Raw genomic sequence first — 126,134 nt, forward strand, 5'->3', positions numbered from 1 at the left:
AGTTTTTATAGAGTTTCCATGACAATTACAACTCAATTATGATTACAACAGCAACAGATTTTTCAAATACAATTACAATTACGTCATAATTGTAATTAATTGTCAATTGCGTGATTACAATTATAATTGACCCCAACCCTGGTCACGGCCCACACATTGGGAATCCCTTCCTTAAATGGCAGCTGAAAAGTGCTGAGACGTCTAAGTGTGTGTGTGACCTATTTTAGAGGAGATGTTTGAAAGTTTGGGATGATAAATAGTTTGTTATGTTGTGTTAAAGTTGAGCACGGCCATGTTCAAAGTCAAACCTATAGTACACAGTGGGCTGTGTGTGTGTGTGTGATCTTACCCCACACTGCTGTAAAACTTCACAGGTCTTTTTAAAGTTTCAACAAAGACACACAAAAGTATTGAATTTCCTCAAAAGAGTGCGAGCAATAAAAACCCTCCTAAAAAAAAAGACTCCAAAGTTGCACCAGAAGGTTTCCTGACACTTTTATTGACCATGTGGTTTGGGTGAAGCCATACATGGGCATTGCTGGGAGTTAGAGAGCAAAGCGTCTAATGATGCATGGTAGATGGAGCTCTGAACGCTTCACACAATAAACTCTCTGTGTTGCACGGTTAAGCTCGTAACTCCTTCGTGACATTGACTTTTCCAACTGCTGCTCCCACTTTTCCCACTGGCTGCAGGTCAGGAAAGAATGTTATACGCATGGAAAGTTCATGGAAGGTAATTGTGCTCAAAATAGTCAGATTAAAAGGCTCCTGGTGTCACTTTGCTGTTAATAAATCTGTTTTTTTGATGGGAGTAAAATGTGATTTCCAGAACAGAATTCTGTTTACTAGTGACACGTCTTTAGTTTACAACAAAACACAAGCAACAAATGAAGTAAACAGAAGTAAATGGTGCCCAGTTAATGTTTTAGAACAGACAAGGCAGATTGGGGGCCACACGAGGCCCTGTGACTATTTTTGTGTGGCCCCAAAGTAAATCATAAAATGACTGTAAAAAATAAACAAAATAACTTTATAAACACATAAAATATGATGGTAAAATACACAAAAGATAACTATAATATTAAAAATCACTCCAAAAACACACAAAAAAGAGTGGGTCGTCCAGTAACCGAAGGGTTGGGGGTTCAAATCCCACTCTATCCAAGTCATTATTGTTGTGTCCTTGGGCAAGGCACTTTACCCACATTGCCCCGTATGAACTGTGCATGAATGTTGGTGGTGGTCAGAGGGGCTGTAGGCGCAAAATGGCAGCCACGCTTCTGTCAGTCTGCCCCAGACCAGCTGTGGCTACATTGTAGCTCACCACCACCGGTATGACTGATGTGAGTGACTGGTGTGAACTAATAATGGTTTCTGTACGCGCTATGGGTCTCCTCAATATAAATCACCATAATAACCATTATTATTATTAAAATATGATACAAAAAATACACAAAATGGAAACAGAAATACACAAAATGTTGGTGAACTGCACAAAATGACTCTAAAAACACACAAGCAACAAAAAACAAACACAAAATGAGAAATAATGCACAAAATAATAAGAAAATACACACAATGAGCCCAAAAAATACATGTGCAATGCAGAGTCTGTGCCTTTTATTTAAACTACTTGGTATCTTGTACCGTATTCATTGAGTTTTCTTCATTAATCCTCACTATCGTCTACTTTTCCACTAGAGTCTGATCTCAGTGTTCAAACTGTCTCAAATATTCATGTTTTGTCCATTTTTTTCAGCCTATAAAAAACACTTCTTCTCCTTCTCCTCCTCCTCCTCAAATGAAATCACTGAGACCTTCACCAGGGGGAGGTATTATCTCAAACATCACATCACTGTGCTGTAGGTCAGACTGATGACACTGTGTCTCACACAACAGTTGCTTAGAGGCTAAATTATACAGCCTGAGTTCACCAGGAGGTGATGTGATAGTTTCAAATCAAGCAAAGTCCCAGAAGACAAACTATGTATAGGATGCTGAGGAATGTGAGCTTACACTGAGCAGTGACACAGTTGCTGCAGTTGCTGCTCAAGTCCTACTTTTTCCACAGCTGCCACACAAACACATTATTACATTATTATTATTATTTTAGGGAGGGTGCAGCTTGGATTGGGAGTAAACTCATGACAGCACTAGAACCTAAATAATCAAACAAGCTGCCCTCAGAAAGGCCTTCATTGTGTTCCATCCAGTTTAGCACACACACACACACACACACACGTTCACTCCTACTCTCAATTTAGAGACTCCAGTCAATCTTTCATACATGTTGGAGATTAGCGATGGCCAACTGTTATTACAGCAGGGGCCACAAATATGTTTGTTCTTATCCGAGGGCCACGTTATCAACATTCAGATCATCATTTAAAATAATGATCATGTGAGCATTAATACAGTACGGACGAAAGGTTTGTGTGTTTTTGTTGACATTTTGCATTTGTTTCTTTCATTCTGTGTGTTTTCGCTGTTTTTTTGTATATTTTCCTGTCATTCTGTGTGTTTTTGTTGGGTTTTTTGTGTTGTTACTCTTTTTGTGTAATGTTATTTAATACATTTATCTGTTTTTTTAAATGCTTTTGGAGTCATTTTGTGTATTTTTGCTGTTGTTTTGTGTATCCTGCTATTTTGTGTATTTTTGTTGGGGTTTTTGTGTAGTTAGTCATTTTGTGTAATATTGTTATTTTTGTTAATTTTTCTGTTTTCTGTTTTTGGGTCATTTTGTATTTTATTTTTTTTACTTGTATGTGTTTTTGGATATTTTTCTATACTTTATGTGTTTGTGGAGTCATTTTGGGTTTGTGTTGTTATCCTGTGTATTTTTCTGTCACTTTGTGTGTTTGTATTTTGTATTTTTGCTGTTGTGTTGTGTATCCTTCTGCTATTTTGTGTATTTTTGTTGGGGTTTTTGTGTTCATTTTGTTGTTTTTCAGAGTGTTTTTAGAGTCATGTGTATTTTATCTTTACATATATGTGTTTTTAGAGTCATTGTGTATATGTATCTATACTTTTATGTGTTTTTGGAGCCATTGTGTATAGTTTTCTATACTTTTCTATGTTTTTGGAGTCATTGTGTATAACATCTGGAAATTATAAATACACTGGTTCTGGGAAGGCTGACAAAACTCCTGAAATAAAGTAGAAGTTACTTATACCACAACAAAAAGGTTGAATGTGTGAACGAGACAAAAATATTCGGAATTACAGCATTAATAAATTGGAGAAATCAATGACTAGTTGTGAAAAATGTCTTTTTTTTCCTTCACATTAATGTTGACAAAAGCAAAATCAATTATTTCTATTTTTTTTTTACTTTTGAGCAAATACCTCTCCTGATGTTTCCTATTATGTAAGAATAAAGTCCAACAACACTCAGTCATGCATTAAAGATTTTGGCTCTTTAGTTAATCACACAGTAAATGAATGATTGGTAACTACTAACAGATTATTTTTTATTATCTTGTCATTTAGAAATGGATCATCAGTAAAAGCTGTTCTGGTCTACGTGGAATGTGACAATAATGTTTATTGTCAAACGGTGAAGAAGTTATAACGACGACTAACATGCTGTGACTTGTTGATTCAGATAAACTTCATCCCATGACCAAATGTAGGAATGTGTGCTGCTGGCAAAGCTTTGTTTACGTTGTGGAAGCACAGCCAGGGTTCAAATGTGGCACTGCTAAGAGAGACAAATGTCAACAGTGTGACAGCCACTGCGTTCTCACTCGTTCATTGGAATAATTGTGCGATAGTTGCTCAGCAGTGCACATTTTTGGTGCACACACGATGAAACAAATACTCGAAAAGAAAAGAAGAATCAGACTGGGAGCTACAAATATTTGCTATTTGGGCAAATATTTTAATGTTGAAATCATCATTGCTTTTGTATTTTTTGGTCATTGTGTCATATTTTTACTAAGATTGTGAAAGGGCAATTCAATCACAGCGGGGGCCACAAAAACTTGATTGTATCTGATCCGAGGGCCACATGATCTATGTCAGCATTTACTAATCAGAACATACAACGGGAAAAAGTTTTTTTTTTGTCTTTGTCTGTGGTTTTGATGGTATTGTGTGTTTTGGTAATTTTTTTGTTCTTGTTGTAATTTTGTGTAATATTTTTTTTTGTCACTTTCTGTATTTTTGTTGTAGTTTTCTGTATTTTCACTACATTTTGTGTAATTTTGTTAACAGTTTGTGTGTCTTTGGAGCTATTCTGTAACGTGTTGTCGTTTTGTGTGTTTTTATGGTCATTTTGTTTGTTTAAGTGGTTGTTGTGTCTGTCTTTGTTGTCATTTTATGTTTTATGAGTCATTTCGTGTATTTTTGGAAAATAAAAAAAATTTTCTTTACTTTGTGCATTTTGCTGCTGATTTGTGTGTTATGGGAGTTATTTTGTGTATTATGTTGGGGTTCATATTCATTCCTACTTCTTGAATTACAATTTTTGGGAATTTGCTTCGGGTGCCGCAAAAAATTTGACTGAGGGCCACATGTGGCCCCCGGGCCACCAGTTGCTCATTCTAATGTAGAGGCTGACTGACACTACATGGGTGATTCCAGGCATATTGGCCTCAAACGTCACTCAGTCACTTGTTTTAAAAGAAGTCATGAGGACCATCTGTGAGAATTAAACACCTGTTTTTTAATCAGTCTGTCTGCTGTTTATACAAGGGGGGAAGTACTTTTTCTTTCTGGTTAAAATTAAAAAATAAATAAATGAACAGTCTAAACAGTTAGTAGTAGGATTTAAGGAGGTGCATTTATGTCCATATTATTCATTTATTCATTTAAAAGAAGTTGTTTTAGTATATATATATATATATTTTTACTTAAATCAAAAGGTCATTTTCAAATAAATAAAAAAAATCACTTCAATCCAAAAAGTTGCTTTGATCATAACAATATTTGCAATTTAAAAGAATCATTTTAAGTAGAAAAAAAACTTTTCAAAGAAAAAAAGTGTTAAAATGCAAATAAATATTTGACACAATTTTTTTTATAGATATTTAACTAGTGAATTTTTTTGATTGAATAATAATGAAACAAATCAACCTCTTAGACTTCAGCCAATCTCCATGTCAGTTAATATCACCATTTTTATGAAATGTTCCAAATATTATTTTTATTTGCATACTTATTTAGTACTCATTTTAGCCAATTTCAAAGAGAATGACAGCTTTATTTATTTATGTATTTTTATCTATTTAAGTGGATGAGATTAATCCAAAGCAATTCTTTTTTTATATACAATTTTTGCACCTGCAATCTTTATCTTTTTCAGCATTTGCTTTTTTTTTTTGCCACTTGTGCTGCTGCGATGCATTTATTTCAACATATTTTTAAGCATAATAATAAAAAAACACACACCTCATCTCTTTTTATAATGTGATTTTATTCAAACACTGATTACATTTTCCTTTAACACTGATGTAGTTTGCACAGTAAGAACACCAGTGGTGAAGTATGAAAAAATAATCCGATAATGGCAGCGTATTTGATGGACAGATTTACGTGCTGTGCAATATCTTTATCTAAGTGTTTGTACAATGGTACATAATCAATAGGGCAAGTTATCAATCTGTGAATACTAATTTAGTGATGCATCAAGCAGAAGAACATGAATACTGAGCGTACACACATAATACTTTTATACAGTCAACATTACATAACGTCTTTGCACATATATGTTCTACTCATTTATTGCAGCTTTGCAGATACACGTCATAACAGCAGCAGAAGCTATAATATTCATTGTAACACTGTGTAAACTATGTAATACGGTAATACTTCAAGTCTTAATACCTTCGGAGAATATAACAACCATTTTTAGCTGCTGTAAATGCTGTTTGATACCAACCACAACACACCACTCAATCTCCATGTAGCATAAAGCAAATACTTTGAACATGATTGTCATTTTAAACACATTCAAAAACCTGTTTACAATGTCGACGTGTCCATAAACAAACCGGATGCTTGATGTGGCCTCTCTCATATGGAGATAGATTTATGTCTTTATTATTCAATAAAAAAACAACAACTTTTGAAACAAAACAAAAAAAAAAAGTTTATTTTTTCATTATTATTATTGAAGTCATCTTTTTTTGTATTTGGGCCATATTATGGGTAGTACATTAAATTAAATCAAAGAAAATAATTTTTTTTCTTTGATTGTAAATATTGAAGTAAACTCTTTTTTTTTTTTAAATTAAAATGTTTTTTTTTCATTGAAGTGATATTTTTTATTGATTAATAAAAAATACACAAATCTACCTCCATACTCTCAGAAGTTTTGAAATCAGATTATTAATACAAACCAAACAATACTTCTTCATGTGTGAAATGTATCGAAACGTCATTAAAACAGATAAAGGCGTGTTTTCATTGACGTCTGACACTTCAGCATGTCCGAGCAATCACATTCAGTTCTCAAACAATCCAGTTTGGACTTGTTATCATGTCTGTGTATGTCATTAATCAAAGCCTCTCATATTTTTTATTTTCCTTTTCTGTACTGCAGTATGGAAGTAGAGAAAATACAAAAAGTATTTACAAGGCTAAGTGAGAGATGATGTCTCATGTCTATTAAAATGAAACCCCTTGCAGGCATAGAACTACTTTAAGATCTTCATTTCTATCTTATTGTCAAATCCGTGTTATACCCTGCATTCCTATTTTTAGAGAACATTTGAAACAACCATTTGGTACCATCTATGGCAGGGGTGTCAAACTCATTGTACTTCAAGGGCCAAATACGGACCAGTTGGATCACAATAATGTCTGTTTCAGGCGGGAAAACAAACAATTTTAACATTAATGTGCCCAAGTTTGCACTTCCAGTTATAAATTAGACATAAAGTATGGAAGGCATCAACAAGATTTAAGCAATAAGTGAGAAATACTTAAATGTCCTTTGATTTATTTATTTTCTGACCAATTTTTAATTTATTTTCAGGAGATTTTTTGGAATAATTTGAGAAAAATTGCAGGATTTTGGAAAAACAATTTACAACTGAATGATTCAGCAATTTACAGTGATGCATATTTTCTCTGTCATGTTAACGTTCTCGAATCAAATAATCTGAAGTGCCGGATTTGGCCCCCGGGCCTTGAGTTTGACACATGTGATCTAAGGTGAACATTCAGTCATCTTTCCATCGCGGTGCAAAAGCTGCTCCATATTTTCTAGATGCCTGATCAACATGGCAATGAGTACGATAGCATTTGTTTGCAGCAGTATATTTGACAGCAGTGTTACAGCCTTTTATAAAAATGGACGGATTCAGATTTATTTTGAAGCATACCACGAGCTGATTGCCTTTTGTTCGACTTCAGGCGTTGACAAAAACCAGACGAGTGGAGTAGATCAGGTCGGCTAGGTAGAGGATGAAGTTGACGGCGGTGAGAACCGCCACCGCCATCAGCTTATCCCACACGCACAGCCCTACGGTGGAGCCGCAGTTATACGGCCTGTTTTTGTTTCCGCCATGCTTCGGGTCGAAGTTGAAGATTGGCCAGATGATCGTTGCGGACAGATAGAGGACTACCGCCAGTAGGGCGTAACCTGACAGGAAACGGGGGAACGGGAACGGGAGGCAGCCCGTGCACTCGCTGATGCAGAGCATGATGATGGCCGCCGACAGGATGAAGCAGATGCAGTAGACGGACATGCAGTACTTGAGCGCGTCGTGGCGATCGTACACCACGGGGTCGCTGACGAAGACGAAGATGACGCAGGCCACGAAGGTCTCACCGACTTTGAGAAGACCTGGAGCTGTAGCCATGTAGCCGGCCACCTCGCCTGGACGTGCTTTACTGATGCTTACCTCGCTGATGTAAGCGATGGTGGCCAGGCATGAGAAGACGGTAGACACAATGCGGTAGTCGCGGATCTCGCTGGGGCCTACGGAGCCTTTGAGGAAGTAGAGGGGGAAGATGATGGATGCGGATAGGCAGAGGAGTGCGGCGAAGCAGGCGAAGGTGATGGGGAAGTTCTTCCAGGAAATGGGAGCTCTGGTCTGGAGGCCAAATAACTCCACCAGGATGACAAAGAGAGTACCGGCGAAGCTGAAGGCCCAGCAGAAGATGCACCAGTCTCCAGTGCCATGGAACAGTCTTCCGCCGTGCACGGCCACGGAGAAGGCCACGCAGGAGAAAATCAGGGCGGCCAGACGCGTCCATAGCAGAGGGCTGGATTGGAGAACAATAGCCATGATGTTGGTGATGAGAAAAACTGGAACGGTTCCTATCAAATGTCAGACTTCCTTTTCTCTGGGAGTCACTGCTTCAGATCATCAGCCTGTCAGCGAGTGTGAACTGTGGAAGAAGAAAAAAAACTATTTAAACCATTGAAAGTTTGCACCAGCTTTCAACCAGAGGTGTAAAGAGTACTGACATATCCAACTCAAGTAGAAGTACTGTTACTTGAAATAAAGAACAACAAAACTGCTGTGAACATGATACTTATCTGTTTTTATTTACTCAACAATGGTTGGGTGTAGAAATGTAACAAATTACTTTACTTCTTTTAAAACGTACTTAAGTAGAAGTAAAATTTCTGATTTAGAAACATACTCAAAAAAGTACAAGTACCCATAAAAGCAACTCAATTACAGTAACGTGTACTGTAATCCGTTACTTTCACCTCTGTTTGCAACACAATCCACACCGGCTTCCCCCCTCTACATAACATTTCTGCCATGCACAATGGTGTAATTGTCCTTTCACTTTTCGAAACAACAACAACTCCAATCATGGAAACACAATCCATTCCAAAAGCCCAAATAATGACAGCACTGTGGTCAGGCCAACAGCACATCTCCATCTGCTCCAATCATCAATCTTTTTCTTCTTCTTCTTCTTGTTCTCATAGTTTCTTTCTCATCTAAACCTCCAGACTTTTCTCCCTTTACAGTCACGCTGAACTGAGTGCAGAGTGTTTCTTTTTGACATTCCTCAATGGTCATGTACTCTGAGATGGGTGTGGCGCCACAACCTCCACTGACCCCGCATTCAGTCTGTCATCAGACTCTGTACACATTTGTTCCCCTCCCACTCACAGGATGCTGATGTACACTGAAAGAGTCGAGCACATTAACGCTGTTTAACAAAAGAGTATGCTATTGTTTTGTCTAGGCCTCCTGATATCTTGGCTCGTTTGTTTTTATTCCTTTGACATCACACCAGAAAGATACGTTTGAGAGGGACATGCTGCACTATCAGTATTTGTATCGGACATATCTTTCTTCACTAAACTTCAACCTAAACAAAAGATTGCATTACCATGACTGGCAGGAAATTGACTGAGTTAGGTATAATGCTAACTTTGCTAACCAGAATTTTAGCACAAATTGATTTGTTTACACATGTTACACCCCTGAACTTCTCTTTATTCAATTTTAGTGAACAATTCCAAAAGTTACATATCCAGTTTCTAACAAGTTACACATGCAAGCATTCCTCCCTATTTTTGTTGCAGTTTGATTGATCACCAGGGATTTACCCAATTAATTAAAGCTGCTGAAGCCTAAATGTTTTATCAGATACAGACATAGTGTAGGCCTCATGGACCAATAAATCAAAGGTTGTTTGCTTGAAAAACAGATTTAATTTGCCCCTTGAAATTTTGTTTTGATCTTCACTGTAAACAATCTCTTATTGACATTGTCAGAAAAGTTTCGCACATTGCATTTTTGGATGTGGATCCCATAGACGGATGCATAGAAGTGTCTTTATTTCAATTTTACTGTTATTTTTGTGTTCTTCAGCCAAACAAGGAAGACAGTGATTGGCTTGGCTCTATTTTAGTCCTAGTTTGTTCCTGGTTTTTCCCGGGATATCACTTCACGCCGCCATTGGGATATTTACGTAAGCAGTAAGCCCCTTTGCCACAACCTTCAGTTTGTGAAAACACCAAAAATTGTTGGCAGAGTTTTTTTTCAATAAATTTCAGTAAGAATGAAGAAAAAACACCTCTATGCGTCCGTCTTTGGTACTCCACCCACAATGCAATTCGCAAAACTTTTTCCGACAATTTCAATAAGATAGTGTTTACGATGGAAATCAAAGTAGTGATAGGCCGTTACATCGGCCGGCCGACATTATTGGCCGATTTTTGCGGTTTTTACGTGTATCGGCATCGACCGATGCGAGCTGCTGAGTTTGCCGATTTGCATTATTTAATATTTGTTAAATATTTTTTACTTATTGTCGTTCTACATCACTTTTGTTAATGTCAGTAAGTGTTCCTTTTTAAAAAAAATTGAGACTCATACCATTTGTTATCAGAAAAAATTGGTATCGGCATCTGCCCTAAATAATCCAGATCGGTCAATCCCTTCTTTCAAGCAGTAATTTCAACCTTTTACATCTGTTTTCGAGCATATAATATTTGATTTATTGAGTATTTTGGAGAGCAAACACAAGAAATCTTGGTAAGAATGAAGCACAAACACTTCTGCGCATACGTCTACGGGACTCCACATCCCACAATGCAATGCGGTGAAACTTTTTCGACAATGTCAATAAACCGAGTGCTTACAGTGGAGATCAAAACAAACTTTCAAGCAGCATTTATGACCTTTTATATCTTTTTTCATGCAAATAATCTTTGATGTGTTAATCGATGAGGCCTGCACAATTATTCTAAAAATCTCTCTTTTTTTGCTAAAAAGTTTTGCTGAATTCCAGACTAGAGCTCTTTAAACAAAATCACATGCTAGTTCTGAAGAATTATGCTATTCCATTCCAAACCCAATACATACAGTACATGTATATCTACTTGTTTGTTTCAAAATTTGTGGTTGAGGAGGTCGAATACAGTTGAAATATTGTACGCCGTGATGAAATGAGGGATATTTTAGAAATCACAGAAATACTCGGACCACACTGGCAGTTATGCCTCTTCCTCTTCGACCATTTGTCTTTGGCGTAAACCCTACACTCCTCTTAAGTTTACACAGGCGAACAGTCGTAAACAAGCAGGAAAGGCCTGTTTATATCGACCCTTTTAAAGACCTGTGGAAGAATAACAACGTGGAAAGCTAAAAGTCACGTTGATGTAAAATATTAAAACAGACGATAAAGAGACAAACGTATTCATTAAAAAAACAAGTCTTTTGACTTTGTGCTAAAGGATAACTCTGTTCAGAGTGTGGAGGGAGGAGAGCGGGAGCTATAAAAAAAAAAGGGGAGGAACTCGGGGAACCCCTGCACCCAGCCACAGGAACACATAGTTTAAACACAGTGATGGAGTGGAATAGCAAACGTGTGAGTCACCACAGCAGCAGGCCTCTCTCTTTCACCACTCCTCCTTTTCACTCCACCTTCTCCCTCATTTGTTGTAAGATTTTCCAACTCTTACTGATGTTTTCCAGATGTGCTGAAAGTTTGGCTGCTGCTGAACAACTGCTAACATTGTCGTTTTTGCCAACTCCTTTCTTTTCTCCATTTTTTCGTCGCGTTTGGAGGCTACTCCCTCTCTCTTTTTCTTTTAGTTGTCTTCTTTCTCAGAGTTCCATTTACTCCCTCTTCTTCAGCTTTAAACTGAAGGCACCAATTATGCCTCAACCCACTCAAAATAAAAATATTTGGAGGGTCGTAATGGAAAAATCAATCCCTCTATTCCTGCTCTGGGGCTTATGGAGTCTAGTCTAGGGAGGAAAATGGAGTTGGAAGATGCCACATCAGAAAATAAATGAAGGAAGCGCAATACACTTCCTCAAACAAAATAGGTGACAATGGGGTTAATATTTCAGCAAAGCAATCAGGAAGTCTTTTTTTTTTCTTTTACATTTGTGAGGAAGTGTTCTTTTTTCTATTCGTGAGGTCATGTGGGCTGCTTGTTTGGTTGTCATGATGACACAACATCATTCACTCAATTTTACCCATAATTCAATTACAGCGGGTTCATGGTGAATGCACTGGAGGAGCTCTGTTTGCAAACACTGTTTTTATTGCAGTGCCTAAAGCTTATAAATGGAGAATCTCACTCAACTCATATACATATATTTTTTTATTTGTTTAACTTCTTTCAAGAAAAATGTATTAGTCTCTAGTTTTTATTAAATTAAAAAGAAAACAAAAGACGTGTAATGGTGATATTTATCTGTTGGAGTTCCACAGGGGGAGAAAAAATCCCTTTGTGTGCATTAGGTCTACGATAATGGCCGTATAGGTTTGTGGGCCTCATGCATGATGTTCATTCATTGACATTTGGAGGGGGGAGTGCCGCCTGCCACACCCTAAACTCTCATAATAAGCACATTACAGCCACACAGAGCAAAGACTGACAGAAAAATAAACAGATTCACAGCCAGCAAACATGATCTTACCACCTATATTGTAGAATCCTCCCCATTAGAATCAATTAGAATTTATTTGCAGTTGCTGGCAATGTTTCAACCAAGGATTACCATCATATTTAAACAAAATACACACAAAAAGACTATCTAGAAATAATATAAATGGTAAATATACATGTAAACATGTTTTTTTTACCTGTACCTTTTTTTTTTAAAGCTTAAGAAAGAAATATAGTAATAAGAAAGCAAAAGGTAAAAATAAAAAAGTAGAGTGGAGTAGTGGATACAACATGCAAACAAACAAAGATTAAAAAAATAACAATAATAGTAGTTATTTCTTCTTATAGCTTCTATTACCATGGAAACGTATACTGTAAGAAAGCACATTGCACTAACATGAATGAAAAATGACTCAACTAATATATTTAAACAACTTTTTAAAGTACTTGATGTTTTATAGTTGACTTTATAAGGTTTTTCTTACCGTTTTTTCTATAACAGACAGCTTAGTGTCCTCTGTCCAGCATCCAGTAGAAAGGAGCCGCGCTTTGCTCTTCCAGTCTATCTAACTGTTCTTCTTTTACTATGGGGGCCCAGAGACTCTGTGTCCCGCCCTGAAATAACCAAATTAGGCTTCAGATGTCTGCACAACTTCTTTCTCCGTCAGCCTCAGCTCCACCTCCGCCTGTTCCTCCTCCACCCTGACAAACACACCCAGATTATTACTGAAGAACTCACCAACCACACGTTCTCCCTCCATTACATCTGGCAGTGGATCGATTTTTTTTTCTTTTCTTTTTTTTTATTTAAACAAAAAAATTATTTATTTATTTTTTAATTTAAAAAAAAAAATAAAATAAAAAAAATAAATCTTTTTTTTTTCAAAACCTTTTCTGCTTTTTCACTAAAATGTGCAGGTAGGTCTTCACAGAAATTGTATTTGTTATATGAACCAATATATTGTTTACTGGAATATTGCACTATAATGGTGTCACTGGTAAGAAACACCCTAGTTTTTGTTTACAGAAAGCACTATTGGAGATACTTGTCACTGTTCATAGGACACTTTTTCCAATTTATTGTCTTTTCAGAGATATAAAATAAAAATTGTATTTTTTCACTTAATCTTTTTTTTCTTCTTGTTATGTCATAGATTGATTTCTGACCAATATATCAGTAATCGCAGTATTGTCATATCATGAGATAATTGTTATCGTGAGCTTTGTACCGTGTATCGTATCGTGAGGTATTCAGAGGTTCTCACCCCTAATTAATTCTATGTTTTAATGACTTAACAGCAGCACATAATCAGCCAACACCCCAATAACTAATCGTTACGAGTAAAAAGCAGTCACTGACCACACTTTTTAATCACACAAAACAATGCATTACAACTTCAACGACTGTGACAATTTATTACCATCCCTTTTTCTTTTCTTTTTTGTTTTTTTTAAAGAGATAAAATATAGTAAAACAAAACTCCCACGCATTGAAATATTTCGACATGGCCCAAGTACATTTCTTCTGTTGCTCAGGATATTTGTATGCGTTGCTTAGCAACAGCACGGATAACAGTTCATCTATCATGAGTTTCCGGTCGGGGTCTAAAAAAAAACAGTGTGACTGTGAACCCGCAGCACGTGTAACTACGCATAATCCTTTTGGTCAAATGTGGAAATGTGTCAAACTTAAGGCCCGGGGGCCAAATCCAGCCCTTCAGAGAATCAAATTCGGCCCTAAAGAGAATTTAAAAATCTAAATCCATTCCAGTCTGTCACAGCATAAACCTTAACACAATCTTTTACACACTCACTCCTAAGTTGAATTTAGAGACCTATGTCATTTCAACATAACAGATTCAACTAAAAAATATCCAGAAAACAAATTCAATGACAAAAATGTGACTGATATAAACGCTGGTTTTATATATCGCGAAAAATATTGACAAAGGAAAACAATAAATGAATGATAAAAAATATAAATGAACAAGATCACAATAAATTTAGGATGTTTAGACTAGATATGCTTCACTTTTACTTTTGTATTTTTTAATAAAAAAAAACCCAAACACATATAAAATAATTTTGTGTTTTTCCTACACCTATGAATGTAAAAACTTGCCAAATATTGAGTGATTATTATTATTATTATTTAATTTATTATCTTTACTTTTAGTCTTTATTTTGAAAACAAACTGTACCTTGGGGAAAGTAGCTCGATAGGTGTCATTTTTCAGTCCCTGCCTCCTAGTGGCGCTACAGTTTGTGAGTGGCGCGGCACAGTGACGTCACTCCTGTGCGCCGCTCTGCTTTACTCCATCTGAAGATCGTTATGGCGTCGGGATCAGAAGAGGCGTCCAATGGACAAGATAACGAGTTGGACGAGTTGTTGGACAGTGAGTTTTTAAAGGAGTGTTTCACAGCTGTGTCTGAGTTCACTTTGGTGTTTTGTTGAGCTTTTAATGACATTTGTTACTCGCTGGGAGTCGGACAGAGTGACAGAGGTTTGGTTTCACAGATCAGGGACCGTTTACCTTGTGTTGACATAAACTAACTGTTGTGGCATCCTGAGCCAATTAGTTAAGTATTTCTTGTGTTTTTACCATTCTGTGTTGTGTCATTTCTAAATCCGATATTCCTTTCAAGAGTTTATCACACATGTGTGGCCTAATTTGTTGAGTGCTCACCTACTTATTTTAAAAATAGCTGAGAAATGTGTAACTTTGACTCGGTAAATCATTGATAAAAGTGTCCTTGTTTTCCCAGCAATGTATTAATGTGTCCCCTGTTGGAATCACTGCCCTTAGCCCTAATGCTGAAGCCTATGGATAATATGATGCTACAGAACGCTGGTAATGAGCATGATGCTCAATATAAAAATGTACTTTAAAAAAAATAAATAATAATAATTACCAGCTCTGGTTTTCTAGAAAGAAAACACTAGATATATTTTTTTCACTGCTTCCCTGCATTATAAATGCTCAGTCAGTCATTTTTATTCCCATTAAACCTATAAGTAAATTATTAAGAGCACTATTAGGGGTTTTCCCCTCTAAAACAACCAGAAATGTACCAGATATTATATCTTTTTGCTTGTTTTTTTTTTTTTTTTTTTTCATGCACCGGTGAATTAATTTGACAAGACTGTTAAAAATGTACTTTATTATATTTTTCTACATGTAAAGAGACACTTTAACTATAAGATATGCTTGTGTGATTATTACCAGCTTTGGTTTATTAGAAATAAAGCACTAAATATTTATTTTTACTACTTTCCTGCGTTATACAGCCTCGGTTAATTCATATAGAGCTTAACTGCACTTTTAATCCTAATAAACCTGTGAGTAAATTATTAAAGGTCCTATATCATGCAAATCAACTTTTATGAGTTTTTAACCTTGTAACAATGTTTATTCCTTATCAAAAACACCCCCAAAGTATTATTGGGATTCTTTCCTGCATCTCTGAGAAATCCTCAATAATCCTGCTCTCTGAGCAGCTTCTCCGCCCTCTTCTAAAAAACGAGCGGTTCAAATTCTAGTTACGTCACTAGAGTTCTGAACAGTCCCTTCCAGGAAGTGTCTGCTGCTGGTGCCACGCCTCCACAGTGAACATACACGCTCATTCTCTCTGGTGCTACAGGCATGCGAGCGGTTGAAGAACATCTGTTTGGATGGTCATTGTCCTTTCTTCTCTAGTCTGCACAGGGAAAAGAAACAGACTTTGTTTTTGTACCAAACAATAATGTCTGGTAACCAAAAATGCGCGTCCGTCTGCGAAAGTCTTCGGAATGTGTACAAACTTCCTAAAGAAGAATCTACTCACCAGAAGTGGTTGGAATTTATCTCTGGGAGCATGCGACACACCATCCAGGCAGCATCCATTAGTCTGTGATTGTCACTTTACAGAACACTGCTTGGTGAACCTTGGCCAGTTCCAAAGTGGATTGTCCAGTAAATTACACCTTCAAACCGGAGTGATTCCCACATTAAAACCCACTGATGGAGAGGCCACAGCCGTAAATCACATAAACCTCTAGCTAAATGTTATCCATACTCACTTCTTTGTCTTTATATTTGAAATACATTCTCTAGAACTGTTTACAAAGTTTGGTGGGTGTGCCTGTTGCCCATGCTGCCGGTGCTTTAGGGCTACGTCATGAAATGGGAGGCACTCACACGACAACAGAAACCGTGCGTCTCAATTTCCGGGTTGAAAGAAAATAAGTCATATTTCTTAATAAATTTGTGTTTTATTTTGCAAAATGTAAAATATTACCCATATGTAGCTGTAATTGATTAAGGAAGGTCTTAATATAGCATGATGTAGGACCTTTAAGAGGTTTACAACAGATTCAACACAAAAAAAAAAATCACAAAATATTCACAAAACTAACACCATGACAAAAAATGTGACTTGGTTTATATAGAATGTTATTGTCCTCTACAACAGCCAGACATTTAACAGATATTGCAACAGCCCTAATATCTTTTTGCTTGTTTTTTGTTTTTTTTCTAGGTGCACTGGATGACTTTGACAAGACAGCAGCCCCTCCGGCCCCTGGACCTGCAGCTGCAGCTGCTTCGTCCTCAGACAAGATGAGTGGAGCTGCAAAGGTCACTTTTTTTATGTCCACAATAGTTTTCATTTACAGTCCAAATCATATTTGTTAGCTTCATTGGAGTGTCCAAACTGAATAAATACAGTGACCTCTTGTCCAGGATGTGCCCTGCCTTGTATCCTGAGTATACTTGGAGTGGCTCCTGTAATAGAAAATGCAGGATGTTCATTGTGTGGTTAAGGGTTTTTACTTCTCTCTATTTATAGTAAATGTGTTCCTCAACCAAGTTCCTCCTGACATTTGAACCCCAACTCTGCTAGTGTAGTTCTCAGATTAGAGTTAATTATCTTCTGTAAAGTCTAATGGAATTGAATCAGTTTCACATGAGTTACATGAGTTTCTACTATTGTGAATATTCCCAACTTGTTGAATGTGTTTCTAAAACCAAATCAAGTTCAGGGCAAATACGGACCAGTTTGATCTCAAGTTTAAACATTAATGTGCATTTCCATGTGTATGTAATATGTAAACTTTGTAAAGAATGTAAGACACAGACAATATTCAAGCATTAGGTGATAGATTACAGTCCCTGCAGGATCTTTACCTTAAAATTCCTTGATTTTGTGACCAATTTTTAAATCTAATTTGGGGAAGATTAGTGGAATAATGTGAAGAATTTAGTTATTTTAACAGTTTGAGAAAATTGACTGTCATCATGTGATATAAGCATAAGAAAACTTTAAGGCCTTTATATATTGTTAAGATATATATGACTGAGTTAGTTGTTAATTTGCACAACGATGAATGTTTTCTCTGACATTTTTACCATCTCCTACGGGCCGCATTGCAGGCGTTTTCAACCTTGGGGTCAGGACCCCATTTAGGTTCATGAGACACTGGGAGGGGTCGCCAGATGCCTTCAAGAAACTAAGAATATATATATATATATATATATATATATATATATATATATATATATATATTAACAATTTGAGCCCATTTTTGCTTATTTTTACCCTTTTTTTTTGGTACTTCATCAAACTTTTTTATTTTTTAACCCATTTTTGCCACTTCTCCATCAAATTTCAATGCCTTAGATGCACATTATTTTTTCATTTTCAATACATATTCAGCACTTATAAACCCTTTCCACCTAATGTCACATATATTGACCCATTAATGTCACTTTTAACCTCTTTTCACCATATTTCGTGCTTCTTTTTTTTTTACCAATTTAACCACATTCACAATTTGTCATGGCCATTATTTGCCAGTTGAAACTAATTGTTCCAATATTGACACTTTGAACCCTTTTTACCACTTTTTCTCTCCATTTGTGTCCACTCTAATTTGAAACTGTTAAAATCCCATTTCAACACCTTTTCCACCATTTTTGGTCACTTTCAGCCTAGTTTATTTCTGATTAAAACAAGGATTTACATCTTTAAGATGACTATACTATGGAGCAAATAATAATAAACTTATTGCATAACAGTGGGTATTATTCAGATAAATAAATAAATGTGGTTATCACAGATTCAGACCATCATTTTGTTGACTTTATGGATGGGCCCCAAAAATCTCTCCTTTTTATTCCTCCTTATAGATGACCCTGTCTCCATATGACTGTTCTTCAATGTTCCTGTCTTTGTTCAACTACCTTCAGCTGTAGTGGGGGTCCCCGCTCTCTGGAACCTTTATTTTGGGGGTTGTGAGCTGAAAAGTTTGCAAACCACTGATCTAAAGGGCCAGATTTGGCCCCCAGGCCTTGAGTTAAACATGTGGTTTACACTAACATGTTTGTTATCCTGTGTGCAGCCCCCACTCCTCGAGGACTGCAAGCTCTTTGAGACCCTGTTTGAGGGGGACATGGCCACCCAGGCCAAGGAGGAGTTAGAGAAGGCCATGAGCGAGCTGGCCCAGGAAGAGCCAGAGTTACTGCAGCACTTTCAGAAACTGTCAGAAGCTGCAGGAAAAGTCGGTAAGACTTCTAGTTTTTAAACGTGTGCTTTACTCCAGGGTTGGGTCAATTACATTTTTCAATTACAATTACGTCTTCAGTTATCCATGTTCAATTAGATCTTAATTATGATTACGGTGAGCGACATTTCCAATCACAATTATTTATTCTTCCTTTAAGTCAATTACAATTACGTTACTGAAATGGAAATAAAGATTCCATAAAACTTCACCTCCTCTTGTGTTCGCTTTCCGTTAGCATCTCTTATGATAATGGGTCAGTTTTGACCCATGTCTTAAATCAGCTGTAAAATACACAAAAATATATTATCAATCATTTAATTTGTTTTTCATCTCTTGGTTACCTTGTTACTTAGGCTTCCTAATCAATGAAAATATTGGTATTAATATTTTTGGTGTGGACGTCCGAGTCTTTTTTCTGTCACTATACCCATAGATATCAAATTTATTTAAATGATAAAATGATCCTGAGCAAAATAGACAGAAAGTGGGAAAAGTTTATTTTAATAATAATAATCCATAGGTTTGCATTTAAACTATAATTGACAATTTTTAAATAATTACAATTTCAACGTCAATTATTTGAACTATTACAATTCAAGTACGATTAAAACAGAAACATATATTTTCAATGACAATTACAATTAAATCATACCTGTAATTGATGATCAATTACGCGATTACATTTATAACTGACCCCAACCCTGCTTTATACCGTGTTTTCCCTTTTTACGCTCTAATCTGTGTGGTTTGACTAGGCACTGACGCTGCCTCACAACAGGAATTTACATCCTGTCTAAAAGACACTCTTAGTGGTCTGGCTAAGAACGCAGACAACCTGCAGGTGAGTGTGTGCAGGAGTCAGGTGACGGAGAGATGTAGGGATCATTTATCTAGATTGGCGTATTTTCATGTGTTTGTTCCAGTCTACAGGACTAGCCGGAGAAGATCTTGTCAAAACCCTGGAAGGCCTGGGTTTGGACGACGGCGGCAATGCAGGCAGTGATGATGGAAACATTCTGCCCATCATGCAGTCCATCATGCAAAATCTGCTCTCAAAGGAAGTGCTTTACCCCTCCCTCAAAGAGATCACCACCAAGGTCAGCCTTTGATTTAGTTCTACAATTTAATAGAGTCCTTTAGTTCAGGGTTTATAACTACACCCACTCACCATTTCAGTACCCAGAGTGGCTAGAAGCTAACAAAGCAACGCTCAGCCCCGACGACTACCAACGCTACGAAAACCAGGCCAAAGTTATGGGTGAGATCTGCAGTCAGTTTGAGAAGGAGGAGCAGGGAGCAGCAGATAAAGACGGAACGTTTGAGAGCATCATGGACCTGATGCAGAAGGTAACGCAGGACAAAGACTCACAGCAACAAAGCTTTTTCTTGGTGAATGCTGCAGGAAAGAATTTAAAATTTGAGTCACAGTTTGGTTTTTACCATTTAGGTACATTTGCACTTTCTGAGTGTAAATATATGTAAATGTTATGATATATTTGAATATATTCACTTTATGTAACTTATAAAGGTTGATTCTAATATTATTCTAGTATTAAATTCATTTCCACTGGAATACTGACCATAAAGACCAGTAGTGTCAAACTCATTTTACTTTCAGGGTCACATACAGTACAACCGAGTTTAATCTCAAGTGGGCCATGGAGGAAAAATACAGATTTTCATTGCTTTTGTACTTAAATTTAGATTTTTGCTTTTAACAAAAATGTCTCTGAATGTCATAGGTATCATTAATTAGACACTAATATTAGGAACTCCAGGATCTCGTACTTCAGAAGTTCTCAAACTTGTGAACAAAAAAATTAATTATGAAGTTTGAGGGCCCTGCAACCATGAAAAAGAGCAAGTGAGTTGGAAAATGGATTGATGGTGTAATTTAGAGAGAGAGAGAGAGAGTGTGTGTGTGAGAGTGAATTTGAAGGGACTGAGATATCTGGAACTTAAATTTATGATTTTTGTTGTGATTATTTATTTATTTTAAACAAAATGTATGAAAATACAAACTAAATCTTCCCCTGCTCTGAAGGAAAGGTCCGCAGGCTTGAGTGTGACACGACTGATATAGAGCCGTTAGTAAAACATATTACCGTACTTATAATGTTGGTTTCTACCGACAGCTTCAAGAACTGGGTGAGCCACCCAAGGAACTAGCAGGAGATGCAGTAAGTACTCATTTTGTTTTTTTTCTTTTATATTTTTGTGTGATAAATATAGAAACGACCAACAAGAACACAGACCTCCACCAAGCGCCAAATTTCCTCTTTGCTTTGGTGTGGTCAGTTATCTGGATCAATAATCCTGATCATTTTACCATCATCATTCACACTTTAAAGGCTTGGAAGACATTTACATCTCCATTAATAACAATGTAGCAGGTCCAAATGTATTTTTTGGGAAAAATAATCATGATATGTGAAATCCAGATCCAATCCAGATGAAACTCGGTAGGATAATTTAGTAACCAACCTGACATAACTGAGTCAAAATTCATACAGATTAGTCAAATTGATAGAGGAATTTTTCAAATTTCGTTTGATGAGAGAGAGGCATTTTTTCCATTTTTGAAACTGATCCAGAATCAGTTTATTGATCCAGATCCCCACCAGAAATTAGATGGAATTTTCCATGGCATGAGGTATATTATTGGTTAAATATTTTGTCAAAATCCATGAAGTACTTCTGATGTAATTCTGCAAACAAAGAAACAAATGCCAGTGAAAATACTACCTGCTTAATGGAGGTAATAACATCAGATTACCAGTAGTATTTTAGGCTTTAGCTTTGAAGAAAAGAAACAGAATTATCTTTAGGATGAACAGCGTTTTGTGTAAATTATCTTCTGAGCTCCACACAGAGGTTCTGACCTTTTTAGAGACATTATTTTTTTTATAATGTTTGTTATAGTGTGTTACAAATACAGAGTAGCCAGGATTAGTGCACAAAGTGACAAGTGCGTCACCTCAGATATTTTTATTCTGCATTTTATATGAACTAGATTCATATTTGAGAAAGTTTAAGTATATGATAGTTATTTAATATTTATTGTGCGTGATGTGTATTTGAAAAATATTAATAATTCCAAAAATGTTAAAAATAGAACTTGTATCCATTTTTTTTTTACCTATTAGAAGAATTTTCAGGTGACCCCATTTTAGTTCCAGGCGACCTCACATGGAGTCCCGACCCGATGGTTGAAAAACCTGCCTTAATATGTTTCATTTGTTCAGACAACTTTTTTTCAGGAAATTTAGTTTGATCTCCTGACATGTTTCAACCGTCAACTGCCAGTCCACCTCAGACGCGTCTGCTGATTGCTATTGATGTGTCCTTATTAGTTCTTTCTGGGCGTGGCCAAGTTGTAATTCTGGCCACGCCCCCTGTCGCCCATTGGCCTCTGGAGAAGAGAGTCCCAGGTGTGGGAGAGTAAAAATGTTCCCTTATTCCTGTTGGTGTTAAATCTCTGCTTCCTGGTCTTAAAGCGATCAGCAGATGCCTCTGCGGAAGACTGACAGTTGACAGTTGAAACATGTCAGAAGATCAAAGTAAATTTCCTGAAAGAAAAAAAAGTTGTCTGAATAAATGACATCATATATTAATTTTAACAAGAAGACAGAATGAACCTTCTGGAATGATCTTCTCAGCTTGTAATTTACTGTTTCTACTCCACAGCCTCCTCTCCTAAACACAGACTCCCTCCCTCTCCCAGGAGGCCTGGGGGGGGCCGGTTCAGCAGAGCAGTGCTCCATCATGTGACACAGTACAGCTGATCTGGTCCAATCAGAAACCATCCGAGCCCAGAGAATCAGTCTGTGTGGCAGAAACATCAGGGAGATGGTGACGGGTCAGCCACGAGCGTGACCAAAAACCCTTGGACATGTTCTCCCTCTGGAAGGAAGTGGACGACAACAGCAAACATTGTTGGCAGAAGAAGAAAAAGGAGAAGAAGAAGGACCTCCACTCTCTCTCTCTCCACTTATTTAAATCACTGCTCACACAACAAAGAACATCCATGCTTTGGTTCATCAGTTGTCACACTGTATTTCATATAGAATCACATTTTGCAGAGTAGCACGTTGCAATTTCATTTTAGTTTTTGACTAAATTTAAAAAGAAAAGTAATAAATGCTGAGGTTTAGACTTAAACTAAATCAAACAAACATGATAAATATGCTAAAATATTAACTTGTGAATAATGAGAAACCAGTGTTCGTTAAATCATTTGTTTTAAAAAACAGTTGGGAATAACAAAGAGAAATGTGTCATGAGGTTCTACCCGCCTCTAGTACTTTACCTAATCTAATAAAACTGGTGTTGTTCTCCCATATCGATCACAAGTGATTGAAATCATATCCTGGATGCCTTTCCTGTGGTTCTGTGGTGATTATAGTGTAGAGTTACCGTGTGTTTTCCCTGAGCTTTAATAGCTTTGTTGCAGTTTGCGCTTGTAAATGTTTTACAACGTTTACAGCCTATTGGCGCAAACTTGTTTCAATTAGAATTTTATCCCAATTTCTCCCAAAAATTAAGAGATAGTTTTGCCACATCTGCCACAAGGGGTTTGTGTGCTGATGTGGAAGCAGCTGTCGACTAAAGTCTACCTTAATAATGGAGGTGTAGTTTGAAAAGGATCAATCAGAGAAGAGGCTGCAGTGAGGGTTTCACAACTGTTTTTTTGTTTATTGTTTTTTGTAATTTTGATGCAGATGTTTTAAGTGAGGTGTGAGGCCAATGTCCTCAAAACCATTGAAAGAAGTACCATCCATGACTTGTCACTTTTTGTTGTTAATGTATTAAACAAATCATTTTATTGCAAATTATCATGCCACTGTGTCTCAATCTACGTTAATGTATATTACACTATAATAACAGCGATGAGCAACTTTTATTTACAGTGGAGGCTACAAAGATGTGATTGTATGTGGTCTGAGGACCACGTTATAAACATTCATGTCAGCATTTAGAATAACGACCAATCTGAGCGATAACAGGAATGAATGAAGGGTCTGTGTGTTTGTATTCGTGTTTTTTTTGTGTTTTTCTGTCATGTTTTTGGATATTTTGTCTGTTTTTCATTCCTTATATTGTTTTTTTTTTTTTTTAATTTGTTTTTGCAAATTAATTCCATTACAACTGGTACAGTATCATACTTGCAGTCACTTTTGTTTATGATCAAATACACAGTCACATTCCCAATCCCTTCAAAACATCAACTGAGTCAAAATAACAATGAATCAAATAAATACATTGTACAAAAAATATAAATAAACACAAACAACAAACACACACGGATGCCTATGTGTCCGTTATAGAAGGCATTGTTTTCAGTTTTATTTCATTTATTTTTGTCTTTGTGTGTTCCTCTCAATGTTTTGTGTTTTTCTTTCATTTCGTGTACAGTGTTTCTGTTGAAATGTCCAGTGTTTTTCTACAGTTTTGTGTTTTTAAAAAATTTAGATTTTGTTTGTTTTGGGGGCTGCATAGAATTAGACCGAAGGCCTCATATGGCCTGCGTGCCACAAGTTGCCAATGTCTGCACTATAACATGCAAGTATATGATTGTGGTGATTCCACTTATATGTATGCACTATAGTTTAGACCCAAGTCATTCATTTCCAATAAATAAGATTAATGTCCAAGTCTATTAAAAAGCCCATTTTCTTTTCACGTACATGTTGAGTATACAGGCCGGAACCCGTCGTGTATGTAAACTTTAAAAAAAGCTACATTTTATTATTTAAAAAAAAAAAAAAATCTAATATCACAATTGGGTTGCCATAATCATTCTTTTAGCTTCTATCTCAGCATATTAAACCAAGATTTCGCTCACATTTACGTTAAACTGAGGGTTCCCAAACAAAGTACTACGTGCAAAACACAAATCCAAATATAAACAGAACAGACCTGCAAGCTCATCATGTTTAATGTTAAAATATATTTGAAAACAAAACAAAAACAAACGTGTTTATAATTTATAAGTCTCCTTTTTAAATGCTGAGATTGGAATGAAGATGGCAACCCAACAAATTGCAATATTAGATATTTTAGCCTAGATGTACTTCTAGAGGGTACAGACTGTCACTACCGCGTCTCCTTTCCTCATCTTAAAGATAATTTGAACGCTCTTTTATCATGGCCACCACTTAAACACTTCAGGGGTTTTAAGAACAGGGGATAGGAAATGAGCTAGGAGGGACTATTCGGACATTTTTAATTATTTTTAAATAGCAGGGTTTCAATCTTTTAAATAGTACACGAACTTCCATAAAATAGGCCGACCTGATGTAGACGCGTTTCGCGCAGGCGTTTAAAGGATTCGGTAGTGACACACATAGATATATATATCAAAGGTGACACACCTATGGTGATTGGTGTCACATGTCCATAGGCAGAACAGTTCTATCTTATGTTTTCTATGTGCTGCTGCCGTGGCGCTTTCTGCGTCAACTATTCAATGTAAAACTTTATTGTTCCAAACCGGAAAACAAATCGGACTACGTGTCAGGAAGGAGACTCACAGATAACTCGGCAATTGAGCATCTTCTGCTAACCTGTCGGCTACACTAGAGTCGTTTTAGTGATTGTGCACTGTTGACAGAATCATTGAACAAGTTTATGCTAGCGTTAGATATTCGCAATGTTAACAAAATTTGAAACCAAGTCGGCTCGTGTTAAAGGTAAGCATTCGGAGCTAGCAGCAATGCTAATGGTGGAGGCTATTGAGCTGCGGTACATTTTGACGTTATGCTTTTTTTTTTTAATACTTTGCTGACATTATTATATCATAGTCATACTAAAATATCACACAAAAAAGAGTTGGAGATTAATGAACATCTAGATTAGGAAACTATAATTTAGGTAATGTGTGCTATAGCTAGCATAAGGGAGAGGCCCATCGCTAATATTCAATGGAAAGACGAAATACACAGTAAGTTTATGGTTTATATAAGCGATAAGTAGTTGAACTACATTATGTAGTTAACATCACTTAAGCCAATTTTCCGTTTAGTAATGAAAAAAGACTCCAAAAATATAGAAACCTAATGTTGCATGAGTTTTTTTTCAGCTGTCACTGAAGTGAGTTCATTTATTTATTATAAAAAAATAAATTAAAAAAAAAGCAGGGACATTTAAATGTGTAGGGAAATAATTATTGGATTTATTTTTATTAACAAGGTGTTTTAGGATGTGTTGACTGAGCATTATATTTTAACTGTTTGTGTATTTGTATTTGTTTGGATTAAAAAGTTAATTGAAATGATTGTTTTAAAAAAGATGTGAAAAATAGAATAGTCGGACATTTCACTAATATTTATTAATGATGTCCCGATACAACTTTTTCACTTCCGATATTGCAGCCTTGAGTATTGGCCGATATCGTTACGATGCGATATCAGCACGAATTCTACATACTTTTACTACTTGATTTGTAGTGTGGATTGTTAGAAAAGGCTTGATCAAGTGATGTTACTCAAACAGAGAACAATTGTCAACAATTAAACTTCACTTCAGTTATTTTTAATTGTCAATATATGATGGGGACAAAAACAACAAAAACTTATCGGAGCGCTTATATCGGACATTTTAGATGCAGTCCGATAAAATCCGATATTCGTTTTCTGGCTGATATCGAACTGATATCTGATATCAGTATTGGATTGGGACGCCGCTAATATTTATCAAATTTGTTCTATTTATGTACATACAGCAGTTGTTTCCAATCTTTTTTTATCCCATGTACCCCCTTTGTATGTTTGTCAAATCATGTGTACCCCCTCTTCATTTCATAAGTACTGTCTCTCATAAACCCCTAAATGTGTCTCAAACGTTGGTTTCCTAAGTCTTAATCTACAAATTCAAAACAATGTGTGCAAAGAATCAGAATCAGAATCATCTTTATTGGCCAAGTGTATGTTGTACACACGAGGAATTTGACTCGGTCAACTGTGTTCTCTCCAATAGTGAAAACATTCAACAATAAACAATCAACTAGAAAAGATGATAATAAGTATAAACATAAGTATAAATATAAACAGTAGTTAGACTAGAATGTGCAAATAACAAGATGATAATAATAATAATAATAATAATAATAATAATAATAATAATAATAGTATAAAAAATAAGTAAATAGATACAAAATAAAAATTAAAAAATAAGATAAAAGAAGGAAAATAATAGAAAAGAAAGATAATAATAAAATATAATAATAATAAAAGGAAAATAGTGCAGTAGAGCATTGATAAGTAGTGCAGTAGAACATTTAAATTAAAGGTATGTACATGAACATTCTCAGTGTCAGATTGATCCAAGGTTGTTATGTTTGGTTCCAGGGTTTTTTCACAGAAACAGGACTGACACTCTTTGACTGTTTAGTGTTGATCAGAGTGACAGCCTGGGGGAAGAAACTGTTTTTATGGCGGGTTGTTTTGGCGTACAGTGATCTGTAGCGTCTGCCAGAGGGGAGGAGTTTAAACAGATTGTGTGCAGGGTGGGAGGGGTCTGCAGTGATGCTACCTGCCCGTTTCCTGACCCTGGACAGGTATAAGTCTTGGATGGAGGGCAGATCAACACCAATGATCTTTTCTGCAGTCCTGACTATCCTGTGTAAATTATTTAAAAATAATATATCATGCAACTTATATGATTACTTCAAACGTAAATAAATAGGGTCTCCTTTGTAAAATATAGCTATATATTGTTTCATATTGCCAGAAGTGTAATAAAATGGCCTGTACAGCATAAAATAATCCTGTTTAAATAAATTACAAGCGAACATAGTAATTTATTGAACAATATTACTGGTAGTTTGTGGTGAATTTGCTAAAAAAAAAAAAAAAAAGAGCCTTAAAAGGCACTAGGAACATTTCCTGAACAGTTTTTGATAATTTGTTAAATCTGTCCAAGTACCCCCTCTAATGTGCTCATGTACCCCTAGGGGTACACATACCCCAGTTTGGGAACCACTGACATACGGCCTATTGGTTGCATTGTGTTTTTTCCTATAATCAACTAATCTTTTCTTCTGAGACAATGTGGTATTTATGACTGTTTTACATTGATGGGATTATTTATGGTAGGACATTAATGCAGAGGATCTCTGTTGCCATATATCTTAGTCTGTAGAAATGTAAATAAATCTAATAATGGAGGATATTTAGGTTATGGGAATGTGTAGCAACATTTTTGTACTAATGTCTACCAACTTAATTAATCTTGATTGTAACATGATTGGACCAATAACTAATCGAAAGTTTTAACCTTTAGGTAAAGAAGTGTCATCATAACATATAAAAAGAGAAGTAGGCATAAAGAGATCTCAGTTCTGGACAATCTAATTGTTTCTTATTTTTTTCGATGACTGAAGAAGTGTGTTCCATTTTGTAGTAAATAAGAAATCAAGTAAGCCACCGCATTCGTAACATTTTTACGGAGTGGTTGGTTAAAATGAGGATAAAAGTTGGAATAATCTACTGAATTAGAACATTTTGAATATCCCTTTAAGACTTGTGTTTCGAAGTAATTGTAAATGTAGAAATTATAACTAATTAACTAACAAGTTTTTTAAGATTCTCTGATATATTCTAGATTCTAAATAGGTTGTTTTTTTGCCCTAAAATGACTTTAAATGCATCATTAGTCTGATAAAGCTGATTTAACACGCCGACTTTAGAATCTCTATTTAGGGTTTTATATCTCAGTAGTAGTTTGCTTTGTCATCTTTAATAGTTTATTATCTTGTTTGACTTTTGTGTCATTAACACGTTTCAGGGCTGAGTTTTCATCCCAAAAGGCCTTGGGTTCTCGCTAGTTTACACAATGGCGTTATCCAGCTGTGGGACTACCGGATGTGCACGCTGATCGATAAATTCGACGAGCATGATGGTAGGACAGTGTTTATTTCCAAAGTTAAATGAGTTATATTACATATTGTTAAATGATATATTGTTCTGTTGGTGTCGCCAACAGGCCCTGTTAGAGGAATCGACTTCCACAAACAGCAGCCTCTGTTTGTCTCTGGAGGAGATGACTACAAAATCAAGGTGTTATGGCTACACAATGATATCAACGGGTGGAAATCTCAGCTAACTATATAAATTATTTATCTTTTTAAAATATTTGTAACGATGCTTTTCCCAGGTGTGGAATTACAAGCTCAGACGTTGCCTCTTCACACTCCTGGGTCATCTGGACTACATCAGGACCACCTTTTTCCATCATGTGAGTTCTTCTGCCATTTCTTACTTAACTGTGATTATTGTTTTCTCATCTTTAGATATTAAAGATTTAGCGTTTTCTTATCTAATGTATGCGGTTTTTGAGTGAATAAGTTAAAAGAAGCTTGTCCATGTCTGCAGGAGTATCCCTGGATCCTGAGTGCCTCAGATGACCAGACCATCCGCATCTGGAACTGGCAATCCAGGACCTGCGTCTGGTAAGATAAGATGTTATAAAATGCTTTTTAAGCTCCATTTAAAAATTCTCTCAATTCCGGTATAATTTACAAGCTTAGGTTTTGTTTCCATTGCAACGTTTTTCCCTGTTTAAATGACTTTACTGGCTGTTAGACTTCCCACAATTAAAACCACACATGCTAAATAGGGTTAATTGAGTCAACTACTGTTATTATTTTAATTCCAGCAATAATCTTTTTGAATAATATGTTAAGGTTTAATTTATTCCGACAACTGCCAGTCTTCTTCAGAGGCGCCCTTTGATGTTTCCTTGACTTCTGCATAACAATGATCATAATTATTACGTGGAAGTCAAGGAAACTTCAAAGGAAACATCGAAACTTCAAAGGAAACATCGAAACGATCAGCAGACGCCTCTGAAGAAGATATATCTGTATATCTCGAGATTCAAGATATATAAACATTTCTATTTTGATGATATAGAAAATTACAATATTGTCTTTATCGATATATTTATTTTATAGCTTATTTTGTATTAAAATACTTATTTTAAGAGTTTCTGCATTAACTGCTTTTCAGAACAGTCACACTACAGAACTCACTCACACGTGCTGTCTCTTACAGGAGAAAAAGCCAGAAGTGTCACATATTGTGCAGCTGATTGTTAATAAATGTGCCTGTGTGCATTTTGCATCAGTAAATTTTACCTAGAATTGTCTTTCTAAAAAATCGAGATCTGTATATATATATATATATATATATATATATATATATTCATAGATCTCTATTGTCTCTATTTTTTAAGTAAAAATACAGAGACATGAATTTTGGTCCATATCGCCCGTGTTGCAGACTTTCTTTCATTCTTATGTATTTAATTGTTTCAGTTAATTTATTTTAAATGTCTTCTTTCCTTGTTTGCTTACAGCGTGCTGACCGGCCATAACCATTACGTGATGTGTGCCCAGTTCCACCCATCTGAAGACTTGGTTGTTTCCGCTAGTCTGGATCAGACCGTGCGCGTGTGGGATATCTCCGGTGAGGGTTTGGGGAAAGTGGATTAGAACATAGTGGGCTGAATTTGGGAATGAGTGAAGGTGGGAAGAGTGGAAGGAAGGAATAAGAAGGCACAGGCAGGTGCTTTTGTCCCTTACTTTGCCTTCTTCTTCTTCTTCAGTTTGTAGATGACAAATCTCTGTGGGCTGTTTTCAGAAACACCTCTCTGTAATAAAGTGACATCCTTGATCAAAACCACTTTTATAAAGGGTGTCAATTGGAGTTCCTGGAGGGCTGATGCTCTGCAGATTTTGGATGTTTCTAGTTTTATTCGTCTACTGCACTCAGGTGTGATAAAGACGGGATTTATCTAAAAACATGCAGGACAATAGGCCTCCAGGATCAGAGGGTTACACCTGTAATTTGATCAATGTCACAAATACATGGTTTTTAATATTGAGAGGTGATTCTGAGAGTTTGCATGCTCTTGAAATCTTTGTTGTTGATGTACTTTCTTGCCTTTTTTTTCCTTCATAGTTTCACTAACCCAAACATTAACAGGCCTGTGTTTGCTTTTCCTGTCATACCTTTTGTTTTTAATCTATTAACTGTTGCTTGTCCCACTGCACAAAGTGATGTCAATCTGTGTTGTTGTTTTTAGCTCTTAGGTGTTATTATGTAACGGCTGCATGATTGGTTTAAGGCACTGGTTCCCAACCTTTTTTTGGACCTTGACCCCATTTTGATATCACTAATTTCTAGCGACCCCAAATACGTTTTTTTCTCTATAATTATATTTTGATCATGTTTTTACAATGTGTAACAAATACTGAGTAGCCAGGATTAGTGCACAAAGTGACAAGACGCTCCAACTCGGATAGTTTATTTATTTATTTAAATAATTTATTTTATTTAAACTACATTTAATTTAAACTAAATTTATATTTGAAAAAGTGAAAGTATAGAATACAGTTGTTTAAATTTAAATTTTGTTTTAAGTTGAAAAAAAATTTTTTTTAGATTTTAAAATATATTTTTAATCAGTATTGTAAAAAAAAAACATTTATTTATAAATTACTGGATCACACGTATCAAAGTCAAGGCCAGGAGGCCAAATCTGTCCCTTAAGACCCTCCAATTCAGCCCATAACAGAAAAAAATTAGAGAATCTATTAATTCTTGTGTAAATTACCAACTAATTCAGTTAGTCATCTACAAAATATTTTCAATGAAACACCACAATATTAGCAGGGCTCACATTTTCCCGTATGCTTATATCACATGGCAGTCATTTTCATTCTCAAATTGTTAAAATAACTAAATTTCTCCAAAATGCTGCAATTTTCTTCAAATTATTGCACAAAATCTTCCCCAATTACATAAAAATTGGCCCCAAAATTCACATATTTACCCACATATTCTGATATGTCACATTTTGCCGTGCATATTTTCAAATTTATATATACGTGAAAGTGCAAACTGGAGCACAATAATGATTAAATTACTAATTTTCCTGCCTGCAGCCCACTTACGTAAGATAAACTGCTCCTTATTTGGCCCCTGAACTAAAATGAGTTTAACACCCCTGTACTAGACACTTCAGACGACCCCAAGGTTGAAAACACTGGTTTAAGGCCTCTGTTATATATAGATTTATCGTATTTTTAAGGGAAAACTACCTTTGCACCCCCTCACACTCTTAATAGTTTCTTATTCTTGTATTAATTTTACCATAATTTTAATTGCATCATGACTAACTTGTTTAAAGTTAAAATGTTTTCTTTGTGTTGATGTTAAAATAACTTGCACGACTGGCTTTACTCCTCGTGAAATATAGAATGTTTATATTTCAAAAAAAGCCATTTTCTTTGCACCACATTGTGGTTAGCTTTAGTGCTAACATGTGACTGAGTTTAGAGAGCAGTGCATGTGACTCAGTCATTCTCTCACTCCTGACATTCAACGCCCCATCAGAGCTCGTCTTTACGCAAGCCTCCACCACCTCCTCCATCAAGTCCACCCACTGGCTGCATCCTCCTTATCCCATGCTCTCCCTGGATCCATCCACGCCTGCACTATAGGTTCCCAGTGCCATTTTACATCCTTTCATTATGCTGTTGAACTCCTCGTTCACTACAATCATTCAAAGGGCAAGGATTTTAAATGCAAACTGTGCTTTCTCACTCTTTTTTTCCACCTACTTCTGTTTTGGTTCTGGAAGATGATCAATGCTGCTCTGCTAAAAAAAAAAAGTCCTTTGTAATTGCTGCTCTCTTCTGCTATTCTTCAATGGTTTATTAACCCAATCAACAGTGCAGCTGCAGGACTGATTATTTCCAGACCCAAGTTTTGGTGGGTAATGAGGGAGCACAGGTTGCATTCATGTTTCCCCCCCTTGTGTGTGTTCAGTAGTACAACAGTTCTGAAGGGATCCTCCAATGTTTTTACAAATGTCCCTAAAATCATTGAATTGTACTTATTAGAAGATCTATGCCTAATAAAATGCATTATTATGCACCATATTTGCTTTATTAACTTTTAAAAATGGAACTACTTTACCGTTTTAGAGCCTGTGTTCCTTCATCTTAAAATCCAGTGATTGATGATGTCACACGGCCCCACTGCCTGTAAACACCCTATTGTTTTCTGTTGGAGTGAAACATTCAGCCTGATTTTTAGATCATTTAGCAGCTTTTTCAGTCAAAATGCCAACTTATGCTGCTTTTGGTTGGTCTTAATAATCAGGAAAAGTTAAAGATGTCAACGTAAACCTCTTGTTTAAAAAAAAAAAAAACATAAATAAGGGATAAAAACAGTTTTGGCATGAAAAAATTATCTGACCACAGGGGGGCGACAGTCCCCATTCTGCTGTTTGGTAGAAGACAATGAAGTAGAGAAGAAGCGCTCTCCTAAGGGATCTTTACTCTCCTCAAACAGTGCGGTGACACGTTCTGGTGGCTGAAGTCAGCGAGTAATCACAGTCTTTAAAAGTTAATAAAACAAATATGGTGCAAAATAATGTATTTTGTTGGGCATAGATCTTCTAATAAGTACATTTCAAAGGTTTTAAGACACATTTTTTGTTCTTCACAGAAGTTCCTTTCTCATTGATTGGCTTTTTTTTTTTTTATGAAGTATTTATCAATAATGCTTTTCCATGGTCTCCTTTATTGTGCTCGTCTGCTGTGTAACATAATTACGGCTCCTTTCCTGCATACGGTGCTGGCTTGGAATGATGGTTCTAGGTCTGAGGAAGAAGAACTTGTCACCGGGTGCTGTAGAGACAGAAGTGCGAGGCATTTCTGGTGTTGATTTGTTTGGAGCTTCAGATGCGGTCGTAAAGCATGTTCTTGAGGTAAGTAGCAGTGGATGGTTTTTAAATTGTCATTCTAATGTTTGACCATCTGAGCAACAAGTACTTGAATAATGCATTGAATTCAATGTGTTATGATTAAGAAATATGTGGTTTGATCACAGCAGACAAAGTGGATGTTAAAGACTTGTGTGTCCGTACCCAGGGTCACGATCGTGGGGTTAACTGGGCAGCCTTCCATCCCAATCTGCCCCTCATCGTGTCTGGAGCTGACGACAGGCAGGTCAAGATCTGGAGAATGAACGGTGAGCAAATAAAGAAACGATAAACTGCTGTGAATATGAGATTTGGCTGTTTTTATTTTCTTCTTACTTCTGTTATCGTGATAACCCTAACCCAAAAAGATTCAGAACACAATTTTGCAATTCAGTTTTCATTTCCAAAATGTAGTGGGATGAAGTACATACTTAATTAATCCCACCTCCTATCCATAAATAATTTTTTTGTTATTTTCTGCAAATTAATTTTGTCGTCTTCTTTTTTTTTTTTTTAATAATATGTTGTGGTTTCACTTATTCAGACAATTTTTTTCAGGATATTCGATCTCCTGAGATGTTTCGACTGCTAACTGTCAGTCTTCCTCAGAGGCATCTAGGAATACAGCAAAGCAATCACTACATGTCAGGAGATAAAATTTCCTGAAAAAACATTGTCAGAATAAATGAAACTTTAATGTAAAATTTTTTGTTAATTAACTAACTTACCATTATAATAATTAACAATCTAAACTATTCATTTCACTTAGAAAATTAAATTTAATTAAAAAAAACAGACAAATTCACAGTCAACATATATCAAAATACAATTTTACTAATAGCAAACAAACATCACCATAAATATATAAGGTAAACAAAATAGAAATTTACTGCTAAGAATTGTCCTCACTATATCTTTTGAAAATAATTTCTTTTTTTTTTTTTCTTTGTCTGCACATGCTGTCAAAGGTCAACACCACAGGAAGTGCAATCATTATGAGACAGCAATGCATATTTTGTTATTGCAATAAAATACATTGATTTATTTTATTGCTTAATTGTGACCATCACCAGCCCTCCCTAAGGAAGGGTAAGAAATCTTTTATTATAGGGAGGATATAAAAAGGGAGAGCAGTGTTACACCTAAGTGGAGGGGGAGGGGGAAAGGGAGCAGGGAGAAGAGACTCAAGGCGGGATATAGAAAAGGTGGGGAAGAATAGACTGTTTTGCAGTGAGGGTGAGATGTGAGGTTATAGAATATATTGTGCTTATTATGTTGTGTAATCCAGCCAGTATGGTGACAAGTGTGAAGCTTAGCTATAATGGTAGTGGCTGTGAACAGGGGGAATGAGTGAATGGTAGTACCTAAAGCAGGTATTTGGGATTAACGTGTCTAAGGTTAAGCCCAGTATGAGTTTTATCCCACATCCCAAGGCGTGCCAGTGCATCGTATACCAAAAAGAAAAAAAACCGCTACTGCAATCCCAGGAACTGCCCTGGGCCCGCAGATGCAGCCAGGCCAGCAGAAAGAGCAGTGGCCAGGGAGCCCCAGGCAATCCCCCAGATGCCCCCAAGATCCCAGGCCGAGAGGCAGCCACCGCCCCCCATACACACATCCGAGGAAGCCCCAAGCAGCCCCCAAGGGCGAGCCCCCGGGCCAGACCTCCGTGGGGAGCACCCCCCCACCCCCCAGCCCAGGAACAGGCCACAACCCAGCAAGACCGCGCAGCCCCAGACGGCAAAAAGACAGCTGCCCAGGTCCCGCCCCCCACCGGACAGCGCAGGCCACGGGGCAATGCCCCCCCGGCGCAAGAGCGACCGGCGGCCGCCACCACAGGAGAGAGGGACCCCAGTGGCACACAACCGATGCGGAGCAGCAGCCCCCAGCCAAAGGCGCAGAACCCACCCACCCGCCAGCCCGCAGATAGCAGGACAGACCTACCAAGTGGCCGATACCGACCTCAACCCCCGGAACGAAACAGAAAATAATTTCTTTATATATTTTTTAAATGTTTCATGCATGAACAATTCCTGAGTTAACATCTAGACTGTTCCATGTTCATCGCCCTCTTAAATTATAAAGTCCCTCTTTTTGTAAAAACATGTTTTGAATATGTGCTGCTAATAAATTATTTTTATTTTTTTTGCCTTCAACATTATTTGCACTCTTTGATAATGAACTTATCTTACATTCTTGTTCATGTCCCACTCAGACTCTAAAGCTTGGGAGCTGGACACGTGCCGCGGTCACTACAACAACGTGTCATGTGCCGTGTTCCACCCTCGTCAGGAACTCATTCTGTCCAACTCTGAGGACAAGAGCATCAGGGTGTGGGACATGTCCAAGAGGACCGGGGTGCAGACCTTCAGACGGGATCACGATCGGTTCTGGGTTCTAGGGGCTCATCCCAATCTCAACCTGTTTGCTGCTGGTAGGCAATGCTAACGGTTAGCTTTGAAAGGAAAGTACAGTTATGGATGAAAGTATTTGCACCCTTGGAATTTTTCCAGATAATACAGCATTTCTCCCAGAAATTGTTGCAACTACAAATGTTTTTGGTATACACGTGTTTATTTCCTTTATGTGCATTGAAGAAACACAGAAAAGCAGAAGATACATTTTTTTGTGTTTTTTTCATTGCACAAAGGAAATAAACATGTGTAAACCAAAAACATTTGTAATTGTATCTATTTCTGGGAGAAATGCTGTAATTTCTGGAAAAATTCCAGGTCTGTCAATATTTTTGTCCATGAATGTAGATCCCACTGAGAGAATATATTTGAGTTCGTGTTATGAATTGTCTTAAAAACATTAAAATGCTGTGTCGAAGTATTTAGTTGTTTTATCTTTCAGGTCACGACAGCGGCATGATCGTGTTCAAGCTGGAGCGTGAGCGTCCTGCATACGCCGTGCACGGCAACATGCTTTATTACGTGAAAGATCGCTACCTTAGACAGCTTGACTTCATCAGCAGCAAGGACACTGCTATCATGCAGCTGCGCAGGTATGTGATGTCTGCGTTTTCAGCTTGAAAGATGCTTTTATAGTTCTGTTAAAAAATATAACGCAAAAGACTCAGAATTTTAACAATTATTTATGATTGATTTACATAATTGCATACTCTTCACAATGTAAAGTCATTTTGTTTCTGAAAAGGAATTAAACTATAAATAGTTTTTTGATTTTCTTCTATTTCCAGTGGTTCAAAGTTCCCAGTGTTCAGCATGTCTTACAACCCAGCTGAGAATGCTGTGTTGCTCTGCAATGTGAGTGTTTCTCACTCTGGTCACACAAAGATACACACACACTGTCAATGGTTATATTGGCATAAAACTGCTGGGTTTCATTACTTTATCAAAATACTCGATGTCTCTAACAGAGAGCGACAAACTTGGAGAACAGCACATATGACTTGTACTCCATCCCCAAAGAAAGTGACTCCCAGAACCCCGATGGTATGGAAAATTCATTTTTACTTTTCTTTCTTTTTTCCATTGAAAATGTATTGTTTTGCTCTTAAACTACTTTTGTACATTTGTGAATTTTTTTTGTTTGAATTTGTTATTTTTTAAATACTAGCATTTGAATGTCACTGTTTTATCACGAACTTAGTACATAAGGTTTGTTTCCCCAGCACCTGAAGGGAAAAGATCCTCAGGCCTGACTACAGTCTGGGTGGCCAGGAACCGGTTTGCTGTCCTGGACCGCATGCATTCAGTAAGTGTCTTTTTATAAGGAAGATGATTAGGACCACTGGAAAAAAATAAATAAAATAAAAATACGGTCCAATATTTTTTTATTATGATTGATGTTCTGAGAGAAAAAAATCGGAATTCTGGGAAAAAGTCAGAATTTTTAGTTTAAAATTACACTTCTAAGAAAAGTCAGAATTTTGAATTCAAAATCAGAATTTCTCAGAATTCTGAATTTTTTCTTAAAATTCTGAGTTAAAAGTCAGAATTTACGTTTTTTAATTGCTAAAAAAAATACTTTTTTGTCTTTTTTGAAGCTTCTCATCAAAAACCTGAAGAACGAAATAGTGAAGAAGGTGCCGGTGCAGAGCTGTGAGGAAATCTTCTACGCTGGAACCGGCTCCTTGTTGCTGCGCGATGCTGACGGTGTCACGCTGTTTGACGTCCAGCAGAAACGCTCACTGGCCACCGTTAAGATCGCCAAGGTCAAGTATGTGGTCTGGAGTGCGGACACCAGCCACGTGGCTCTGCTGGCTAAACATGGTGAGAGGAAACAGTTTTTATTCTGACGTGTTTTTAGGACTGATTATTTTACTAACCTGATAAATAAATTACTGAAGGCTTCGCACTCATTACCAGGCAATATAATTGTGGGAAACTGTTAGCCACAGTGGCCATGGTTACATGATGTTTTTTTATTTTGGAATTAATTGTTCAGAATTAAATTATTCTAAATGTGACATATTCACGTCTCTGCAAAAAAAAAAACACAAAACATTACACTTTTCTTTTTGGTTACAGTGTAGAAAACCACATAAGTACTATTTTCACTTTTCACAATTTCCACATGTTTATACTTCCGGTCATCCACTCTTTTCATATATGGCAATGTCTCTTATTTAATAATACCAGTGCGTCATCGCGACAGGACGAGTATGCGCAGAACAACCGGAATACATTTAAAGCAGAATGGAAGTATACGATCAAAGAATTATTCCATTTGGTATTAAAATCACAATAAACCAGCCACATACTTCAGATTTAAGTTTAATTTGGAATCGCCATTTTCCAAATTAGGTGTTCACAATGTCATTTTTTGTCTTTCTAAAGAGAATTAAAGGGGAATTAAAGCTCCCATGTAAACGTAGCCAGTAAACTGTAATTGTCTCTTGCAGATGAACAAATAAAATGTTCTTCACTTTATTATTATTATGATTTCCAGCCATTATGATCTGCAACCGTAAGCTGGAGAGTCTGTGCAACATTCACGAGAACATCCGGGTGAAGAGTGGAGCCTGGGATGAAAGCGGTGTTTTTATCTACACCACGTCCAACCACATCAAATACGCCCTCATCTCTGGGTACGTGCAGCAGCAGAGGAGGGAAACTGCTCCAGTGGTTTAGGCAGAAGTCTAATAATGCTGCTTTCCAATGTGTTCTTTGCAGAGATCATGGCATCATCAGGACTCTGGACCTGCCCATTTATGTGACTCGCGTGAGGGGAAACAACGTCTACTGCCTGGACAGGGACTGCAGACCCCGCGTGCTCACCATCGATCCAACAGAATACCGTTTCAAACTGGCCCTGGTTAATCGCAAATATGATGAGGTTGGTCAAATTCCGAATTGGCTTCACTCCTTTTTTATTTTTATTTTTTTACTCCTTTAAATATCTTCCACTTTGGCTTTGAAGCACTAGGTTCTTATTCCTGTTTTTCTTTGCAGGTACTCCACATGGTGAGAAACGCCAAGCTGGTGGGTCAGTCCATCATTGCCTACCTGCAGAAGAAAGGCTACCCTGAGGTGGCTCTGCACTTTGTCAAAGATGAGAAGACCCGCTTCAGTTTGGCTCTGGAATGTGGAAACATCGAGGTGAGTATTTAACCCTCCGGTGGAGTGAAAGGTTCAGTGAATGAGAAGATGACAGGAGATGATGTTTGATGTAACGTGAAAGAGTGACAGAAAAAAACATTGAAGATGAAGAGGTTGAAATGGTCCTCCAATCATGCTAATCTAGTTGTTTAGGTCAGGGGTTGTCAAACTCAAACACTGGGAGGGGGTCACCAGATGCCTTCAAGAAACTAGGAATAATTTCTGAATATTTTGAGCCCATTTTTGCTTATTTTTACCACTTTTCTGCAACTATACCAAACTTGCCACATTTCAGCCTATTTTCATCACTTTTATTGCCATATTTTTACTCCTTTTGTTACATTATTCTAATTTTTTGCTACTTCTCGATCAAATTTCCATCATGTCTTTTCTGCACATTTTTTCCACTTTTAAGACATATTTGGCACTTATAAACCCTTTCCCCACCTTTACACCTAATGTCACATATGTTGACCCATTATTGTCTCTTTTAACCTCTTTTCACCATATTTCATTCTTATTTTTGGCACATTCACTATTCTACTTTTTTCCCTACTGCAAGACCAAAAAAACACTGAATATAGAAACCTGAACAAAAATGTTCTTAATTATATCATTTTAACTATATGATTAGTTATGAATTTGTTTGTTGAAGCAGGCAAAGTTGAATTGGCGCTGCACGTAATGGTTTTTCCACTGCTTGTAGTGTTTAAGTGATGGCGTAACTAGTGTCATTTTTTAACGTAAGATGGAGTTAAACGTCTTAGCTTTTTGTAGCAAAAAGAATGAGCATTCAAGTTGCTCTAGTTTTTATTTTACACCCGTTTATGCAGAACGATGCACAAAAGGGAAAGGTTCGTCCCCTAAGGGTTAAAGATAACCTTAGTGTTTGTGTCTCTGCTCACAGGTTGCACTGGAGGCAGCCAAAGCTTTGGACGAGCGCAGCTGCTGGGAGCGCCTTGGTGAGGCCGCGCTGCTCCAGGGCTACCACCAGGTGGTGGAAATGTGCTACCAGAGAACCAAGAACTTTGACAAGCTAACGTTCCTCTACCTCCTCACCGGCAACTTGGCCAAGCTCCGCAAGATGATGAAGATTGGTAAGTGATGAAGATGATTTTACAAGGGTTTGTGACTTTAAAAAGTCAAAGACTGGATCATGGAGCATATTTTGTTTTTTTTTAGAATTCAGTTCATATTTTATGTGCTCTTTACTCTAGCTGAGATCAGGAAGGACATGAGTGGTCACTACCAGGCGGCGCTTTACCTGGGCGATGTCAGCGAGATGGTTCGGATCTTGAAGAACTGTGGACAGAGTGAGTTTGTTCATTTTAAACATTTTTGTCTTGGTGTCCAGCCTTATTTTAAAGCTGCCAGTCATCTAGGCCAGTGGTTCTCAACCTTTTCAGCCCGCAACCCCCAAAATAAAGGTTCCAGAGACCGGGGACCTCCCACTGTACCCGAAGGTGGTTGAACACAGACATGAACATTGAAGAACAGTGGTAGGAACAATTAGTTTAAGCTGGCACATTGGGAATGTTGTTCAATTGAAGATAATTGGTCAACATATGTGACATTAGGTGGAAAAAATGTGCAGAAAAGGTGTTCAAATTTGATGTAGAAGTGGCAGAAATGGGAGTAAGGTCAAAGCAAAATATGGTGAGAAAAAGTAATGAAAATAGGTTAAAATATGGCATGGTAGTTGCAGAAAAAGGGTAAAAATGGGCTCAAATTGTTCAGAAAATATTCCTAGTTTCTTGAAGGAATCTAGCAACCCCCACCCAGTGTCTTGTGACCGCAAATGGAGTCCTGGCCCCAAGGTTGAGAACCCCTGGTCTAGGTGATGTCATGTAAACAGTTACAAAATTTAAATATCGTTGGAAAATAATTTGCTTCAGCCTTTCCTACAGCTTACACGTGATTTGCTAATTGTTAATGGTAAACATACTTGAGCTGGGTGTGTGTGTGTGTGTTTGTAGAGTCACTGGCTTACCTGACGGCGGCCACACATGGGCTGGATGAGGAGGCTGAGGCTCTGAAAGAGACTTTTGACCCAGAAAAAGAAACGGTGTGTTCACCAAAACAATTGCAGTCCACGATGTTGATGTCAATAATGTCAGTTGTTACATGATCATTTAACAGCAGCAACAGTAAAATTGTAAGCATTTCCTCCTCCCCTCAGAATTATGTGTCTTTGTGTCTATTTTTTTGGGACCAGGGGTACAGCCAGACGACGGCTGGAAAGGGAGAACTAACTACTCACTCTGGGATGCTTAATAACTTGATATTGTGTCCCTTAGGTGCCAGAGGTGGACCCCAATGCTCAGCTACTGCAGCCCCCTCCACCCATCAACCCTCTGGACACCAACTGGCCTCTGCTCACTGTGTCTAAAGGCTTCTTTGAAGGAGCCATTGCTTCAAAGGGTGAGTTTGTAGACTTAGGCTGTGTGTAAAATATTACACTAACGTACTATACATTACAAACTCAATTGGTATATACTGTCTACTATATACTTTAAGTATGATTAGGGTGATGAGCATTCCCACTGAAGTATACTTCCAAGTTTCCCAAGATGCATTTCAAACATACGACAAAAACCTGAATCACACTGAGGCTAAATATCTCTGTTGATTCTCCACCTTTGAAAGTTCTGAAAACATTTTAAGCATGAAAGTGACCAAGTAGAATATCAACATGTGGCCATTAAACTTACGGAAACACATTTGATTCCAACATTTTGGAGATTTTCAGAGACCCTCCATTTTGCTACTGACAAAACTTCCAGTTAAGTTCAAAACAAGAGCCCAATTTACAGAAGTGTTATAAAAAAACTAAGAAGAGATGCTTTTGTTTTGAAAACGGGACGTTTGACTTTTAGTTTGAAGTCGGTCCCAGGACTATTGTATGTTCCACTCGCAATGCATCATGAGATGGTTGAGTATGACTAGTGTGCCCACCGTGCATACTTCAAAAATGTCTCAATATATTATAACTTAGTATGAGTAGTACATTAGAATGACATTTCAAACACTGCCATGCTGTGCGTTTACACCGAACGCGACTGAAGCGACTAGATTACATTCAAAAATCAATGTAAATGACGCCATCTCAAGCGACCTGACTTGTGCGATTCTGGCAACTAGGTCCTGTGCTACCTAGTCGCTCAAAGTTGAAAAAAATTTGAAATTTTTAAGCAACTTCAAGCGACAACTCCCCCGTCCTTCACTGTCTGTAGAGCCAAGGCAGCAGCCCCTCCCTCCCACTACAGTGACACGGCTACAGCGGAGGGCTGTACGCTTCCTCAACTTACTGGGGCAAAATGAAGTTGGTTAACTCCTTGAATAAGGCTACATTCTGGATGAACTCATCCTTTAGTAACTCCGTAGGTTGATCATTTAAGCTGTAAAAGCAGAGCTGTCTCTGATAAGTGCTGTAAACGTACGGCCAGAGAAGAAGTGATCAACCCTCTCTCTCCCCTGTCACCGGCTCTACAGCCACACGCACACTGTTCCCTGGTCATCACGTCACTGGAGCGATGAAGTGAGGGAGTGACCAAAAAGCGCCACGATGTTCAAGCGACTCATCACGAGTGATTGAAGTGACTGCAGACGCTACAGTCGCGTTGGGTGTGAACACACAGTTAGTGTTCATACTCGTTTATTGGTTAAATTAAAATCTAATCTAATATCATATAAGGAACGCCGGTCAAATTTCTTTATTTCTTTTTGGATTTTGCAAGATTATATTTTTGACTCTGTTCCAAGACACAAAACATTTCACTTGTTCCATTTGATTTCATCCTTGTAATAAATCTGTTGTAGGGAAAGCCAGTCAGATGGCTGCTGATGTGGATATGGATGCTGCAGGAGGAGAGGGATGGGGAGATGATGCTGAACTCCAGCTGGATGAAGGTGAATTCTCTAAATATGTGTTTATTTTTTTGTTTTTAAATTGTATTTCTCTTGTGGGGATCAGGTCTTTTATTGATCATATTATTTATAATAATCTTTTTGCTCAGATGGCTTTATGGATGCCCGGGAGGGATTGGGAGATGATGGTTTAGGTAAAGAAGAAAGAGGAGGATGGGAAGTGGAAGAAGACCTGGACCTTCCTCCAGAGTTGGTAGGAGCACATTTGTTGACACACTTTTGGGAAAAAACTTTATGTACCCAAAAAAATATAGTTGGTGTTGTCCTGTGGTAGTGGCGTAAAGTATTTTTCTATTAACAGGATGTTCCAGGTGGTGCAGGTGGAGGAGCAGAGGACGGCTTCTTCGTTCCACCCACCAAAGGCATGAGTCCCACCCAGATGTGGTGCAACAACTCCCAGCTGCCAGTGGACCACATTCTGGCCGGCTCCTTTGAAACAGCCATGAGAGTCAGTTCATAATGTTTTATATATTCTATACTTGGGTTTTTTTTAACGTAACTTTTTATTAAAACATTTCTTAATTGATTTTGTTTACAGCTTCTTCACGACCAGGTCGGGGTGGTGAACTTCAGCCCCTACAAGTCTCTGTTCATGCAAACCCTGTCCAGAGGCAGCACCTGTTACCTGGGACTCCCCTCACTGCCCTGTCTGCGCGGCCATCCTCAGAGGAACTGGAAGGTACGCAAGAACAAGTCAGATTTCCTGCTAATAAATGTTTATATGGGCAAATTTTTCATCAGGGACACATTTGGGGGGAAAAAATGTCTGGGCCAGATACTTTTACCTACTGAAATAACAAGTGTGCATTGCTTTATAAAGCAAAAAACATCCAAGCTTTCAACGCTGATGATTTTCAGCACTTTTCCTTTTCCTTTCCACTTTGTGATCAACCGTATCCATGGAAACCCAAGAACAACTTTTTGAAAAGATAAAAAGGCAGTGAAGGGCAGGAACCGTTGAGTTGTCCATTCCACTCCGTTACCACAAAAAGGTCACACAGTGGAAGGACTTTCACTTTCTCAAATATAAATCTAGTTCAAATCAAAAGCAGAATGAAAATATCTGAGCTGTTGCCTATTATCACTTTGTATTTGTATCACAGTATAACAAACTCATTTTAGAGAAAGAAAGTCACTGGGGTCACCAACAATTTGTGATATAAAAATGGGGTCACAGCAAGAAAAAGGTTGGGAACCGCTGTATTAACCACTAATCTCCCTCATGTCTGGTGATCGACTTATTGGCAAATTAAATTTGATGATGTTTGGTCCCTGTTATCCCACACCAACAATAAATAAATGTAATAACTTCTCTTTTAAGTGTTACTTCAGATACACATTTCCTTTTTTGTTGCTTTTTATTAGGACTGTGGAGCTAAGCAGGGTCTGCCTGCTGTGGGCCTACGCCTCTCCGACCTCATCTCCCGCCTGCAGCAGTGCTACCAGCTGACCACCGCAGGGCGCTTTGAAGAAGCCGTTGAGCGTTTCCGAACCATTTTGCTGTCGGTTCCTCTTCTGGTGGTGGATAACAAGCAAGAGATTGCAGAGGTAAGGAAAATAAAAAGCTGTTTAGTGTGTGATCAGGTTTATTTTTAAAGTACGAAAGTGTATTACATTCACTTGGTTTGTTTCTTGGGCTATTTCTCTCTGTTTTTCAGATTAATTAAGAAATAATAGATAAATAAGAAACGTTGCTATGTCCCACAGATCTGAGTAGGCTTTCATTCTAATCAACCGCAAAGTCCTCGAAATTGCCTGAAAAACGGACCAAAAAAATTAATAATTCAGCAAAAAACAGATTTTTTTTTCTCCTTAAGTGAATGCAATACTCTTCCATACTCATGTATCTATCGTGATGGTTGTTGTGATAAATATTGTTTTTTTTTTTTTCAGGCCCAGCAGCTGATCACTATCTGTCGAGAATACATCGTGGGTCTGACGATGGAGACTGAGAGGAAGAAGTTGCCTAAAGACACGTTGGAGCAGCAGAAGAGGCTTTGTGAGGTAAAGTGTGACACTTTACAACCTACAAATGTTGTAAATGGAGTAAATTCCACCATCTTCTATCTTTGTGTTTCTTTTGTAGATGGCTGCGTATTTCACCCACTGTAACCTGCAGCCGGTCCACATGATGCTGGTTCTGCGCACGGCTCTGAACCTCTTCTTCAAACTGGGCAATTTTAAGACGGCCGCTAGCTTCGCACGTCGCCTCCTCGAGCTGGGACCTAAACCAGATGTTGCACAGCAGGTTTGTGGGGCTACTGTTTAAAGCTGCTGGAAGACAATAATTTTATTATCAGATAAATCTGTAGTCCAGTGATAATAATAATCCTGGATAAGATTCAAGCCAGCATTTAGTCCCGCCTCCTGACCAATCAGTTCTTAGAAAACGACCTGCCCAATAAAAGCAGGATCATTGTTTTAGACATTGATACAATCCTTTTATTTACTTATGACATCCTATAGGAAACAGAGATTTTCATCTGATGGACTGACTTACATTAGTCAGCTGATAAAACCTACGTGCATCAGCCACTTTCAGACCCATAAATTTATTCATTCATTCATTCATTCCGTGGTGACGCTGAGATCCCCAGTCCTGTCAGATAATACAGGCTGTAAAAAAATATAAATATAGTCCAGCTTATGATGCAGACTGAGCTGTATGAACGTAACATCAGAGCCACAGACAAGGTCTATACTTGAATAAAGTGACACGAATCAGTTTCACTTTAAGGCATTCCTTCCTTCCTTTTGCTGCAGCAACGTTGTTGTTTTTGGTTTTCATATTTTCAGAGAATTATTCCTCAATTGTGACATAAGTTGCAGTCACTGCAATCTCCACCTCTTTCATGTGAACGTGAACGTAGCCAGACTGGAATCACCTGGGTGAAGTGAACGTGTTGATATCCTGCTTCGTAGTGCAGGTGTTCTCTGACAGAGAATGTTTGGTTAGGTGAAGCCTGCTAATGGGGAGATATCACAGATTTACGTATCCAACTTCATAGTACAGGCCCTTTGTGTAGGCCCCAAAATAAACATCTGCCAGATCTTTGATTTATTGGCCTACAACACTATAGATTTATCTGATTAAAAGATAAATAAAAAAACATCTCCATCAGTGCAATGAATGAAACGTTTTGTGTCACTTTACCTGTCCTATTTCAAATGTCTCGTTAACATCCAGACACGCAAGATCTTAGCAGCCTGTGAGAAGACCTTGACCGACGCCCACCAACTAAACTATGACCCACACAATCCATTCGACTTATGCGCCGCCTCTTTTGTTCCGCTTTATCGTGGACGTCCCGTTGAGAAGTGCCCTCTGTCTGGAGCCTGCTACTGCCCACCTTACAAGGGCCAAGTCTGCAGAGTCACACAGGTAGGCTCCACCCACTCTAAGGGATGACTTATTACTGAGTTTTTCTTTCTGTGACGTGTGGTTTCATCTCCCTTCAGGTGACAGAGATCGGTAAGGATGTGATCGGCCTGCGTGTGAGTCCACTACAGTTCCGTTGAGATGAGAAGAAAATGTTGCCCTTTGACATTTATTGACTAGATATAAGAGGGCTTTGATGGTGAGGAATAAAAGTTTAAATATATAGATGTTTGCTCACAATGATGAAGAAATTACACTTCACTTACATTACCCTTCTGTGCATTACCTATCCTAAAGCTTTCTCCTGTACGTTCTGCACCTTTACATTTCTTTAATCTGATCTAAATGACATAAATATCTGTAAACTATTCTGTGGTTTAGGGGAATAAAATCTGTTGAAACTAATGTTTCTTAAGTATGTTTTTTTATCTGTTAAATGTATGGAATGTAGAGAAGGATAAAGAAGACTAAGATGTTTTTCTGACTTCACTTTTGACCAGATTTACAGGAATTTTTGTAAAAAAAAAATTCTTGGTAAAGTGTCAATGTTAAATCTAAATGGTAAATGTTGAATCTAATTGTCAGATTAAACTAAATATTTAGCTAATATGCAAATTCACCAGAAGTACCTAAGCTCATTGACACTAACCGTTGCACAAAGTTTTGCTGTTTATTTTAACATGAAGAACTTTACAATCAGCACCTCATACATATTACCCCTCACAATAGAAGATAATGTTGTGCATTTTGAACGTCTGACAGGCCATCCACTAACGTTTTCTCAACCATGCATTGTCTTGTTTCGTTATAAAAGAGCTACGTTTAGTTCGTCACAGTCATGAGTAAAGGTTGATGAAAACACTGATTTTTAATTAGAAGCTTTTTAGAAATAAAGTTGCAAAATGGATCGTTTCCTTGGAGGAAGTAGGTGTTTCTTAAAAACAAAACCTCGTCACCTAAGGTTCCACGAACTGATGGTTGGAAACCAAATTCTAACACTCAGGTCTGATGGAAAAAGCAACACATGGAACCAAAATCACAGAAAAAAGGAACAAAAACCAGCTTTACCCTTTTAAAACACATTTTAATAAATAAAAAAATAAAAAATTGCAATTTAATGGCAATTAAATTCTACACAATGCGACTCAACCTGATATAAAAAACAGGACTTTTAATAAGTAGGGTTGAGATTTGGAACCAGATATAACATTGAGGAATCTGTTCCCTCACATTTGGAGCCTGTTTAATCACACTGTTAGAACTTAAACAGCATCATTCACCTTTGTATTGTCAAGTTTCTTGAAAAAGCCAAAGTATTTTTTAAAAAATGCCTCAACACTTCATAATGCCTTTGTCATTATAAAAAGTATGAAGCTTTTCTTTACAGTGCAGAACATATTACAAGAATACAAACTTAAATATAGGGATAAAAGAGAAATATTTATAAACATGAAGATAAAAACATTGCACAGATTATATTATGGCACACTGGGGTAGTTTTGTGGTAGAGTTAACATATGAGAGTTCAGAGTGGTGATGGCTCTCGGGGAAAGTACAGATTCACAGTCTGTTGGTCTTTGTTTTGATTTTAAACCAACAGCAGTGGTGTATTTAGCACAATGAGAAAATAATAATTTAAAAAGAATAAAGCAAATAGAGAACAAAGACACACAAAGGTTCATTTTGTCTCGTAAGTTAAAGTCTCTGCTTTTTCAATGAATAGTTTCTGACAAAATGTGACTTTGGACAAAATTTGAGTCTCTCTCTGTGCTGAGCTGGGAACACTGGGAGTCACACTCAGGAGCTGCTGGAAGCTGTTGTACTGTCTGACACTTTGTCCACAATCAGGACATCATTAGAATGAAGGGAACTGTCTGGGCTTTCTGGATCACAAATGGATTCATCTCTAAATCCTTTGGTTTTCTTGTCTCTTAGTTTTTCTGGAAACAAACACAGATGTTATTCAGTGCGTTCACCTTCCAGCTGCTGCAGAACTTTATCAGAGAAACAAAAGTCAGGAAAAAGAAAGCTTCATGTGTGAAGTCCGTGTGAGGACTTTAAAGTATCAATTTACTGTAGATACACACACATTACCTTTTCGTTGCTTCAACAGACAGATCAGTACCATAACAGCTGCTACACCTGATATCAGTGACACCAAGAGGAAAACGTGTGACCTCGTACCTGAAACAGAGGAAACACAAAATCAGTGTTTCTTCTTCTTCTCTGATTGTGTCCATCCTTTCTGTTGTTCACACTAAAGTGTGTCCATGGTGAACAGTGTGTATTTCAATCTTATACAACAATGGAGCATTTTGTCACAAAGATCATGTTTCTACGTTTAACAGAACCAAAGTTATGGTAAGATTGAAATTAGCAATATGGATAGTGGCCATCTTGGATTTTGCTCTGAGCACAATTTACAGTATTTTAAGATACATTATTAAATTTCTTGACCCTGAAAACCTATAATTCATCACTGAGATCATGCCTCTGTCAAATAGAACCAAGGTTATGACAAAATATCCAAAATAGAAATATGGATGGTTCCATCTTGTATTTCTTGATTTTCAATGGGAAGTGTTAGTTTGCCAGTGGGGATCCCATTAAAAATAAATACAGCATCCTCAAAAACCCTCATGTACAAATGTTCATGCTTTCTTCCAGAAGTGAACATCTTAGCCTAATATTGCTACATATCTGCTGGGCTAATCTTAACACTTACTGCTGCTGTGCTCCTCACTGGGTTTCATCCAAGTGGACGTGAAATTGTTGAACCGAGTGCTGACGGTGCAGTTGAGCTGATCTCCATCCATGTCAGAGAGCTTCATAGAGCTGGAGATGTTGTAGAGCTTCTCCTCAGTCTGCTGGACTGTGTTGTTGGACTGAGGGCTGGAGGACCAGGTGAGCTCAGGCTTAGGGTAGATTCCCTCTGAGCTGCAGGTGATGCTGTTTCCTGATGTCACCATGTCCACTGTTTGGACTGGAGCTATGAAACAACACATGAACATAGAGGAACGTCACAGAGCTGCTGGAGCACAGAAAACTTCTTCTCTCAATCTTTGTCTTTATTTGGATCACTCTCTTACCGTACACCTGCAGGACCACATAAATGGGCTGATATCCATAGCGATTACTGACGAAACATTTGTATTTTCCTTCATCCTGAACCTTCACCTTCTTCAACATCAGTGCTGTCTTCCTCCCAGTGACCTGATCCTCAACCAGTGAAGTCCGACCATTAAAACTAGGATCCTGATCGTCAAGCTGGTCTCTGTTCTTATAAAATGAGTGGACATTGACATGTCTTGTCCTTGTTATATAATACCAGTAGAGATCATCTGTTTCCTGTCTGAAGCTACACGATAAGGTGCAGTTGCTTCCGTAAACACAGCAGACGTTGATCTCTGGAAAACCTGATAGAAAGAAAAATTCAGAGTTAGAAATCCCTGTGATCTGTTTTGATGTTCTCTGTTCTTCAGACAATCACATGTAATTACCCTCAGTCACCACTAGGTGGACTTATTTCATACATCACATCTAGATGGAAACCAGTAACTCACCCTCTGCTGCATAGACGTACAGAAAGCAGAGCTGCACAACTTTGATCCAGAACTTCATCCTCTGAGTTTAAAGTCTACAATGGGAACCAGCAGCAGTGTGGGAGGGGCCTGTCCAGGAGCTCCCACACTCTCATTCACTTCTCAATGAGTCCAGATTATTTATTATTTTTTATTTTCAGGCCGAGCTCTGAAAGGAAAATAACATCAGTGAATATTTCATCATGTTCAGAATCACTGAGCAGTGACTGTCAGCAGCTGGAACATCTGTAGGTTTACACACAGAGGCTGCAGTGTGTTTAAACCTTAATAAATGTAACTATCAGAATAAACGCATCTTCTGTACAAATGTTCAATGATTCAGTGTGTTTTCTACAACTTCACAAGATGACATTAATTACACTCAGATTTGCCATTTAATTAATAGTTATGTATAAATTGTTGGACTTTCAAACTTTGAGCTGGTGTTTGAATCTATACCACCTAGATAAATAGATTGTCCTCCCATAATGATATGACTCGTGCATCATGTAGTTGTATACATGGGGTCACAAGAAGTGATCAACACCTCACGACCAGATCCCGATCAGCAATCGATTGGTTGTAAGAAAATCAAACATGTTTGAAATCCTGGTCGCTCCTCGTGGGAGTATCATTGTTGAAGCAGTACCATAAGGGGAGAGCAACAGGAAAAACACCATTTAATTATGTAATCTGTTCATAGTTTGACCATATTTCACTCCACATTTTTACAGTAAAATTGTCCCATATTTATAATGACAGTCAAGGACAATATGTAGTAAGGATGTAACGATTAACTCAACTCACGATATGATTCTCTCACGATATAAATAAAAGAATAATACAAATGAAGAAAAAGCCTATTAATTTAAATTGAAAATTTAAATTAAATAGTAAACAATGCAAAACTGCATAATAGTTCTTTTTCTTTTTCAAAGTTCAACTGAAAATGTATTTTGTGCCTTAACAACTGGACTTAAAAAAAAACCAAGTCGAAAAAAAAGAAACCAAGTTGATCTCCCGAGCTCGGCAGCTGGAGTAAACAGGTCGATCTCCCAAGCTTGGGAGATGGAGAAAACAGTCATTGCAATGTATTTAAGTCAGTTATTAGTCTTGACCAGCAGAGGGCGGTGGTAACACTGCCAACACTGCTGGACAAGAGAAGGGATAAATATATCTGCTGTTTAATAAAAGTACTGCAATTCAATTTTCAGAGCATGATGTGAACCGTGATACCTATGAATCGATTTTTAACTGCCTTACAATTAATCGTTACATCCCTAACAATAACTGTACTGTAACATGTTGTAGTCATCAAACTCACAGTACACATAGATTAACTCTTCATAATTATACTACAACACTTAGTTTTAATAAATGTGCTTTTATAAAATTTTAGTGATTTTTTTTTCATTAAATAAGTACTAAAATATACAATAACTGTACTATAACATGTTGTAGAGTCATCAAACTCACAACATAATCATGAAGAGTTTCATTAAGCACATTAAAGCTCCCACACTCTCATTCACTTCTCAATGAGTCCAGATTATTTATTATTTTTTATTTTCAGGCCGAGCTCTGAAAGGAAAATAACATCAGTGAATATTTCATCATGTTCAGAATCACTGAGCAGTGACTGTCAGCAGCTGGAACATCTGTAGGTTTACACACAGAGGCTGCAGTGTGTTTAAACCTTAATAAATGTAACTATCAGAATAAATGCATCTTCTGTACAAATGTTCAATGATTCAGTGTGTTTTCTACTACTTCACAAGATGACATTAATTACACTCAGATTTGCCATTTAATTAATAGTTATGTATAAATTGTTGGACTTTCAAACTTTGAGCTGGTGTTTGAATCTATACCACCTAGATAAATAGATTGTCCTCCCATAATGATATGACTCGTGCATCATGTAGTTGTATACATGGGGTCACAAGAAGTGATCAACACCTCACGACCAGATCCCGATCAGCAATCGATTGGTTGTAAGAAAATCAAACATGTTTGAAATCCTGGTCGCTCCTCGTGGGAGTATCATTGTTGAAGCAGTACCATAAGGGGAGAGCAACAGGAAAAACACCATTTAATTATGTAATCTGTTCATAGTTTGACCATATTTCACTCCACATTTTTACAGTAAAATTGTCCCATATTTATAATGACAGTCAAGGACAATATGTAGTAAGGATGTAACGATTAACTCAACTCACGATATGATTCTCTCACGATATAAATAAAAGAATAATACAAATGAAGAAGAAGCCTATTAATTTAAATTGAAAATTTAAATTAAATAGTAAACAATGCAAAACTGCATAATAGTTCTTTTTCTTTTTCAAAGTTCAACTGAAAATGTATTTTGTGCCTTAACAACTGGACTTAAAAAAAAAAAAACAAGTCGAAAAAAAAGAAACCAAGTTGATCTACCGAGCTTGGGAGATGGAGTAAACAGGTCGATCTCCCAAGCTTGGGAGATGGAGAAAACAGCAGAGGGCGGTGGTAACACTGCCAACACTGTCAGTTTGATGTCACTACAAAATGTTATAGTACAGTTATTGCATATTTTAGTACTTATTTAATGAAAAAAAATCACCAAAATGTTATAAAAGCACACAAGCTACCTACCGTCGGACACGGAAAAATGAAAAATCCTTAATCTTCTTCTTTCTATAGCTTCTTTTTTTTTTTTTTTTATAAATGGGAGTGATAGTTCTGTCAGAGGTAAACTTCCGTGTACTTGTTCGCAGTGGATTCTGGAATGGAGAAGCTCGCTCCAGTTTTAAGAGTTCATACACAAAACCACGCCCTGCGTCCTCCATGCAGGGCGTGGTTTTGCGTTACCTGAAGGTATAATGCACCAGATTGATCGTGTTGAGACGGTAGCAGTGAGGATCGGCTGGTGACTCATTAGTAATCAGGAGTCGAGGAGTGCTGGTCTGCGTGAGCAAATTGTGTCGCTTATGGTCAAATCCTAGTATAATAGCTGAGAAAACTCGGTAGAAGTACGAAGCAAGGATTTGTCGATACTGGCTGGTGACACGATTCAAGGATCGGCTCAAAAAATGAAGAATAAAGAGAGGAAGAAGGCGATAATGGTGGAGGCGGGTAGGCAAGTCTGTACTGGAAATGAACCAGAGAGTGCAGTTGAAGATCTAAGTACTAGTGAAGATGGTATGGAGTATAATCATTGTGGTGGAGGAATCAACCATGGGCAGTGATCATTTCCCTATAATAACGAGAATTTTGTTTCAAGAATAGTGTCACAGAGCAGCTTAGCTGGAAGATGGATGTTTGCTAAAGCTAAATGGGAGGTTTTTAGAAATAGAAGTGAAAGAGAGATTGATCAAGTAGCCCTGAAAAATGATATTGATAGTAAGATATGGAAAATATTAATTGAGGCCGTAGGGCAGACTGTACCTGAAAGTAGTGGGAAAATAAAAAGAAAATCAGTTCCGTGGTGGACGGAAGACAGTAGTGCTGCCGTTACAGAGAAGAGTTATGAATTATAGATGGTGGAATCAGATTTTTTTTTTTTTTTTTTTTTTTTAAACAGAAATTTGTTTAAAAATTGCCAATTAGAAGCCGTTGAGCGTTTCTGAACCATTTTGCTGTCGGTTCCTCTACTGGTGGTGGATAACAGGCAGGACATTGCAGAGGTAAGCAAAATAAAAAGCTGTTTAGTTTGTGATCAGGTTTATTTTTAATGTACGAAAGCGTATTACATTCACTTGGTTTTTTTTGTTGTTGTTGGCTATTTCTCTCTGTTTTTCAGATTAATTAAGAAATAATAAATAAATAAATAACGTTGCTATGTCCCACAGATCTGAGTAGGCTTTCATTCTGATCAACCGCAAAGTCCTCGGATGCCTGTGTAAAGTCAATAGACTAATTGTAATGCCATCAATATTATGACTTAAAGATAGAACGATCTCTGTGTCTGAATCTAAATTAAATCAAGTTGAAAGTAGATTTTTATCAAATTAAACAAGGAGGCCATGTTTGTTCTCAGAAGAAATAATTACATCTGTTGTTTCAAATGTCCTTTAAGCTCTTTTTTTTCTATTTTTGCTTGAAAAATAGAAAAAGAATTAGTCGGAAAAACAAAACAAAGTTTGTCCAAAAAACTCGAAAAAAATAGGGTGGAAAAGAGATAAAAATGTGTCCCAAAACCGAAGAAAAAAATTGCCCGAAAAAAGGACAACAAAAAAAATGAATAATAACTTGTTTTTTTCCTTCAAGAGAATGCAATACTCTTCCATTCTCAAGTATCTATCGTGAATTTTTTTTTTTTTCTCAGGCCCAGCAGCTGATCACTATCTGTCGAGAATACATCGTGGGTCTGACGATGGAGACTGAGAGGAAGAAGTTGCCTAAAGACACGTTGGAGCAGCAGAAGAGGCTTTGTGAGGTAAAGTGTGACAATGTATCATCTACAAATAGAGTAAATTCCACCATCTTCTATCTTTGTGTTTCTTTTGTAGATGACTGCGTATTTCACCCACTGTAACCTGCAGCCGGTCCACATGATGCTGGTTCTGCGCACGGCTCTGAACCTCTTCTTCAAACTGCGCAATTTTAAGACGGCCGCTAGTTTCGCACGTCGCCTCCTCGAGCTGGGACCTAAACCAGATGTTGCACAGCAGGTTTGTGGGGCTACTGTTTAAAGCTGCTGGAAGACAATAATTTTATTATCAGATAAATCTGTAGTCCAGTGATAATAATAATCCTGGATAAGATTCAAGCCAGCATATAGTCCCGCCTCCTGACCAATCCGTTCTTAGAAAACGACCAGCTCAATAAAAGGAGAATACTTGTGTGAAAACGTCACTGTGTGGATCTGATGTGACGGTGACAAAACTACATTTAACTTCATTTAAGATATATAAATTGGAGAAGCACTTTGATGCACATGTAAAAAAAACACAATAGCATTTAAAGGTAAGATTCACATGCACGCAGACAGCCTATTGTGTAAATGCACATCTGATATCAATGCTGATTTAAAAAAAAAAAAAAAAAAAATTGCTCCTATTAGTTATACAAGTTATTTTTGTCCTTGTTCTATTCTTTGTTTGTAGTCATCATTTTATTTTACTTCTATTTGTTTTAGATATGTTGATTTGCTGTTGCACTTTACAGTGCAGAGATTTGGGTCATATGGAAGTACACCTCAATATGTGCAGCTGTGCCCAATGCCTACCTACCTCTACTGAACCTATCCTAGTCACTCCTTCTCCTTCCCAACCTGCTTCAACAGCTGCACCTGCATCATTTCCCCCCACTCCTTCACCTAAAGTACAGTCTAAAATGGTCAAATATCCTCACATAATCCTCATCAAAGTGCAATACACTGAGCCATACTCATTTATCTCCTAACTGGTCACTATATATTTTTATATTGTGTGCATGGTAATGTTTATAGTTTGCTGAGTAGTTTTTTTAGTATTATATATTTATACGTCTTTCCTTTTCCAGTATTTTATTTAATTGTGTGTTTTATGTCATTCTTGGAGAGCACCTTAATGTTGTACATATGTACAATGATAATAAAAGCTTCTATTCTAAAAGTGAGTTTGTTTTTTTTCTCCACTGTAGCTGATGCTTGTTTATGTGGAATTGTTTTCCCTTAATTTTATATTTTGTTATGAGCACTATAATGATTTTTTCTTTTAGTTGGATTTTTGTAAATAAAAATGAAATTTCGATAGATCGAATCTCGACTTTTGATAGATCGAATCTCGACTTTTGATCTATTGAAGCTCGAGATTCGTCCTTGGTTTCTCGACCAACCGAGCTCGGTTGATCGATTTGTTTCTCGATCGACTTGGTTTCTCGATCTCCCGAGCACGGTTGATTGAGAAACAAAGTCGATCTCCCGAGCTTGGTTGATCGAGAAACCAAGTCGAGCTCGGGATATCGAGAAACGAAGTCGATCTCCCGAGCTCGGGAGATGGAGAAAAGCAAAACAAAGTCGATCTCCCGAATTCGGGAGATGGAGAAAAGCAAAACAAAGTCGATCTCCCGAATTCGGGAGATGGAGAAAAGCAAAACAAAGTCGATCTCCCGAATTCGGGAGATGGAGAAAAGCAAAACAAAGTCGATCTCCCGAATTCGGGAGATGGAGAAAAGCAAAACAAAGTCGATCTCCCGAATTCGGGAGATGGAGAAAAGCAAAACAAAGTCAAAGTCCCAAAGTCGATTTCCCGAATTCGGGAGATGGAGAAAAGCAAAACAAAGTCGATCTCCCGAATTCGGGAGATGGAGAAAAGCAAAACAAAGTCGATCTCCCGAATTCGGGAGATGGAGAAAAGCAAAACAAAGTCGATCTCCCGAATTCGGGAGATGGAGAAAAGCAAAACAAAGTCGATCTCCCGAATTCGGGAGATGGAGAAAAGCAAAACAAAGTCGATCTCCCGAATTCGGGAGATGGAGAAAAGCAAAACAAAGTCGATCTCCCGAATTCGGGAGATGGAGAAAAGCAAAACAAAGTCGATCTTCCGAATTCGGGAGATGGAGAAAAGCAAAACAAAGTCGATCTTCCGAATTCGGGAGATGGAGAAAAGCAAAACAAAGTCGATCTTCCGAATTCGGGAGATGGAGAAAAGCAAACAAAGTCGATCTTCCGAATTCGGGAGATGGAGAAAAGCAAAACAAAGTCGATCTTCCGAATTCGGGAGATGGAGAAAAGCAAAACAAAGTCGATCTCCCGAATTCGGGAGATGGAGAAAAGCAAAACAAAGTCGATCTTCCGAATTCGGGAGATGGAGAAAAGCAAAACAAAGTCGATCTTCCGAATTCGGGAGATGGAGAAAAGCAAAACAAAGTCGATCTCCCGAATTCGGGAGATGGAGAAAAGCAAAACAAAGTCGATCTCCCGAATTCGGGAGATGGAGAAAAGCAAAACAAAGTCGATCTCCCGAGAAATGCATTTTATCATGATTCAATTATCCCATTTCAATTGATATTTTGACTGTGTTAATTGTTGACTTTTGAATAAAAGGTTAAACATAATCTTTGATTCCTATGATTCATTAAAACTGTGATTATGGTGTAGATGTTGCTGTTAGAATTCACTTTCCCCTGGTTTCACATTGATGAGTTTAGTCTAAAAACTTAGACATATTTCTCCTGTTAAAAGGAGTGGCACCCTGCAAAATCTGAAGTAATATTAATAATCATAATTAATATTCTTAGTTATATAACCCATTAATAATAACTCATCCTCCGACAACAATGACCATAAAAGCTTCTATTCTAAAAGGGAGTTTTTTTCTCCACTGTAGCTGATGCTTGTTTATGCGGAATTGTTGTTGTTTTTCCTTAATTTTATATTTTGTTATGAGCACTATGATGTGACTTTTTCTTTTAGTTGGATTTTTATAAATAAAGTTGAATTAAAATTTAAATAAAGACACAAAACAGATGTATTCCTTAAGTTTCATGTTTACAGCCCATTGAATTTGTTTAATATTGTTTTGTGTTGATCTTACATAACTTAATGTGTACTTTTTTTGACATTACTAAATATTGCCTTTTGTCAACCACTTATTTGTGACTTTAGTCAGCAAATTATTATCCATATTACTTATAACTTAAACAATATTGGTTGGATTCTTCTTTGGAACAAAATTGTAGAAGGATTTTTGTAACATTTACTGTTAGTGCTCACCAAGGTAAGTGATTAGTGAAATCTCTTAGTGATTCAAATATAACTGTATTTGTATCTGGCATTGTATACTTAATAGGTTAATCACAGTATGCCTAATTACAACTGTAACAAAATGTATATTTTACTGATGTCATTAATATTAGATTTATTATATATATATAGCAATAACTATATTCCTTGAGGTCTACTTTTACTAGATCTGAGCTATAAGCTGCGCTTTTACTTAAAGACAATATCCTCGTAAAACCTTAAAATTGCAATTTAAAAAACATTATACGTAAAACATTAGCACAAATTATCTAATGTAAAACCACGTCTTGAACGTTTTGATATTGTTTCGTAAAACAATTAGCTCTGGGCTGTAAGAATTACTTTAATCACAAAAAAATATTTTATCACAGTTATACCTAATGAAATATTTTACCTTCATGTGTTGTACTTAAAGTTTTAAGGTAACTACAATGCTGTGAATCTTTAAACATTGAATTTATCCCTGTTTTAAGGTTAAAACAAAGAGGTTGTGATAGGACTGCAGCACAAATAAAACAATTGTCTTTAGAGGAAATCCAAACGATCGACATCATTCACGGAAATGCTGATCAATTTATATGTTATTGATGAGGTGCATTATACTTTGTTTTTTCAATATTACACTTCTGAGGAATCCGGTTAACAAAGGTATTAAAACGAAGCCAACATGACTATGCTATCGGTTTTATTTTGTGTTTTTTTTCTTCATTTCATGATGTCACTTCCGGAGCTGAGTGCGACAATTTAAGAAGTCACTTCCGGCGCGGGGCATGGAGGTTCTGCAGCTGGACCCTCTTGGAGAACTCAGACATTCTGTTGCACGTTGTACATTCTGATTGACAGCACAGCCATACCTATCAATTTTTGGATTTGAAAATAATAATCTAATTATTATTTATTTAAAAAAATAAAAATAAAAAATCAGTCTTGCATGAATCACGTGATGGTCAAGCATTTTGAATTTCTGTTGTCGCTACTTTCTCTATACATTTACAAAACATTCAAGAAATATATCAACACGTGCACCTACGCCATCCCCTATGATTATTTTTATTATTTTGTTTATTATTTTGCTAACCGGAATGCTAAGCTCGCTAGTGTTAGCACTATCTCTAGCATTTTAAAATAAATCTAAACTTAATGAGTTTATCGTGAAACGTGACCTTTCTATCACCACAGTTATATGAATATTCTTTATAGTTGACATATAGAGTAGTAGTTTAATTCGTTTACTCGTTGTTTGTTACTTTCGCTCTCGTCGGTGGGTTTAAAGCTCTCTTTTTGAGCACTCGGTATCAACGTGACTGCTCGTGATTCATCCGCTCAGGATCAACGACTCCATTCATACTTATGGTTATTTATATGACTTTGTTTCCTTTGTTTTACCACAAACAGGACCAGACGTAATTAAGCTTCTCACTGAATGGTCATTTAGTGTAGGTACATTCAGCATACAATTGATTTAATTCAATTCAGTTTATATGGAATAAAATGTTGTGAATGTTACGTCAACCAGCTGCTGTGTTTGTCACCTTAGTGCAGTGGTTCTCAGCCTTTTCAGGCCTCGACCCCCAAAATAAAGGGTCAGAGACAAGGGATCCCCATTGTAAGGAGGAATGAAGTAAAGAGCTTTTTGGGATCCATCCATAAGTCAGCATAATGATGGTCCATTGTTCTATGAATCTGATAACCACAATTTCTTTTATTTATTTATCTGAATAATATCCAATGTGTTATCCAGGAAGTTTATTATTTGCTCCACAGTATATAGTCATCTTAAAGATGTAAGTCGTTGTTTTAATCAGAAATAAATGGGGTTAAAGGTAACAAAAAATGGTGGAAAACGATGGGGAAATCAGATTTAAGAAAAAAAACAAAACAGAAATTAGCGTTGAGCGTTTTCGAACCATTTTGCTGTCGGTTCCTCTACTGGTGGTGGATAACAAGCAGGAGATTGCAGAGGTAAGCAAAATAAAAAGGTTTTTTGGTGTTTGATCGGGTTTATTTTTAATGTACGAAAGCGTATTACATTCACTTGGTTTGTTTCTTGGGCTATTTCTCTCTGTTTTTCAGATTAATTAAGAAATAATAGATAAATAAAAAATTTGCTATGTCCCACAGATCTGAGTAGGCTTTCATTCTGATCAACCGCAAAGTCCTCGGATGCCTGTGTAAAGTCAATAGACTAATTGTAATGCCATCAATATTATGGCTTAAAGATAGAACGATCTCTGTGTCTGAATCTCACGGAAGCGTAGAGCTGCCACAGTTTCTCCACGCTTTCGTAGTTACGCCTGTGGATTTGCCTTCCTGCACTCTGCCTTGTTTGAACCTATTGCGTTTCTGTAGCGCTTCCTGGGCTTACGTACCTCCTTCCGCATTCCTCTCACAGTGCTGCTTGCATTGCTGAGGGTAAGTTGTGTTAGAAGATGCTGGGGTGATTTTGTGTTAATATCTACATAAATGTAGCTGTTTATGTCACAGTATCTGGTGTATGTTGTTCACTATTGTACAACAACATGTTATGAAGCTGTTTTGTGTAGTTTTGACCGTTTTTACAAGTTTAATGGACCTTTTTGTACCGCTGTTTTTGTACTTACTTATATATATTGTATAAAATTGTGTTTTATATTAAACTGGTCCTATAGTGCCATGTATAAATGTACTATTGTGCATTCAATACTAAGATATTCAAATAACACAAGTTTATATATTCTTGTTTTTAGTTTAAACATGTGCTAGCATAATAATCACGGGGAACCTGACAGAGATAGCGTGTCCACTACGGCCTCGTGATTGGCACAGCAGCGATAGGGGCGGGTCCTCCTCGTTGATGGGACAAATGAATGAACCAGTGCCCAGCTTGAAAGAGCTCCTGTGTGTCGCTGAACGTGTGCATTGCTGACTGAAAGACATCTTCTGCCTCCATTTATCTGTTCACTACAGTGTGTTGGATTCATGTTAATGTGTATTTAAAGATTAATTAGATTAAGATTAAATCGGGCTTTCGCCATGTAATGTTAGTACATTATTGGAATTTGTCTTCTGCACTTAACCCATCCCTGAGGAGCAGTCGGCAGCCATTTTGCGGCGCCTGGGGAGCAGGTTCGGGGTTAAGGGACTTGCTTAGCATCCCACAGTGATGGCCCAGGTGAGGCTTGAACCGGCAACCCTCCGATTACAAGCCCAGCGTCCTTAACCACTAGGCCACCACTCCCCCATTTAAATTTATTGAAAAAATTGCGGGGGGGAATATAAAAAAATGTCTAATCAACCAAAACTTTCGCGACCCCCCTGCAGTACCTCCGCGGACCCCCCAGGGGTCGCGGACCCCCTGTTGAAGATCACTGTTTTAGCGCACAGCTTGAGTAAACGTTCTCATCTGTATGTTTAGGAGCAGAGTGCACATATAAGAAGGACCAGAAGGAGATTAATGTGTTTATTCTGTTCTACAGGAATAAATGTTGGAGAACAGTGAGCTGTGTTATCCTCCTTGATGCCCTATCCACACACAAACATATCCGTTACACACGCTTAAAACTGGAGCGAGCTGATCCATTCCAGAATCCACTGCGAACAAGTACACGGAAGTTTACCTCTGATAGAACTATCACTCCCCTTTATAAAAAAAAAAAAAGAAGCTATAGAAAGAAGATTAAGGATTTTTCAGTTATAAATACAACACCATTCACACAAGACAAGTGTCCGACGTTAGATATTCCATACCTCAGTTTGTCACTTAGGTAAACTAAGAAAGATATTGACAGATTCGGCTTTTCCGGACCAATAACTCATCAACATTGCTTTTACAAAACCGATATCTCGCTGCAATCACAGCAAGGTGGACTGCAAGCTACAGGCGGATTTTCCTCAAAATGAGCCGTTCTCCACGCTTGGGAACTTGTATTTGCCTCTACACGGAAGTTAGGTAAAGTTTGAAAACATTTTATTGATTTTTTTTCAGTAAATAAGTACTAAAATATGCAATAACTGTACTATAACATTTTGTAGTGACATCACACATAGATTAACTCGTAATAATTATATTACAACACTTAGTTTTAATAAATGTGCTTTAATAAAACTCTTCATGATTATGTTGTGAGTTTGACAACAATATGTTATAGTACAGTTATTGCATATTTTAGTACTTATTTAATAAATTAAATTAATTTTATAAAAGCACATTTATTAAAACTAAGTGTTGTAGTATAATCATGGTTGATCGACTTGGTTTCTCGATCTTCTTGTGAAGTAGTAGAAAACACACTGAATCATTAAACATTTGCACAGAAGATGCGTTTATTCTGATCGTTACATTTATTAAGGTTTAAACACACTGCAGCATCTGTGTGCAAACCTACAGATGTTCCAGCTGCTGACAGTCACTGCTCAGTGATTCTGAACATGATGAAATATTCACTGATGTCCTTTTCCTTTCAGAGCTCGGCCTGAAAATAAAAAATAATAAATAATCTGGACTCATTGAGAAGTGAATGAGAGTGTGGGAGCTCCTGGACAGGCCCCTCCCACACTGCTGCTGGTTCCCATTGTAGACTTTAAACTCAGAGGATGAAGTTCTGGATCAAAGTTGTGCAGCTCTGCTTCCTGTACGTCTATGCAGCAGAGGGTGAGTTACTGGTTTCCATCTAGATGTGATTTATGAAATAAGTCCAGATGCTGCCACCTAGTGGTGACTGAGAGTAATTACATGTGATTGTCTGAAGAACAGAGAACATCAAAACAGATCACAGGGATTTCTAACTCTGAATTTTTCTTTCTATCAGGTTTTACAGAGATCAACGTCTGCTGTGTTTACGGAAGCAACTGCACCTTATCGTGTAGCTTCAGACAGGAAACAGATGATCTCTACTGGTCTTATATAACAAAGACAGGACAAGTCAATGTCCACTCATTTTATAAGAACAGAGACCAGCTTGACCATCAGGATCCTCGTTTTAATGGTCGGACTTCACTGGTTGAGGATCAGGTCACTGGGAGGAAGACAGCACTGATGTTGAAGAAGGTGAAGGTTCAGGATGAAGGAACATACAAATGTTTCGTCAGTAATCGCTATGGATATCAGCTTATTTATGTGGTCCTGCAGGTGTACGGTAAGAGAGTGATCCAAATAAAGACAAAGATTGAGAGAAGAAGTTTTCTGTGCTCCAGCAGCTCTGTGACGTTCCTCTATGTTCATGTGTTGTTTCATAGCTCCAGTCCAAACAGTGGACATGGTGACATCAGGAAACAGCATCACCTGCAGCTCAGAGGGAATCTACCCTAAACCTGAGCTCACCTGGTCCTCCAGCCCTCAGTCCAACAAAACAGTCCAGCAGACTGAGGAGAAGCTCTACAACATCTCCAGCTCTATGAAGCTCTCTGACATGGATGGAGATCAGCTCAACTGCACCGTCAGCACTCGGTTCAACAATTTCACGTCCACTTGGATGAAACCCAGTGAGGAGCACAGCAGCAGTAAGTGTTAAGATTAGCCCAGCAGATATGTAGCAATATTAGGCTAAGATGTTCACTTCTAGAAGAAAGCATGAACATTTGTACATGAGGGTTTTTGAGGATGCTGTATTTATTTTTAATGGGATCCCCACTGGCAAACTAACAGTTCCCATTGAAAATCAAGAAATACAAGATGGAACCATCCATATTTCTATTTTGGATATTTTGTCATAACTTTGGTTCTATTTGACAGAGGCATGATCTCAGTGATGAATTATAGGTTTTCAGGGTCAAGAAATTTAATAATGTATCTTAAAATACTGTAAATTGTGCTCAGAGCAAAATCCAAAATGGCCACTATCCATATTGCTAATTTCAATCTTACCATAACTTTGGTTCTGTTAAACGTAGAAACATGATCTTTGTGACAAAATGCTCCATTGTTGTATAAGATTGAAATACACACTGTTCACCATGGACACACTTTAGTGTGAACAACAGAAAGGATGGACACAATCAGAGAAGAAGAAGAAACACTGATTTTGTGTTTCCTCTGTTTCAGGTACGAGGTCACATGTTTTCCTCTTGGTGTCACTGATATCAGGTGTAGCAGCTGTTATTGTACTGATCTGTCTGTGGAAGCAACGAAAAGGTAATGTGTGTGTATCTACAGTAAATTGATACTTTAAAGTCATCACACATGAAGCTTTCTTTTTCCTGACTTTTGTTTCTCTGATAAAGTTCTGCAGCAGCTGGAAGGTGAACACACTGAATAACATCTGTGTTTGTTTCCAGAAAAACTAAGAGACAAGAAAACCAAAGAATTTAGAGATGAATCCATTTGTGATCCAGAAAGCCTGATTGTGGACAAAGTGTCAGACAGTACAACAGCTTCCAGCAGCTCCTGAGTGTGACTCCCAGTGTTCCCAGCTCAGCACAGAGACGCTGTCTCAAGTTTTGTCCAAAGTCACGTTTTGTCATAAACTATTTATTGAAAAAGGACAGACTTTAACTTACGAGACAAAATTAGCTTTCGGCTACTGCACGCACGGACAAAAAAAGCCTTTGTGTGTCTTCTCCATTTGCTTTATTATTCTTAATTATCATAATTTTCTCATTGTGGTAGATACACTACTGCTGTTTGTTTGAAATCAAAACAAAGACCAACAGACTGTGAAACCACTCTGAACTCTCATATGTAAACTCTACCACAAAACTCCCTCAGTGTGCAATATCATCATCCTGTAAACACCTGTACATTACATTTTTATCTTCATGTTTATAAATATTTATCCCTGTATTGTTACTGAAAAACTTGCACATTTTAATGTTTTCTTGTAACATGCTCTGCACTGTAAACAAGAAAAGCTTCATACTTTGTATATATGGTATTATGAAAGATGGTAAACTTGACAAGACACAGGTGAGTGATGTCTTACTGTTTAAGTTCTAACAGGGTGATTAAACCGATTTCTCAATGTTGAATCTGGTTCTAAATCTCAACCCTACTTGTTTAAAGTCCTGTTTTTTTGTTGTGCTTTTTAAGAGACCAAAAATAAGATTTTATAAGCAAAATGTGCACTTTTTGTTACCTTTTTTTCTATCAGGTTGAATCGCATCATGTAGAATTTAATAGCCATCAAATCACAATTTTTTTTTTTAAATTAAAATGTGTTTTAAAAGGATAAAGCTGGTTTTTGTTCCTTTTTTCTGTGATTTTAATTCAGTGTGTTGCTTTTTCTATCAGACCTGAGAATTTGGTCTCCAACCATCGGTTTTAGGTGACAGGGTTTTGTATTGAACAAACACCTACATCCTCCAAGGAAACAATCCATTTTGCAACTGTATTTCTAAAAAGCTTTTAGTTACAAATTAGTGTTTCCGTCAACTTTTATTTATGACGTTGACGAGCTAAACATGGCTCTTTTATGACAGAACAAGACAATGCATGGTTAAGTTTTTGTTAATACAAGACTGGAAGAAAATGTTAGTGGATGGCCTGTCAGACGTTCAAAATGCACATTATCTTCTATTGTGGGGGTAATTTGTATGAGGTGCTGATTGTAAAGTTGTTCATGTTAAAATAAACAGCGACTTTGTGCAACAGTTAGTGTCAATTAGCTTTTATTTTGGTACTTCTGGTGCATTTGCATATTAGCTAAATATTTATTTTAATCTGTGACAATTAGATGTATTATTTACATTTAGCATTTAGATTTAACATTGACATTTTTATGATAATTTTTTTTCACAAAAGTTCCAGTAAATCTGGTCAAAAGTAAAGTCAGAAAAACATCTTAGTCTTCTTTATCCTTCTCTACATTCCATAAGTCAAATGGATTGTGTGGGTCATAGTTTAGTTGGTGGGCGTCGGTCAAGGTCTTCTCACAGGCTGCTAAGATCTTGCGCGTCTGGATGTTAATGAGACATTTAAAATAGGAAAGGTAAAGTGACAAAAAAACGTTTAATTCATTGCACTGATGGAAATGTTTTTTTTTATTTATCTTTTAATCAGATAAATCCATAGTGTTGTAGGCCAATAAATCAAAGATCTGCCAGATGTTTATTTTGGGGCCTACACAAAGGGCCTGTACTATGAAGCTGGATACGTATATCTGGGATATCTCTCTATTAGCAGGCTTCACCTGACCAAACATTCTCTGTCAGAGAACACCTGCACTACGAAGCAGGATATCAACACGTTCACTTCACCCAGGTGATTCCAGTCTGGCTACGTGCATGTTCACATGAAAGGGGTGGAGATTGCAACTTACATCACAATTGAGGAATAATTCTTTAAAAATATGAAAACCAAAAACAAAACCGTTGCTGCAGCAAAAGCAGGAAGGAAGGAATGCCTTGAAGTGAAAATGATTAGTTTCACTTTATTAAAGTACAGACCTTGTCTGTGGCTCTGATGTGATGTTCATACAGCTCAGCCTACATCATAAGCTGGACTATATTTATCTCAGCATCGGCACGGAATGAATGAATAAATTTATGGGTCTGAAAGTGGCCGATGCAGGTAGGTTTTATCAGCTGACTAATGTAAGTCAGTCCATCAGATAAAAATCTCTGTTTCCTATAGGATGTCATTGATAAATGAAAGAATTTCATCAATGTCTAAATATTCTCTCTCCTGTCAGCGTCACATCAGATCCACACAGTGACGCATTCAAACAATTATTCTCCTTTTATTGGGCAGGTCGTTTTCTAAGAGAACTGGTTGGTCAGGAGGCGGGACTTTATGTTGGCTTGAATCTTATCCAGGATTATTATCATCACTGGACTACGTATTTATCTGATAATAAAATTATTGTCTTCCAGCAGCTTTAAACAGTAGCCCCACAAACCTGCTGTGCAACATCTGGTCTGGGTCCCAGCTCGAGGAGGCGACGTGCGAAACTAGCGGCCGTCTTAAAATTGCGCAGTTTGAAGAAGAGGTTCAGAGCCGTGCGCAGAACCAGCATCATGTGGACCGGCTGCAGGTTACAGTGGGTGAAATACGCAGCCATCTACAAAAGAAACACAAAGATAGAAGATGGTGGAATTTACTCCATTTACAACATTTGTAGGTGATAAATTGTCACACTTTACCTCACAAAGCCTCTTCTGCTGCTCCAACGTGTCTTTAGGCAACTTCTTCCTCTCAGTCTCCATCGTCAGACCCACAATGTATTCTCGACAGATAGTGATCAGCTGCTGGGCCTGAGAAAAAAAACAATATTTATCACAACAACCATCACGATAGATACATGAGTATGGAAGAGAATTGCATTCACTTAAGGAGAAAAAAATCAGTTTTTTGCCGAATTCTTAACTTTTTTTGGTCCGTTTTTCGAGCAATTTATTTCTTCTGTTTTTTTGGACATTTTTTTCTATTTTCCACCCTAATTTTTCCTGTTTTTTGGACAAACTTTTTGTTTTGTTTTTTGGACAATTTGTTTTGGTTTCTTGGACTAATTTGTTTCTGCTTTCCGTGCTAATTTTTCGGACACATTATTTTCTGTTTTTCATGCTAATTTTCCCTCCTATTTTTTAGACTACTTCTTCTGAGCTTAAAGGACATTTGAAACAACAGATGTAATTATTTCTTCTGAGAGCAAACACGGCCTCCTTGTTTAATTTGATAAAAATCTACTTTCAACTTGGTTTAATTTAGATTCTACGGAAGATTTAACATTTAGATATAAGATTAAGCATTTAGATATGATATATAACATTTAGATTTAACATTTAGATTTAACATTTAACATTTATATATAAGATATAACATTTAGACTTAGATTTAACATTTAGATATAGATTTAACATTTAGATATAACATATACCATTTAGATTAAGATTTAAATATTTAGATTTAATGCTTTTTTTCACCTCTATATATGTGGTTAAATGCTGTGTTAACTGTAGGAAAATGTGCTAAATATGAGAAAAGTGAGATAAATAATGAAAATGTGTTAGCTAAAACTTTTATACTACATTTTTACACTTGGCATCCCATATAGAACAGCGTCAGGTTGTGAGCGCTAGTTATGTTGGAATGGGCAGAAGGTGAATTAAAGAATGATATGGGGAAAGAAGGAATAGTGAATCTGTGCTTTTGGAATTCGAGGAAATAGTGATGCCAAAGAAGGTGTATATGTGGGGTTTTTTTAGCTACAATGTCCGGGAATATGTGCCAGGACTGATTATGTGTTAAGTGTCAGCGATATGAACATACAGCAAAGGTATGTAAAGGGAAGCACAGATGTGCTCGGTGTGGAGAGGATCATGAATATTCTGAATGCAGGAAGGAGCAACCTCGGTGTTGCAACTGTGGTGGGGGTCACAGGTGTGGCTCTTAGGGGCCGTGAGGTGTAAAAAAAAAAAAAAAAAAAAGCAGAAATAAATTCAGCAGGTAAGAGATCATCAGAAAGTCACTTATGCAGAAGCCGTGAAAGTGGTCAATGAATGTGGAGGAAGAGCTAAAAAGGATGAAAATGTGAACTTAAGGATAGAGCGCGTGGCGGAGGCTGCAGATCAGGAAAGTGTGGTGAAGTTGGAAGAAGTTGGTCACTTTCATAACAGCTGCGATAAAATCAACTATGGATGTGAAATCAAAGTCAGAAAGAATTCAAATAATTGTTAAAGCTGCAGAGTGTAATCTGGGCCTGAGTGGACTTACTTGGGGGGAGGTAAGCAAAGACCTGTAATATCAAGCCAGGTCAGAGAGACCATGTACATGATGACATCTTTATTCTGTAAATAATTTTATTATTACAATGGAATGTTAGGAGTTTGTTGGCTAACGGCCAGGAGCTAAATAAATACATTGATGATATGCCCAGTAAGCCGGAGGTGGTGTGTATTCAGGAAACATGGCTCCGGTCTAGTATTATATATTTATACGTCTTTCCTTTTCCAGTATTTTATTTAAGTGTGTGTTTTATGTCATTCTTGGAGAGCACCTTAATGTTGTACATATGTACAATGACAATAAAAGCTTCTATTCTAAAAGGGAGTTTTTTTCTCCACTGTAGCTGATGCTTGTTTATGTGGAATTGTTATTGTTTTTCCTTAATTTTATTTTTTGTTATGAGCACTATGATGTGACTTTTTCTTTTAGTTGGATTTTTATAAATAAAGTTGAATTAAAATTTAAATAAAGACACAAAACAGATGTATTCCTTAAGTTTCATGTTTACAGCCCATTGAATTTGTTTAATATTGTTTTGTGTTGATCTTACATAACTTAATTTGTACTTTTTTTGACATGACTAAATATTGCCTTTTGTCAACCACTTATTTGTGACTTTAGTCAGCAAATTATTATCCATATTACTTATACCTTAAACAATACTGGTTGGATTCTTCTTTGGAACAAAATTGTAGAAGGATTTTTGTAACATTTACTGTTAGTGCTCGCCAAGGTAAGTGATTAGTGAAATCACTTAGTGATTCAAATATAACTGTATTTGTATCTGGCATTGTATACTTAATAGGTTAATCACAGTTTGCCTAATTACAACTGTAACAAAATGTAAATTTTTCTATATTATTTTTTTCTATATTTTACTGATGTCATTAATATTAGATTTTATATATATATATATATATATATATATTCCTTGAGGTCTACTTTTACTAGATCTGAGCTATAAGCTGTGCTTTTACTTAAAGACAATATCCTCGTAAAACCTTAAAATTGCAATTTAAAAAACATTATACGTAAAACATTAGCACAAATTATCTAATGTAAAACCACGTCTTGAACGTTTTGATATTGTTTCGTAAAACAATTAGCTCTGGGCTGTAAGAATTACTTTAATCACAAAAAAATAATTTATCACAGTTATACCTAATGAAATATTTTACCTTCATGTGTTGTACTTAAAGTTTTAAGGTAACAACAATGCTGTGAATCTTTAAACATTGAATTTATCCCTGTTTTAAGGTTAAAACAAAGAGGTTGTGATAGGACTGCAGCACAAATAAAACAATTGTCTTTAGAGGAAATCCAAACGATCGACATCATTCACGGAAATGCTGATCAATTTATATGTTATTGATGAGGTGCATCTACTTTGTTTTTTCAATATTACACTGCTGAGGAATCCGGTTAACAAAGGTATTAAAACGAAGCCAACATGACTATGCTATCGGTTTTATTTTGTGTTTTTTTTTTTCTTCATTTCATGATGTCACTTCCGGAGCTGAGTGCGACAATTTAAGAAGTCACTTCCGGCGCGGGGCATGGAGGTTCTGCAGCTGAACCCTCTTGGAGAACTCAGACATTCTGTTGCACGTTGTACATTCTGATTGACAGCACAGCCATACCTATCAATTTTTGGATTTGAAAATAATCTAATTATTATTTATTTAAAAAATAAATCAGTCTTGCATGAATCACGTGATGGTCAAGCATTTTGAATTTCCGTTGTCGCTACTTTCTCTATACATTTACAAAACATTCAAGAAATATATCAACACGGGCACCCTATGATTATTTTTATTATTTTGTTGTCTCCCTATTCCTTTGTAGTTGTATGTTCATTTCTGTACTACATTGTATTGTATTTAAGTGAGTCTAAATAAAAAATAATAAAAATACTCTCTATAAGGCTCTGGGTAGTGATGATCCACTACTTTGAGCGGAAACTAAACACTGAAGCTTCCGCTGTCAACACTTCCTGTTGTCTTTCTGTCTTTCACACTGGGAAAGATGGCTTTACCACCGAGCCAATGGATCATTAAACTGGCAGCCTGTTTGTTTTTCACGGGTGAGTTTCACAGTCACATTGCTGAATGTGTAACAGCCTTTTTGGTTCTTAAAGTCTGACGTCTTTGTGCTCTGAGCTAACCGGAATGCTAAGCTAGCTAGTGTTAGCACTATCTCTAGCATTTTAAAATAAACCTAAACTTAATGAGTTTATCGTGAAACGTGACTTTTCTATCACCACAGTTATATGAATATTCATTATAGTTGACATATAGAGCAGTAGTTTAATTCGTTTACTCGTTGTTTGTTACTTTCGCTCTCGTCGGTGGGTTTAAACCTCTCTTTTTGATCACTCGGTATCAACGTGACTGCTCGTGATTCATCCGCTCAGGATCAACGACTCCACCAAACTCCATTCATACTTATGGTTATTTATATGTATTTGTTTCCTTTGCTTTACCACAAACAGGACCAGACGTAATTAAGCTTCTCACTGAATGGTCATTTAGTGTAGGTACATTCAGCGTACAATTGAAGTCAGCATAATGATGGTCCATTGTTCTATGAATCTGATAACCTCAATTTCTTTTATTTATTTATTTGAATAATATCCACTGTGTTATCCAGGGAGTTTATTATTTGCTCCACAGTATATAGTCATCTTAAATATGTAAATCCTTGTTTTAATCAGAAATAAAATGGGTTAAAGGTAACAAAAAATGGTGGAAAAAGATGGTAAAATTAGATTGAAAAAAAAAAAAAAAAAAAAAACTACACTACAATTGCAAATTAGAATGGCCAAAAAATAGTAAAAAAAAAAAAAAAAAAAAAAAGAGTTCAAAGTGTCAATATTGGAACAATTCGTTTAAACTGGCAAATAATGGGCATAACAAATTGTGAATGTGGTTAAATTGTCAAAGTATAAGCATGAAATACGGTGAAAAGAGGTTAAAAGTGACGATAATGGGTCACCATATGTGACATGTGGTGGAAAGGGTTTATAAATGTCTTGAAAGTGGAAAGAAATGTTTCATTAGTTTAGTTTATTTGACAACACATTAATGTTACGAAAAGATGCTTTGTACCAGATTTAGCTCATTTAGCTTATTTCCATCTGCAGTCCCCGGGCATGTAACAAATACGTGCAATGTAAGCTGAACAGTAATCATTTAAAATGAATCAGATGGTTTATTTTCATGAAACCATCACAGCCTAAACTCTATACAACATAGTAAAAAGTGTTTGCTACAATATTACATTTGTAAAATTTAAGTGTGCTGATGCAGACTCAGCTGGTTATCGAGGATGCATTTCTTTAAATTTCAAGAGAAACGATTCAGATCTGCAGACGGCTTCAGACTGGCAGGGAGTTGATTCCATTGGTTAATGGTTTCATATGAAAAGGTTGTCTGTGCAAAGGCACAGGATCTTTTCGGGACGGCACAGTTTCTGTGCAGAAAAGGCATTGAAATTTGATGGCGAAGTGGCAGAAATGGGAGTAATGAAGCAAAAATGTATTAAAAGGAGCATAAATATGGCGTAAAAAAGTGACGTAAAATAGGTTAAAATATGGTGAGTTTGGTGTAGGAAAGGGTAAAAATAGCTAAAAATGGGCTCAACTTGTTCAAAAATTCATTTTAGTTTCTTCAAGTTATCTGTTGACTTCCTCTCAGTGTCTCGCAACCTCAAATGGGGTCCTGACCCCCATGTTGAGAACGCCTGTCTTAGTGGGTCAAGAATTGTACCAATAATTATAATAATGATTAAGTCTTATTGTCATATATGTACAGCTACATACACACAATGTGTTCTCTGCATTTAACCCATCCCTGAGGAGTGGTGGGTAGCCATGGTGTGGTGCAGTTAGGGTTAAGGGACTTGCTCAACATCAAACAGTGATGGCCCTGGTGAGATTCAAACCACTGACACTCCCATTACAAGCCCATTTCCGTAGCCACTTGACTAAATGTATGTCAAAGTTGCAAACACAAAAGTTCCTGTACCATTCTCAGCATGATTAAACCCGTTGCCTTCAAACTTTATCCATGTGTTGCATTTCCTCTTTTTATGTCTTTGTCACTTGGAGCCAAATCTTCACTAAGCCTCCATGTGCGTTTATATTGTTTGCTTATTTTTTTTAAATCTTTTTTTATTTTTCAGGTGTCGGCTGTAATTCGGTGGAAAAGAAGATTTATGTGCATCTCAACTACACATTCCCATGTGTGAGGCTTCTTAATGCGACACATCAAATAGGCTGCCAGTGTGAGTAAAGTCTTATTTAGCATTTGTCATTTCTATCAGATAATAATAGACTCTTCTGTCAGTATTTTCTACATGTTCAGTGTGTTCTAATGTAACGTGTGTGTCCAAGGGCCTTGGTTTCAGTACACAATTTAAGAAGTGTTTCCTGTGTGTCTAATCCAGTCAGCTACTGGTTTGAAAACCATAAAATGCTGCTTTGAATAAAAGTGCTAATCTAGAAAAGATTAAAGACTTGTGGAGTCTCTTTAATGATCATGGGTCAGTTTAGATCATTAGTATTAATTAATTTTCTTTAATGTTTTTTTTTCAGCCTCATTGTCGGGTAACGTGGGCGTCCTCCATGAGCTCGAGTCTGAGGAAAACCTGGACTGGGTCCTGACCTCTGGTCCTAATCCTCCATACATGGTTATCTTAGAGTCGCGACTCTTCACTAGGTAAACTAAACACAGCCTACACAAGGATTTTCAACCTTGGGGCCGTGACCCCATGTTGGTCACCTGGAAATAAAATGGGGTCACCTGAAATGTCTAATAATAATAATAAAATACATAAAAATGACTCGTTGAAATTATACATAAAAAAGAAAAGGAAAAAAATATATATATTGATACATATATTTAAATGTATCTATTTTGCACAAAAACAATACATTATATCAGAAATAGATATACAGTGCAGGAAGAGGAAGAAAGCTCATATTTTCCAAATTAAAACAGCACACACACAATCTCAAACAATTGTATTTGTATGCTTTCACTTTCTCAAATGTAAATCTAGTTAAAATAAAATGCAGTATAAAAATAACTGAGCTGGCGCATATTGTCACTTGGTGCACTAATACTGGCTACTTTGTGTTTGTAACACAGTATAACAAACATGATCAAAAAACATATTTTAGAGAAAAAAGGCTCCGGGGTTTACCAGAAATTTGTGATTAAAAATGGTGTCACGACAAGTAAAAGGTTGGGAACCAGTGACCTACAGTCTGCAGAGGAAACTTTACACCCAATCTGTTTTTGGTTTGATGATTTTTTTATTTGTTAAATTGAGAGAATTAAAAGACTATATTCTATATAAATTAAGTCAGATGTGAACAGACATATAGTATATTTATTATATGCTTAATTTTAAAACTCACTACTTTAGTTGATAGTAACTTTCCCACATGTACAAAAAATGCAAACCTGTCCTTGTCTGGTAAATATCCCCGTGTCATCTCTTTATCCCCGTGCCTCAGATCCATCATGATGAAACTAAAGGAGGGCTCTGGTAGGGTTGCTGGTGTTGTTGTTGTGGCACCAAACACAAACCCACCTGAAGGCTTTTCTCCACACACCGCCTGCCCCAACGACAACTCGGGTAGGTCCAAGGTTTGCATGCAGAAACCTTAGTCTTAGATTAGTTGCATAAAAAAAGCAACTAACTTTTTTCATAATATTTTAAGTTTTCATTTATTCAAACAACTTTTGTCAGAAAAATTACTTTGATCTCCTGACATGTTTTGATTGCCAACCGTCAGTCTTCCTCAGAGGCGTCTGCTAATTGCATTGATGTGTCTTCATGAGTTCTTTCTGGGCGTGGCCAACTTGACAGTTCTATCAGGCTGGCCACGCCCCCTGTCGCCCGATGGTGACGGGGGTCGTGGAGAAGAGGGTCCCAGGTGTGCGAGAGTATAAATGTTCTCTCATCCCTGTTGATATTGAAGCTCCACCCCCTGATCTCGATGGCTATTTTAATGCAGCATTTGTGTTTGTTTCCTCCTTAGCAATTATTTTTGTGCCTCTGAGGAAGACTGACAGTTGGCAGTCGAAAATTGCCAGGAGATTAAAATAGATTCCAAAATAAATTGACGGAAAAAAGTTGTCTGAATAAATTTAACCATAACATATTGTTTCAAAAAAGACGACAAAATAAACATGCTGGAACTGATTTTTTTTTCATGTCTATGTGAACAGTATAATACCAAATACCCCACAAACTGCCACAGCCAAACTTTTTACCGTCTTTTTTCTTAATCTCCTACATGAAATCATTTGGTTGAGAAAATGTTGACTTTGGTTGCACAAAATCCTTGAAATTGCCACAGATGCGTCAGCACTGAGACCTACATGAGGGGCTATATTTACTTCCTCAAACAGGGTCACTTCCCTGACGCATTCCGTTCGCATTAGAAGTTGCATTTGTTTTTGTAATGTGAACGACTACATTAAAAAAAATTGGATTTATCAAAAAATGATACCCAATCTGGATTTTTTTTTATGTAATCGTTCACAATGTGACCGTAGCCTTTGTTATAGCTCACGATTTAATGTGCACAACTATCATGATTGTAGACAGTAGACACTCAAAGTGGAGAATAATTTATCTCTTCTCAATATGTTTTATAAGCACGTAAGTAATAACAAACATTCATTCAAGGAGGTGTATGTAAATATAGATATTTCACGGTTTATTTATGCTACCTGAAAGCACTTCATTTAATCTTTTTTGTTCCTCAGGCGTGTATACAGAGAACTATGATCCCACCCTGGCCCACTGTAATGCAACAGTGTGGAATCCACTGGGAAACGGGTTGGCCTACGAGGAGTTTGACTTCCCCATCTTCTCTGTGAAAGACGACAATGACACTCGGGTCATACGGCAGGTAAAAAAAAAAGTGCCCGTATTGGTCTCTCTATAGACGGGCAGACCAAATCAATCCCAATTGCCCCCCCTTGTTCTGTAGAACATGTGACTGTAAAACACTTAGAAACATGTCAGGGAAATTTGCTCAGCTTTTAAATATTTTCTCTTATTTAAGGTTTTCTAAGTTAGTAATACGACCATCATCATGACCGACAATTGAAATGGACAGAAGTCGGTATTACAAACCTGCTCAAATTGTTAGTGTGTTTGTGCCTGTCCCAATCCAACAAAAAAGGAAAAGTTTGGCCCCAAAAAAAAAATCTAAACGCCTGCCACCAGGTGAGCTGCAGCAGGCAATAGAAGAAGAATCCAAACAAGTGTTAAAAATCTCCAAAAACCAACATTATAACAACATAAATGCACAATAATGACTTCAAAAACACAATATGACAACAAATATGCACAAAATTTCTCACAAAACACACATTATGACAACAATAATGTTACAATAAAGTTACTCGCGAAACATACAAGACAAATCGATAACAAAAATATTAAAAAAAGCAACAACAAAACACTAAATGACTAATACAAAACACAAAATGACAGGGAAATGTACAAAACTACAATTAAAAACATGCAAAATGACTCAAAAATGCATAAATGACAAGAAAAAAAATCACAAAATTAATCCAAAAACACTAAACACGCACAGACACACAAAATGAAAAGAATTCAACCGTTTACTCCTTTTTTGGAGCAAATTTTTTTTGATTTATTGATCAATGAGGCCTACACTATAAATTTATATGATAAAAAATATTGATTGAATCATAAGAAACTTTCTCTGTGTGTGTTTTTTTGTACAGTGTTATCAGGACCATAACCGCAGAGTGAACGGCAGCAATCCTCAGTTTCCACTGTGTGCCATGCAGCTACGCTCATCCATGTCCGCTGTCACCAACACGGCCACGTGTAAGAGGAGGAACGACATCAACTTCAGCCTCACTCCAGGTGTTTACGCAACGTTACACAAAGCAAATGAAGCTGTGGGCTCATGCTTTAGGTTGCAAACAATCTGTACTTAATTCATAATTTGTTTTACACACACACACACACACACACACACACACACACACACACACACACACACACACACACACACACACACACACACACACACACACAGCTGACAGAGAGAAAGTAAGAGTATTTTCATCTGGTTTAATCAACAATAGTAGAAAAATCTAGTTGGATACCTTTAATTTTCTCTCAATTTCAAGTGTTTCTTATTCTTATTTTGGAAAGAAATATATCAAAATCTCAATATTTTTTGCATTGGCTACTTTCAATGAATTAATACTAGGGATGTAAGGATATATCCTAAATAGGCTAAAAATCGATGCAAATAAGGGGGATTTAAATCGTTACAGCACAGTATGTGCGTCAATACTCTGCATAACCCTCTGGGGCCTAAGGCGTCTTTGCTGTCTTTTCATTGCGTTTGATTTTACCTTTATAATTCATATAAGGAAATCCATAAACCTTGCTTGTTTGGTATAATTTTTTTCAGGACAACCTCCTAAATGTGGCTGTGAAGTATTTTCTCTTGCTTGTATAGCAAATCTAAACTATATATTTCAAAAACTTATATTCAGATGAATCAGAAAAAACAGTTATATACATAGCTATTTACAGTGAAATGCAAGCAATGCTTCAGGCGATTTTGTACAACTATTTACAAAAACAGTATGAATCACAAATACAGGGAAATGCGAATTATCTGTGCCTCATTGTGTTGATATAAAACAATAAACAAATATATTAGACACTACACTCCAAACTCGCTCACTACACATTAACTAAACAGTCAAATCAGAATGATAATCACTGTTATCTCAAATCTGTCAACTCACCCTCTCTTTTTCTGTCTCTGTTTACCTGTCGCTTGAAAACAAAATATGATTGGACAATGGGATTCTTCTTCTCAACCAATAGGAAAAAGCTATAATGAGTCATTACAGCGTGGTTCTTTCTTGCTGCACAGCACTTTTGCATTCGTTTTAGACGCACTCTGCAGTGTCTTCCTGCACGGAGCACTCAAAGCTCAAGAAAATGTCACAGAAAAACACGCACACATTTTCCCTCATAACTCCACTTCTGTTTGGCCTATCAACATGATTTAAAGACTGGTTTGTAGTTTGACATTCGTACTTTCGACGCTGCGCTTTTCCGCTATTGGCTCTTAAAAACGATCACGTGATCAGGACGCACCGGCGCGTCCGTTGGCCCCAGAGGGTTAAACGATATAGGGTGCTGTGACTGTCTTAGTGCTGCTTGTTTTGACTACACGGCGAGAGAAGAGCTTTAATAGAATCAAAAAAAGAAGACCCGATACAGGCAGGGCTCAACAGAACACGTCCTAAACCCATGGTATAATGATCGAAATTAAGCTCGAACCGTCGGCACAGAGTGACACACGATGCATACACACAGATACACACCCACGCACACACACACCTAAAGAAAAATATGTCAATTCCAAGCCAGGAACATAAGCAAACTTTAAAAAAAAGAAAGTCACCCTCTATTTCTTCTACTGTATTTATGATTTGAAAACATTTCTTGTATTGTTATGTTTTGTTTTTAAAAAATATGTATTTTGTTCAACTTTGCATAGCGATAAATTAAGAAATGTGAAGTTTAAAACAGTTCAACCTGTTTGTAAGAAGGTTATAAGAATAAAATTTATTAGTTAAATAAAATCTTGAAATTTTAAATAAGAATCTGTATTTTGCATAATCTGTTTTTTTTCTCCAAAATATGATCTCATGTATTCAAATTGAAAGGACTTAAGTGCATCATCACTTCTCAGTCCTTGATTTGAGTTTCTTTAAAAAAATAAAATTAATAAAAAATCGGGCTTTAATTGTTGGCGGAGTGAATCCTTACACCCCTAATTAATACATGTTTTAATGCTACTTTATGATCTTTTAGACAGGGTGTGTGATGAACTGGGTGACTTCAACATTTGGGCCTCCTCCAGGCCGATGAACACAACGACCAAGGGCCACAAAGAGTTTGAGAGCGTGGTCATCGCAGCTGCCAGGGTGAGTTCCAGCCCTCAGCCACCTTAAACGAGCACGAAAAATGACAGAGAATCAGGAAACGGCATCGGCGCTTTGTGCATTTTTTTCTGCAGATGGACAGCAGGTCTTTCTTCTTCGACATCGCTCCAGGAGCAGAAAGCACCGCCTCTGGCATCGTCACGCTGCTAGCAGCAGCACACGCTCTGCGCAGAGCCACTCAGGAGGCTCCGCCCAATCGCACCATCCTCTACACTTTCTTCCAAGGGGTCGGTTCATTGTGCATTATTATCAGCATTATTCCAGCTGTGGACTCTGTAATCAATCTCATCAGTGCTGAGTGTTTGTGTGTTTGTTTGTTTGTTTTATTTTTAATCCACAGGAGACGTTTGACTACATTGGCAGCTCGAGGATGGTGTACGACATGGAGAATAATCAATTTCCATTGGACCTTGACAACATCCACTCAGTGCTGGAAGTTAGCCAGGTATAAATTCTGATTTATTTAGGAGCTTTAGTCTTGATCAGTGCACGCTCGTCCCACGCCTGTTTTTGTTTTAAATCACAATCAACTCGGAAAGTTGTCGCACGTGAGGATACACCTTGCTCCGCCCATACGTTACCTATAAAAGGTCCGTTGAACGCCCTTAATGAATGTTCACGAATACGAATTTCACGGTGGATCAAGGGGGAGAACGAGCAAATAAAACAAATTTCACTCAATGCGAGGTGGAGGTAATAATTGTTGAGGTGGACACACGCAGGAGACACAGTGAATGTTACGAATGATAGAAAGACAGATCGCGTTGCCTTAGAGTGTCAGACTGTGACCAGTGGCGTAGCGAACAACAGCTTTTTCAAACTTGTGCAAGTACTTCAAAGAAGATTTAAAGTAATATGAAATATAAAAAATATACATTCTTAACTCGATAAACAATGGGTGCTTCTGCTTCAAGGTTCATATATCACAATGAACAATGTAAACTTTGCATATCAAATAGTAAAAACAAGTGAAAAACAATAATAAATAAATGGACAAAATAAACAATATGCTTATAGCTTCACACAGTGTCCATAGTTGGCACACAACATCCAGAAGTGCACATCAATTTATTTTTAAAAGGTGTAAACATTAAATATGCAGTATAAAAATGCAATTACAATTACAAACCCAGTATTAAAACAAAACATGTCAAATTAATTCTACAAAAATATAGAATACAAGTATTTAAATTGTACACAAGTTCACATAGTGCATTGTCTGCAGTTGGCACCAAATATTTCCACATGTGCACAACTTTAGAGAAAAAAACAATTAAACATGATACATGTGCAATAAAAATTAGGTTAAGTAATAAAGACAAGAAAGTGAAACATTGGATTTTACTCCCATGTTCAACATCTACAAATGCTACATTGGCTCTAGCAGTGGCATTTTCAAGACTTGGCTTGTGCAAAAGTCGTGATCAGGTCTTCCATGTCTTCTTGTGCTCTACTGAAGAAACCTTCTTAGTGATGCTGAGTAAAAAGAGGAAAAAAATAAATATTATATAACGTATTTACACCACTATGGCACTGTTAAATAAGTCCAGCTTATCCAAGTTAAAATCAAATATATATCATTTACACTTTTTTGCCTGACGTGATACCACTCACTCACTGGCTGCACCGTGCATACACAGAGTTGCTTAGGTAGGGAGTAGGCTACATGACATTTTTTCACACAAATGTCAATAATTTTGTACCTCTTAGGTCGTCTATTTGTTCTTTTAAACAGTAACTTTGGATTGGATGAAAGTACTACTCAATTACATTTGATTTATGGAACGCTAGCATGCATGCTGTCTGACTGATACAGTGATGCTAGCCTAGTAGCACGGTAAACTAGTTACACACACAACACTTAAGTTAAAGACTGTCAGGCCCACGCTTGTCACTTTTTACACTTAACCGCTGTCCTGCTTTTTTTTTTTTACTCCTTTTCCTTCCTTTCAGCACGCAGCCTGTACGAGCCGCTCCCTGACTGAGACACAGGAAGGGGGAGGGGTGCGTTTGGCTCATTTGAGGGGGCCCAGTCAGGAAATTTGCGATGGCAAATTGTCACTGCAACTGGTCATTTTTGGGCTCTTTGTGTCAAATTTGTTGGCTCTCAGGGGGCCCCTGGTGGCTTGGGGAATAATTTGAGAAGTACTTACAACAATTTGAAATGAAAAATAACTGCCATCAAAACTGCAGTTTCATTGGATTTGTGTATTTGGAGGGACTGAGATATGTACAACTGAGTTAGTTGGTTATTTACACATTGACTGTCATTTTAAATTTTTTCCTGTGGGCCGAATTGGGAGCTTTAAATTGTTGCATTTGCGTTGAAGACGTGGTCGAGATCTGCTTTTGTCAAAGAGTGGTCCTTTAGCGACTCCTAGTGGTCTGTTAGATTATTGAACAAATACATTTTTCAAACTAATATTGTATTTTTAAAAAAGTGTTTCTGAAACCGCTCACAATCAACTCCAAAACTGTGTAAATTGGAATTGTGTCATTGACTAGGGTGATTGAACAAATCGATTGGTTTTGTCAAGTTAGGGGGCTACGGAATTTATATTTTATTGGTTATTTGATCCTTGGTCTGAAAACGTTTGAGTTTCACACGCTGTTCTAGATAGAATTATCAGTAAATAAACATTTTTTATATTCGACACTAATCACAATATTTATTTATTTTTTACAGTTTTTGTCATGTTTATAAGGTTGTTGACATCACTGGCTATCCATGTCTCCTCACCTTTGGCCTTTTTAATGAAGCAATACAATAATATAAATACATTTGACAATTAGATGTATTTTCATCCCGGTGCCAGTAATACTCACCTTATTCAGAATAATTTGTAATAATTATCAGTCATCTAATAACATTACATGGTTGTTGCTGATTACAGCAACTAACATGGAACAGAACAGCCATGTTCATAAATATTAATTGTATATCAGGGATATATTGATATCTGATATTTATTATGGGACTACGGATGGAAATGAGCATTTGGCTAAATTCAGTGTATTTACAACTTCAGCTGTACATTAATACACACTGTCCCACTCAAATAAATAAATGTATTTCATCCATTGGTTTTTAATAAATACACTTTTTAAAAGTAAACTGTGTATTCTAATGTTGATCATTGGCTGTAGGTGGGACTTCACTCTGACTCCAAGCTCTGGCTTCACTCTGATCCTGTTTCCAGAAAGAACAGCAGCGTTAAAGAGGAGGTCTGTGTGTAAATCTGTTGATTTCTTTTATTTAGGCCGTAGCTTTAAGGGCAGCCTTTAAATGTATGGAGATTTTCTTGTTCCCATTTCAGGTGGAAAAGCTCGTAAACGGCTTAAAATCAGCTTCCGCTGGGTTAAACGTCTCCGTGGATGAGCCTGACGTCTCTCAGCCTCTCCCTCCATCATCATTCCAGAGGTTCCTTCTCGCTCGGCCAATCCCTGGCGTCGTTATCGGGAATTATCGCTCTAGTTTCACCAATAGGTTATTACTGTAGTATTTTTAACCAAAGCAGTACATGGTCACATGTTTATCGTAAAAAAAAAAATTGCCTTGTGACGTAACTGGTTTGTTGTGTTTGCAGGTATTATGAGAGCATGTACGATAACGCTGAGTACCTGAACGTGTCTTACCCTGAAAACATGACGTCAGAAGAACAGTTGGAACATTTTCCCGAGACCGTTAAGGTATAGTTACTAAATACTTTGTGGAAGTGATCACTTTGGATGCTTTCAAGAAACTAAGAATATTGTTTGAACAATTTGAGCCCATTTTTGCTTATTTTTACCCTTTTTCTGCAACAACATTAAACTTGTCATATTTTAACCTATCTTCATCACTTTTTCTTGCCATATTTTTGCTCTTTTTATTGCGTTTTTGCTACATTACTCCCTTTCTGCTACTTCTCCATCAAATTTAAATGTCTTTTAGGCACACTTTTTCCACTTTCATGACAATTTCAGCACTTATAAACCCTTTCCACCACTTTTCCCACCTAATGTCGCATATGATGTGTAACAAATGTAGAAGAGCCAGGATTAGTGCACAAAGTGACAAGATGCGCCAGCTCAGATATTTTTATACTGCTTTGTTTTACTTATTTATTCATTTATTCTAGGGATGCACCGAATATATTTGGCCAACTATTGCATAAAAAGCCACATTCGGCTAGTAGCGTATGACGCAATCAAACAATGTGTCGTGCAGTGATTTTGAGTCGGAAAAGTGTGTGCGCGTTGCTGCAGGAGCACAGCAGCAGCTCCTCCTTTCCACACACAAACACAGCCAGACTCTCTCCTTTACGCTTAAAACTCTCCATCGTTCGTCACCGAGTCCGTTGTTAGCGCTGTGAGCCACGAATCTGTAAACATCGCTATCGTTTCCTCAGTTCACAAGCGATGTTGGGTCTCGCTGCATAGGCTGGTGTAGCATTAGCACGGAGTGCTAACAGCTGATGTGTGTAAACAATGGGTACGTGACTCCAAGCAGTGACTCCCAACACCATCAGCAGCAGAAAAAGTAGTGCAGTTTGCATTTACATAGATGGCAATATTTATAATATATATTCTATATTAAACCACAGTGTTTTAGCTGTTATATAGTTGGAGAGGGAGGAGCTCGCATGTTAGGTGACGTCACCTGCCAACGTGGGCAAAATCCAACTCGCCCGTTTAAAGCTGACTTTTTACAAAATGTGCAATAAGAAACATAACATTTTCTGCTTTGGCCCTCTGAATGAGGCTAAATGGATGTATATCACTGGAGCAAAACCATTATAAAGTGCTTTTTTTTCATCATACCTCACCTTTAATGTACTTTAACTTTTTTTTGGAATGCAAGTTTTGTTTTATTTGAAGGGCTAATATAAATGAAAAACTTTGTTGTACTTTTTTTGAAAAGCAAAGGCTACTAGAATATCTAAAAAATGTCAGAATATTCAATAAACATTTACTTTCTTTAAAAAACATGTCTAAAAATGTATTATAGCCTATATGCACTATTAAAAATTTTTTTTTAAAAAAAATCAGTGGAAAACTTAACAGCATTCGGTATACGGCCAAGCGTTTATATTTTATTCGGCTTCGGCCACAGATTTTCATTTTGGTGCATCCCTAATTTATTTAATATTCTTCCTTTTTCTCTTGCTTTTCTCGATTCATATTTGAGAAAGTGAAAGTTGAGAATACAGTTGTTTAATATTTTGTGTTTTAATTTGAAAAAGAATAATATATGTTTTTAATCAGTAATTTATTTAATTTTTTCATCAATTACTAGACACTTCCGGTGACCCCATTTAAATTTCAGGCAACCTCACATGGGGTCGCGATCCCAATGTTGAAAAACAGTGTTTAAGCGAAAAAATTTTTTAAACATATTTAAATTTTTGCTTTTTGTTTCGCATTTAGTGACTATATGAAATACTGTATATTATCATTAACAACTGAATACTATTCTATTATCAATCAGTCCTCTGATCAATAATATAAGACCAGTAATGTATTGTTTTTTAGCTCCCAGTCCACAATTTCTTATGGCTCTAAATAATGTTATGCTGGTTTCTTTGTATGAGATAAATTCACTGTATTGTGATGATAGGACAGGTTTGACACTTTAATATTTTCAGGCCTCGGTCTTGTTTTGCAGGTTGATACAAAGCTTCATGTTTACTGATGCAAAGCTGCTTCATAAGTTCTCACAAGGCTTCCCTTTTTCTCTCCGTTGTTATTATTTTAAGACTTTGACGGAGGTGGCCACACTGGTGGCTCGAGCTCTTTACGTTCAGGCAGGAGGAAACGAAACTCAACTCGCCAACATCACCGCTGACCCCCAGATTGTAAGGTTTTTTTAATTACTTTGGAACCATTTTTACCAGAGTTTGACTTAAAACCTTAAATTAAGCATTTTTGCATCTTATCTTAAGCTCTTACTTGGGTTTACATGTAAAATCCAAGTCATTTGTTGTATATTGATGTGTGATATTCAGTGTTTTCAATAGATTTCTTTTGTAAAGCTAACTTAGGCTACGAAAGCAGCTCAATCCTAGTGGTTTTCTGTGTAGTATTTTGCAATGGTTTCTTTTCTGTTTACTTCTTATACTAATTTAATTAGTCTAATTATGAGTATAACAACTGCTTTTTAACAGGTGAACCAAATGCTGTATAGCTTCCTTGTTCGGGCGAATAATTCCTGGTTACAACAGTTGGTTCCTACAGATTTTACAAATCATCTGGGTAAATTATTATTTTTTCTCTGCTTTCATAAAAAAAAATAGAAGGGAAATGCCCACTTTTAATGCTTTCTTTTTTTGTTTTCTTTATCTCAGCTGACAGACCCACAAACTTTTACGTGGGCGTCATACAATATTTTAGCGAACCCACTACTCTGGTCCAGTACATGCTGGCCAACATGACGGGCAGCGTTGTAAATGTGACACAGGAAGACTGTCAGAAGCAGAGGGAGGATAAAGATGATGATCAGAGCAAACATGTAAGACATTAAGGTTTTTTTCATTTTCTTCTTCGTCAATGTGTTGGTTTTCAAATAAAAATTGAGGATAAAAGTCATGATGATCTTCTGTTTTGGGGTACTAAAACCACATTGGGTTTGATTGATTTTTTTTTTTTTTTTTTAAAGCGTTGAAATCACGGGTGTCAAACTCATGTAGGGTTCACGGGCCAAACACTGACCAGTTTGATCTGAAGTGGGCTGCAAATTTGTAGTGAAAAGAGTATTTTAACAATAATGTGCCGCCCAAGTTGGCACTTCCACGTGTTAGTGATATATACAGTGTGTAAAACACCTACAGTATCCAAGTAATACATTAGAGTCGACAAAAGGGACAATGCATATTAATGAATGTAACAGTAAGAAAATATGCCACATTTAGCACTTTAGCACCCCCTGCTGACAAATGCGAGTCACTGCAGGATCTTTGCTTCAAAATTCCTTGATTTTGTGATCAGTCTTTGGTCATTTCTAGGAGAATATTGTGGTATTGTCTGTAACAAATTTCAGAATTTAAAATTTTCCTATAGTTTTTTCTACAATTTGCAAGAAATCTAAAGTTGTCATGTGATTAAAGTGCAGGAAAATTCCAAATATTGTGGAGTTTCATTGCGTGGGACTAAGATATCTAAAACTGAATAATTTGATCATTTACACAACGATTAATAATTTCTCTGTCAAATTACTTCCTCTGAGTCCTGTGGGCTGGAATGGATGCTCTAAAGCACGTGTCATTAAGAACTAGTTTGATCTCAAGTGGGCTACAGATTCTAAGTGGAGAAAAAAGAGCAATTTTAACATCATTGTGCCCTAATTTTCAATATCAATCCCTGTAGGATCTTCACTTAAGAACTTTTTGATATTATAACCAATTTTTGTGTCATATAAAGGAATTTTGTGGCATTTCTTGTGAGAAATTGCAAGAATTATTATAATGTTTACAGTTCTTTCCACAATTTGCAAATTAAAAATGACTGTATTCTAGTGATATAAGCATGGGAAAACTGTGGGCCCCTAAAAATATTGCGGAGTTTCACAAAAATTTTGAATTTGAGATATCGGCAACTGGAATATTTGGTAATTTACACGATAATTTATGTTCTTATTTCTACTGTCTCCTGTGGGCCGAATTGGATGGTCTAAAGGGCCAGATTTGGGCCCCAGGCCTTGAGTTTTACACAAATACTTTAAGTACTTAATTCAAATTTAGATATTCTGACATAATTATTAATCATATAGAATATGCGAAAAAAAATGGGTCACAATAGAAGGTCAATGCAATGTTTGAGGAAATATAAATAAGGCATCCTTCCCTTATTCCCTGCTAATCTTAATCACCCAGTTTGCTTGTGTTTTAACATTTTTTGAAATCTTTATTGCACGTCCTGCTGCTCTTAAGCAAACTGACATTGTTGCTTTATAACTTCCTTGTCTTCCTCCATCACTCAGCTGTACACCTACATGTGGGTGCAAGGGGCGGCTCCCCCCAACAGCACCGAGCGGGAGGGATTCTGCGTTCGCTCCACCGTTCATCGTTCCATAGCCGTCTCACCAGCCTTTGAACTGCACGAGTACACCACCTCAAATTACTCCACATGGACGGAGTCGGTGTGGAAGCCCATCACTGGACGCATTTTCCTCGTGGCCAGTCACGACTTGGAGGTAAAAGCCTGAAAATGAACACAAAATGTTTGGATTCTTGTCACTTTTCCCCACAGGTGGAGTTTGACATCTCGAGATTCGCGACAACCACAATGTGTGCGTAGCATAGACAATAATGCAAAAATTATTAGTAAGAAACAAAATTTGCATCCACCGTCCCAAATACAGGTCAACATGCATGTTCTCACTCATTCATGCTCTTAAAGGATTAAATGCTTCTCAAATACAGCAGCATATCACAAGTATCATATAGAGGGTTTTCACAGTGCGTCATCAACACAAACTTCTAGATTTAAGGTCTTCCGTTGTGTATGGGCTTGGTGAAATCCAGGTAGTTGACGATATCAGGATACATAATAGACAGAAGACTCTCCGGGTCATCATTGATCCAAGACCAGGGAGCCCACTCGAATGGCTCTGCACCACCAGTAAACTGTATTTTTTCCAAATATTGTGCCCTTTCCTGCAGACCAAGGTCCTCCCTGTATGCCTTTGCGTGTATATTGCATTTTGAGGAGCTTTTCTGTGATTTATCCATTGCAACGTACACCTCTGTGAGCCTCCAACATGTAGTGTCAACAGCCGCTTACCTCCAACATGGCCGCGCTTCCGTGTTACTGCCCAGAAGGTGAAAACCCTCTATGCTGTATGAAAGCTCAGAATTGTCTGTTTTTAACCATATAAACCATTCTCAGACACAACCATCACAGCAAATCCAGTCAATTATTTTGTCAAACTTGGGGGAAAAAATGGCGACATAAACAAGCCAGAACTCCTCACCTTTAAAGTGATGCCATATCTTACTGAATCCATATATTCCATCCAAAGTGGTCTCAAAATCTTCCTTAGACATCCCAGCATTTAGTCCAAAACACAGTAAAACTGCTGTAAAAAAAATTACAATGTAACATCCTATTTACAAGAAGAAAGCAACTCCGCCCTGATTTCTTCTTCTTTTTTTTTTTTATCTCTGTGAGGCTGACCGTGTCTTTAAAAATCCTCATTGATTAATGTTGTAAATTCGTAACAAAATCAGGCCAGCGGCCGCTTTCTGCTTTGTTTTTGCTGCAGTACCATACATGAACTGCTGGGTGCAGTGTCGCGTCATCATTTACAAAGGCCACAGTTACGTAATGTTTTTTATTTCAGAATTAGTTATTCCGCATGAAATTATTCTAAATTAAAGTGTTCTGCTTCATGTTTACATGGAAGTAGTAATTTTGAATTGAGGTTTACAGGTGCTGGTCATAAAAGTAGAATGTTATGGAAAAGTTGATTATTTCAGTAATTTTTCCGCTAGAAGTAATACACTCCTAGCGGAAAACCACTCAGAAGACCACATAATAAGAACTATTTTCACTTTTATTTTGATTGTAGTTTTGAAGCAGCAGCTCGACTATAACATACACTTTCACTTTTGTCCACGGGGCAGAAGAAGGAGATAGAGAGGCAGACGACCGTACTTTGCAAACAAAACCAGCAGTTAATGCAACAACTGCTCTACCTCCACTATACAGGACGTTGAGTTAAAAATGGAACAGGCTTCATGTCCCGATGAAGCCTGTTCCATTTTTCCATCTCCGTGTGTGTGTGTAATAAGTCTGTGTGAATGTCCGCATGTTTACGCCTCCATCCATCTACTCTTTTCATTACATCCATGTCTTCTAAGGCTCTTCTTCCATCCTGAACTATGTCTTCACCAGCACGTCATCGCGAGAAGTCGAGCATGCGCAGAACTTCTGGAATTAACTTAAAGCGGATTTAAGTGTTTACAAGATCGATGAATTATTTAATTCAGAATTAAAATCGGAATAAACCAGCAACCTAATTTGGATTTAAGTTTGATTGTGTTGAAATGAAGTGTTTACAAGGTCAGGTAAAGAGGATTTAACTTTTATTCTGAATTAAAGAGGAATTAAAGCTCCCATGTAAATGTGGCCATTGTGAAGAAGAATTGCGCAACAGAAGAAGAACAAAGTCACATGACTCGAGCGCTAAAAAAATAACAACAAATCAATTTGTATACATTATGTACAGTCACTGTGTTTTATGGCACTTAAATTATTTGTATTTTATGTACATTGTATTAAGAATTGTATTTTTTCAAATGCCGTGTATGTTTTTCCCCCAACAATGAGACAATTCTCTGCTCTCCATCAGATGCTGACACTCGGCGTGGGCATCACCGTGTTGCTCACGTCCCTTGTTCTAACGTACGTCATCAGCTCTAAGGCTGATATACTGTTCAGTTCTGGGAGGGAGCCCACTAGCGCCACCTACTGAGCAGGACGGACACAGCTCTGAATCACCACCACTATTAAAAAAAAATGACTACTTCAGTCTTAATCAGACATGGACAGTTTTCTTTCAAACAGTATGTATAGGTACATGAGGCTCGGCTTGAAAATGAAATGCTTATGGACTCACTGAGGTGAGGCATGACACAAGGACTGGACTGGACTGATCCAGCCTGAACGGATCTGGACTCATCATCAGGACCAGAGATCATCAGCGTCCTAACCTACAAAAAAGATGTTAATATTTCTTTTAAGCAAGATTTATTTCCTTCTTTTTATTCCTTAAAGAATGTTTTGTTGGACTGTCACTAAACGGCAAAAAATTGTAATTTTGAATGGGTGTATAATTTTTAATTTGTGACTTTGGATGCTCACGTGTCTGAATTTTGTATGAGGATGGCAGCGGTGTGTGTAATACTGTAGACGTCCTCTCCACGAGTGAAGGTAACTTATTGAAAAGCTCTTAAAGGAGTAGGGACTACTCTCTTAGTGGTCAATGATAAACTTTTGAAGTAGATGTTTATCCAAATTTGTCAATCAGGTGAAGTTTTCTCAAACACATCGTCTACATGTGGTTTCAGACACACACAGTAGTTTCACATGTTGATAGGTTTTTTTTCTCAGAAGCTTTCGACCAATCGGCGACGAGAAGAAACATCATTAAAACTTTTATTTGATTAAAAAACAACACTGGTACTCTCTAGTTGTGCACATTTCTATTTGGTTTCTGTTGTTGGCACAAGTCTCTTTTAAGGTCTAAAAATCGTGAGATGGAAGATTTTATTCAATGGCTGGAATCAAAGACCAATTGTGATGCCTTTGTTAAGGAAAAATAAAATGAACGTGACTTTTTCTCCAGTGTTCTTTTTCACTCTGATGTGACTTTTACACAAACGGAAAGAAATACAAACCTATCGTATAAAACGACAAACAAACCTGGACGTTGCATTTCATGAGAAATACGAGTTATCAAAGGTGGGATGTATTGTGCAACAGGACACTACAACAGTTGTATAGCAGGAAGTGGGAGGGTTCAGATACTTAAATCTACACAATCTACTACACTCCACATTGTTTTTAAGATATGTTAAAATAAATAAAAAAGCCTGGTTAGTTTTCTAACTGCAATATTTTTTGTCTTCCAAAATATTGTATTATCGTGAGCTATTATTTATCGTATCGTAACTTCTGTCTGTTGTCCCACCTCTATTGGTGAATAATTGTCAAGATTATATTAAAGACTGTATTTACCCTATTTATGGTAAATATAGAATAAATAAACTTTAGTGGTTGTTTTTATGATCTGTACGTGACATTTCATGCAAAATCTAGTTAACTCGTCCCACCACTAATTTTTGATAAATATTTATCAATAATTGTCAAAATTATGATAAAACTATTTTTTCTTTAATGTCCCAACAGTGTTGTAATGGTTAATATCAAATTAATTATACTTAATTTTTAATTGTTTTTTTATATATAACCTGGAAGTGACAAGAATCACCCGGTATTGTATGGAGGTAGAATATGTTCAATCAAAAAAGAAAATTACTTCAATCAAAAAAAGTTTACTTCAATCTACGGTAGAGGATTAGGGCCAATTTTGATGGAGAAAATAATTTTGGGCAGACCAAGAAAAAAGTTGAAATTTCAAGAATAAAGTTGAAATTTCAACATTAATCTCGAAATTCCGACTTTAATCTTGACATATTTCGACTTTATTCTCCAAATTTCAGCATTAATTTCCAAATTTCAAGAGTCCAGCTGCGTATCTCCCAAATTTCGACAATCTCAAAATTTTGACTTTTTTTTAAAAAAAATTCTCCATCAAAATTGGCCCTAATCCTCTTCCGCATCAATATAAAAAAGAGAAACTTTTCAACAATAAAAAAAAGTTAATTTCAATTAAAAAAAAAAACCTTTTAAATTAAAGAAAAAAGTGTTCCAATTCAATAATTTGGGTTTCAAATGTTTTTTGTTTTTGCATTTGAACACTTTTTCTTTTTTTTCCAAAAAAATAATAATTTTTGATTGATTTTATTTTTTTAATTGAAAATCTGTTTTTGATTGAATAATAAATACACAAATCTAACTCCATGTTATTGTACTTCAGCTGTAGATTCACAGGTCTGTGTGTAAGTGTGTGTGTGTGTGTTCTGCTAGTGTGAGGAGGGGGAGGGGCCAAACTGTAACTGGGGGCGGAGTTCTCGGTTCTACGGCTGAGAGGAAAGAAAGTAGAAAGTGGGAGAATATCTGAATGAACGACCTGCTGTAAGTAAAAAAACGTGTTTTTATCCGCAGTTAAAACATATGTGAACGTGCTCCCGTGGTGTTCTGTGTGTGTTTTGTGCGCGTGGTGAAAGCAGCATGGAGGCGCGGGGCGGATCCGGTTCCTCTAACAATAGTGGACGCGCTGCTCGCCTTTTCTTTTTTTTTTTTTCCTGGAACCGCAGCCAAGTTTAGATCCTGGTTCTGCTCCATTGTTGTTCCTGTGGAGGCCGCACGGCTCCATGGAGCGGGTTACAGGAGGTTTACTGTTAATATGAGCGAAGGTGGAGGAATGGGAGCCGCCTGGAGGGAAGGTAGAGCCTCCTGTTTGATTGTAGGCCGAAGGTGTTGGCTTCTCCTGTGCTGGAGGACGTCCATTGCCCCACTGTAAGGAGAAGACACCGAGGGGGGCAGACTGGTGCAGGCCTGGGAGTCTACTATTGTCTCCTGGGTTTATTTTGTTGGTTCCACAAGTGTTCATGTCCCCACAGTAAGTAGTTAGCCCTGTGGTGGCCTTTTGTGTCTGTGGAGTAATGGTGAATAATTGATGCAGCCTGACTGACTCCTGATCTGTGTCACCACCACAGCAGAAAGTAGAGCTGTGCATTGTCATGACTCTGACGATACCATTCACGATTTGCATGTCACAATACGATATATCCCGATGTATCGTTGCAAATTTCACTTTTACAAGTACAAAATGGTATGAAATACATGTATTTGATTTGTTTAAAGTTGTGAGAACAAGTAAAGCAGCGTTTTTTTCAACCTTTGGCCATGACCCCATATGGTATATGTGTCAAACTCATGGCCCAGGGGCCAAATCTGGCCCTTTGGAGTAGAGGTGTCCCGATCCGATTTTGATAACGGTCCGATATCAGCCAAAAAACTAATATTGGATTTTATCGGCATGCATTTAAAATCACAGATATAAGCGCTCAGACAAAATGTTCCGCTCCAGCACTTCTCCAACAAAGTAACCTACTGTTACTGACTATTGTTCTATGTTTGAGTAACATCACTTGATCAAGCCTTTTCTAAACATTCCACACTACAAATAAGTAATAAAAGTATGTATGATTCGTGCTTATATCGTATCGGATCAATATCGGCCGATACGCAAGGCTGCAATATCGGAAGTGAAAAAGTTGTATTGGGACATCCCTACTTTGGAGCATCCAATTCGGCCCGCAGGAGAAAGTGAAAATGACAGAGAAAACACGAATCATTGTGTAAATAAAACTTAACAACATTTGCAGGTGCTCACAGTTTTCCCGGTGCTTAAATTACATGATTGCAGTCATTTTTAATGTTAAACTGTTGGAAAAACTCTTTTTTTTTTTTTTTTTTTTTTTTTACAAAATCCTTCAATTTTTCTCATATTATTACATATTTCTTTTTATTAAATAGAAATTGGTATAAAATCTACGAAATTTAAAGTGAAGATCCTGTTTGGGACTGATATCTGTCACTTATTGCTTGAATATTGTCTGTTTCTTACAAATTTAGTATTTTATGTATACGTAGAAGTGCAAACTAGGTCACAATATTGTTGAAAATACTTATTTCCCGCTTAAACTCTGTGGCCCACTTGAGAGCAAGCGGTTCCGTATTTGGCCCCTTAACTAAAATGAGTTTGACGCCCTTGCCATATGGGGTCGCCTGAAATATCTAGTCATTCATTTTTTAAAAAAAACTACTGATCAAAAATATATATCTTAAATTTTTTAGATATCTTTTTCAAATGAAGACGCAACACACAATTTTAAACCACTGTTCTATACTTTCTCAAATATAAATTTAGTTTAAATTCACTTATTTTTTATTGTAACACAGTATATAAAAAAAAATGATCAAAAACTAATTCTAGCAACAACAACAACAACAACAAAGTTTGGGGTTTCCAGAAATCTGTGATATCAAAATGGGGTTACGATTTATTGGCACCATATAATTATAATTTTTTTGCTAAAAACATGATTAAAAAAAACAGTTTGGACATATTTCGGATCAATACAATAACCACACGGGGAAATATTGCAATATATCGCCGAATCATTTCTTACACCCTTACTAGAAAGTGGTTGAATTCCAAACTAAAGCAGGTAATTGTGCCTGCAGTGGAGAAGCAGGGCCCCAAAGAGCTGGGGGAAAAGATCAACCTCCTAAACGACCAGTTTTATAGTAAGAATCAAGTGTTTTGTGCTTTCTGTGAAACTCTATGCACATGTTTTAAAGTGATCTCACAGAATGGCCATAAAATGCCTCCAAAGGGCCAATAAAGCTGAGAGCAAACATTTCTACGGGGTAACTGTAAATGGGCCACCATTATCCTCAGTGGTTATACAACATAAAAGAGGGACGATAAGTGCTGCTGTTAATTCCCCCCCCCCCCCAAAAAAAATCAAAAGATTCGAGGACATTCATGGATTATTCATTCAACATGACAGTTACAGAAGAGATGGTAAACTACATCTGTAGCCATAGATTTTTGTCTGTGCACTACAACAACCGTCAACATCTTTATTGTATGTTTACATTCCAATGAAGCATGCAGGTAGAAGTAAGTGCCTTGCCCAAAGGCACAATAAGAGCCATTATTAGGAGAACGGGAGCAGTATTTGCATCTCTCACCCCCCGCCAATGGAACCCAAACAAGGCGTTGTGTTTTTTGTTTTTTTCCCCAGGTGCCACAAACAGTCCATTCATTGTCATGTTTTGACTTGTTTTTATCACACACATTACAAACAGTTCACATTTTATTTAATAACTTTAAAACAAATAAAACGTTTCCTTCCCAAATCTGATTTTTCCACACCTAAAGTGTGCTTTTTTTAAATAAAAAAAAAAAACTAAATTAACATTTAATATCAACATTAGAATTGTTTAAGCGAAATAATTGTCAAAAAATGGTTAAAAGCTAAATTAATGTTTAAAAAAAGATTAGCTTTATACTAATATTTCTATTTGATAAAGCCTGAGTTTCTTGAAAGTAAACAAAAGTGCTTAAAGAGATCAGTAATCAGTAATTAAATACTTTAATTTTACAACAAATTGGATCCTAACCACTGCTCTGACTTTCCGTCACACACTGATGGACAGTGGGATAATGTGGGATGATACTAACATACTACTCGCACTAAGTGAGTACGGTATGTAGTGCGTTCTCATTAGATAGTATGAAAAGATTGAGTATGCGAGAATACTCGATGTACAGTATACTATATGGGGACATTTTTTATGACTAGTGTGAACTCGTCATAAAACTGCCCCATGATGCATTGCGAGCAGAACGTAGATTAGTCCTGAGCCTGGTGTTACGGTCTGAGTTTACTTCCGTACTGAGATTCTCTTAAAATCTCTAACACAATGGCGAGTCTCTGAAAATCTCTGAAATGTCGGCATTAAAAGTTTTTCCACGAGTTTTATGGATCGAATATCCACATGTTGATATTCTACTTTGTCTCTTTCTCACTTAAAATGTTTTTAGAATTTTCAAGGTGGAGAATTAACGAGATATTTAGCCTCAGTGTGCTTCAGTTTTTGTGGTTGTAGGTTTGAAATGCATCTTGGGAAACGTGGAAGTATACTTCAGTGGGAAAGCTCATCATCCTAATCAGACGTGCAGTATATAGTAGTAGACAGACAGGTATTACTCATTGAGCTTGTGTTGTATAGTACAGAGTGTGACATTTCCATCACAGCCGTAGTGTCAGTCATTTTAACAGTGGAGCCACTTCCTGTTTGGGTGGACAGATGTGTCAAAAATGATTGACCCACTAATGATTGTCCATCCCTGGCGTGCGAGCACACACACACACACACTCACACACACAGCTGCTTTGGTGTGCTGACTAGTTGACAGAACCAGTTGTCATGGCTTTCTTTTTCCCTTGTTGGTTTTTACTCTTTACTTGTGGACACTGTGGGTGGTGATGTGTGTGTGTGTGTGGCCCTGGAGCACTGATGGGGCTGATGGGCCTCTCCCTCTCCCAGCAGGAGCCTGGGTGTGAGCATGCTTATTTTCACAGTTGTCCTATCAGACCTCTCTAATGGCTGCAGCGGTTGAAGCTGGTCATCTCTGAGACGTCCCAGCCTCCTGCTTTAGCTCCAACAGCTGCTCTGCCGTCCCTCAGCCAGAGGCTGAAAACTCCTTCAATAGGTGCTGGATTTTCTTTTTCCTCAGGGAAAGATAGAGGTTGTAAAACCTGATGCCTGCATCCTAGCATTTATTATTGGAAAATAAGTGAAATCGTGTGTTGCTTTGGATCGTTTGCCCGCCCTATGATGGACTTTTTTAAATGAATTAACAGGAAAACAAAGAAAAAGTAGTGGTGACCTATAATTAGTTTTTGTTCATGTTTGTTTATACTGTGGTCACAAATAGTAGCCAGCATTAGTGCACAAAGTGACGAGATGCGTCAACTCAAATATTTTATACTGTATTTTTTTTTCTTATCGTCCTTTTTCTCTTTCTTCTCCTTTTTTTAATCCCTTTTCACCTAAATATGAGGACGCTGCAAATGGCTGCTCCGTGTGTTGATGTGTGGTTATTTCGCTGCAACCTACAAGTCTAATTCCTAGTATTGTTCTAAACTGTACCTGGCAAATAAACTGATTCTGATACTGCGTTTTATTTCAGTTAGATTTAGACTTGAGAAATTGAAAGTAAAGAATACAGTTGTTTAAGACTGTGTGTTGTGTTTTAATTTTAAAAACAATAATTAAGAAGATTTACAATATATTAGTAGTCAGTAATTTTTTAAATTCCAGGTGCCCACGGTTGAAAAACACTGCAATAAGCTATGATCGGGTGCATTGTGTAATGAGTATTTAGATTATTACCAGGGACTGAATTCATACACACAAGTTAGAAATATACATATTTTCAGGATTTTTCTGTATGAGTCAATCCTCTTGTTGAACTTGGTCCTCCCACGTGTTTAAGAGAAGTCTATCTCCTATCGTTAGTAAAATAATAAGGCTACTGACGGAGTTTGAAGAGAAGGGCGGCATTAAGAAGTAGGCCATAGGACAGTTAAATGAATAGGAAATCTTATCCCTGGCCCGGGTAGACCACACCTACAATCAAGTGTTGTGTTGCATTTTCACCAACATGTGGAGCAGAGACAGTCTTGTTTAAAAACTCAGAGGTCAGACATGTGCACTGGTTTGAGGTAAAACGACTGGTTTAAACATTCATTTGTGGAAACTGACAGTTGGTGTCAGCTTCACGAATAAAAGATATAATAAAATGTTCCGGAAAGTAAAGATTACACTTTGTCATTTGTTAGATACTGGTTTTGTAAATTCTTTAGAAGAACAGGAATTTAGTTAATATCTCCAAGGATAGGTGGGTAGGCAGGTTACATTGCATTGCGTAGCATAGATTGCCCAATGTGAATGCAGCCTGAGTTAGGGTGCTTTCACACCAGTTTAGTCCCATACTCGGTCCTAATAGGCGGAGGACGGCTGATGATTTCATCATCTTGATTTGGCTCCGTTTCTGCGTTCTGAGCGCAACCTCTGATTCGCTCCAAACATCTTCTGGTGCAGTTACGTGCGCTAACAGCTGGAGTAGAGACTTCTCTAGCAGAAAAACAGAAACCTGAAGAAGTGGCTCTCATCAATGGGTCAAAGCGAGCATTGAAGAGTGTTGAGAGTGTTTGTTCTTTCACAACATTCAACAATGGAGCAGCAACAAGTTGTCGTGCTTTTGGTCATTTTAAAGCCCTGTTTTGCGCCGTTGCCGGTTTTTCTTGGTCACCCACAATGTTGTGTGCTCTACGTCATCGCCGATACTTCCCGTGTTTGAGCCGCTCCGAGAGCAGTTGTGTTCATGGTGTTCTGAATCACTCTCGTCCTTGATTGAAAATGCTCAGAGACCAGCAGAAACAATCACTCTAGAATTTGTCTGTCTGGTCTGCTTCTTTTGTGTGTTCACACCGCCCAAACGAGGTGGAATATCTGAGCGTTTAAACCACCATAGGATCCGTAGGTGTGAATGCACCCTAAGTGTTCCTTGACCTGGACATGTGAGCGTAGATGGTTAAAATGTTTGTTCTTCAGCGTTTTGAGAACAAGTTTCTTTAGAAAGCTGCACTAGCACTGGCAGCCCTGTGTTGATTCTGTCAGGATGGCTGCATAATTGTTCTGTTGTAAAAGACATTGTCCAGATGTGATGCCTGCTTCTATTTCTATAATAATGCTCTTAGTTTGTGATTCTGTTTTCTGTCCTAAAGATGGAGGAGCTAAATACACTCTTCGAGGCCAAAAATTAGGAAGAACATTTTTGATTGAGCGGTTCTCATCTTCATTAGAGTTTAAGCCAACAAGCTCCAATCTACGGTTGCAATCTGGGAATATAAACTGAAATAAATGTGTTTATTAGGGCATTAATGATAGGCTCATATTTGTGACTTTGAAAGTCATTAATAGAGGATTTAGACCTCCTGTTCTAGGCCTTGTAATCACTCTCAAAGGCTTTTAGATATGGAGAAACCCTCTGAGGTATTTGAGCTATCGAGTACTGCTGTCTGAAGAGCCTGTGAAGTTGTTTGAAATTGTACATGGTTTTTATGTGCTAATTTACAGGCATGCTTTGGTTGTTTGTGGTGCCTGCTTGCTTTTTGAAAAATGATCCTAAATTAATCTCTATTTTAGGCTAGCCATTTAAATTTTGTACTTTATTTAAATTTTTATTCAGTATGGGTGCTTTCAAATATTCCCCTTTGGCCCGCACCAGGCTTCGTTTTTCTCGGATAGTCCGGTCTGTTTGCAGTGGTGTGAAAGCTCACTCAAAGTCTGGTCCACCTCTAGTGAAGCCTGGTGCGATTTTTATGATGTGAGAACGCGAAACCGTAACAAATGTAGGAAGCGGGACCAAAAACAGCATGTGGCATTGAAACGCAAGCATCATGGGGACAAGGAAACACCCTGTTTGCAGGAATAAGTATGTGCAGTAAATAAAAATGGGACGGACAAACTATAAACATGAGGACTGCAAAGATTTGGTGCGACTCCATTTTTTCTGACCAAAGTGGGGTTTTTTTCGCTTTGTTGACAGTGTTGACAGTATTTCTCTCAAGCGAAGAAGGCGGAAGTACCGTATTCTTTCCAGTAGGCATAGGCAAGCAACCATTTTGTCCATGTGATGTTTAGAAAGTTTGGTGTTGCTTGGCAAGGAGTAATGTGAAAGCTAACCAGACCAAATTGAAATGTGACAATGTGGCAGATTCACCGTTTGAACCACACCGAGTCTACCTGACTATGTATATGTAAAAGCACCCTGTAAAATAGTTTCAACTGAAGAAGATATTTAGAAGCTTTCCTATATTGCTTGTATGTATGTTAATGTTAACTTTGTTTTTGTTTTGTCTTTTGTTCTGTAACGTAGTCTGCCTAAACATAATTTAGAGTTTCCTCACTTTGTTTGATATCCAGAAAACAAAATAATAAACCTGTCGTCACAGGAGTCGTCTTTTCTTTTTGCTGTTGTTTTGCTACAGTAGGACCTTTCTCACACCCCTGCTATTAAAGATAAAAGTTAATAGGAATGACACTGGCATACCAGCAAGAGGCTCTTAGTGATTTTGTGGTTTTGGCTTGAGTACAGTACTCCATTGATGTTTTGCTTGTCCTTAAGATCTGCTCCTCTCTGGTGGGCAGATAACAGAAGATTGTTGTTTGTGCTTGAAATGAAGTGTGTTTAAACTTGACAGCACTGACACAGCATGAAAGCAGCATTAGTTTAAATCAAGATTTTGTGCAACAGTGATGGGAGCTAAACTCTGTCTCCCTTTTCCCACCGAGCACCAGCCACGCCCACTCTTTATGATTAACCAGCGTCTGACAGCCCAACATTCGTCATGTCAAACGCTTTTATTTGGTCCCTTCACCCCAGCATGGACAACAGACTGACAGAGGGCGGCGTAAGGTCAGGTTTCCATGACAACCTTCACCCCCCTTACAATCCACTTTCAGCCAAACGCACTCTTTCATCGTCATGGCAGCGGAGGCCTGGTTTCCCGGGGGACGAGGGGCGTGAGGGAAGGGAATGTGAGACTCGAGGAAGGAAGGAGAGGGCAAACAAGTTTGGTGAAAACACAGTAATCAAATATGGCTGCCTTTGTGCAGACGCTAACTGCTGCGAAACGAGTAAAAAGATGGAACCTAGTGATGATTAACCTCCGCAGAGACCCGGAAGATGTGATATTATCAGCAAACACTGAGCTTTGAGGTTTAAGGGGCGTGTCAAGCACGGCCATTAGTCAGCCACTTACACAGAGGGTGAAGAGCACATGCAAACTCCTTAAGGGTTGTTTCACATTTAATGATGAACCATTGGTTTGGCTATGCTTTAGCCAATCAAAGTTTATAGGTTTATTTTCTATAAACTGATGAGTGAACAGTATTTACAGCCGACATAGTGTAAATTTTTGTAACAATGTGTTGTTACCTAACACACTGTACTAATTAAAGAGGTTAAATAATAAGAAAAGAAAGAATAGAACGTGTTTGTGGCTTTTCTTTAATGCAAATTGGCAGTTTAAGAGATCATGTGACATATTATAAATATTTAAAAAGGATCAGTCAGATTATTCCACATCAGTACAATTTATAATCTACCTTTTAATTGTAGCATACACGTTTTTAAATTACTTTTTTATTTTGACATACATTTTTGTTTAATTATTTATTTATTTATTTTTGTTTTCTCAGAGGAGTTGAGAACCAATATTTCTAAAAAAAACAGGATTTACAAAAATGAATGTGAAAAACACGGAATTTTGGGGGGAAAAAAGGAATTTCTAGGGCCCTCGATCAGTTTTTTGGATAATCTGCCAAATTGTTTTTACAGTTAGTTTAATTAGTGATGACTTATAGCCTAACCCTAACTATTGTAATATTATTATTATTAGAATTAAGTTTTTCTGATAACTTGTCCCCCAAATGTAGTCCAATTTTACCGACAAGGGATCCACAGCGTACAGAACACTAAATACACTTCTGTTTTCCTAAGTTTAAGGGTTATTGATTAATTGGCCAAAATAAATTGAAATGTTCCTATTCCAACCTATTGTAACAGTGACATCATAGGAGAGTTCATAAATGGAAACATTTCTGAATGCCTGTTAGTCATTATTGTTGTGGTGGTTTTGATAAATGAGACGGAGTTAAGCTTTAGGGTTGCTGGTCAGATGCGGACACAGGGTTATTTTGTTCAGGGTTTTGGGGAACAGAACGGTCTCAGAGTAACTACATATTAATTATTAATGCAGTTTATATGGACCCCACAGCACCCCTTCCTGTTCATCAATTACCCCGTGACTCCAAGGACTAATTCTTTCTGATATCAAGGGGTTAGTTATACTGACTCTGAGAGGATCAGCTTATGAAGTAGGGCCCTATAAAATCCATTTTATTTTTTTCCAAATTCCGTTTTTTCCACTTTAATTTTTTAAATTCTGTTTTTTTTTTAGAAATATTTATAATTTTTTAAAGAAATTATTAGTTTTTAACTCCTGTGAGGAAACAAAATAAATTATAATAAATAAATAAACTCATAATTAAACAAAAATGTATGACCAAAATAAAGTACACACAATTAAAAGGTAGATATAAGTTGTAGTGTCATGGATTATTCTGACTTCTCCTTTTTAATTATTTACATGTCATATAAAGACGTATGAGAACAGCATTAATGTCACCTGATTTCCTCTCAGGGATCAATGGTTTACTGAATCTGATCAGGTTTATTAATTAAGTTCTGATCAATTTAGTTTAAATTAACCTAATTTAATTTACACTTATGTGTAATGTGGAATTTGAGATTGACTAGATGTTGCACTTTGTTACTTTTGTCCCCATAGTCAGGATGAAAGTAACACCATGCAATACACTGAAGTTAAAAAACTAAAGAAAACAAAACATCTTTTTTAGGAAAACAACAAAACAAAACAATGTTCTGGCTAATAATCCATGCACTCTCTAAATAGAAAAAAATATTACATTTTTCATTGCTTAATTAAAAAAAAAAAAATAAAGTATGAACTTTGATTGTTTTCATTATTGTGTTTCAGTAGTTATTTTTTTTCATTATTTCAAAATGCATTTTACTGTAGCTCTGATGAGATGTTAGAATGTAACATTCTAATAACGTTGCTCCAACGGACTTTTATTTTGTAAACCGGAAGTTCCCACTGAAGCTTGCTTGACTGTGAATGTGAACCTACGAGACAAAAAGCTGGAATAAAAAGAACTAAATTACAGCACGGACTGAGTTATTCTTAGTTAGCCAGGCATAACAGTTCGAACACTGAGCAGGTGAAGATGATTAAAGCGTTTAAACATTTTTATTGGTCGATTCTGTGATTCCGTCCATGATTCCGTTAACGCAGATTTTATAGGGCCCTTATGAAGGTACAAATATAATACGACATTACATGTTTCAGTCCCAAGTTTTTGAATGTGTATACAGTGTCAACAAAACAACATATAAGCATAAATTGTTGTTTCATAATTAAGTCAATAAACAAACAAGCAATAAAAAAACATTGTTCTTATTTTTCAGTAGATTAGGGATGCGGGATCATAAAACTGACTACGGTGCTGAAATAAACCTCCATGGTCTCCAAAACCGTTCAAATTTGTCATGTAATCTTACAGCACATGTATGTTTTAACTAGGAGTGTGACGATGTCTCGATATTTTTTCACATGATCGATGATCGATATGCTCGCGTTAAGTATCGATTTTCTTTTATTTATATATATATATATATATATATATTATATTTTTTTTTTTTCTTAAAAACTTTTCTGCTTTTTCACTCAAATGTATAGGTAGGTCTTCACAGAAATGTTGTCACTGTTTGTTGAAGGAACCAATATATTGTTTACTGGAATATTGCACTACAATAGTGTCACTTATTTGTTTACATTAGTATGTTGACACTTATTTACAGAAATGTTCCACTAAAATAGTGTCACTGTTCAATTCATTGTCTTTAAGTGAAAAAATAAAATTTATTTTATATCTCTGAATCTTTTTTTTTTTCTTGTTATGTCACAGATTATCGTAGATTGATTTTTGACCAATATATCGATAATCGCAGGATCTTCATATCGTGAGATAATTGTCATCGTGAGCTTTGTATCGCGTATCGTATCATGAGGTACCCAGAGGTTCTCACCCCTAGTTTTAACATTACATATTGAATGATACAAATCCAGTCATCATTAGTGGGAATGTTGTCACAAAGCATTTTTTAGGAACCTATTTCTTTCAGCAGCCAATAGATTAGGGGTGTCAAACTCATTTAGTTCAGGGGCCAAAATGTAGCAGTTTGACAACAAGTGTGCCACAGATTTTATGTTCCGACGCGAGTAATTTCAGCATTATTGTGCCCTAGTTTGCACTTCTTCTACGTGTACAGATATACAAAATATGTAAGAAACCGACAACACCCGAGCAGTAAGTGACAGATATCAATCCCAACAGGGTCTTCACTTTAAATTTCCTTGATCTTGTGACCAATTTCAATTTAGATAAGGGAACTATTATGTCATGAGTTGAGAAAAAATGAAGGGTTTTGTAATAATTTTGAGTTTTTTTCCAACTGTTTAACTTTAAAAGTGACTGTAATCATGTGGTATGGCCACACCATAACTTTCTCTCTCGATACTATTCCTGAGCCGGATCCAGAAGGATGTAATTTTTGGACAAGCCCAGAAAATGTGATAGTGCCCAGCCTTATCTGATCCACATTTCCTCCAACAGGAGGTTTCTCTCCCTGAAGAGGCCCCTTGTGGGGGTACAATTAAAAAAAAAAACGCACAACGGTCTTAGTTCGTCGAGTTTTTGGGAATTTATTTTAATTGCACGTTCTGAACGAGCATTGTTTATACATGATGGTAGGTTTTTGATTTATACTGCTGCAGCATCATAGAACAAGCCTCGTTTCTAATGGATTGTGGATTTTGGAGAGCAGCTTCAGGCACAGCACAGAGAGAAATATGAAACCTGATGTGTATTGTCTGTTCTATTCACAGCTAGCATCAAGAAATCCTGACCGCAGTTTTAAAATATGCAGAAACCATTTATTGAAAAGGCTCAGACTTATAACTTACGGAACAAAATGAACTTTTGCTAGCTGCGCGCACGGACAACAAAAAAAAAAGCATTTGTGTGTGGATGGAACAGTCTGCTTGTGGAAATGAATAAATATAATATGTATCTTCTCGAAGCTAAGTGTTAAGGGAAAATATGTAAATAGGTTGTATTTACTCGTGTAGTGTGGACAGATGAGATGTAGAGTGGATTACATGGAGTGTATAATTATATTAGGGCTGGGCGATATGGACCAAAATTCATGTGCGTCATATCTCAATATTTTTCTCAAAATGGCGATATACAATATAAATCTTGATAGTTTTAATTCAAAAATAAAGTCTTAGAAAGACAATTATGGGTTACATTTGCTGATGCAAGAAAAACCTACGAAAATGTACAATAAACAGAGAAATACAGAAAAGAACACAGAAATACGTAAACAAAAGGACAGCAAAAAGACACAAAAGGAGAAAAAAATACACAGTGGAACAACAGAAATAAATCATATATCGAGATTCAAGATATATGGATTTTTCTATTTTGGTGATATAGAAAATGACAATAGGTGTCTTGATATATATATATATAATATCAAAATAATTGTTTTAGTCACTGCTTTCATTACTTCTCAGAACAGCACCTAAACAAGTCACACTACAGAACTCACTCACACGTGCTGTCCCTTAGAGCAGCGATCCCACAACCTTTTTGCCCCACGGACAGGTTTAATGTAAAAAAAAAAAAAAAAAAACTGTAATTTTCTAAATATAATATTAAACATGAATCCACTGTATACAACTTTATTAACAGCGTCAAGGTTAAACCTGCTTTCAACATAAGATACGCCACAAAAACAAATATAAAGAGCATCTCTCATTTTTAAATCCAAGTACCCTGGTTTTGCTCAGATAAATAAGTGATAACACACATTTTAAAGAGTCTCACTTTATAAATAAGTCAAATGATACAGTTTTTCCTCCTGAATAGATTTATTTCTATAGGTTTTATAATTTCCTGTCATCTCTTTCCTGGTGTGGGACTAAGACCTCACGCTTGTATTTTCAGTTCATGTTCTAATCAATATAATGTCTATCAATATTATTCTAATTAATCATTTTTAACAAAAAATAAAAATAATAAAATCTAATATTCTTATGCTTTTGTTTGTTAATTTTCACTTTCTTGCTCTCAAGGACCCCGTCGTGCCATCTTGTACCCCTAGGGATACACGTAACCCCCGTTGAGAAATAGTGACACACATTGTGCAACTGATTGTTAATAAATGTGCCTGTGTGGCATTTTGCATCTGCAAATTTGACCTACAATGGTTTTTCATGGTCTGACTGTATTTGAAAAAAAACATATAAAGATTGATATTGTACAATACGCTCTCTTCTTGTCCCTCACAGGCCTCCCTGAGCCGTCACTGCCGCCGCCCATCGTCCTCTCCAACCCTCCTCTCCTCCTCCCTATACATTCCCACCCCCCTTTTTCCTGCTCCCCTCCTTGTCGGCCTCCAAGATAGATTCCCTCAGGAGCAAGGTTGACCTGCTCAAACTGCCCCTCGCGCTCTCCGCCAAGTCCATCTCTGAGCGTAAAAGCCACCTGGGAGGAGTCGGCGAGCAGCGCAGCTCGGCGGGAGGTGGAGGAGGAGGAGGAGGAGGAGGGGCTAGTAAGACCCGCTCACAGACGACCCGCGACATGGACAACGAGTCACAGTACTCGGGTTACTCATACAAGTCGTCCCATTCCAGAAGCTCCCGCAAACACAGGTGAGTGAAGCAGGTCGACCTCACACTGAATGACAAGCTGTTCTTTAGTGCTGGAATGGTTTCATGTTTTATTGGTGAAGCAATTTTATTAGTCTATCAATTTTATTTCATTTCATTCTGTCAGGGTAAATATCAAGTTATTACATTAATTCCATGTCCAAAAGGTGTATATATATATATAGATCTATATATATATAATATATATATATATATATATATATAATATATATATATATATATATATATATCTATATATGTATTGGCAATATATCTTATATTGAGAAAAAATAGGGAGATATGATTGTAGTTCATATCTCCCAGCTTTAGTCGGTGGTTGTTTCAGCTCATCACTTATAAGTTTCATTTTATGGTGTTATGGTCCAAGTAGTATCCAAATAACCCAGTGACTGATGATTGACGTGTTTGAAAAGTAGGATTCTAGACATTTACGAAAATAAGTAGTAGTAGTGAAAATATGTTTTCCACGTTTCAATACCGAGTGCTACCAACGGCAGCAGAAGTTGATCACAAGAAACATTTATTCTGGCCCTTCAAACACAAACTTTGATATCTCTGCTGAAATATTCACATTGTTTCCAAGCGTCAGATTGACTTATTAGCAAAAGTCAGTTCTTTCAGTTTGTTGCAATGAGGGAGAAACTACGTAACGGAGCTGCTGTATGTGGACAGTAACAGACTTGTGTCCTTTCTTTCACTAGTGCTGATATTTTCTTTTCTTTCATAGAGATTTCATATTTTGGATGAACGTTGACTGTTGTTGTGTCTGATCCGCAGAGAGAGGAGGGACCGCCATCGCTCTAAGAGCCGTGATGGCAGCAGCCGTGGAGACAAGTCTGTCACGATACACACGCCTGGAGAACCACTGCTGGATGCTGAGTCGACCCGTGGTGATGACAGGGTGAGTTTAGATGAGTCAGCACGGGAATGAAAGTGTATCTCTTGCTCTGCTGTTGATATCCAGACTTCAGGGACTTGTGATGTATAGATTATTTTAACTCTTATTTGGTGACTTTGACTTGACTTATGGTAAAACATGGAACAAGCACACTTTTTTTAGTGTCCACTTAAACATAACATATTCCTTTGAATCACATTTACACTTATAAATGAATCATCTTCACCAAACAAATGTTACACGTGGAGAAATGAGTATGAGGAGGTTTGAACACTCACCAACACAGTAAATAAAGAAGCTAAATATCCAGCTAAATATTTAAGTTTGTCTGCTTAAAAGGGTTTAATCCGACAACTGTTACAAGGTCTGATTTTTCTCATACCATTTAGTATCTGCTCTTGGTTCAGTCATTTGTGTGTGTGTTTTTTTTTTTATTATTATTATTATTTTTTAATTTGGATTCATTTATTTGAATTTTTTCATTTTTTTTTAAAGTTTTTTTTTTTTGCTTTATTTAATTTTCAATTTCTTCTTAATTTTTTTCTTTTTCTTTTCAATTTTTTTATCTGTCAGTCTGAGAGAAAAAACAGTACTGCATTATTTCTAGATGTGTGAAATGCACATTGTAAATTATTAATCTCACAATGTTTCAAATATGTTATTTATTCATATTTATTTATCAGTTTGAGCTTTGCTAAGCATTAAAAATATGTGGTTTTTAGTAAAAAAAAAAAAGATAATCATAATAATGATCTTGATTAGAAGATGAGCTGAAAATACTGTTTTATTCCACTTATTTACAAAACGAGATTATTTCAAATGTGTTTCACTCATACATTCTATAATTTTAATGAGTCTGTAGTAGTTTTTTTCATCGTATTCTGAGGAAAATCAGGGTCCCCTGGTCATGAAATTCCTGGAAAAGTTATGGAATTTGAAAAAAACGATTTTCCAGTCTTGAAAAGTCATGGAATAATTTGACTGTTTTGAAAATATTTAATTTTAATGTTAAAAATCCAACCTTTGCTACTATTATGGGATGTTAAACATGTCCTTTAACCCTAACACTATGTTTTGTGCGTCGCTTTGGATTAAAGTAGCTGGGTTTCAATTACAGATTTTCACAAAATAAAAGCGGTATTTCTAAATGTTGACAAAGTATAAATGCACTTTGAACGTGTTTCTATTGAAAGTTGTTTTGGAGCCTGGTAACTCTGGTGAAATCTCATCCTGCGAGTCTTCGCTGCAGGATGATGGACGCTCAGAACCTCCTTAGAACTCTGCATTCCTTCACATCTAATCATTTTGAAGTATCATGCTAAGAAATGTCTGGGTCTCCTCTTCTGTCCACACTTAACGCATCATGTTTTGTCAGAGAGAAGTGGTCATGTGATGTGACATGTATTTGTAGAAAAAGTGTTTCCATAGTGCTTTTGCAACACTTTTCAATATCAAAACATTTGAAATTCCTCCTCATTAAAGCGATTTAGCGATATTTGAGTTTTCTCTAAATACAGGTGTTTCCATTACCAGTTTTTATTGAACTATTTAGATTTTGCTTATTTCCAAGGGTACTGGAAACCCAGCTACTGTCTGCTGATTAAAATAGTAATCTTATAATTAAACATGGTAGCACTTAGTTGATGTTTAATGTTACATTCAATAGCTGATGCATCATTATTTAAAAGATATTGCAAAATGGAAACGTTCTGGAAAAGTTTTGAAAAATCATAGTGAAAAAGTGTGGGAACCCTGTAAAATGTTGTAGTCGGACAAAGGGGGTACTTGGAATCAGAGATAAGAGAAGGGGGTACTGAGAACTATTGATCTATTTAATGTAGTCAGTCATTTTTGTATCAGAAGATAATATTGTAATTATTTTGTGTGTTTCCCACAGGATGATAACTGGGGCGAGACCACCACAGTCGTCACCGGCACCTCCGAGCACAGCATCTCAAACGAGGACCTGACGCGTCTCACCAAAGACCTGGAGGAGTCGACGCCACTGGAATGCAAGCGTTTCGTGGGGCCCATACTGGGTGGCTGCCTGAGCTTCTTCGCCCTGGTGACGCCATTAGCCTTCCTCATCCTCCCTCAGGTCCTGTGGCGGGACGTGCTGGAGCCCTGCGGCACACCCTGCGAAGGCCTCTACGTGTCCCTGGCCTTCAAACTCCTGGTCCTCCTCATCTCCTCCTGGGCTCTGTTCCTCCGCCCCCCCAGCGCCACTCTCCCACGGTTCTTTGTGTTCCGCTGCCTGCTGATGGTGCTGGTGTTCCTGTTCGTGGCGTCCTACTGGCTCTTCTATGGTGTGCGGGTGTTGGAGCCCGAGAGAAGGACTACAGGGGGATTGTGGAGTACGCTGCTTCGCTGGTCGACGCCCTGCTCTTCATCCAGTACCTGGCTCTGGTGCTGCTGGAGGGTGCGACACCTGCAGCCGGCTTTCTGCCTGAAGGTGGTCCGCAGCACAGACGGAACCAGCAAGTTCTACAACGTGGGCCACCTCAGGTTGGTCACAATGATTCAGCAAGCATGTCGATGACAGATTAAAGTCAGATTAAACCCAACTTTGACCTGAAATATCAATTAATGGGATGTTATTATGGACCAGTAAACATTTTCACTTTTTCCTTTTTTTAAACCCTAAAGTTACAAGTAATGTTTGATGCATCTAACAATTATCTCATGTATTTTCTTTTATTTTTTCACTTTGTCTGAACATGCTGTCGAAGGTCAACACTAACATGAGGTGCAGTCTTTTAACGACAGCAATGCATGTTGTGTTATTGCAATTAAATTAAGGAATTTATTTAATTATTTCACGTAGCTGTTTTATAGAAAAATGCACACAACACATTGAATGCTAGTATTTAGGTTTCCTAACTCATTACGAATGAATGCATTTCATGTCCTTTCAACAAATAATCACCGCACTTTGGTCTCAAAATATTCTGCAATTTTGTTCCGTTATTATTCGATAAACACACTGTAAATTTTTTGTTTGATCGGATAAATACTTTTTGAGATATGGCCAATTTAGTGAGGAGGGTATGGCCATATTTAAAATAGTATTCATTCATTAAAACTAGATGTGCAGTGTTAATTGAATAATCACGGAATAATTTTTTTGACCAAAGTGTGTGGGATGTCCTGAAAATGTATTGAAATTACATGGAATGACCCTAATGCATTCATTCATAATGAGTTAGGAAAATCTAAATAAATTAGTTTTTTAAATATATAAAACAGCTAAGGTATTGTTAGATGTATCAAAATTAATTCTAACTTTTGGGTGTTTTTTAAAAAAATGTGATTTTTTTTTTTTTTTATTTTTTTATTTTTAACTGGGCCTTAATAACATTAGTTAGTCCACGTGTGTCAAACTCATGGCCCGGTGTCCAAATCCGGCCCTTTAGAGAATCCAATTTGGCCCCTGGCAGCAAGCAAAAAAGTTGGAGAAACCACAAATAAATCATTGTGTAAATTACAAACTAATTCAGTTGTAGATATCATCAAATTAATACACACAATTTAATGGAACTCCACAATATTATTAAAAGAACTCTAAATTTTTCCAAAATCCTGTAATTTTCTTTAAAATTATTCCTCAAAAATGTCCCTAAATTAGTTAAAAGTGGGTCACAAAATCAAATAAAAATAAATTGAAAGTGAAGATCCTGCAGGGACTAATATCTGTGACTTATTGCTTTGATATTATCAGTGCCGTACATACTTTATAATTTATTCATACGTGGAAATGCAAACTAAAGAAAATTAATAATTGTCCCACCTATAATCTGCCGCCCACTTAAGATAAACTGCTCTGTATTTGGCCCCAGAACTAAAATTTTTGGACACCCCTGAGTTTAGAACATGATTATGACTGAAACAGTTGGATTAATTTAATGTCTGGTTTATGAACTCGTTTGTGTGTCACACTGATGACTAATTATTTGTGTTCCAGTATCCAGCGTGCTGCTTGTTTGGGTGTTGGACCGTTACTACAGCGACTTTCCCGTCTATAACCCTGCTCTACTTAATCTTCCAAAGTCCATCCTGTCAAAGAAAATGACTGGCTTTAAGGTTTTACTCCCTCGATGGTAAATACAGCCTTTAATAAACATGTCAACGTTAAAGTGGATACATTAAAGCTGCTGGCGTCAGTCCCTAACTTTTTATTAAACTGTATTTCATCCAAAAGTTGTTCTCATTCACTGCTGATGCCAGTTGGAAACCAAACACACTGCAAAGTGACTTCTTGACACATTTTTGGTGTTTCAGGGATTAAAAACAATGTTGATTTTGTGGGTTTCCATAGAAATACCCGAATATGGTCATATCACAGCCATAAAAAAGAGCAAAAATGGCATCAAGCGAATCACCGCCACCTTGCATTCTGGTTAATAATAACTGTTGATTTTATTTTATTTTTTAATTTAGTACTTAGATTACGATTAGATTTTTTTATTTATTTTGAACATGTAAACAGAATATATTAACAAGCAAAGAAAACAAAAAGATTCTCAACACAATTTCACAATTCAGTTTACATTTCCGAAAAGTAGTGGGAAGAAGTACATACTTATTTAATCCCACCCCCTAGCCATGAACCCCTTTTTTTTTTAATTAACTAGCTTTCCATTATAATAATTAACAACATAATCTCTTAATTTCACCGTACAAAGTCTTACAAATGATTTCAAAACCACAAATTCACTGTCAACATATACCAAAATACAATTTTACAAATAGCAAACAAACAAATGTATAATAATATATACTGTATAGGGTAAACAAATAGAAATGTTCTCTTGATTTTGTGGGTTTCTATGGAAACACCTGAATATGGTCATATCACAGCCATAAAAAAAAAGAGCAGAAAATCACTGTCCACTTTTAAATATCAAAATTGTAACGTCAAACATCTTTGCATTCTACGGGATTCCCAATCCCACAATGCAATGTGGGAAACTTTTCCAAGGTCACATGACCATTTATCAGCAAATACCGTGTTTGTAATGGAGTGAAAAATAATCTTGCAAGCGGCGATTTCAACCTCGAACATTTGTTTGTGTGTTAATAAAAAAAAGTGTTTATTGGAACGTTTGATTTATTGATCTCTGAGGCCTACACACTGTGTTTTTGTGTCATTAAAAAAAGTGTTCATTTATTTATTTTAATTCTGTAGGAGTTTTGTTTTAAAGACCACAGGCATCTATTTACTTTATTATTCTATCTGTCAAATTGTGTTGTATGCCACCTTTTGTAAACTTTGTGTGATTGTTTGAAGAAAAATACAGAAAAATAAAAAATTATAAAATTAAATAAAATTAGGATTGTCACCAGCGGCTTTAAATTTAACACGTTTAACTCCAAACAATGTGACTATTCAATAAATGCACAAATATGTGATCCACTGAATCCTCCTACTTGTGCTTTTTTCTGGCAGAAAACCCAACGAACAACTCCACAGGTCAGTCCCGCGCTATGATAGCGGCTGCAGCTCGAAGGAGAGACAACTCGCACAATGAGTTTTACTACGAGGAGGCTGAGATGGAGCGCAGGGTTCGCAAACGCAAAGCCAGGTCAGACACCAGCCACTGGGATTTAATCAAGACTTTCATATTAGGACTTAACAAACTGTTAAGATAGGATAACTAAATTCGATGTGTGGCTTCAGGGTATCAATAACATTGATGGAGTTCGAAAATTGGAAGTACGTAATTATTTTTTCCAGAGTTATTGCCCTTGTTTTTCTTTACTCTGTTCAAGGTATCTTTAAAGGGGACAGCTTGTCTTAGAAAATGTTAGATAGTTAATAATTTTATATTCTGATGTGATAATGTTTCTTATGTATACATCTAAGTTAGATTTAGGAAAAGGTTGTGAGTTATAATGACAACCAATCTGGCGGGGGCTGATAACAAGAACTTTGACCCATTAATTAACGGTTTATTTTATATATATATAAATATATATATATATTTAGCTACTTATAGTCATTGACGAAAGTATTTGCGCCCCTGGAATCTTTCCAGAAAATACACCATTTCTCTCCCAGAAATAGTTGCCAAAAAAAGCCAGAATTCTTGTTTGCTATAAATGATTTAGCCACAGTTTTAAAAGCGTGCCAACAATTTTGTCTGGTCCATGTTTTTAATTTTGTGTAAAATTTGTGAATTTTACCTTTTTTCTTCTGCTTTTTTGTGTTTTATCAATGCACATAAAGGGAATAAACACATATGTATACCAAAAACATTTGTAAATCCCATAATATCTGGGAGAAATTGTGTAATTTTGGGAAAAATCCAGGTGTGCCCATATTTTCAGTGTGCTCATTTTTCTTTAAATCAGGCCCCAATATGACATGGAAATTCCTCACATGCATGTTTGGGCCAATATGACGCATTTACACGCCATTAATTCCCTGAAAACAGGTGACTGAATGTTTAGTAAATGAATATGTCATACGGCTGATTACGGGGGTGATTCACTGGGGGGTGATAGTTAAAGGTTCTCAATCGTCAAATGGCAAAACAAATTAATCACTCCCTTTCCATGCTGTATTCTTCCATATAAACAACAGGCTGTGACGCGTTGTTGGCACACAGCTGTGGTTTAACACGGCATGGTCGTCAGTGTGAGGTGATGTTTACGTTAAAACATGCCAAAACATGCTAAAACCTCATTATTCTGGTGCTTTTCATCTGCATATGAGCTTTTCATAATGTTTTACGGCAGACCTGCGACTTTGATTGGAGGTTCCCGGCTTCCGTAGTGTCATCTGAAGCATATAAATCATAAAATTAATAAACAGTAGTTGACTTATTAACCCTATTTAGCATATTTGGCAGGATTTTGGGAAGTTTAATAGTCAATGAGTCATAAAAGTAAGGAAACAAACAGAATTTGATTAACGGACATGGAAAAATGCAGAAAGAGGCCCTTTTACATAAAGGTTATTAATCGGTTAATAAGCGTCAGTTGTCGGTCATGAGAAAGAAAATGTCCAAATGTGAATCCGTAGACGTGTGGTTTGTTCTGTTGTGAATGCACTGCGTGTTCTCACCCTGTTGTGCTGTTGTTCCTCCAGGCTGGTTGTAGCTGTAGAGGAAGCGTTCACACACATTAAGCGTCTCCACCGAGGAGGAGGTGGCATCGTCTCCTAACACCCCCAGAGAGGTGATGGATCCCAGGGAGGGCAGCTCAGGCCATCTTTGCCCCGATGGCCCGGGCCATGCAGAAATACCTGAGGACCACCCGTCAGCAGGCCTTCCACAGCATGGAGAGCATCCCACACACCTGCAGTTCTGCATCACGCATAACATGACACCCAAGGTGGAGAGCACCACCCGTTCCCTCTGCTGCAGTTAATAGTTACATATCTCTGCTACAACTTCACGTTTTTATGTCGATGAAGATACTTTAGAACAGGGGTTCTCAACTGGTCTCACCCTAAGACCCATATTTTGCCACGGTCATTAAATTGCGACCCAGAATTCAACCAACTACAGTTAGCTTTTCAAAATGGCTGTTGAAAACACACATATATAATCATTTTGAAATATAAATCCATATATTATCCTGTGCAACATGGATTTTACAGCATACCTGTCAAAAGAAAAGTTTATTTCAAGATAAAAGACAAGCCCAACACAATAAACATTAAGTATTAATTTGGTTTTGACCTGCTGTCCGCGACCCACCTTGGGTCCCGACCCACCAGTTGAGAATCACTGCTTTAGAAGACATGTTTACTTTTATTGTATTATTAGATTTGATGCTGATCGGTGATTTATATTATCTTCACTGCCAGACACATCATTCCTCCAGAGCTCTATCAGAGTGTGTCAGATGAGGACAGAGTTGATGTTTTATTTATATATATATATAGTTATTCTGACATATTCTTGTGTGTTGATTGTTTAGATAGTCCATATTTATTTTATTAATCATAAAGGTGAATGTTAAACAAAACCTTTTATTAAAAAAATTATATATATATATTATGGATTATTGATCAAAATGGTTTGTTATATTATGTTAAATTCAAGGGCAGTTGTGTTATAAACCTTTTTATGGTACTTAAAAAAAAATAGGTAGATTTATTTTTTATTTATTTTAAATCACTTTTTTCCTATGGTTATTATTTGTACAAACACCTAACTGGGATTCCCTGTGGTTTTAGTTTTTTTTGATAATATAGTTTTTGTAAAAAAAAATTAAAAGAAAAATATAACTGTCATTTTTTAATGAAAAAGGAGGGGGAGAGACAAATAAATAAAAACAAAAAAAACATTGTCATTGTCATTGTAATCCTCATGTAAAGTGAGACTTAGATTCATTAAATCTACGTAATCTCATTGTATTTTTTTTTCTCTTGTATGACAGAAATATTAAAATGTTCTTAAGCATTGCAAATTGGACTTTACCTAGGGATTAAATTAGGAATTGTAAGCACTAAAACTAATTTCAACAAGTATGTTTTGCTGTAAAACTGTGCTTGAAGTTTACAATACTAAAATCCATCATGATGATGACGACAGGTACAGAAATATAATGGGCAGGAATTGAATCATTGTAAACTTCATTCTGCTCCTTTTCAGGCACAGTTATTGACGAAATGATTTTTGTCTATTTGTGTTGCTTTCTTAATTGTTCATTTTTTGTTCATTTTCTTTTACCTTTTGGAATTAAAATGATGAAATAAACATTACATAACATAACATGATGTTTGGCTGTTTAACCTCCCTCTTCAGGCCTTCCTGGAGCGTTACCTGAGCCGGGGCCCCACCATGCAGTACCAGCAGCAGAACGGCAGGGGCCGCCAGTGGACGCTGGTCAGCGAGGAGCCCGTGACCTCCTCCCTGCGTCAGGGTCTGGTCTTTTCTCTGCGGCCGCATGGACTTCTCCCTGGTCGTCACGGTAAACGCCACTGCCCTTCCTCAGGCTGCAGGAGGAGTTCATCGACCCCAAGAGTCACAAGTTTTGTGATGAGGCTGCAGTCGGAGACGTCTGTGTGAACATCGTCTGGTTCCATCCCTCCTTTTTCCTTCTCTTTTTTTTTTTAGCAGTGGGACTTATTGGAGGAGTTTTTTTTTTAAACTTTTGGACTCTGAAATCCAACCGGGCTCAATGATTGTCTAAACCCTGGGATTAAACAAATGCCTTTGCCTGTTTTCAGCCATTTTTCTAAACAGCATTTCTACTCTTCAACTGCTGTAACCACTGGACTACTTTACTCGTGAAAAGCAGCGCGAGCTGGGGCACTGAACGCTGTCGCCACTTCCTCTCTTTGTTTTTAAAAACGAGGCCATTGGAGCTCAGCTTTGCCCCCAATTCAAGAGGAATTGATTTTTTTTTTCTTCCTTACAGAATGTAGCAGCATTATGTATGAAAAAGCCTTTTTATATGTGACTGTAGGAGGTTAAAAAAGGACCTACCCGTACATTCTTAATTTTTTCTACTACTCTGAAGAAACTGTGTGCTTCGAAAAATCTGAAAATGCAGCTTTAGGTTTTGACCAAAAACATTGAATTCACTGCCAGTCTCACAGCTGAAGCAGGAAAATAAGAGTTTTTTTTTTTTTTTTTTTTTTTTTGCTAAATATTCCTCCTGAGTCAATGTCGTCCACCATTTCAACAAAAAAAATCATCAGTAGACTCTAAGCTGATGTCTTTGTGGCACATACTGGTGTGTGATTGGTACAGATGTGAATCAGGCTTACTAATCAATCACTGATGACTGTTACTGCAAACAAGTGTTGGGTTCGAGTTGTTTTTTCATGTTTTTTTTTTTTGTTTTTTTATTGTTCTTTTTTTCATCCAACAGTTCATAAAACGTGTGTGTTGTGCTTAAAGGAGACTCTAAATCACGCGTGTCAAACTCAAGGCCCGGGGGCCAAATCTGGCCCTTCAGAGCATCCAATTCGGCCCGCAGGAAGAGAAAGTAAAAATGACAGTGAAAACCTGACTCATATTCACGTTATGTATATATTACAAGTTTCCTCAACAAAATTTCTCCAGAATTTCCTCCCAAATTAGATAAAAATGGTCACAAAATCAAGTAAATGTAAGTGTAGATCATGGGAATGACACTTTCACCTTACATGCTCTAAAAACTATTATACGAAACAAAGTTTTCTTCCTAAAATCTGCGGCCCAGAATGAACTGGTCCGTATTTGGCCCCTGAACTAAACTGAGTTTGACACCCCTGTTAAATGGACCGTAGAAATGAATGTGTGTGTTTGGACCTGAGATTGTCTCGTGTGTCCTGACGTGCTGAACACAATAAGTGAATGTACATCAAAGATGGAGGAATGTTTCAAACTAAAGCATCTGCTACAGAAATCTTGTTAATGGAAGAAAACAAACATTAAGGTGATAGTCTTTTTTCAAGTGTGTATGTGTGTGTATGTGCGCGCCTTTTGGATTTAGACCTCAGACTCAGAATTAGACTTACAGTGAAATGACGGCTTTGTGAGTCATAGTCCAGGCAGACGGGTTTGGTTGTTGCTCAACATCATTGATGATCACCACTCTTAAAGTGTAAATAAACCTTTAAACCTGCTGCTTTTTCTGCTGAATACATACATATATGATTAGGTATGAAGTAATGTAGTTATTGATACTAGTGCCACTCTTCACAGTTTAGTCAAAGCATTTAAATTTAGCATTTTTAGTTGTAAAATATCAGAGTGGACTGCCCTCTATGGGTTGAACACCGGCTAAAAAAAATGCATTGATTATGGGCGGAGCTCCGGGAGCAGTTAAGACACGCCCAGTCTTTACTATAAAATCTCTAAAGAACAGTCTATGCTATGCTAACTAGCTACTTAAGTCACTATGCCTCTATTCACAATTCTCTCAATTCGCCATTGATTGCAGAGTCCAGAGGTGATAGTTCTTATAAAAGGGGCGGAGCCAACAGTGACGCACGATGGTCCAATGACGTCACAGAATCTCATTTTCCAGCCATTAGCAAAATTCAATTGTAATGAATGGGTTTCAACCATAGAGGGCAAGTCATTCTCACATTTTACAACTAAATACGACAAATTGAAATACTTTGACTAAAATGTTTAGAGTTGGACCAGGATTATATAATTATAACAACTTTAATTTGTAAAGCACTTTACATTTAGCAATCTGAAAATGCTACAGAAACTGGGGCAAAAAAATGTACAGATAAAAGCAATAATAAAACCATGACAAATAAAATCAATAAAACATAATTAGCAGAATGCTGTTGTAAAAAGATACGTTTAAATAGGATCAATCAACAGCACTACTTAATATTAAATATATATAAGGGGTTTAGTTACTGTAAAGAAGGTCATTTTTAATGATTTTAAACAAGTTTGATGTTCTACACACACACACACACAAACACACACAGTCTGATATTCTGATTAATGTGTTAAAAAATCACAATACTAATGGTGTGCTTTTTTCTAATGAACTTCCAGTTTGTGATCCAGGTTGGCACGCAAACGTTTTTATTGATCCCGATGACGATGTAGCACCGATTGTAAATAGGGTCACCACTTTGTAAACAGTGTACACACACCAACAGCGTCGTGATGGTAGCAGCAGTGGTAGTGGGTTGGACTATCCGGCGACATCCTGAGGTTTTCTTTGCCAAACTAGACGAGCGATTGTAACTCCTCTCACCGCCTCATGTCATCAGCTCAAACCTGAGTCTCTTTGTTTCTCAGCCTTACACTTACACCCCCAAATGTAGAAATTTGGCCGACACTGTGACTAGAGCCGCTTCGTTCTTCCTCCACGGGGCCACAAAACATCTGACTGTCTCTTCTCCTGTAGCCAGTGTGCTTTCAACCCTCCTGTTGTCCTTAGGGTCAATTTGACCCCCATTACATTTTTGGTTAACCCTCCTGTTATCCTTAGGGTCAGTTTGACCCCATTACATTTTGGTTCACCCTCCTGTTATCCTTAGGGTCAATTTGACTCCATTACATCTTTGTATAACCCTCCTGTTATCCTTAGGGTCAATTTGACTCCATTACATCTTAGGTTAACCCTCCTGTTACCCTTAGGGTCAATTTGACTCCATTACATCTAGGTTAACCCTCCTGTTACCCTTAGGGTCAATTTTGACTCCATTACATCTTCGGTTAACCCTCCTGTTATCCTTAGGGTCAATTTCACCACATTATATTTTTGGTTAACCCTCCTGTTATCCTTAGGGTCAATTTGACCCCATTACATTTTTAACACCTCTAAGAAAATGCGTGGCAACGTTCTTTAACTTCGAATTTCATGACTTTTTCTAATTTTGCGGCAACTTATTGTACATATTAAACATAGCGTACGCACGCATCGGTGTCCCCTTGGAGTCAATTTGACCCTAGTCTGTTTTTAATCATACGTTTTTGTAATTACAGACAAGTATAAAGTTCCTGATACAACAAATTTAGTAGATATATTTTAACTCTAAATATTATAGGTGCTTTCAAGTGCTGGGGTCAATTTGACCCCATTACATTTTTTACACCTCTAAGAAAATGCCTGGCAACGTTGACTTAGCTTCGAATTTTCATGACTTTTCCTAATTTTACAGGGACTATAACGTGATGTTTTCAGTGTTCTATATGCATAGTGTACGCATCGGTATCCCTCGGAGTCAATTTGACCCCATGTTGTTTTTAATGATACACTTTTTTGTGTAATTAAAGACAAGCATAAAGTGCCTGATACACAAGTTTGGTTTAGCTCCTAAATATTTTATGGTGCGTTCAAGTGCTGGGGTCAAATTAACCCCAAGGATAAAATGTGTGGGTAACATTTGAGGGTCACAGGAGGGTTTTAAAAGCCCCTTTAAATCCAAATACCAAGTCCTGCATGTTTGAAGTTTCACGTGGGCGACCGAAATGCAAGACGATTGTCTTTAATGCATAAAACTTACTTCAAGGCTCCAAAACTTTTATAATAACTTGGTTCTTTTTTTTTTTTAATCACTTTTATGGTGCCTAAGTTATAATGATGCAATTTTAAAAATGTTTTTACTTTGGAAAATAAGTGGCTTGTAAAAAAAACAGAAAAAATGTAAAAATGTTTTTGTAACTGTAGCTTGAATAGTGACTTAGACCTTTTCCAACATTAAAAACATTTATTCCTAACAACGCTCTGTGGGTCATTTCTTATGAAATGTTGGTTTTTACCAAAAAAAGGAATAATAAATTGGTGTTTTGTTTGACCCTGATTATGTAAAAACAACCTGAAATGTAACTAAACTCGAAAAATAGCCTTTTTCCCCATCGTCATTACATTATGGGGCAGGGAAAACATTTATTCCCGTAATAGTTGTAATAAGTTTATTACATCATAGAGTGAGTCAATGATTTATGGATTAAAGGGCTTATTGCTTCAATGTAGGGAGTAGTATCGTACGCAAATATTTATGTGTGTGTTTATGTATATATTAGAGCTGGGCAATATGACCAAAATTCCTATGTCTATTTTTCAAAATGGTGATATACGATATACAAATCTCAAAAAATATATTGTTTTAGTTGATAATGTAATTTTCTATATCGCCAAAATAGAAAAACTCGATATATTGCCCAAGCCTAGTATACAATATGTATAATTAAAGCCTTTTTTGAGAAGCTTGACATTTTTGGTAACTTTTTTTCTTTCTTTCATATAAATATATAAAAAAACGTTTTTGAGTTTTGGGCTCAGCATTTTGTTACATTACTGACCAGTTGTAATATTTTGATTTTATTATATTCTTTTAATTACATTTCGTGCTCAGCACTTTCATTACATTATTGATCAGTTATTACATTCAGGTTTTATTGCCTTTTTTTTTGTGTAACAATTCAGGCCGTCGTTATATATCATCTCTAACATGTTTATTCTAATGTGTGATTGTAAAAAACTAACATTTCCTGTTACTTGAAGTGACTTTTTAACTTAACCAAATATCCACTGTAAAATCCACTATATGTTCTATCTGTTCACATTTTAAACTGGCAGAGTGTTAATCACAGGTCTATCTGTCAGGTGGTGTGTGTGTGTGTGTGTGTGTGTGTGGTTTCACTGCCTGGAATCGGACAGAGAAGCCCCTGACTTCCTCTCATTTGCTCACAGAGCTCCACATTTCACAACAGTGATGAATTCCTCTGACTCTCATCATATGATCGATGATTCGTGCTTCAGTGAAAAGTGAGTTAGCAGATTTGAATCAAACTGTCAGGATATCTACTGTATATGGTTCAAAGTGTTGTTTTCTGCAATGTGTGTGTGTTTGTGTGTCAGTGGCCATGAGTATGTGTTACATCCTAGACGGGATTATGCTGCTGTACGGCATCATTCTCACCGTGTCATACTGCCTAGTGAGGGTAAGACGAGCTGGTACAAACACACATATCACTAGCTAATAAACATCACAACACATTTTGTATTTCTTTTTTGATTTTTAATCAATATTGTATTCAATATTTCATTGTTTTTTAATATTGATTTTTGTGTACTTTGTATTTATATAATTTTTCTCATGTCAAAGAATAATCGTGTTTATTTTTAGCCTTAATTTTAAATTGTATATGTTTTTTTATATGTATATTTATATATATATATATTTTAGAAAAAAAATTAATTTACAGTCGAGGAACATTTCTTGATAGAGGTCTAAAAAGGTTAATATACTGGGCAATATTTTTTTATTATTATTACATTATTGTTTGGAGTTTATTTGGTATTTTGACTATATTATTAATGTTTTTCACTCTGATCTGATACTTTACAGTTTGATTGGTAACAGAACACGGCCATTAATTAGAAAATTAGACAATGATTTTGATATTAACTCACCCCGTCATGAGATATACTTTTAAAATGTATTCATAGGAACTATGGAATTGACATTTTGGAGTGGAAAAGTATAAGCAATGTGATTTAAAAAAAAATTAAATCAAACTGAATAATAACTAAAGAAAATGCGTAAGGATGCATGTGCTGAATTTTACAGCTGAATCCTCTATAAAATAATGCAGAAGATGTGATGGAAAATGTAGAAACATTGTGTTGAAGAACGCAGATATAGGCTACAACATGTTGGAAAAGTACTGAAAGTAGAAATATGCTGAAAAAGGTGGGGGAACAAAGCTAAAGAAAGCAGAAATAAGATGAAGATGGGTTGGAGTAAGTGGAAAAAATCAAAGTAAAGTTGTAAAAAGTTGAAAAAACGCAGAAGAAAGTTAAACAAAATGTTGGAAAAGCATTGAAAGTAAAAGAAATAAGCTGAAAAATGTGGAGAAAAAAAGCTGAAGAAAGCAGAAATAAGCACAAGAATATTGAGATGGGTTGAAGTATTTGGAAAAAGTCCAAATAAAGTTGTAAAACGTTGTAAAAAAGCAGAAGAATGTTGAAAAATGTTAAGTTGCAATGGCTGAAACGTTAAAATGTTTGATAAAGTTTAAGAAGTTGGAAATTATTTTAGTAAGCTGAAAGAGTTGTTAAAAGATCATACATGTGTACAATAACAATAAAGGCATTCATTCATTTATTCATAAGTTTTGGAAGAAAATCAAAAAGTACAAACATATTAAAGCCTAAGAATGGATTTGCCTCTTGTATCCTCACTAATAAAGTCAGATCTGAAACTAATATTGGAGAATAAATACAATACGTTAATAAACAATAAAAGTAATTATACTAATAAAAAGTAATGCCAAAAAATTTGAATAAAATGTGTATAAAGTAAAGTAAATGATTAAACCTACAGGACACAGATGCATATGGCCCCCACTATAACACATTTTATCATCACATATTATATGATTAGTCAGTGATCCCTTTGTTTCTGTTTAATTAATAAACTTCACTTGACACTTATTAATCTTTGACAATTCTAAATAAAATCTGTTTTCCAGACGTTTGGGTTATTATCATCAAAACCAATAAGGAGGAGAATTTCAATCATTATTCATTTATTTCTACACTTTGCTTCAGTTAAGTTTGACTTTGATTGTTAAAGGTTCATTGTGAACTAAACTTGACTGATTTTTATTCCAACAGACACGTTCAAAAAGAAAAGCCCTTGAGGTAAAATCACAAGTTAAGAGCTTGTGTCCTGTGAAATTCATTTGAATTGTTTACCTGCTGTGGTTTGTGTTCTCTCAGCTTCTTCTATTTCCTGTTCGCCAACCGAGCCCCTATTATAAAACTGCGTACACACACTCACACTTTCCACCACTTTGTTTTTAAGACACACACGGGCTTCCTTTGTTTAGTTTTTGCTCACTTTTTAATCATTTTAGATCAAGTTTTAATATAAACTATAAAGCTATATTGTGTATCTCTTTGTTTTGGCCCCACAGAGGCAGTCTGCAGGGGAAGGCATCTATGCAGTGAGACTACTTCTCCTTTTTTTATTTCTTTTAAAAGCTCACATTCACATTTAGCCAAAAATAATAGTTCAACACAATTATCATGACTACGTTTTTTTTTTGTGTGTGTTTTTGTGCATCGCAGGGCTTGACGTCTAAAACTGACGACACTTACGAGACCATCGAAAAGAAAAAGAAAAAGAACAAGAAGTCTTCTACTCGATGAACACATTTGTCCGGAGATGCTTTTTATGGTTTTTGGACATTTTAATTGTTTGGCCTACAAAATACACAAAAGGACCAATAAAACACACACAAATTACTTGGAAAAACACACACCATGATTAGAAAATTGCTTGAAAATGTTAAAAAATGACAAGAATACACAAGAAATACTCAATTCCAGAAAAAATACACAAAAGGACGACAAAATACACTAATTCACATCAAAAAACAACAACCCAAAACAACAAAATGACACAAAATACACAAAACACAACAGCACACAAAATCAATTTGTTCTTTGCTGTATTGAATGAAATAATGATTTATTTTGGTTTAAAAACAAAAGTAAAATAATTTTTATACATATTAATAATTTATTAATGCTCATATGGTTGTTTTACTAAATGCTGACATGACTATTGATAATGCATTCTGCCCATCTCTGCTCTAGACCTTAAGTTTAAAAGGGATGTACATTAAAATGTGAGAAAAGTATTTAACTGATTATTAATAAAGAAAAAATGTGTGATTCTTTCGCTCTTTGTGAATTGAACCAAATTTACCCAGAGTTGGTTTGGTTTTTTCTATAAGGGTTTTCTTCTCTGTGAACAGTATCAAGGTGTCAAGGCTTTCCTTTTTTTAGGTTAGCCACAGCAACGGCTTGTGCGCGCAGCATGATTTTGCTGTTTCATTTACAAGGAAACCTTTAATAATGAATAAAAACACTATTTACAGTTCATTCCAAAATGTTTGTGACTGAAAACTTTGGCAGATGGGGCTGATATTCTGTTCTCTCTAAATAGTAGTTTGCTTTATTATCTATGAGAGGTAAACTAGAGTGCAATAACTGCACTCAAATGGAAAAATGCTTAGAAGTTTCTATAATAACGCATAAAATTGTAACTTATAATGCATTTGACACCCCTGCCTTACCCTTTTTAAATCACATTTATTATGATTATTATTATGATTATTATATTATTATTATATTATTATTATTATTATTATTATTATTATTATCCATCAGGGACCTATCTAAAAAGAAGTACATTTTAAAACAAAGCAAATCGTTGTAGTTTCACATTTTTGGTCGTTTTAGCTCCTTGCAATGCAACTCTGTGGAAAAACAAACAAAAAGATTTAATGTGCCAAAACACATCATTTTATTTAGGAAAGCATCATATTTTTAAGAAAACCGCAGACCAATGTCATTGTGAAGCCAAAAACTTTTTTCCTCCTTTTGTGCATTTTGTTGTCCTACGACTCCAATGTATTTTTGTTGTTCTTTTGTGTATTTTTCGATAATTTTGGATTTCTTCCTGTCATGTATGTTGTTCTTGGATTTGTGTTGTCCTATTGTGTATTTTTTCTCCTTTTGTGTCTTTTGTTGTCCTTTAAAAAAAAATTAAAATAAAAAAATGTTCTTTTGTGTATTTCTGTTGTCCCGTTGTGTTTTTTTTTTGTTTTTTTTTTTTTTGTATTTTTGTGTCCTTTTCAATATTTTGTTGTTCTTTTGTATTTCTCTGTACATTTTTTTTTTTATATAGTTTTTGGTGTGTGTACTTTTGTTGTTCTTTCATGTATTTTTGTTGTACCATTGTGCATTTTTTCTCCTTTTGTATTTGTTGTTCCATTAAGTATTTGTGTTATTCTTTTGTGTATTTGTAGAATTTTGTTTATAATTTAATATGCGAAACCCATTGTGCTCCTCTTAATTTTCTCCCCTATTAATTTACTGGTAAATGTATTTATGGCATATATTCTAATATGTTTGCTCTCTTTTATTTCCTTCTTTGAGAATGAAATTCCTGTGTGTTCCTGTGCACTAATATTATAAGTTTGTGCACAAATTTGTTCAATAAAATAAAGTGTATATATATATATAGACATTATTTTGAATTTGGGACTTTTTAAAATATTTTTTTTTGTGATTGAGTTAAAAAAAAAAAAAATGCGCGTTTTTTGCGCAACCTTTAATAATGTGGGCGCGGCATTGTTGTTAAGTGGGCGGGGCCTCGTCTAACAGGTGTGTGAGTTTGTGAACCAGCTTCAGACGGATTTTACCTTTACACCGACAGGCCTCTGTTTGAGCAGTGCTCGCCTTTACTATAACCTACACGCTTCTCTGAACTTTTTAGCGTTAAACTGAAACATAAAGCGGTGTATGAGGTGTTTTTATAACTCATGACGGGCTGTTTGGGGACCGAGGAGACATTATTTTTCCACCGTTAATGTGAGAAGAGAAGGAAACACCTGTTCCACCCTGATGTCCCCAGCTGAACTGAACACATTGAAAGCTCGGTGTGAGTCGACAAACAAACCAAGTTTCTACACTTGTGCTGAAAGTGAAGTCGATGGAGGGACAGACTTGGTGTTTGGCTTCACTTTTTCTCATTGGTGAGTTTTCATGACTTCACCTTCCCTCACGAACTTTGAGTTATTGTTTTTTTTTTCTTCTTTTTTTTTTTTTTTTTTTTTTTTTTTTAAAAAAAAAACAAAACAAAACCTAAGGTTAAGTTTAAAATTTTAGAGATTTCTTGCTTTTATACTAGAGCTGGGTATCGCCAGGTACATCACAATACGCTATATCGCGATATGTCCCCCCACAATAACTATACTATCGTGATAATTTACATATCGCGGGAAATTTCATCCACGATACATCACGATATCTGTCACTGAAGAATATCAGAATTTATTTACTGCACTGAATTTTTTTCACAGGAATTACAAAACACTGTCAATCAATTTCATACGAATGACGCCAAGTTAAACAAAGTGTACAAAGTGGCTCTTCTTAACACACGCACACACACACACACAACACCACACACACCACACACCACACACACACACACAAACACACACCACACACACAGTGTACATTTGTATATATATCCACCCCCCACCTTTTGTGTCATTGTACAGTGTATGTACTGCATTGTCTTGTGTATCATGTGTATATATATATATATAACGTATCGTACCGTACAATATATCGTATCAATATTTTGGCACACCCTTATTTTATACATAGATGTTAAAAAAAATCTGTGTTTTTGTCACAATACTTTTAAACAAATTATGTTTATAGTTTACAGTGCGAAATAAAGCTTTAAAAAAGTTTTGCAAAAAAAATGTAATGCAAATATTGCCGATGATTGTATATTAATTCTCGCGTGGCAACCAAAATTGTGATCACCATTAAAATTTGATTAATTGTGCAGCGATATGATACGATTCACAATTTGTCGTGTTACAATATATCACGAGACTAAACAGTACGATATACATCGCAATATCAATAATTACAAATTTCACCTTTACAAGTACGAAATGGTATGAAGTGCAATTCATTTAAGTCTTTTAACGTGTGAGAACGAGTAAATGGTAACTAACTGTAATTCAATTACTAATATGAAAATAAGTGGTATTTTTATCAAATTGTCAAATTACATTTTTCAAAAAGTTAAACTTTTGCTTCGACGACAGATTCTAATTCTGTTAAGTTCTTAAATTCTTATTCTTCTTTTTTTTAAAA

General features: G+C 36.7%; 7 protein-coding genes and 1 long non-coding RNA gene across 8 annotated transcripts; 6 read left to right on the forward strand and 2 right to left on the reverse strand.

The window, feature by feature from the left end:
- Nucleotides 1-7,213: 7,213 nt before the first annotated feature.
- On the reverse strand, nucleotides 7,214-12,986 carry LOC114458448 (myeloid-associated differentiation marker homolog). The gene is made up of 2 exons (XM_028440816.1): nucleotides 12,811-12,986; nucleotides 7,214-8,340 (listed from the first exon to the last, which is right to left on the reverse strand). The coding sequence occupies exon 2, from the start codon at nucleotides 8,235-8,237 to the stop codon at nucleotides 7,356-7,358; it is 882 nt and encodes a 293-aa protein (XP_028296617.1). The 5' UTR covers nucleotides 8,238-8,340; nucleotides 12,811-12,986; the 3' UTR covers nucleotides 7,214-7,355.
- A 1,613-nt stretch (nucleotides 12,987-14,599) lies between these two features.
- LOC114458439 (peroxisomal biogenesis factor 19-like) lies at nucleotides 14,600-23,704 on the forward strand. Its single transcript, XM_028440806.1, has 8 exons — nucleotides 14,600-14,721; nucleotides 16,844-16,941; nucleotides 18,705-18,867; nucleotides 19,625-19,710; nucleotides 19,793-19,966; nucleotides 20,046-20,216; nucleotides 21,005-21,049; nucleotides 22,557-23,704. The coding sequence occupies exons 1-8, from the start codon at nucleotides 14,658-14,660 to the stop codon at nucleotides 22,638-22,640; spliced, it is 885 nt and encodes a 294-aa protein (XP_028296607.1). The 5' UTR covers nucleotides 14,600-14,657; the 3' UTR covers nucleotides 22,641-23,704.
- A 1,639-nt stretch (nucleotides 23,705-25,343) lies between these two features.
- LOC114458437 (coatomer subunit alpha-like) lies at nucleotides 25,344-46,919 on the forward strand. Its single transcript, XM_028440804.1, has 30 exons — nucleotides 25,344-25,561; nucleotides 28,656-28,769; nucleotides 28,854-28,927; nucleotides 29,025-29,105; nucleotides 29,243-29,319; nucleotides 30,228-30,337; nucleotides 33,541-33,650; nucleotides 33,814-33,913; nucleotides 35,857-36,075; nucleotides 36,498-36,648; nucleotides 36,844-36,910; nucleotides 37,024-37,099; nucleotides 37,279-37,361; nucleotides 37,654-37,879; nucleotides 38,559-38,697; nucleotides 38,783-38,945; nucleotides 39,062-39,208; nucleotides 40,116-40,305; nucleotides 40,426-40,521; nucleotides 41,185-41,273; nucleotides 41,506-41,629; nucleotides 43,028-43,117; nucleotides 43,225-43,328; nucleotides 43,437-43,583; nucleotides 43,674-43,814; nucleotides 44,501-44,683; nucleotides 45,029-45,139; nucleotides 45,222-45,383; nucleotides 46,323-46,517; nucleotides 46,595-46,919. Exons 1-30 carry the CDS (start codon nucleotides 25,522-25,524, stop codon nucleotides 46,652-46,654), a joined length of 3,669 nt encoding a protein of 1,222 aa, XP_028296605.1. The 5' UTR covers nucleotides 25,344-25,521; the 3' UTR covers nucleotides 46,655-46,919.
- An 835-nt stretch (nucleotides 46,920-47,754) lies between these two features.
- On the reverse strand, nucleotides 47,755-52,775 carry LOC114458470 (CD276 antigen-like). The gene is made up of 6 exons (XM_028440844.1): nucleotides 52,730-52,775; nucleotides 50,078-50,264; nucleotides 49,604-49,930; nucleotides 49,240-49,503; nucleotides 48,609-48,698; nucleotides 47,755-48,454 (listed from the first exon to the last, which is right to left on the reverse strand). The coding sequence occupies exons 2-6, from the start codon at nucleotides 50,133-50,135 to the stop codon at nucleotides 48,312-48,314; spliced, it is 882 nt and encodes a 293-aa protein (XP_028296645.1). The 5' UTR covers nucleotides 50,136-50,264; nucleotides 52,730-52,775; the 3' UTR covers nucleotides 47,755-48,311.
- A 170-nt stretch (nucleotides 52,776-52,945) lies between these two features.
- Nucleotides 52,946-55,694, forward strand: LOC114458458 (uncharacterized). Its single transcript, XR_003673041.1, has 4 exons — nucleotides 52,946-53,275; nucleotides 53,658-53,760; nucleotides 54,402-54,512; nucleotides 54,586-55,694. It is a non-coding gene; the product is annotated as an uncharacterized LOC114458458 (long non-coding RNA).
- Nucleotides 55,695-61,080: 5,386 nt separating this feature from the next.
- LOC114458457 (CD276 antigen-like) lies at nucleotides 61,081-65,366 on the forward strand. The gene is made up of 6 exons (XM_028440828.1): nucleotides 61,081-61,731; nucleotides 62,247-62,433; nucleotides 62,591-62,917; nucleotides 63,018-63,281; nucleotides 63,823-63,912; nucleotides 64,056-65,366. Exons 2-6 carry the CDS (start codon nucleotides 62,376-62,378, stop codon nucleotides 64,166-64,168), a joined length of 852 nt encoding a protein of 283 aa, XP_028296629.1. The 5' UTR covers nucleotides 61,081-61,731; nucleotides 62,247-62,375; the 3' UTR covers nucleotides 64,169-65,366.
- A 5,031-nt stretch (nucleotides 65,367-70,397) lies between these two features.
- On the forward strand, nucleotides 70,398-89,796 carry LOC114458456 (nicastrin-like). The gene is made up of 17 exons (XM_028440827.1): nucleotides 70,398-70,522; nucleotides 72,622-72,723; nucleotides 73,034-73,157; nucleotides 73,961-74,082; nucleotides 75,222-75,367; nucleotides 76,218-76,362; nucleotides 78,346-78,458; nucleotides 78,551-78,703; nucleotides 78,817-78,921; nucleotides 81,624-81,701; nucleotides 81,794-81,963; nucleotides 82,064-82,166; nucleotides 84,215-84,313; nucleotides 84,623-84,710; nucleotides 84,803-84,966; nucleotides 86,434-86,646; nucleotides 88,807-89,796. The coding sequence occupies exons 1-17, from the start codon at nucleotides 70,465-70,467 to the stop codon at nucleotides 88,927-88,929; spliced, it is 2,106 nt and encodes a 701-aa protein (XP_028296628.1). The 5' UTR covers nucleotides 70,398-70,464; the 3' UTR covers nucleotides 88,930-89,796.
- A 15,115-nt stretch (nucleotides 89,797-104,911) lies between these two features.
- LOC114458447 (vang-like protein 2) lies at nucleotides 104,912-115,033 on the forward strand. The gene is given in 16 exon segments (XM_028440815.1): nucleotides 104,912-105,097; nucleotides 105,893-106,016; nucleotides 107,911-108,331; nucleotides 108,334-108,431; nucleotides 108,433-108,518; nucleotides 109,982-110,094; nucleotides 110,096-110,110; nucleotides 111,460-111,595; nucleotides 113,104-113,152; nucleotides 113,154-113,210; nucleotides 113,212-113,302; nucleotides 113,305-113,348; nucleotides 114,770-114,907; nucleotides 114,909-114,941; nucleotides 114,943-114,996; nucleotides 114,998-115,033. Coding segments are annotated over 16 exon segments (1,566 nt in total). The 5' UTR covers nucleotides 104,912-105,026.
- Nucleotides 115,034-126,134: the final 11,101 nt, after the last annotated feature.

Source organism: Gouania willdenowi, unplaced genomic scaffold, assembly GCF_900634775.1.
Source record: "Gouania willdenowi unplaced genomic scaffold, fGouWil2.1 scaffold_119_arrow_ctg1, whole genome shotgun sequence".
Lineage (NCBI taxonomy): Eukaryota > Metazoa > Chordata > Actinopteri > Blenniiformes > Gobiesocidae > Gouania > Gouania willdenowi.

What these genes read in the sequence shown, in the direction of transcription:
- LOC114458457 (XM_028440828.1), top strand. Translation starts at nt 62,376, where the DNA reads ATGAAGTTCTGGATCAAAGTTGTGCAGCTCTGCTTCCTGTACGTCTAT. An exon ending in TGTGGTCCTGCAGGTGTACG is followed by an intron (nt 62,918 to 63,017) that starts GTAAGAGAGTGA and finishes GTTGTTTCATAG; the next exon opens with CTCCAGTCCAAACAGTGGAC. An exon ending in CAGTGAGGAGCACAGCAGCA is followed by an intron (nt 63,282 to 63,822) that starts GTAAGTGTTAAG and finishes CCTCTGTTTCAG; the next exon opens with GTACGAGGTCACATGTTTTC.
- LOC114458448 (XM_028440816.1), bottom strand. Translation starts at nt 8,237, where the DNA reads ATGGCTATTGTTCTCCAATCCAGCCCTCTGCTATGGACGCGTCTGGCC.
- LOC114458470 (XM_028440844.1), bottom strand. Translation starts at nt 50,135, where the DNA reads ATGAAGTTCTGGATCAAAGTTGTGCAGCTCTGCTTTCTGTACGTCTAT. An exon ending in TGTGGTCCTGCAGGTGTACG is followed by an intron (nt 49,504 to 49,603) that starts GTAAGAGAGTGA and finishes GTTGTTTCATAG; the next exon opens with CTCCAGTCCAAACAGTGGAC. An exon ending in TCTGTTGAAGCAACGAAAAG is followed by an intron (nt 48,455 to 48,608) that starts GTAATGTGTGTG and finishes GTTTGTTTCCAG; the next exon opens with AAAAACTAAGAGACAAGAAA.
- LOC114458437 (XM_028440804.1), top strand. Translation starts at nt 25,522, where the DNA reads ATGTTAACAAAATTTGAAACCAAGTCGGCTCGTGTTAAAG. An exon ending in GCTATCATGCAGCTGCGCAG is followed by an intron (nt 36,649 to 36,843) that starts GTATGTGATGTC and finishes TTCTATTTCCAG; the next exon opens with TGGTTCAAAGTTCCCAGTGT. An exon ending in AAGTCTGCAGAGTCACACAG is followed by an intron (nt 46,518 to 46,594) that starts GTAGGCTCCACC and finishes ATCTCCCTTCAG; the next exon opens with GTGACAGAGATCGGTAAGGA.
- LOC114458456 (XM_028440827.1), top strand. Translation starts at nt 70,465, where the DNA reads ATGGCTTTACCACCGAGCCAATGGATCATTAAACTGGCAGCCTGTTTG. An exon ending in GAGTCGCGACTCTTCACTAG is followed by an intron (nt 73,158 to 73,960) that starts GTAAACTAAACA and finishes CCCGTGCCTCAG; the next exon opens with ATCCATCATGATGAAACTAA. An exon ending in ACACTCGGGTCATACGGCAG is followed by an intron (nt 75,368 to 76,217) that starts GTAAAAAAAAAA and finishes TTTTTTGTACAG; the next exon opens with TGTTATCAGGACCATAACCG.
- LOC114458439 (XM_028440806.1), top strand. Translation starts at nt 14,658, where the DNA reads ATGGCGTCGGGATCAGAAGAGGCGTCCAATGGACAAGATAACGAGTTG. An exon ending in AGAACGCAGACAACCTGCAG is followed by an intron (nt 19,711 to 19,792) that starts GTGAGTGTGTGC and finishes TGTTTGTTCCAG; the next exon opens with TCTACAGGACTAGCCGGAGA. An exon ending in TCAAAGAGATCACCACCAAG is followed by an intron (nt 19,967 to 20,045) that starts GTCAGCCTTTGA and finishes TCACCATTTCAG; the next exon opens with TACCCAGAGTGGCTAGAAGC.